The sequence below is a fragment of the Manis javanica genome, chromosome 1 (genome assembly GCF_040802235.1).
Source record: "Manis javanica isolate MJ-LG chromosome 1, MJ_LKY, whole genome shotgun sequence".
NCBI lineage: Eukaryota > Metazoa > Chordata > Mammalia > Pholidota > Manidae > Manis > Manis javanica.
The window spans coordinates 22,016,923-22,143,339 of record NC_133156.1 but is presented as its reverse complement, the minus strand read 5'-3'; the positions used below and the strand labels follow the sequence as shown (position 1 = coordinate 22,143,339).

Genomic DNA, 126,417 nt, shown 5'->3' with positions numbered 1-126,417 from the left:
CCTAAAGCAAATTAGCTGGGAAGGAAGTACTGAGGTTGCGTGTATTTCATAAAACAGTATTAAATGATTATACTCTGTTATGGAAAATAATGCACACACTTAAGTAAATTTACTCTAATGGCGGTATTGTTTTAATAAGCTATACTTCCATGAGGCTAAAGAATGTCTTTTGTTCCCAATTAAATACAAGAATAGCAACAATGTGAAAACTTAAATTTAGCATTTATTCTCTGCTGTTTCTCACCAACTACAATAATGCCTGGCATGTAGTTGGCATTCAGTAATTATTCATTGGCTCAGTGAAAATTCTTCTGTCCCACGATTTCTGCATTTTGAGCCCCACAAACTTCTTACCACTGTTGTGAAGAATATACAGTTGACCCTTAAACAACATGGGTTTGAACTATGCGGGTCCACTTAACACATGGCTTTTTTCAGTAAGTATATTGGAATATTTGGGGGAGATTTGCAACAGCTTGAAAAAACTCACAGATGAACTGCAATGTCTAGGAATACTGAAAAAATTAAGGAAAAGATATGAATACATAAAATATATATAGATACCAGTTTGTCTTATCATTTACTACCCTAAAATCAACAGTAGGCCACTGTAACACTGAGGAGAGGAGCAAAATATCTCTAAAACCGAAATCAGTCAAAGGGAGAAATAAAGTTTAAAACCCATTTATTACTTACAAATTGCAGTCCATGGGCCATTTCTCTCTCCTGCTCTGGCAGAAGCAAGCAAGAGCTTCCCCCCAACATCTCAGGGTCAGATAAGCCCTGGGGTGCCCAGGTAATTACCCACTGATACAGAGCCTCTTAGGAACGCCTGTTCATACGGAGATGCACTAAAGCCAGGCAAGGTATTCTGGAATATTACAGTTTTACCCACAGCTACTACTAGTTAAGTTATTGAGGAGTTAAAAATGAGATACAGATTTTAACTGTGCAGGGGCTCAGCATCCCTATGCCCTGCATTGTTCAGGGCCAACTGTAGTCCCAGCCCTTACGCCTGTCCTGGGTTGATCTAGAGCGCAGAGGCAGTATATATAGCTTAATGGGGACAGCGCTGGTGTTGGGTGGACCTGCATCATTCATGCTCAGGTTCTGTCATGCTGGCCTCTCTGAGCCTCCCGTTCCCCAGCCGTAAAATGGACCTCATATGCACACCTCAAGGATTAAGTGAGACAATGTCAGGCTCAGTGCCTGGAATACAGTAGACATTCAAGAGATAGTCGCGACTATTAACAGTAGTATAATGGTGTTGATGGCGATGGAAAAGGCATAGGCTGATTTTGATTGGTGTCCACTGAATAATGAAATGGAACCATTATAATTAAGCTATTTTACTGTTATGATTACTCTGTAAATGCAGCTAATTAAGCCTAATTGCTGTGATCTTTTCTCTGTATCAGACGTTTCTAGGGTGATGTACTTAACGTCCAGTCAGCGTGTGGTCAGTCATTTCATATATGAACTTTAATGTACAAATATTTGTATGGACATACATTTTCTTTTGGATAAATAGGAATGAAATCGTTGTTAAGTGTATTCTTTTAAGAATCTGACAAGCTGTTTTCCAAAGTGTTTGTACTTTTTTATATTCCCACCAGGAGTGTGACTGGTGGGAATATAACTCATTCTTGAAAGATGCCTTAAATTTCCAAAGCAAGTAAGTGATGGAAATGTGTTAAGGTGGTTGTAAGCTCACATTATATTACCTTACTTCTGGAGCTGGTTGTGAGGATTAAATAAACTAATGCATAAATAAAAAGCCTTTAGCTGGGGTGGGTGGGAAGGGGAGAGGAGATAAAGGGGCACAAAAATTCTGAATCATAATGTAAGCTGGTCATGGGGGCTGTAGTCCAGCATGGAGAATATCGTCAGTGATTCTCTAACGTCCTATGTTGACAGGTACTGTAACTGCGCTGGCGGGACTGGGGATTTAATAATGTAGGTGACCATCGAACCACTGTGTCGTATACTTGAAACCAGTATAAGATTGTGCATCAACTATACTCCAATGAAAAAGCATTTAGCACAGACTAACTGCTCAGTATCTATTAATAGTAGTATCATTATTATCTGTGTATGTATGTACACATTATTATTGTATTTAATAGTATATACCATTCTAATTATGTTAATTTAACTTATTTGGTCTTTATTAGTAGTACATTAGTGATTTGAAAGACTAAAAATACAATTAAACAGGTTGGACTTTAAAAGTCAAGGTCACATTATATAAAAAATACTCAAACTTATAAAAACATCCTTAAACAACATACATATTCCTTTTTCCTTTCCAGTGGGGAGGCAGTGAGACTTAGGAGCTGACTGCCTAGCATTGTAGTAAAACAAAAGCTAAGGCTGGTAATTATTGTAGCTGTAGTGTTTATATGGCATTTTTATTACAGTTTTGGCTCTCAGAAGAGTGACCTTTGATTTTATACTGTTTAAATATGAGCTACGAGGTCTGAAAATGTGTTACCAATTCAGAGTTGATTATAACGTTTTTTAAAGTGAATATATTTACAGGTGGGTGGGGAGGGCGAAGGGGATAAAGCGGCACAACAATTCTCAATGATAGTATCAGTTGGTCACAGGGATGGTAGTACAGCTTGGAGAATGCAGCCATTGATTCTGTAACATCTTTCTGTATTGACAGATAGTAACCCCAGTAGTGGTGAGCATTTAATAATACGGGTAACTACTGAACCACTATGTTGTATTCTTGAAACCAGTATACGATTATATATCAATGATACTTCAATGAAAAAGGAAAGATACTTACATTGACTTGTGCTTATTTGAAGTATTTTTATCATACAGAGACAGCACCTACTCTTTGGGATGTGGAGTTTGCTAAGCAGTTAGCTGCAGTGACTGAACAGCCCTCTCAGAACGGCTTTGAAGAGATGATCCAGTGGACAAAGGAAGGCAAACTGTGGGAGTTCCCGGTCAACAACGAGGCAGGCAAGTCTTGATTTCAGAGGCTTATCGAATCCAGTGATGGAGATGAAATCTCCACATGTTCAGTTGTTGAGTCTAGGTATTTATGTGAATTTCAAAACTTTGCGTGAATATCTTTGTAGTGTCCTGAAAGAAATCTGATGGTGTTTTTAATAAGAATGTTAGAATTTCCCTTAGTTCTACATGTTTGATAAGGAAAATGAAGAAGTAAAATTACATGGCAGAAGTGCATTGTGAATTTCTATGACAAAAGTGTTGAGAACTGCAAATGAAGACATTTTTCTAGTTGCTAGCAGATCATCTGGTTAATCTTCCAATACATCAAATTCTGGGTATGAGATTATACTTCATTTTTTTTAACTGAGGTATCACTGTTATATAATCTTATATTAGTTTCAAGTATGCAACATGTGGTTCACCAGGTACATTACTAAGTCCTCACCCCCACCAGTGCAGTTACTGTCTGTCAGCATGGGAAGAACTTACAGAGTCATTGGCTGTATTCTCCATGCTGTGCTACCGTCTCCGTGACCCACTTATGTTATGATTGAGAATCTCTGTGCTCCTTTATCCCCTTCACCCATCTACTCAAGCCCCTCCCCCACGGTAACCACCAGTCCCTTCTCAGTGTCTATGAATCTATTGCTGTTTTCATTTTTGTTTTTGTTTTTAGATTCCAGAAATAAGTGAAATCATATGATATTTGTCTTTCTCTTCCTGACCTACTTCACTGAGCATAATACCTTCTAGGTCCACTCATGTTGCAACTGGCAAAGTTTCTTTTTTATGGCTGAATAATACTCCGTTGTGTGTATGTACCGCCTCTTCTTTATCCATTCATCTACTGATGGACACTTAGGTTGCTTCCACAATTTGGCTATTGTAAATAGTGCAGCATCAGATAGGGGTGCATGTATCTTTTCGAATTAGGGATTTTGTTTTCTTTAGGTAAATTCCCAGAAGGAGAATTACTGTACTGGTTCCTATGGTACTTCTGTTTTTAATTTTTTGAGGAACCTCCATACTGCTTTCCACAGTGGCTGCACCAGTTTACACTCCCACCAACAGCGTGGGAGGGTTCCCTTTCTCCACATCCTCCCCAACTCTTGTTATTTCTTGTCTTTTGGAAAGTGACCAGAACTATCTGGGGTGAGGTGATAGCTCATTGTGGTGTTAATTTGCCTTTCTCTGATGATTAGTGATGTGGAGCATCTTTTCTTGTGCTTATTGACCATCTATGTGTATGTCTTCTTTAGAAAAATGTTTAGTATACTTCAATTGTGGAAAATGTTTTGACTTAAAGCCTTATGCTGGTGTATTTTATTCATTAAATCATTGCATTGATGAGATGCAAAGTTCTTGACTCAGAGCCACTGAAAGCAAAAATGTTAGGAGGCTTTGAAATTCTTTGGAGTTCTGGCTGCACACCTAGATGCTTAACCACTCGCTGCTATTGTCTACCTCCCTGCATTTTGTTCTGGAGGTGTTACCTCTTCCTCAATCAAAAGAAAAATAGTATTACTAGTTTTGCTATTTAATAGTGATAATAATATTGCTGTCTGCTTTTTATGACACCCGTGTTGTCATCACTGAAGCATTTTCATTGCATTTTATGGATGTATTTCCAGTTAGAAGAGACTCATTTACTTTTTATAACATTAGGTAGAAGTTGCAAATGCCTCAGTAAGTCTTAGGAAAACGTAGTCCATGTTTTAACTTTTGAAGTATGTTATGCTGTCACTGTAATATTGTAATTTTTTATATTCTTTCATTTGTTTGGGTTAATAAATGGGATGGAAGCTTAAATGTCTGATACATTTAGTCTTACATCTTCATAAGGTATTACTTGGCATAGGAAAACTTTAGAGACTTACAAATCCCTTAGCAAATTCTTAATATTCTGTGTATTTATATGGTATGTGCAGTGACTCAGCATGCTGAGTTTTGTCTATTTTATAGCGTGTATTTGTTAAGTGATACGGTTTCTGTGTTCTGGAAGGTGTCAGGGTGAGGTGCAGAAAACCAAAGGGCTTTCACGTCGTGCCGACCCAAGGACAGATGCCAGCGCTGTTAGGGGTCAGCCACTTGCCTTTGAGGAGCTGTTTGCCCTCCTGGGCCTTAGTTCCTCTTCTGTACAACTAAAGGCACCTCCTTGGAAGAATGTAAGAATTAAGTTAAGTGATGTTACCGGGCTGCTCATGGCAGTTCTTGGCACAGCGCATGTGAATCAGCGTTCGTTCCTTTTCCGCCTCTGCAATCATAATTTTAAAAGGAATTCAAAATACAATGTGGTTGTAAGAAGCTTTCATTATTTGGTGAAACTTGGGTGTTCCGGGTGCTCATGGTTAAAAACATAGTCTTAAAACCCAATATTAATGCAGAATAAATTGTGATTTAGGAGAGGCAGCGAAGCGTAGTCATTAGGAGGAGGTCCTGTTTTCAGTGAGTTAAATATGTGCTCTCTCCCAGCCGTATATAAAATGGGAATAATAATACAACCTATTTTATGGGATTCTTTTTAGAAGCAGATAAGATTATACAAGTTAAAGCATCGTCACCCCTATTTCTACAGCAACAATATTGTGAGGCGATTTGCTACTGTACAATATCTTCTGTTCTATACTGTAACATTTAAAAATCTTAAAATATTAGCAAGGATATGGTGTGTTTTCTGGGAGCCACCTCACAGGATGCTAGGGAGGCTTGGATTGGTGGTGTGTTGTCACTAGTAAAACAAGTTCACCAGAACCTTGAGTGTCCAAGCTCTCCAAAGGAATTAATCTTAAATTTGACCTGGTGTTTGAGAAAGTGTAATTTCTAAAAAAGAAAAAAAAACATGTTTTGGTTTAGTTGGGGAGATAATGTGCCGGTTATCCATATAGGTGTCGGGGGTGCTTCATGTCATTTCCGGCCCTGGGAGGTCCAGACAAGCAGGAAAGGACCCGGGACTCTCTCCCTGGATCTCGGGTCACACGTGGGAGGGGCTGCACGCGTTGTGCCCCTCGCGTTAGAACCTGGGGCCTCAGCAGTTCAGTGACATTCTTTTATATTTCTTACACTTAAAGGTTGAGATTAATAAAAGGTTATGCTCTCTCTACTAATAAATATCTTCATGAAGATTTACGTGGATGCTTTTAAGGAAAGATAGTCGTGTTGTTTTATGTTTAGGGCCTGCCTGATCAGTTCTGGCACATAACCCTGAAAATGACAAAATGACGCATCCTGTGTAGTTCGCGTCCAGTGTTGGGGTTTTGTGTTACACAAAAGAATTATAGTTTGTTGTCTTGCCACTTAAAATGTGTACAGTATTTTTCCAATTTGAAGTAGCTTTTTTTCACTATTTGTTCTAAAACCTGGTTTGTACCCCCTTTTGTGTCTTAAAAGCATGGAGATTTAGGAGAGCTTTTAGGTGGAATTATTCCCACTTAGATTTTGTAGTATTTGTTAGAGATTGGATTGATTATAAAATTATTTTTTGTTTAACTTTGACTTTAACTTTATCATATTTTTACCACTACCAGTAACAGTCTTGCACTTGAATATCCATTAGGCCCTAAATATGCCACCAGATTAAGGTGTTTTTGAAACAGAGTAGTTTTCAGTTTAGAGGCTTCAGTGGCCTAAAAGCTCAGTCACGAATGTCAACCACTTCTGTTTTTATTCTTCAGTTAAACTCCTTCACTTCTAACGTGCCAGCCTTTTGCTAGGGTGATACATGGGCTGTAACACGAGCTAGCAATTGATCAGCAAGGTTAGAAAAGTTCAAAATGACCCTAAAACTCCTCAAGAGGGCTCTGTTTTGTTAAGTGGGAGGGCAGAGTGTGGAGAAAGTCACAGCAAATAGATTATTTATTAAGTATGTGGTGACTGAAATGGTCTTTTGGTTGTTTTAGTTGAAATAATGGCCTACGAACAAGAGCCTCAAGGTGCTGAGAGGAGAGGAAATAAAATACTAAAGAATAATAAAGTAATTTTGACAATAAAAAGAAGTGGAAACAATTCAGAATTAAGGTGACTGAATTTGCTTCAGTGTTGCAATATACCCTTGTCCAAAGCAGGTGACCAGTGCTGTCACCCTTTTCCAGGACGTGGGTTTTGCCCTTTTTCTGTTGTACTGGATTTTTAACTGTATTCAGCATATTTAGAAAGTAGTTAGCCAGGGAATTAGCCCTACCTGCTTTTATGCCATATGGGATTTCCTTCTTGTATTTTCTCTTTACCGTGTTGTTTCTTTTATTAAAAATATTTTAAATTACATAAATCAGCATAAGAAAGTTTGCTTGCAAAAAATCGAAATCGTATGGAAGAGCACAGGGTGCACTTCCCCCCTGGGCGCTGCTCTCTAGTCCTGAAGTCACTGCTGTCGGCTGTTCGGCGCGTGTCCTCTGGGTCCACTTCAAACGGCAGCTTTGCATTCACCTGTTCGTTTCGTTTGGACCTGTGTGGGGCCGTACTACACACATACGGTCCTGCAGTATTTTATTTACTTGTTTTACTAAGCAGTGTCTTGAAAACATTTCCTTGTCAGCACACAGAGATCAACTTTATTCATTTTTTGATGGTTCCAGTAAATAGAGCCGTTCTATACCTGTTTAACACTTCCGTCACGCGCTGCACCGTCGTTCATCTCACTGTGTTCCCGGGGCTGCATGTGCTGTACACACGCCCCTCTGCACACACTCGAGTTCTCAGTTCCCAGAAGGCTCAGACAGGAGGGGTGTTTTAAATTGCAGTGAACATTTGGCATAGTGTCTCTTGTAAAAAGACGGCAGTGGAGACCATCCCGGGTGCGCGTCTGCGGTTCTTCGTCCCGAGTCTCCCACGGAGAACTCCGCCGGCCACCCACCCGGAGGCTGCTGGCCTTGCTGCGCTCGGAGAACCGGGCCGGCCGCGTCTCTCCATCCGGCATATACACGTTCCCTCCGTTCCCTTCTTACCAGGTCCCTAACTTATTTCCTCCTTCCACTTTAATTTCTTCCCAAAAGCAAACTGCCCGTCTTCTTCGGGAGTGGATGGCATCGTCTAGAGGTTCTGCTGAAAGATGGGACAGGAGAGATGTGATTCCCTGAACCAACCTCAATCAGTCCTCCGGCCTGGGTTCCTGCCGCGCACTCCCGATTACAGTGGCACGCGGTCCCTGGGGCTCCGCAGGCCCCCGGCGTCTGTGCCCTACTGTCTTCCCCTCCTCCGGGCGGTGGGCTGGCACCTCACTCTGCCCGGTCGGCTGCTGTGCATCTGTCCGGCCCCTCCTGCGGCTCTGCTGCCCTCCTGCCCGCTGGGGTCCCTTCTCTCCCTTTGTGCTCTTCACCCCTTTTGCTGCATTTAGTAGGCGTCACAAGGGAGTGGATATTTTTAAAGCATTGGTTCAGTCTGCTATGTTTTAACTAGAAATCCTTGGTGCTTACCTTTTAACTGTTTAGAATATCTTTAACCAACAAAAAGTTTAATTGGTGCAGTCAGATCTATTATCCTTTTCCTGTTTATCTGGAACTTATTTTTGTGTATAGTGGCCCCTGTTTCTCTCTCTCCCTTTTTTCCTTTGCTTTCTACTCGCCAGCACCATCCAGCTCCCATGCCAGAGGGACTCCTTCCGAAGGACCTGCCCGGCACGCCCCCTGCAGCGTTCTAGGTTAAGGAGGTGGCTGGTCTGCGCGCAGCAAGGGCAGCAGGAAACAAGACCCCCTTTGCGCCCGTTTCGGCGCAGGCCTCATCACTACCATGATGACTTCGTGTCTGTCAAATACAGTCTGTGGACCAATGCCTGTTAATAGTTAATAATTAAGCTTGTGTTGACATGGCTATTTAAAAAAATGATTTCTCTTGTAAAACTTTCTGTCCCAAGTGTTCTAGCTTAGTGCATTTAAGGACACTAATAACCAACAACCAACAAAAACATCGGAATCCAGGGTCACCTTTGGATATTCGAGAGCATTCATCACCTTGATTTATTACTTTCCTAGGATACAGGGCTTCTTTTTTAGCCTTCATGTGCCTCCTTTCAGATGTATTGAGAGTGTAAACCTGCCCTGACCTGCTTTTCATGTTACAACATTAGCCATATTGGATTTTTTAAAGAATACTTGTCACGTGAAACTGTTTGACTGTGAAAAAGGCCCTCAGCCCAGACCGGCTGCTGCCTTCATTTTATACCTTTCTTCCTGCATGGCCTCCCCTTCCTCACTCCTTGGTGCCTATTGCCTGTAAAAAAAGGAAATGAGGGACCCGCCTGTTCAGTGGCGTAAACTCTTCGGAGGAGCCATGGGGAACTCTGAATGGGGGTCAGAAAAACCGTTTAAAAAAAAAATTTGCTGTGAAAAAAAGATGTACTTGGAAAAAGAACCAGAAGGGTGCAAAATGTCAGCGATCAGCCTTGGGCCTTGGGCCCGAGGGCGGGGGCACGGGGCAGAGACCCACCTCCGGCCTGTACCGCGGACGCGTGTCCGGTTGTGTTCGGCCGAGTGCGACATCGTCTTGTTTCTTAGTTTTACTGTCAGGAGCCATGACGCGTCTCGCCGCGCGACGCGGGCCGCGGTGCCGTTGCCTCCAGACCGGCAGGAGGGGTTCAGCCCGGGCTACCCGCAGGTCGGCCCTGCGGCGGCACGTGGGCAGGCGTGGCCACTGAGCTCGGAGCCGAGGAGCCGATTCGGCAGAGTGGGGTTCCGAATACGAGGGCGTCTCCTCCGCCAGTTGTACCAGTTACTTGTTGCTGCGTAAGAGACGCCCCGAAACTTAGGAAAGCCGCAGGGGTAACAGGTGGCCCTTCGGCAGTTTACACCCTGATATGTATCTTAGCTTTAATGTAAGTGATTTATAGATGTTTAAATGTCCAAATTTCTAAAGATCTTTGTTAATATAAAATAATTCTAGATGATTAGAAACCACTTTTTAAACCTCCCTCAAGGCCCTCTGTCTAGGCACGGCCGCTCTGGGGCCGGGCTCGGTCTGTCCGGTCCAGGGGACACGGTCAGGCCACGACAGGGTCGGTTTGTGGGGCCCCAGTTCTGGTCCGCCCATGTGCACGCCTGCCCCTCTGCGGGCGCCACGCCCCCGGTTGCTGCGGCTGCGCAGTGAGTACTCGTGCCTCCCGTGCCCCCCGTGCCCTTCCCCTCGCTGACTCAGGATGGGCGGGGAGGGCCTGCCCTCGCCTTCCTGCCGGTGGGGGTGGGCGCCTTCGCTCCTTCTCTCTTTATCGCACTGAATAGAGATTCCTCAGTCTCACTGATTTCTGTTCAAGAACCAGACATTGGTTTGATTTTCTTCTCTTTCACTCTTGACAGTTTTACTGATGTCTCATTCACCTTCATGGTTTCCTTCCTTCTGCTTGCTTTGGGGTCATTTCGTTCTTCCCCCTGGCGCTCTGGCAGGAGCCGGGTTCCCGCCTCCAGGCTGCCCGCCGTGCCCTCTAGTGCCTGCCTCCCTCCCAGCGCCGCTCCCGCTGCGGCCCACGGGTCTGGATTTGCTGTGTTTTCATATCCATTAGAGTCTATGCGCTTCTAAAAATGGTCTTGGTGATTTCCTCTGTGATCCATGAGCTGTTTATAAGTGTATTGTTCAATTCCCAACTGTTGGAAGATTTTCCTGTTATCTCTCATACTGATTTCTACTTTGACTCCAGTAAATTCAAGAACATACTGTGTATTATTTTGATTATTTTAAATGTTTTGAAGTTTGTTTTGTGGCCCGAGGTAAGCTGTAGGTATTGGTTTAATACTGCCGGCTGACGTTCAGTTCCATGTTAGAGCATTATAAGCTTTGAGTCTGTTTAATCTTTACACCCCCATGAAGAAGGTGCTCTTTCGGTCCTCATTTTATGCCTGAAAACTGAGGCTCAGAGAAGTTAATTTGCCCAGTCACCTCTTGTTAAATCGGTGGGCAAATCTGGGCCTGACTCCAAAGTTCACATCTTTGACTACAATACTGTTACTTCATTAATGTTAATTTTATGATGCAGGTTTTACATTCAGAATGATAATTAATGTATTTTGTCTCATTGCCTAGGTTTTGATGATAATGGTTCAGAATTTCATGAACATATATTTCTGGATAAATACCTGGAGGATTTTCCAAAACAAGGACCAATTCGCCACTTCATGGAGCTGGTGACCTGCGGCCTTTCCAAAAACCCATATCTGAGTGTTAAACAAAAGGTCGAACACATAGAGTGGTTTAGAAATTATTTTCATGAAAAACGAGAAATTCTAAAAGAAAATGACATACAGTTCAATTGAGAACTGTGGAAATTTTTATTTCATGCTGTTGGAGATACATATTCTAACTAAATAAAACCTAACCAGAAGTTTTCCTATATTGTGTTAATTATCCCATCTGATTTGAATAGTTAAATGTTAAATTATTTGGAAGTATATAATTGTAATGAAAAATATTCTGGCATGGAGAAAAATAAAACCTTTATAGATTCAGTTAGTAATTCTTAACAGAAAGGATATCTTACAATTTATAATAAGCTGAAGACAACGTCCGCTGACCTTTTTCTTTTCACTCAGTGGCCATAATTCTTTGAAATATAGTTCTTAGCTGTGTATCTAATGACATCAGTGCTGTAACAGTTGGGTTTAAATGTAAACATTTTATATATTTTTTTCTATTTCACACTTAATTAACTACCCGTGCCTAAGTCTGGATCACCATAGAGAAGTAACCTTGTAGAAGTAAAGGGCTTATTCTTCTTTTTTTTTTGGTATCATTAATCTACAATTACATGAGCAACATTATGTTTACTAGGCTCCCCCCTTCACCAAGTCCCCCCTGCATACCCCATTGCAGTCACTATCTATCAACATAGTAAGATGCTGTAGAATCACTACTTGTCTTCTCTGTGTTGTACAGCCCTCCCGGTGCCCCCATCCCCCCCGCATTATGTCTGCTAATCATAATGCCCCCTGTCCATTCTTGGAGTCTGTGAGTCTGTTGCTGTTTTGTTCCTTCAGTTTTTGCTTTGTTCTTCTTCTCTACAGATGAGTGAAATCATTTGGTACTTGTCTTTCTCCGCCGGGCTTATTTCACTGAGCATAATACCCTCCAGCTCCATCCATGTTGTTGCAAATGGTAGGATTTGTTTTCCTCTTATGGCTGCATAATATTCCATTGTGTATATGTACCACATCTTCTTTATCCATTCATCTACTGATGGACACTTAGGTTGCTTCCATTTCTTGGCTATTGTGAATAGAGCTGTGATAAACATAGGGGTGCATCTGTCTTTTTCAAACTGGGCTGCTGCATTCTTAGGGTAAATTCCTAGGAGTGGACTTCCTGGGTCAAATGGTATTTCTATTTTGAGCATTTTGAGGAACCTCCATACTGCTTTCCACAATGGTTGAACTAATTTACATTCCCACCAGCAGTGTAGGAAGCTTCCCCTTTCTCCGCATCCTCGCCAGCATGTGTTGTTGTTTGTCTTTTGGATGGTAGCGATCCTTACTGGTGTGAGGTGATACCTCATTGTGGTTTAATTTGCATTTCCCTGATGACTGGCGATGTGGAGCATCTTTTCATGTGTCTGTTGGCCATCTAGATTTCTTCTTTGGAGAATTGTCTGTTCAGATCCTCTGCCCATTTTTTAATTGGCTTATTTGCTTTTTGTTTGTTGATGTGCGTGAGCTCTTTATGTATTTTGGATGTCAACTGTGAAGGGCTTATTCTTATCCCTTCTAGTACTTCAGGTCTTCATACAATGCAAACGAGTGAGGATCCTAAAAAAAACTAAAAACAAAAATTTAGTTTAAGTGGCCCCTGGCTGGTAATGTCTCTGGCCCCTGACACAAGCAAACAGAAATCATATGTGACCGAACACACAGGAAGCAAAGGTCCATGAATGAACACAAGCAGAAACAGACAACGGAGTCAGATCCATAAAGCCTTTAAGTAAAGGGCTTATGTTCAGATTATGAAATATGTGTAAGGTAGAAAAAAATACAGAGCGGGAGATATAAATGTGACCAGATTTGAAGAAAACATTAAAATTTAGTAAGAGAGTTTGACAGCATATTGGACACTGAAAAGTAGATCTAAAGAAATTTTCCATACGTAGCAGAGAGAAGCAAAGAGAAACAGGAAAGAAAGGTAAGATCACTGTAGGAAAGCAGCGTTTGTGCTTCAGACGTCCAGGAGGGAAAAGAAGAGGCGGCGCAGAGGCTGCCTGTGGGTGGCTGGCGGGCGGGAGTGTCCCCGGTTCGCAGGGGACGTCAGCTCCCAGCTGCACCCCAGGCCCAGCGACGGGATCATGTCCTTCCCGTCAGTGAGTTCCAGGAAATGGGATGAAAGGAATCAGATAAAAGCTTAAATTAATAGAAATTGTACAGTAGAGAAGATCTACAAAGTCAAGCACTGGTTCTCTAAAAGACTAATAAACTCAGATCTCTGTCAAGATTTTATTTAATTTTTTGAATGGGGAGGAAGAAAGTCTTAGTAATAAAAATGGAGACAACTATAGAAGCAGCAAAGATCAAAGATTTTTTTAAAGGAGGCTGTTGACTCCTTTAAATTTGTCTCATGCCAAACAAATTTGAAAGCTTAGTAAATTCCTCAACTGGACCATTGAAGTCTTTGAAAAAGAGAAAATTGTAATTGAATAATTATTAAGAAAATTGAATCTCTATTTAAAATATCTTCCCAGAAAGAAAGTTTAGATGATTTCTCAGGAGAGCTCTAAACATTCAGAAAGCAAGTAATTCTAATTGTTTTATTCCAAGGCATAGAAAAGGGGAGACAAACTCCAACTCAATTTCAAGAGACTAGAAAAACAAACAAACAAAGGGGGTTCTCAGTGATGAAGATACATTAAAAAAAAATCCAAAACCAAATAGCAGAGTAAATCCTGCAGAATAGGATAGAAACCATGAGCAAGTCGAGTTTGTTCCCAGAACGCAAAGGAGGTTTAACAACGGAGAAAAAAATAATACCTCAAAGTATGCAGACAAGAATGTCTGATAAAATTCAACAGACACTTACAATAATTTAAAAATATTAGAAAGCTTGGAGTAGAACTTCCTTTTTATTATGAATGGTATTTACAGAAAGCCTACAGCAAACACTTGGTGGTGAGTCATTGAAGCGTCTCCAAGACGAGAAGTCGGACCACGTGTCCTTCCAACCTTACCCTGGGGGCCTAGCCTGCGTAGTATGACAAGAAACACAGAAGCTGTTAGGCTCAGAAATCCATCCCAAAGTGGGCCCCTGCGGTCACGCCCTCTCGGTGTGGGCAGAGCTTGAGATTTGCCTCCAATCTTGCAGCAAAAGCGAGGGGTATCGCCGCCCCCTCTCCGGGTCACGTCATAGGACAGAAGCGCTGGGGCCAATTTACTCCTGTGTTTACATTATCCGTAAGCCTCCCTGTCCGCCAACAGGGAGGCGGGGAGCCTTCTCCTGGCTTTGAAGGAGTAACGGGCCACACGGCAAGGGGCGCCCGGGAACCCCGGGGCCGAGAACAGCCCTCGGCCGACGGCCGGCGACCAGACCGGGGCCTCAGCTCTGCGGCCTCCGACCACTGAGCTCCCCGACCAATCGCGTGAGCCCGGAGGGGCCCCAAGGCTCCGGAAAGGAGTGCGGCCAGGCCGGCGCCCCGACAGCAACCGCGGGAGGCGCGGGCAGGAGGAGAATGGGGGTTCAAGCCACCGAGGCGAGGTGGTTTGTTAAACACCAATGGACGCAAATAGAGAAAGCAGGAAAGACGACTTCCTGTTCGCCTGGGTAGGTGCAAAGCAGAGGAATCTACAGATGAATAATAGGAGAACTGAGCAAGTTTGCAATTGCATTTCTATATACCGGCAAAACATAGAATAATGAATAAGATACCATTTATAGTAGCAGCAAGAAGTGGAGTAAAATCTTACAGATGTAAGATGTTTATGAAGAAAAGTGCTTAAAACTTATGAGACAAAATAATAAAAAATGAAGATTGAAGTAAGTAGGTGGATAAGAAGTTCATGGATCAGAGTCTATCTTAAGGATCTTACTTCTCTCTAGATTTAATGCAATTTCATTCAAAATCCCAACAGGATTTTTTCATGGAGCTTCACAGATTTGTGATAAAATCATAGGGGAAAGCAAAGAACCGTGAAGAGCCAAAATGTTCTTGAAAATGGAGAAAGGTGAGGCGGGGGAGCTGCCTTCCCTTCTAAGCCACCGAGACCACCCGTAAGGCACTGCCACGGGCAGGGGCGGCCCAGGCTGGTGCGGCGGGCGGAGGGCACACAGGCCACAGCGCGTGGCAACTTGGCATGAGACAGAGCGGGCATTACAGACCAGCGGCGGGAGCACGGGTGGCCAGCCAGTTGTGTCAGGACGGTGGTCATGCATATAAAGGGAAAAACGGGGTTCTTCCTGCTGTACCAAAACCTCCGATTCAGTTGGATTTAAGACTTAAATGGAGAAGGATAAAATTTTAAACATTTAAAACCAAAATATGGAGGAGTATTTTTGAGGCTCTAAATAGGAAAGATTTCAGGTATCAATAGCACAATGTGTCTAAGGAAAGATTAATAAATTTGTCGTAAAATTTAGAACTTTTAATAAAAAGAGCACAAAGAAAAGGTAAGTGTCCAACATGGAGATGAATGCCTCACTTTCAGTCATGATTAGTGTATAGAGTGTACAGAGGACTCCTGAGCGTCAGATTGAACACAGCCCAGAGGGCTGAAGGCCTAGGCGTCTCGTGCAGGACAGAATGCAAGTGGCTCATCAGTGGGTGAGAGGGTGCCCAGGGAAATGCAAACTGGAACCATACGGAGACAGCGTTTGTAGACTCATTAGGTGGGTGCAAAATTAAAAGATGATGTGGTTTATGCACTTGGAGTGTGAGGTGGCAAGCACTCTTGGAATTGCAGAGCTACACGTTTGTAATATGTATTACGTATGCAGTATATAGCATATTGAACAACATACTGAATGTAAGTGTGCACGTGTGCGCACTTACATATGTATAAAATCACAACCTGATGAACAGCTCGGCTCCTGGGGTACATTCCCAAAGAAAACCTGCAGATATGTGACAGGCATGTACAAAAAATGTTCAAAAGTATTGATCACCTGGAAAAATGATAAATTGTGATTTATTTATACAATGGAACACTCTACAGAAGTGAAAAATGGTTAAATTGGAGCTGTACACGTCATCATGGGTGAATTTCATAACGTTGAGTGAAAAATAAGCTGCAAAAGAATGCATACAATATAGACATCATGTATATAAAGTTCAAACACCCAACTTATGAATATATTGCTTAGAGTTATAAATTTAATAAAACTATACAGAAAAGCATGGGAGTGATAAACAGCACTGTATTCCAGAGAGATGGGATTCAATGACGTTCTGTTTCTTAAGTTGGACAGTAGGTTCACTCTTTGTTGTGCTTTAAAGATTGTATCACAGATACTCTTGTATGCAACAATATTTCATAATATTTTTTTTTATTTCATAATATTTTAAGAAATGAAATGAGGATGTTAGTGGAAGATATGCAGCGCTTAGCCATAGTTAACCACAGTTGAGACGGTGATTCTAAAAGCTTCCTTTATTTGACCATGTACACGCCTGATTCTGAAGAATGTACTTATTATCCTGAGATTCTTGGTTCTACAGAACGTGTTATGTTATCCTTAGATTCTTGCCATGCTATTAAAGTTGCTTCAAAATTTGCTTGAGTAATCAGCTTTAAATTATGCAAATAAAGACAACAAAATCTCCTCAATCCTCAAATTGCCTTGAAAGTCCCTGCATTTAAATACATATGCAAATTGACTATTAAATTAGGAGGATTTCATTTTAAGTAACCAAGTCTCAAGGGGCTGAAGCAAACCTGCCTTCTCAAACACATTAATTCAGGGACTAAGCCATTACTGAGAACAATCTGCTGTGCCTTTGAATACCTCCTTGAACTAGAATATTTTGGTGGTGGCAGGGTGGGAAGTAGCTTATACCGGGAAAAGCAAACAGCTGCTGGGATATGCTTGGGATTTAGGCCTCTTAAAAAAAAAGATCTGTTAACTGCATAAAAAAGGGAGGACTAAGGTTTTCCAAGATTTCAGTAGCGTTTATTTCGTGGAGTGCCCGAAGGATGTAGCCGATTGTTGGAGAACACACACATGTGGTACCTGGCATACATAGAAGCCCAAGGGGGAACATTTCACATACCTGAGTGTGGGGTTCGCCTTTACCAATCTTAATTGTGACGCATTTAATGTTTCTGTCTTGCTTTTAAAATGGAATGCAGCAGGCTGCCTGAAATCGCGTTGCGTGCACCCCCATCCCTGAATGAACGATCCGCAGTCCAGCGGGCGGGCAGGCAGAGCGACGCTCCGGGGCCAGCTCCTGGACTGCCCACGGCCCTAGAATGCCTTCCTGTATTTTTCTGTTCTCTCTTTTCTGTTTGCTTTGGAGTCAGAAACTTTGGCTCAGATCCCTGCAGTGTCCCTGTGAGCTGTGATGCTGAGATCGTGAATCTAATGGCCCAGCCTCTGTTTCTCCTTTGTGCACGGTGGTTATCATCTCACGGGATTTGGGGGCATCAGAGGTGAATGACAACAGGCATGCCAGTGACAGGCACATACTATGGGCTTCAAAATAATGTTCCTCTCTCTACTCGTCCCCAGGACCCTAAAGTCAGGAAGGACACAGTTATTTGACGGCCCGACATTCATCTGGGAATGACAACTTGCCCCTAACGGTTCAGATCTGGTTACAGCTAACCTTCCGTCGGTGAAACAGGATGCTTAATTTTTATGATGTGTTTTTCTCATCCTTCAATATCCGTAAACAGTCATTTCATGAGTGTTCCCGCCACTGTTCTGTGACTCCTGCCCGCGCAGGTGGAGATGGGGCAGGCCGACGGGAGAGGGGCCTCTGCCCGCTGCTCGCTGGGTGCTCGGTCCTCTCTCTGATGGCCCCGGGCTCTGCCTCCTGGGAAGGGACGCAGGTCTGTCCTAATGAGCAGTGCCCTGCGTGGGTGCTTTTCTCTGGGGTCTGCACAGATACCCCTGTGGGTGTCCCGGGGATGCAGAGCTCCCCATACCATGTGATACATGCCAACATTTTATTACGAAAATAGACCTTCTCAAACCAACACAACGGTGACGACACTTGTTTGCTACCTCGGTAGCTTTAGAGTTTTCACGTCTATAACTCCTTAGTTTGCTACGCACACTGAGCTCAGCCAGATACTCGTGCTAGGACACCCAGGGTGTAGATGCGCCAGCGAGGCGCGCCCTGGCCGGAGGCCTCGGGGCTGCCACCCGCCGGGAAGGCCTCTCCTGCCTTGCTGAGCGGGTGCTGCCTCTGACGGTCTGGTGCGGCGCTCCGTCTGCCTCCTTGGCGACGTCTCCTATGCTGACCTCCTTAGCAGGAGGGGTGGTGGCAGCTGCGGACAGCTCTGTGAGGCCCTGGGCTGAGGGAGTAGAAGAGTGGAAAATGAAACGTGTGAGCATTTTTGTTTCCTTTCTCAAGAGAGAAAAATAGTTTTTCCTAAAATAGGTCAGTTTGATCTATTTTCGTAAGTGATCAGGAGAGTAGACAAAGGGGTGACCAAGAATTTGAAAATTCTTATTTGAAAAACATGCTCACGGGTAAGGGAAAGTGGAAGATGGCATCGCTACACGGTGTGATGAGGGTCAAGGCAGAGAAACGCGCTGAGCGTACGAGAGGCGTGGAGGCTACGCGTCGGGCGGAGGCCCCACTTTCCTGCAGGAGGAGAGCTGTCGCGAGCCAGCTCTGGGTGGCCGAGCAGAGGGGCCTCACTCTGGGGGGCAGCTTTAGGAGGGCCAGCAGCCCACGAATAAAACTAAGCTGCATTTCCCCCAAACCGGCTTTGTTCATAATCAAAGTAGTATTGTGGCCTCCCATGCCGTCAGAGCCTGGGCAGAGAAGAGGCACGCTATTTATTGCCGCCTCCTGTGCTTTTTCAAATAAGCACCCAATTCTTGGCTACCCTTTTGTGTACTCTCCTGATCACTTATAAAAATAGATCAAATTGACATCATATTTTAGGAAAAACTATTTTTCTCTTTTGAGAAAGGAAACAAAAATGCTCACATTGTCTCCTATCACAGCACAGAATTAGAAATCACAGTCTCTGTGGCCGCCAAAAAATGAGCAAATGACCAAAAATAAAGTAAAAATTCTTTTGTAATTCTGATCCTGAGATTCAGTATGGTGCATTGAAACTGAACAGGTCTGAAAATAACAAGAGAAATTGCTCTAGAATATAAAACATGATGAAGCTTGCAGTAGCCAAAAGGCAGAAACAACCCCAACACCCATCAGCTGGATGGACAGAGTGTGCTGCGTATGTACACACAGTGGGGCATCATCAGCCCGAAGAAGGAATACGGTTCTGACACCTGCCACGCCATGGATGAACCTTGACCTTATACCGAGTGAAGTAAGCCAGACACAGAGGACACATACTTCATGACTCCACTTCTGTGATGTACTTGGAAGAGTGAAGTTCATTGAGACGGAAAGTAGAATGGTGGTTGCTGGGCGCTGGGGGGACGAGGGAATCGGGAGTTGCTGATTTGTGGGTAGAGTTTCTGTTTGGGAAGATGGAACAGTTCTGGGGCTGGACGCTGGTGGGTGCACGACGCTGGACGTGTTTAGTGCCACTGAGCTGGACACTTACGATGGCTGAACGGCAAATCTTAGTTATATATCTTCTGCCACAATAAAAAGGTTTTAATATGAAAAGTGCAGACCATGTGTATAATAAGGACACTCCAACCGCACGGAGCAGGAATGCCCTGTTCACCAGCCGCACGAAGGACCACGTGCCGTCCCGGCCAAGAGCACACACCCGCCAGGCGCAGGGAAGCCGGGAGGCTCTGCGGCTGGGGCAGGGGGGTGCTTGCTGCCCTCGCGCAGGGCTGCGAGTCATCACCATCCCAGGGGCGCTTCCTGGCTGCCTGGACCGGCGCTGTGTGCCGCACTCAGATTGTGTCCCAGAACTTTTAGAACATCCCCTAAGGTAGGTATTATTTCCATTTGCAGGAATTAAAAAATTTTCCCAAGGTTTCAAATAAGTGGTGAGCCAGGATTTAAACCCTAGGTCAGCAACTGCAAGAAACAAGTGTTTTTATATCAACTTCATTGCAGTAAAAATAAATGAATAAATGAGTTTGGAAATACACCCTCTCTCACCCAAACCCAAAAAGAACTCAGTGTTTTTTCCCCAGTTCCCCTCAAGAATGGATTGTAGGAACAATCGTATGGACAATCTGGAGTAAAAGGAATAGGGATTTCTTCACCTGGATTCGGTGAGACGTCCTGTCAGGATGACCACAAACACAGGCACCTGGAGCAGCAGCTGATGTTTCCATGAAAAATCAGTGAAGAGTTTAAAGAGTGAGAAACAGGGCAGTCCAGGGGCTTCTGGGGGCTGATTCAGGAGCTATCGGGCACTGACTGAGGGGAAAATATTAAAGCCAGGGAGCCCCATGGGGCGAATGTCGCAGTGGCCACAGCTTAAGTGGGACGGGAAGTGACACAGCCACTGAGAAGCCATTTCCCAGGGTCACGGCTGAGGCTGTTCGTTCGGATCCTCCGTCAGCCTGTGATAAGCCAGGGCCGGGGCTTCAGGCCCCGATTCCTGCCCTCTTCCCTCCGCTCTCTGCTGTCACCGGGAGGCACCAGGGAAGGAAGGGAGGGAAGGGGCCGTGCTTCTGGCTGCCGAGAGACGCCTCCCTGGGAGAGGAGGCCCCAAGGTCCCAAGAGAAAGTTACCGATTCAGATGGATTGAATTTCACCATGTGAAAATAGCTCCTTTCTATTCATTACTGCATAAAATCAAGAGATTTAAAATGAAACTAAGATCTTTTTTAATCTTTCTGAGGTATTACAAATTAAGAATCCGATCACCCCTGCCATGCAGATGGACCCTGGCTGATGCACTCACATCCCGAACTGCAAACTGGCATTTGCGGTCCGGCCACTTCCCCACGAAGCATTTAGCTTGACTTGGGGGCTTGTGGGCACCGAGCCAATAGGAGTCGGGAATGAGAAGCACGAGGCATAGAATTCCCAAACTGAGAAAAACAAGTATTTTTTTTCGAATTCTCTCACTTTTTAGGTGTGGAAAATTGAGGCCCAGGGAGTGACTCACCAGTGACTGCAGTTTGTTTGTGTCACAAATGAGACAAGACCCTTAGCTCAGATCAGGGACCCTTCACAGGTCCTGTTTCTCTTCCACATAAATCAGTAGCTTAAACTGGTAAGAATTACTTTCCGAACGATCAAGAGTAGATTCAATAAGCACGTCAGACAAAAGAGAAACAGAATACAAATTGGTTTTAAAACATCTCAGCAGTTTGTGACAGCAGATTGTTTAGATGAAGAGCAGCCCAGCATTTGGGAAAATTCCGAATGGCATTCAGTCCCCAGGAGGATGTGTTTTCTAATGTCGACTATAGAAATTCTTCTTCAGATGAAGCTTATTCTTATTTTTAATTAACATTTTCATTTTTGTTTGATGTTTGAAAATCGTTTTAGACTCACAGAGGAGTTGCAGCTCTAGGGCAGCGTGTATGTATACCCCTCACCCAGCTTTGCCCGATGTCAACAATTTCCATAACCGTAGTTCAAAGGTCAAAGTCAGACTATTGACATCGATGCAAAATCATCCATTAAACCCAGGCTGTATTTGAATGTCACCATTTTCCTGCTCCCCGTTCTGTGTCCCAGGAGACACCCCAGGATCCCGCCGTGCCTCCAGAGCCTCCCCCAGTCTGGGCCAGTCCTCAGCCTTTCCTTGCCTCTCACGGGCCCTTGGGGAGCACAGGTCAGCTGCTTGGGTGGATGTTGGTCAGAGCAGGTCTGTCCCATGTTTTTCTCCTGATCACGCTGAAGGGAGGTGGGGGCGGCCCTGCAGAGCCTCGGGGAGGTGTGGGGCTTCAGGCAGAGGGCGCGGCTCAGTCCCTGGTCTCCGCAGTTGAGCCCGCAGACCTCCCCTGCGGACCACAGGCAGGACCCCAACTTCAGCTGTCGCTCACGCCACGCATGCCCGCTCCCAGAGACCCCCTCTCTCACCAGGCTCCTCTCTCGCCGCGCCTGCCCTTGGACTGTGGCCATCTCTTTATGTGTCAGTCTCCCCATCCTCGCCTGTGACCTCTTGTGACTTATGTCCCTGTAGCTCCGTGTCTACCACAGACTGATGTCAGTGAATAGCTGTTGAAGTGTTTCAACTACTCCCCCTGGGACAGGGTCTTAATGTAGAGTCCAGAGTCTTGGTGCGGAAGGAGGTGCATCCTTGGTAGGAGTTTCTGTGACCTCAGATAGGAAAAAGGTTACTTCCTTATTTCCATTCGTCTGTCTGAAATCAGCGTTTCCTTCCACTGTGAATGTACACAGCAAAACACAGTGTTAGCAGCGCTGTGACTGTCACCCAGAGAACTCAGCTATTTTCATATCATTAGAGTCGCTCCAGATACCTCAAAATATCATTGACACTCATCACTGCTTCAGAATTACAGTAATCAATAGACCTGCCATTAGCTTTTATTATTATAATGTGTCAATAAAAGAATAGCTCATATCACATTTAAAAAATATTTTCATAAGTATATTTCAACATGATTGGCTCCCATTATCCTATGTATCTTACTGCATGTGCTTGAAAACATTATTCTGAGAGGAAGTCCACAGGTTTGTTCAGAGCTCGTGCACGCGTGGTCGGGAGCCCTGCGCAGCGCACAGCACGAGGGGCACCAACACCGCCCTCCCCGCGACGAAGCGCCGCCCAGTGCCCCGGCCCAGCTCCCCTCTGCAGCGGGCAGGCATCGCCTGTCCCCCTCCCCAGCCAAGCCCCAGCCGCTCTGGTCCCTTCCCACTCTCTCCGTCGCACGGACCACTTGCCATTCTCACTGCCCCGGGAATGGCTATCAAGCATGAATACCCAGCCTGGGCTTCCTCTGCACCCTGTCCCCGAATTAACCGCGGTCTGCAGTTCTTGCTATGTGTCCAGCCTTATCTCACGTTCTCTGTCCCCACCAGCTGCCTGTTTCCTAATGTCCCTCCTCTGTCCTCCCGACAGCATAACGCGGCACTCAGCTGAGCGCTGTCTCCTCAGCTTCTGCGTAGTCAGACCACAAAACCCATCAGACCCCCTGAGCCTTTGGGTTGGTGTTGAATTGTCTGTATGATGGCTTACTTCAAAATACTTTAGTATCAACAGTGTGATGTCCTGTGTATAAATTAATTTTAATCTACACTCTAGAGGCCGTTCACATTTGAAATGCCCTGATTAGGAGCCCGCACTCTAGGGGGGAGAAGTTAGCATTTGGAGTTCCTGATCAGAAATTCATTCTCTAGAGGTCATTACACAGGCACTTCAAGGCCATTAGGGGTCATGGGTGAAATGGTACGTCTGGGATTTGCTTCCCAGTAATCCAGGAGGAGGGGCAAACAGGTAAGGGGTTTGAAGAAACAGGAGCAACCCTGAGCTGGTAATTGTTGAAACTGGGTGGTGGGTAATAGTGTGGGGAGAGTGGGTTCATTAACATTCCCTGTGTTCTGTATATATCTGAAAGTTTCTATAATGCAAAGTCTTGAAATATGTCATAATTGTACCTATACTAGAGTTTCTGTCTAAAGATAACCGATGGAACACATGCCATCTACCTTCTCTCCAGAAAGCTCACCAAAATGACAGTGAAGAGATTTTTTTTTTAAGGCGTACCTGCGTGAAGTTGGACAGCACAGGAGCAAAGATGGGTGGATTGGAGGCTGAGCGGCCAATGCGCGAGTGACGCATTAACAGGCCCCGAAACTGCAGCCGACCTGTTTTACAACACAGAGAGCACCCCTGCCCCGAATCAGTGACTGATTCCTCTGGAAGTGAGGGCAGAGAGGAGTGGGCAAAATAAGGAAGATTGGTTGAAATCTGTTCATGAAGCAGCTAAGTGCACACAGCACCGACCTACTCTGGAAAAAGACTGAGTTGAGTTCCAGAGAGGGCAGAACAGCTGGGACTGGAAGATACCAGGCCCCGGTGGGAGGCCTGTCCTGCCAGCAGAGGGGCTGAATGGAAACTGCATCTCCGGCCTCAGGACATTTGCACATCTGGCGTCAGGTTCAGCTTCCGGAGGGTCTCTGGAGCTTTGCACCTGCCCCCGATGGGCTGTCCTCCGCTCCTGCTGGACAGCCGTCACCTGGGGCTCGCTTCACCCTTGGGAGGCACCCTTTGTCCGGCATGGGTGATGTTTCCTCTTGCAGCCCTTGTCTTCCCCCTCTTAGTTCACTCCACCCTCCACTGCTCTCTCAGGAAAGCACTTGCTGTAACACGCAGCATCCCAGCCAGGCTCAGCCCCCTAAGTGGGCACCTAGCCCTCGGCACAGGGACCAGGCTCAGCCGGCCTTCCTGGGCAACGGTAGTCCTGACTGGCTGCTGGGGGCCGCTGCCTCCAAACACAGACTCCCGGCACCCACCCAGGACTGACTGTTCGTCCAGTCCCGTCAGGTGGCGAGTCTGACCGTGCGGGTTCCCTAGGACCGGGTCTGCAACGTCCACCCAGGCCTGTTGGAGGCCTTTGGGGACCCTGATACGAACACAAATGCTGCTGACTGAGCCGCAGAGATTCTGATTTCAGAGAGCCACAGGCAAGTCTTGGAAGTGAGAGGTTTTAATAATCCTCCCTCCCCAGACAATTCCAAGGTGCCGCCGGGAGCTGGAGGGGGCCACAGCTTGCAGACCGCTGCCAGGAACTCAGCCGCTTCGGTCCCCCATCAGTTCACACCAATCACGACCGTCTCTGTGTTCAAGGTGCTCCGGCTGCTGACAGGAGGTGGGGAAGCTGCGACCCGCAGTGACAGCGGCTCCTGGGGGTCAAGAGGGCACCCAGCTCACCCAAAGAGAATCCGATCTGAGGCTGGTGTGTTTGCACACAGTCAGGCCAGTGCCCTTCCACCCGCCCCACAGCTGGGGTGCCTGTTTTGGCCTCTGCGTTGTGCAGGCTGAACACTTGACACCCCTCCAGATCCATTCATGAATTCTGGAGACGTGAGCTGATTTTTTGTGGTTCAATTGCCAAACAATCTGAATGGTGATTTCTGGTTCTGACACTGTCCTCTGCCTGTGGGAAATGACTTAGTCTGCCACCCCGCCCCCTTCTCTGACAGCAGGTGGTAGGGGAAGTCCCTGGACACTGACTGAAAATTCCATCTAAGTGCATTAGGGCATGTTAGCACCCCTCTCCGACTACTTGGAGGCGTTGTGTCAGGGGAAGACTCTTTGACTTTCCGTCACCGCGAGGTTTGGGCGTGCGGGCGGTAGTTCTGGGGTCCGGTGACTGGGGCCCGGAGTGCCGAGCACCTCGGAACGCACCGGACAGCCCCCGGGTGCTGGGCCTGCCCTGTGAGACCCCCCAGTGGTCCGTGTCTGTCGGCCAGCACTGCGCGGGCCTCCCGGGACGACTGTTCGCACGGGTGGGAGGCGGGCAGGCAGCGGCCGTCTTGGAGCCCCGCCCGCCCCTCACCCAGCAGCGCCGAGCAGCCGGGGATCTGATCCGACCCGGGGCCAGGGGCCAGAGGCCGAGCAGGGGATGAGGTTCCCCCCGCCGCAGCAGGTCCCCAGGTGCGCGTGCTGAGACCCTCTCCCACGTGGGATGGCGTTGGGAGGAGGGGCCCTTAGAGGGGGTTAGAATCAGATGGGGCTGCGGGTGGGGGCGGGGTGGGGCCGGGGTGGGGCCCCTGCCGGGGATTCGTGCACTTCCGCGTGCGACAAGGGGCCTCACCCTCCCTGCCGGGCAAGGATGCAGAGGTGGGCCGTCTGCGGCCCAGGGGGGCATCCCGACCTCGGGCTTACAGCCCCCTGACCGGTGAGAAATGAATCCTTGTTGATTCTAAGCCATTGAGTCATGGCAAGTTGTTCTGGCGGCCTGAGCAGGCTGGGACCCTCTAGAACGTGGAGGAAGGCGGGCAGGAGGGATTGCCGGCCCTACGGCCTCGAATGAAAGGGGTTTGGCAATTAGTTGTGCACAAGCCAGGAAGGCGTCCGTTATCATCCAGAGCAGCACCGTCCCAAGAGAGCCTCGAACTTGTCCAGGAAGCCGGGTCTGTTCTACTCTCTACGCTGCTCTGACTGTCTGTCTGTCTGTCTGTCTGTCTATCTATCTATCTATCTGTCTGTCTGTCTGTCTGTCTGTCTATCTATCTATCTATCTATCTATCTATCTATCTATCTATCTATCTATCTATCTATCTACCTATCTATGTCTCTATCTATCTATCATCTATCTTTTATCTATCTATCTAATCTATCATCTATCTTTTTATCTATCTTTCTATCTGTCTATCATCGGTCTATCTAGCTATCATCTACTCACATCCCCTAGATATAGAGCAATATCTTTCTATATAGATACAGAGAAAGCAGTGTGTGTGTGTGTGTGTGTGTGTGTGTGTGTGTGTGTGTGTGTGCGCGCGCGCGCGCGCGCGCATGCTCGCTTAAGGATACAGCAGCCGTTCTTCTGAACTTAAGAGCCGGAAGGTCACGTCCCCCGGCCCAGGCCGGCTTGGTCTCCTCGCTGCCTCCGCCTTCCTCCAGCCGCCTTCGCTGTCCCCCGGGCTCCCCGCCGCAGCCCCTTCCCTCGCAGGCCCGCCGTCGGCTCACAGCGCCGTCCTCGCCTCCTCGCCGGCAGCTCGAGAAGGGTCAGCCGCACCGGCCCGCCTTGCCCCAGGCCAGGCGCTTCACCGTCACGCGCAGCCGAGGCCCTGGCCACACCCGTCGGCCCCCCTGGGCTGGGCGCCCTCTCCCAGCCGTCCGCGGGTGCAGGGCGGCGGTATTAGCCTGCTGGGCTGCTCCCTCGCGAGCTGCGGACGGAACCGCTAACGTTAGCCGCCCGGCGTGGCCGAAAAAAATCACCAGATACTCGGCTCAAGACCTTAACGTCCCCACATCCTGTCTGGGAGGTTTTAGGCAAGTCACCCCATATTGTTGAGTTTCAGTTCCCTCAGTCTAACGTGGGTACGAGCACATTAAATCTGCACAGAAGGAGTGGAAGTGTTGTCTCTGCACACGACAGGCTCCCTAAATCTCACATTGACCTTGGGCTCCTAGGACGCAGAGCTTAAGGAACGCAGCGCGGCCATTCTGCGGTGTAACGCGGAGGGAGGGCCCGCAGAGAGGCGAGGGAGACAGAAGAGACGCATCTGATGCAGATCACGGGACCAGTGACTGACCAGAGCTCAGTAACGCATTCAATGGTACGCGGCCGTCGGAAGTCGGCCTGCCAGCATCCTTGCACACTCTTCCTGGGATGACTTCCAGGCGCCAGTTGCATCAGAAGCAAAGACCCTCTCGCCCAAACCCCCCAAGAGAAAGACGGTTTGTGCCCAGTGCCCAGCACTCGGCCCATCGGAGGCCTTTCCCGGAGCCTCTGCCCATTTTCGCACTGTCACCCAGGCTCCACTTCCTGCCCACGGGCAGCTTTGTGCCAGCCTGCACACATGAACTTGGAGGGAGCCAGTCTGGCTGGGCTTATCCCTCTTGGCCAGAACCCTCCTTTTAGGCTGTCCCACTTACCCGAGCAGCGGGCCTTGGGCACATCACTTTCGTCTAGAAGTTGGGTGTGGAAAGCGCCTGTCTACCTGTCTAGGATTCATATTTTTAGGACGAAGTTGATTCACCCCCTTCTCATCATCTTCTGAAAGCATCGCCCCCAGATCTCAGGGTTACCATCCTTGCGGACGCCTGCCCACTGCACCAGTCTGTGCCATCGCCCTCCGACCCATCTGGGGAGCAGGGCTCCCTAGGGGAAGCAGAGCCTCTGGGCTGTGGTCCCTCTGAGGAGAACAGAAAGGCACTTGGCATCTCCCTCTGAAGCATCGGCCTGTCTCCCGCAGGGGCACTGAGGGTGGTTTCATCATCTGCGCCTAACTAAGAGAGCCCCAAAGATACGGCACAATTTCTCCAGGCAGATCTTCTTTTAAAACACAGTGTTGATACTCTCCTTTCTAAAACAAGCTTCTCCTCCAAAAAAAGCCTCCCACAGCCCTGCACTGATTAAATGGCCAGGGACACTTTTGTGTCTTCCACCTGCTATCCATGCACCTTCCATGTGCCGGCCCGTTTACCTTCCATGCACCCTCCATGCGCCACCCATGTGCGTCCCCGACGCCTCCCCACAGAAAGTGCACCCCTTCTCTAGCTGAGAAGGTCTTCACCTGCCCAGAAAGACAGCACGGCTGCTGCTCAAGGCCCCTCCCGGCAGTGGAGAGCAGGCCCTGGCCTCCCGCGTGTCCCCCGGGCAGTGAGGCCCAGCCTCGGGGCAGCCCGCTGTGCTTAGACTGCAAAGCAGGAAGCCTGGCTCCAGTACCCGGGTCACTGGGCATGAAGTGTTTACCACCTCTGCACCTTAACCTCCTCACTGCGATTTTCCTCAGGAATTTCCACATTCCTGATTGCCATTGTGAAACTAGTTCCTGCCCTGTTGGGTTGCGATCTGTTGAACAAAGGAATAAAATGCTTAGAACAGTGCCTGCTACATAACAAGCCTGAACTAAATGTTAGCTCTTTTTCATGCTTTCTACTGTGGCCTTTAGCATTGTGTCAGCAAGCTGTCATGAATTTCTTGTTGAACAGCTAGTAATCCTAGGTTCTCTCTAAGCCAGTGGTAGAACTCAGCTTAGAGAAATCAGGGCACCTGGTTTACGTCAGGGTCTCCAGCTCTCTCTCCCTGCGGGTTGTGCTTGGGAAGGGAACCGGTACATTCCCACTCAAGACCGCTGGAGCCCTGAGGTGGCTGGAGGGGACAATCTCTTTTTATTTATTCTTTGAGCTAGATATTTTAGTCAAACTAAGGAAGGCAATGAGCTTGAACTCCCTCCTAAGGATGAGCTGCGTCTTAATAGATGTGCTTTAAAAAAAAACACACCCTAAATTCATCCTGTCCCTTCCCCTCCCCTAGAGCAGGAGCTGAGATGTCAAGTCAGTCAAATTTATAATGTGCCTCTGATCTTATGAGAAATACACCTGGGGCAGAGCTGTCTGGCCCCTGTGAGATCATAATGGGTAGGTTTGGTTTTAGAAGAACTGTCAGTTAACGCAGATTTTTTTCCCTCTAGTAGGACTAATAATGGCAGTTATTAAAATCGAAGCTAAAATACCTAGAATTAAGATTTTGGCAGAACACACTGAGACATTCCGCAGTTTTGGACACTTTAAGTATATGCCTTGATGAAATGTTCACTTCTCACTTAGCAGATTTTAAAAGCAGGAGGCAGAAATAAATGGCAGAAATAAAAGTTATATGACAAATGTACCTCAAATGCTTCTCCTCTAATGAATTTTAAAATTGAAATTATGATAAGGGGAAAAAATGCCGCGAGTGGAGAGTAGGTCTAAAGGACTGAATGCAGCTTAGAAAGTCCTTGAGGAACTAAGAAGAGCGCTCGAGGCGATTTGAATATCCCCGGAGCTCTGCTGGTCGTGAGGGTGCGATCCCTGGGGAGTATTTTTCACTGTCAGGCTGATCTCTCAAATCGGGCGCCCGACTTTAAGGGAGATGGGCTCCCGTGAACCGTTTTAGACATGAAGCCATCTCTAATTTCCCTCTGGCTTTGCAGAGACAGGCGGGCCCATCAGGACTGAAGTGGAACCCCTGCCCGGGAGCCGGTGTGTCTTCCCACCATGTCCCCGGGGCCCGGCACTTCACACCGGCTCCAGGTGGCTGCAGGACGCTGCTTGGACGCCTCCTGGCATTTTCTCCGCTTCCTTCCGGCTCAGAGTGGACAGAGAGCCCCAGGCCACGTGGGCTCCCTTTGCCCTGGTTGGCTGTGCATTCTACCCAAATACAATGGGAAAGAAAGAGTTTTCATGCGCAGTTTGATGTTGCAAAATTATTTCCCTGTCTAAAGCAGGGTTCTCTTATCAGGAACAGAAACCTTTCTCCACATTTAATTAATAATCGTTCTCGTTCCAACGCACCCCACCCCCTCTCTGCCGCAGTTCCTGTCCATGTCTGTGGGCCTTTCAGAGATCCACTAGTCTCTCCTGTGGCACGGAGGGCTGGCCTATTATCTTTTATCATAATGGTTATCCATCAGTCTACTCCATAATTATTATCATTGTCCAGGAAAATCTAAGGCATCATTTTCCTTTGAAGATTGATCCAGTCCCAGTGCCTACTTCCTCCTCTTTTCTCAAGTTTTTTTTTTTCCTAATAAAACAGACACTTCAGAGAGGATGTAAAGATCTAAGGAAAATTTTCTTAAGAAGTGTATTGACTTATTAGGTAAAAAATGACCCAGTTTCCCAAAATGCAACCAGTAAAGTTTTTATTTCCCACTAAATGTTAGAATAAAAGATGTAGAGAAGTCAAGACATTTAATGTTAATATATGCCTATATAATGAACAATAATACAAATGGTGGGTTAGTTATGTTACTATTAAGATACTATAAAAAGCAAACAATTTTTAAAAGGCTCATAAAACCTTTTTTTGAGTTTTCTTTGAAAAGTGAACCTTTTTTTTGCAAATGGACTGCTAATAGCGCATACCAGTAGGGGGCAGCAAAACATTGCTTTTAAATGGTATCAAAAATAGAGTAAAAAGGACCTGCTGGCAACTTCTCCTTTGTCCCTTGACATTCTTCTGAAAATGTTGGAGGACACTGTCATCGAGGGAGAGAAACACAATTCATTTATTAGCTCCAAGCGAACAAGTTACCAGGACTACGGCATCACTGTCTGCGCCATGTTTAATGTGCTCAGTGTGAGCGAGCATCTCTCAGACCGGAACTGCACGGGGGCTCTCACACCCCTAACGACTGCGTGGGGGCCCCTCAACCTGAAACAAACGGCAGGGCCTGCTGTACGTCTACATGGTCAAGAATATACGACTTTAAGATCCTAGATTGTAGAAGCTTTCCGACAGCTGGCAGTTCGCATGCACCACTCAGCTGGTCACTGCAGGTGCAGCAAGAGTGTCTGGTGCGGAATGGCCGCGTGATGTTCCCAGGAGCCTGGGCAGGCTGGGCGACTGGGGACCTGGGCACTCCTGGCGGGCACAGCCAACACTGGGAGGTGACTGACCACCTTGGTTCTGAAACACGCGAGTGCTCCGTTCTTGGGCTGTTCATTTCCACGGACGAGGGGGAAAGCAAGCCGGGGCATTTCCCTGTGGCCCTGCCACCCAGCTAGAGAATGTGTCCTGAGTTCAGCCTGGCCTGTGGCATCTGTCGTTTGTTTTGCAGATTTTTTTTGGTCCTACTAAAAGAAACCATCAGCCCAGGACATAAGAATTCCTATGGCCCTGAATATATTAAGATTCACATCAAATGTGGGGCTGGCCCGGCCAGTCTGCAGCGGGGGTCGTGGGGGGGGGGCCTGCTGCGCCGTCCCTGCCAAGGCGTTGGAAGCTGGTTGGCGAGGTAATTCAGCGGCGCGGGACCGGGGGGCGGGGCGGGGGGGGGTTCTGGGTGTGGGCCGGGGAGCAGCCGCGGTGCCGTGGGCCGCGAGGAATGCGAGCGTCTGTGGCGGGTGCCACTGCAAACAGCAAAAAGCAGGTTCTCGAAAGACTTTCTCTCTTCCCATGGAGAGGCTTGCGCTAATGTCAGGCCTAGGAATTGTCATCCGCCCAAACCAGGTATGTGACAAGGGCAGGGACACTCTGCGGACAGACACCAGCCTCCCAGGAGGGGACAGGCTGACAACGGACAGCCACGGTCAGCCGTGTGGCCCAAAGGCCCAGGCGCCGGGAGCCTGCGGCCTGTCCCCGGAAGGTGCTCGGGCATGTGGGCGCCCCCCCGCGGGTGTGAGTGCTCGCGGGGTGCGGGGTGCGGGAGGTGGCGCTGCCCTGGCCCCCGGGAGCTGCCCTCCCGGGTGCTCCCGTGCTGCCCGCTCCTCCTGAGCGCGGGGTTTCCAGAGGCTCTGGCGCAGGGGGAGGCGGGGAGAAGAGCTGGGGGCTGGGGAGGGCTGCGGGGGAACCTTTCCTGCCTCCCTTCCTCCTCGTCCGCAGGACGGTTCCCTGAGGGCAGGGGTGCGGGGCCCGGGTGGGTGGGTGAGGCCGCACGGGCCCCGGGTGCCAGAGCAGCTGGCACGGGCTGGAGCCCTCCATTACTTCTGCCACAGCCAGGGGGGAGCCCACGCAAAGGGGAGCCCCTCTGGGTAGGTGGGGGGCCTGCCCCCGGTACCACTCCTGGGGCCGACCCCACCTGCCAGCGCCTTTGCTGACCCTTGGCGGACTCCCACGGCAGGTCCGCATACCCGTCCCGTCGGGGCAGAGCCTGGGTTTGCATGGGGGCCTTGACTCCGTGTTCTCACCACCTGGCACCGCTGTGCGTCGCGTTGGCGAGAGAGGGTCTTGCGTTTCCCACCCGGATGGCCGGTCAGGAGCAGAGGCGCCCCAGCCCCCACCCGGGCCAGCTGGTGGCCCTCCCTCTCTCCGCCCCATCTCCTCGTCTGAAAAAGAGTTGCCTCCCCGAGAGGGTTTTGCGAAGATGAGGTGGGTTTACACGACAGTGCGCAGCACAATACACAGTTAAGTGCAAGGCATGTGCTTCCCCTGATCGCGGGCCAGGCTGCTTGTTAACAACACGCGTGGGAGCAGATGGGTTTGGTTGAGGGTCGGGCTCTCCAATGGCTGCTTTATTTGCGCCTTTCTGCTTGAGGGCCCTTTAGTTCCCCAACGCAGTGCTGGAATTCTAACCTGATCTTAGGAAACATACAACTGATCATTTAGCTAGTGTATTCGTCGGCTGTGCTGCCATAACAAAACGCCCCAGACTGGGTGGCTTAAACAACAGAAACGCATTTTCGCCCAGCTCTGGAGGGTGTCAGTCCTAGGGCAGGACGTCGGCAGGACCGGCTGGCCTCCCTTGTGGCTGGCGAATGATTTTCTCACTGTGTCCTCACCCGTCTGTCTTCTGTGTGCCCGTGAGGTATCCCCATGTGTCCAAACTGCTGCTTCTGGTAAGAAAAGCCTTCAAACTGGATTAGGGCCCACCCTAAAGGCCTCATGTAACTGACCCACCCCTTTAAAGGCCGTGTCCCGAAATGTAGTCATCCTCTGAGGCTCGGGAGGCTTCAATATAAGGATCTGGAGAGGGGGACACAATTCAGCCCCTAACAGCCAGCTTCCTCACGCAAAAAACATCTAGGTGCACTGACATCGATCAAGGAATTGGACAGGTGTCATTCAAAGGGAGAAGTGGGGAGCTTGGGAGCACCGATGACTTGTGGGTGCTGCGGCAGTGCCGACGTCACAAGATCAGGATACGTGTGGGTACAGATTACACCAGGATGTTGAACTGAGCAGGATATCATGATTGAAAAACTTCCCTAGCTTCTCTCTCCTGCTCTTTCTCAGCTGGCTGAGAGAAGAGGGCGAGTGGACAGGGCAGTAGAAGGAAGTGAGTATGGACTGAGATTTCTTACACTAATCTCCCCACCCTCTCAGTCTGGCCCAGGAAAGGCCCGCGACTCTCTCCAGGAAATGAGAGTACTTTCCCCATTATGACCACTTTAATAATTTCTCCATCATGACCCATTCATTTAATATGATCTTTCCATTAAGACTAGTTTAAGAATTTATCAGCAAAGATAGCTAAGAAGGTCCTTGCTAATAAAAAACTTACACACCTTTAAATGTTTTGGGGAATGTTTATGTTACAAATTCTTACCCTGTGTAATTTTATCAACTTAAAAAAAAATTTCAGGTCCTCCTTATTTCTAATTTAAGAGGTTTTCATGGTTCTCATAAATTTTTGTTTATTAGTGACTAAATGTGTTGTATGTTTTAATCGGGCTGTGAAAATAAGGTGGTGAATTACTATCTTTTAATACAATCACGGGGTGTACACACAGGAACATGAGTGTGCTCACGTGTGTACACACAGCACAATTGTGTGGTTTTACAGTACAACTGCCAAGAACAACTGATCTGGGAATGACTGCGGGATCTAATAATACAGGTGGTGCTTCTTGTCATAAATAATTGGTCTAGATGAACAGATATGAATCCTTGATTTGAAAAGTGAACATTAAAATTAAGCTCCAGCCTCCTTCCTAAATAAGCATTTAAAAAAAATCGAACCTAGAGAGAAAGAGCCAGGACTTGGAGATCATTATATTCCAGTTCCCCTTGGGTAGAACACTTTACTGTTACTGTTTCGAGCGAGAGCTGATTCTGTAGGATTCTCTGTTTTCTCTTCATGACAAATTCACTTGTCTCCAGTTTCTGTTTCTTAAGTGAAACCTGCGGCACGTGCTGGGGTATTGTAGTGGGTTTAGTTTTCAAAAATTTTACTCAAAGGAAGGACCTTAGGAAACCAAAGAATACATTGTATCACTTGCTCTTTCTGCAGTTATTTCAGAGACCCTCGCTGCTCCGCTGCTCCACGGGTGAAGTGTGCTGTTTTCTGATAACATTATCTGCTCCATTGACACTGCCAGTACCTCTGCAAATGAGTCAGCTAACTTTACTTTTAACTGCTTTTTAAATGCCTGCTGAGACTATCAAACATCCTGTAGGAGGATTTTAAGAGCCTTTATAGCAAAGTTTTGATATATTCCAATTCCCTTTGAGTAGAATACTGTAACTGTAAACATAAAAAAGGTGGATCAAAGCTTTAGAAATTCACAAGTCATTTTCATGTATTTTTTCTTTTAACCTCCATCTCTAGGGCATGGATAGGTAGTAACAGTCTCTGAGGTCTGATACTTTCCTAAATTTGTGCTATAATATTCCACGGGTATTAGGGCACTGTCTCTGAATTCACAAAGAATCAGTCAAATTTGGGCAACCAACATTCATAACACTTGAACAGGAAGGAGCCAAAGTGGGATTTAAAACAAATACCAGTGATTTAGAAATCACGTGTTTACCCAAGTTAAAGTAATTCCTAATGTAACAAAAAACCTACCCACAAGGTTGTACCAACTTCAGAGAACAAACACTTCCTCCCCGTTTCAAAGCACTTTACTACTGTTATTTTAATCCTTAAGATCCCTCTTTGAGGTATGCAAGTCACATCAAAATAAAAAATCAAAATGCAGAATCAACTGCACATTCCTTAGTGAATAAGGAGCTTCTAGCTGATCAGGCCTCGTTGGATTTCTGCTTTTCTCCTGCTTTTCTTGGAAGACTCACTGGTGATTTCCTGTTATCATACTCTGTGCATAAGGCCAACATCACGGCTTGCTCCATCAACTGGCCACCGAGTGTGGCCAGTGAGAGCCACTGTGTTTCCACAGCTTTCTACTCCCACGGGCTGGAGAGGCGGCTGGAGACGCTCCGCAGGGAGGTATCCTGCAGCCTCCTTCTCCAGCCTCCTTCCCCAGCCTCGTCAGGCTGCTGACAGGGCTGTGTCTACAGTCAGAAGTGAAAGTCCAGTCCAGTATGCAGGGCACAGCTGCTAAAGAAAAGGTGATGAGGGTGGATGATAACTGATCTCACTTGGCTGTCACTCGGAAGATGGTGTTAGTCTTCACCTGGGGCTCTCACAGCAGCCGGGCACACTGGCGGGTGTGCAGTGGGTCCTCAGACCAAGCACACCTCCTGGAGATGTCAACGCTGCCGTTCCTTGGCCATTCACACTGTTCCTGGCTGAGGGGCAGGTAGCCACAGACTGTAAACTCTTCTGACTGATGCTGGCCTGCCGTCTGCGTTCTGTAGAGGCTGTCTGTGCTTCTCCGTGGTGTGCGGCTGCGGCTGAAGACAAGACGACAGCCTAAACTCTCAGCTGAAGGGTGTTCCAGTCACGCCTTTTATGAGAACTGGGGGCATTGAGGTATGATCCCCATTCCCGCAGTATAAATATTTCCAGTATTTTATGCTCACTTGGTTGGGGAGGCAGCTCCTCCCAATTCACTTTGGGGTGGACTCAAAATCGAGAGGGACAGAGGGTCTTGCTTTGCTTTGCTTTTGTTTATTGTCTCACAAAGGCGGCAGACCTTACTGATCTGACCAGCCCCCAGCAGCTTTGGCAACGGAGGTGGGTTACATAGTGGAGGAAAAGGGGCCTCTCATTTGAACTAGAAAAGTCATGACCATTTGTTCTCAGCTAAATCCAAGCTTCTGAAACTAGTATGAGGAAAGGCTTTGAGATAAAGACCCAAAGCCGACCACTTTCTCTGGCGGGGACAGAGCCCGTGTAGCTGCTGACCTTGGTTCCGTGTGCTTTTATTAAAGTAAGGAGAACTCCGCAGAGAGTTCCGGATCAGCCAGCCAGTCCCAAGGGGCAGGCTGCTCTCATTGTCTTTGGTCTGAGGCTGTCAGTTAAGTAAGCAAGTGCTAATGGCTTGAAATGCCCCACATTATTCCACAAATGCAAACATCAGCATTATTGTTATTTATGTTCTATCTCTAGGCTCCTCCTTTCACTAACTAACTGATTTCTGGCAGAGCTGATTGCTAATAAAGACCACCCCCCACCCAGCAAAAATAAAAAGGTTCAAATGTCTATTTTCTGGAAAATTGGATCAGCAAATTAATGTCTGGTTAATTTCAAGTCCTCTAGAAAAATCCCAACATTTTATGGAGGCAGGAAGTATAATATTAAACAGGAGATGAGCTCTGAATTTTGATTCAGGTAAATTCAAGACTGCTTATAATTAGATAAACTTGTAAGATAAGATTTTAGGTACGTTTCTTAGCTTTGTACCTCAGTTTCCATTTCTTTAAAATGTGAATCATAATAACTCCTACATTATTGAGTGGTTTTGAGGACCGATTCAAATAACAGCAGTGAAGTGCTTAGTCCACAGTTATCATTAAAAAAAGTTTTCATTAGTGGGGCATAAAGAAAATAACTTATGTGTATTCTGTTTCTGGGTGAAAAATAACATAGTTTAGTACTGAAAACATTTTGGAACAAAGATACATACTTATACTTACCAATTTATTTATCATCTTATTTGGGGTGATACATACATGTCAAAAACAGGGGAAGAGGTCCAGAGCCTCGCCTTGGACTGAAAAGGTTTTCGAGGCTGGATTCTTCCGGAGTGCAGGCACGCAACATAGCTGTCAAATGTTCTGTTTTCAGTGTGTTGTTCAAACACAAAATTATTGAAAGTACACATGGCACCATACGAGACAAACAAGGTTTTCCTCCAGCGTGGTAGCAGTGATCAGCTAGCTAGAAATTCCATTTCAGAATGTTAAGCCTTAGAGTGTAGAAATTTCAGTGTGTTTTAAAAGCTGTATTTACTGTAAAACAGAAACTTCATATCCCTGGGCAACACTCACTGCTCCCCCACTTTGCACAGCCGCCTTTGCATATGGGTGGGCCCGTGTGTGTCAGCTGAACCTGAAATTTGATAAACTCTTACCTCCTGTTTTTACACTGTAGCTGACACAGTCAGTGACTATATGCATCACATTAAAAACACATGTGCTCTGACTACACAGTATTACTGGTGACGATTTTTGTCAACGACGGACAAGCAGCATGTTAGTTACTATAAAATGCTAACCACTTCTTAGACCCCCATCGCTGGTTTATTAGGCACTCGCTTAGTGGCTTGTTTACAACCACATTTTACTCCCTTTCCCTACTGTAAAGTTAGGGAAATTGGGCGATTTGATTCGGAAAAAAAACTGATTGTAAAACAGCACCTAATTCTTACTGCTTAACTTGAACATTCATACTTACGAGTTTTCCAAGTAAATAAGTAAAACGCCTTGTTAAACTTCCTTTCTGCCAAAATGTACTGCCATCTGTGTTCTACGTGGCAGCATTTTCTTATTTAATACATATGTCCCTCCTCTTTTGGAAGCATGTTAAGAGATTTAATATGACATGAAACAGAAATAAAATAGTGAAAACACATTGTGTTTCAAGCATGAATGCAAAATTCAGATTTCTGACATTCAAAGGATTTGGGATTTCACGTGCCATCCATTAATTTTATGGCAATTCTGTGAGTCCTTACGGTTTGAAAAAATTTTAATTGTAACGTGTATGCATTTTGGAGTTAGGGAGAGTTATTTTATTATCTCAAACATAGTTAAAGACCTAGTGTTTAAGTAAGTTGAATTATGTCAAATAGTTCAAAAATGCCCCTGGTAGAGAGGCAGTGTGAACAGCAATCCAATTAGAGGCCAATAGCTGTGGCCTGGAGGCAGGGAGCCCCATTCTGGTCCCAGAGCTGAACTAACTGGGCAGCTTTGGGCAAATCACTTCACTTCCTCATGTTTTCTTCCTTGTAAAATGAGGTGTTTGTGTCAGACCAACAAGGATCACCTAGAAATCAACCCCTAGATACAACCACTATCAGTCGTAGCTGACAGAAGTAACTTGCAACCCTTTAAATAATGTGTCACTAGAATTGTCCCACTGTCATTACAAAGGCTTTGTCCACTTTACTCTAAATGACTACTTGAGATTCTGCCTTATGGACAGGCCATTATTCTTTTATTTATTATTCTTTTTTAATTGAAGTATTGTTGATATACAATCTTATATTGGTTTCAAAGATACAATACAGCAGGCCACTATTTATTTAACCATTCTCTATGCTGGTCCTTCAGGCCATATACAGATACATGTCATCTACAGATACATACAGATTCCTGTAGACACACACAAGTAATTTCTCACTCACACAAAGTGAAGGAGCAGTTTAATGAAGCAGAGAATCGATGGCTCCTCGCAACAAAATTGAAAATATTGGATGTCTGTCTCATGATTTGCCCAATGCTTCTCTCCAGTTACAGGTTAGAAGCATCATCTTTATCTGTGGTAGACAAATAATCTGATGCAGCTTATGTCTTTTGTCCATTTGGAGCATGACTGTCCCAAAGCCAAGGCCTGGCAGCCAGGCTCAGACTCCCAGTGCCTTTGGATGGAGCATTTGCTTAGCTTTTCTACTTCATCCTATTGTTTTTCTTCAAAATGATGATGACGAAAATATTTTAGTTTTTTTCCTGCCTTAGCATTCCCTGTCCTTTTTTTTTTTTGTCTAATTCCTCCCAATAGATACTGTTAATATGCAATTGCTGATTATTTAGGAGCTACATGGTCTTAACTCTGATGTCAATATCTTCTAAAGGAAAATAAACCATTTATTATCCCAAGCAATTTGCCATCAAGACAACATACTCTAAGAGACACAGAGCCTGGCAGGTACTCGGTAGGCTGTCTATAATATATGTTGAATGAATGCCAAAAGCCAAAGAAAATTAGTTCCCAAAAGAAATGGATGACCATTTCTGATATCACAGTAGCTATCACTTAACACCCAAGTTGCAGGACATTGTTTTATGAACCCGAAGCTGTAATTTTGCAGATTTATTACTTTCTATGGGAAATCGAGAACAGGCTGTTTTAGGCTGACAGCAGTTCCTCTTAATTCAGGCCAAATATTGAAAATGGGCAGTTATGGAGGGGAGAGAGCGTGAAATATGAAGCAAAATGTCATGACTCTAAAATCAGCATCTAGGATTTCCACTCACTCGCTAAACTGGACTTAAATTACCTGTTTTGACAGGTAAGAATTTAAACCAGAGATCAGTGTGTTGGAGGTGAAGGGCGGATGCAGAACTTCCTGCTCCCTGGGAACTGGTCAGAGGGAACCATCTCCCAGTCTCCCGGTCAGGGATGACGCAGTAAGTACCCGAAAACCAGGCCGAGGAGAGGGTGCCGCATCGGGTTCTCACATGGGCTGCGTGAGGGTTAACTGTCCTCATTTTAGTCGCCCTTACCTGACATCCTTCTCCGTGTGGCCGCAGGCACCAATTAATAAGTGATAATCCTTAGAACCAGCCTCCAAAGCAAACCGCTGCATGGAATGTACTGCGGAGGAAACTCTTGGAGAGCTACGGCCAACCTAATACTTTGGCATCCTTCACAGAGAGAAAACATATACGTTTTTGACTAAGAACCTAAAGTCCCTTCTTTTGTAATCCTTTTTCTTTCATTATTTTACTGCCATCTTCTTGGGTGTCTGCTTTTTAATATTTAAAAGTCAGAACTGCATTCAGTTGAGTGGAGTGCCTCTGACTGGAACTGATTGGAAGGAAGCCCACTGCGGAGCGTCACAGTGGCTGCTGCTCCACTGGGATCGTGGGATATTCTTAAGAGTCTCTCTGTGGACTGGGAAGGTAGCTGACAGGAGCCCTACCTCTGGTGGCAGTGTTCTCACCTGTGTGACGCTGGGCGGGTCAGTCAGCCTCTCTGTGCCTCGGTTTCCCGATCTGTACATTATGAAGGGCCACCAAGGTCAACTCCAAGTTTACTTTCAACTCTAACATTCTGTGGGTCTAGCGGAAAAGAAGTTCAGCTTGCTGCAGCCCCACGGGGTGCGGCAGTGTGTCTCCCACCGGCAAGTGCATGCGGCCGCGCGGCCGGAGATCTCCTCTGGAAGGTCTTCTACAGACAAGTTCCACAGACGCGAAACGAGTGACATCGGGTTACTTACTGCGGGGTGGTTTATGATGGCTGAAGACTGGGAAGCAGCCAAATGTTGCCCAGCACCCTGCGGTTCAGGAAGTTGATACAGTGGTGTGATAGGCAGCTGTAAACATCTTTTAACATACACTTTTAATTTTTTTGAACTATGTGTCAGGGACACTGGTGCTGTAAGTATCGGCGCCTGCTTCGGGTCAATTTCTTAAAAAAGACCAAGGAAAATCGAACTATGACATGTGTAGAAACAGTCAGGCAGGGTAGTCCGGCACATTTCAAGGACCTGGGGACTGTCTGTAAGAAAGCCCCCTGGGCACACACTGCCCTCCGATAGAGGCCCTGCAAAGCTGGGACTGAAATGAAGGCAAGGCCGAGGTTGCAACTGGCTTCCTTCGCCGAGAGCGATCCCCTGGGGCACCGCCGGGTTGCAGGGCGCCGCCGTCCGAATCGGGGCTGCCTCCGCGGAGCGTAACCGGGAAGGGTGGGGGCGGCCACGGGTCCAGGGGGCCGCCTTCCCCCGAGCACGGCATCTGGGTTTCTGAGCTCCCCGAGCGGCTGGCGCAGGAGGCCGACCGCCCGAATCCGACGGGAAGCGCGGAGACCACGAGGAAGGTGGGCACCGGCCCCGTCCCCCGTCTCGCATCGCCCACCCCCCGAGATCGGCTGGAAGCTGTTGCGGTCAGTGGGTAAGGGGGAAATAGGGGCCTGACTGGGGAGACGACAGGGCGTAAGGGAAGAAAATAAATCCCTAAGTCTTTTCGAAGTTATGTAAATGAGGCCTCATGTTCCATTTTTTTTTTAAAGTGAAGAATTTCCTGTAAGAAAAAGGTTTTGTTTTTTAAGCCTCTGGAGCTGTCAGTTTCGACACGATATTTAAAGCCCTACTGTCACTCTTCCGTCCTAGGAGATCCCGTCCCTCGGAAAGGAAATGCCTACCATATTCCTCCTAAAAAAGCAAAAGCAAAGCAGAACCAGACTTGAGAACTGTTTCTCCTGCTCCCGAGACACAAGGGCCACCGTCGTCCTGCCTACGGCCCCACTAGCCTCGACGGGACGTCCCGGTCCCGGAGCCCAGGGAAGGTGGGCGGCGGGGGGCTGAGGGCCGGGGCCGGGCTGCGCCCAAGCTTCGGTCCTGCCTCCCGCGGCGCTTACTTCTCGGTACCCGATCCCCGCCCCCGACACGGCGAAGGACTAACAAGCACTCGTCGGACGTAATGAGGGCCTAGTGGCAGGTCCCCCGCGGCCCGCCCCGCCGCCCCGGCCCGCGGGGCGCACAGCCTGAGGCTCCCGGCCGGCGCCGACCGCCCTCGGGCGTGTGGTGCGCGGCGGGCCCTCCGCCCGTGAGGTCGCCCGCCGGGGGGCGCGCAGGTGGGCCCCGCGGGCCGGGGGCCGGCGGGTGCGGGAACGGACAGACCGGCCCGCCCGCCGACCGGCCCACGCTCTCTGAGGAGTCGTGGGTGGAGCCGAGAGGGGGCGACCGAGTGGAACTCCGCGCCGCCCCGCCCGCCCCGGCCGCGGGCTCCCCGGCTCCCCCGAGCGCTCGGCCCCGCGCCTCTGTAGTAAACGAAGTAGTCACGGCGCCGCGAGGGCGAGAGCCCCTGACACGCGAGGACGCCCGGAAAACACCAGCCGTCCCCAGGCGGGCGAGCCGGAGTGTGAAGGAGAAAAACACGCCCCGCCCCCGCTGCGGCCCCGCCCAGCTGCGCGCCCACTGGCTGCCTGCGCAGCGGCGCCGCGCGCTTATTGGCCTCGAGGGCTGTCAGTCGGGGGCGGGCCGGCGCGCGCGCCGCCGCGGGCGGAGGGGGGACGGCGGCAGATCCCGTAAGTCGGGCGGCCGCGTAGTCGCTACAGCCGCCGCCGCCGCCGCCGCTGCATTCAACAGGCAGCAGCGCCGCGAGCGCCGCCGTGGAGAGCCAGCCTCCGCGGCGCCCTCCGTGCTTCGGCCTGCCGGCCCTGTCCGCGGGAGCGGCCCGGGGACTCCGGCCCGCCGTCCCGTCCGCGCAGCGGGCCCGGCGGAGACCAGATGTTGATGCACCCGCGAAGTTAAGTTCTGGGCTCGCGCTGTGCTCGGCTGCGCCTTCCTCCCGGCGCATCCGCTGGCGGCACCGACCTCGCCCCCCAGCCTCGGATCGCCTCCTCGCGCCCGCTGGGCCCCCGGCGCCGCACTCGCCCCTTCTCGGCTCTCCCGCGGCGGGCTGAGGGCGGCGGTCACCATGGCCGAAGCGCCCCAGGTGGTGGAGATCGACCCGGACTTCGAGCCGCTGCCCCGGCCGCGCTCGTGCACCTGGCCGCTGCCCAGGCCGGACTTCAGCCAGTCCAGCTCTGCCACCTCCAGCCCGGCGCCGTCGGGCGGCGCGGCCGCGAACCCCGACGCCGCCGCGGGCCTGCCCTCGGCCTCGGCGGCCGCCGTCAGCGCCGACTTCATGAGCAGCCTGAGCCTGCTGGAGGACGGCGGGGACTTCCAGCAGGCGCCCGGCTCTGTGGCGGCGGCGGCGGCCGCTGCCGCGGCCGCCACCGGGGGGCTGTGCGGGGACTTCCAGGGCCCCGAGGCCGGCTGCCTGCACGCAGCGCCGCCGCCGCCGCCGCCCGGGCCGCTGTCGCAGCACCCGCCCGTGCCCCCCGCCGCCGGGCCGCTCGCGGGGCAGCCGCGCAAGAGCAGCTCGTCGCGCCGCAACGCGTGGGGCAACCTGTCCTACGCCGACCTCATCACCAAGGCCATCGAGAGCTCGGCCGAGAAGCGGCTCACGCTGTCGCAGATCTACGAGTGGATGGTCAAGAGCGTGCCCTACTTCAAGGATAAGGGCGACAGCAACAGCTCCGCGGGCTGGAAGGTGCGTGGCCGCGGGGCCCCTGCCTCCGCCTCAGGTCGCGGTGGAGCTGGACGGGGGGGCGGCCGTGCAAGTGGCTCGGCGGGCAGCGCGTGGCGCGCGGGGCCGGCAGGGGGCCGGCGCGGGTGGGGGGCTCGCGGGGCCCGGCCGGGGGCCGGGAGTCGGCGCGCTCCGCCGGAGCGGAGGGGCCGCCCGGGAAGGGAGGGAGCGGAGCGGGTGCGCCCGGGGCGGGCGTCCGAGCGGCCGGCGAAGTTCGCCGGGGCAGGCGGGGGAGGGCCCTCCGGAGCCGCTGCTCCCCCGTCCGGGCCCGGGTGGTGAGGGCGGCTGCTCTCCGCCCCGCGGCGCGCGTCCGCCCGGCCCGGGGCCGCGCCGCCGACCTGCTTCCGCCGCCCGGGCCGGGCCGCGCAGACGGGGAGGCCGGTGGGCGTTGTGCCGTGTGTGGACCTTTTCGTCGGGGGCCTCGAGGGCGGGGTCCGGGCGCGCCGATCGCCGGGTTGCGCGCCCGACACGTGCGGGGCGAGCTGGAGTTCAAGTGTGACCCCCGGCGGGGCGGCGCGGGAGGGGCCGCCCGGGGGCAGCGCCGTTAAAGGGCCCGCGCGCCCGGCCGGGGTGGGGCGCGGAGGCCGCGGGCAAGTGCCCCCGGCCCTGCCTCGCCCGCGCCCGCGGCTTTTGAGGAGGTTCGCGGGGGCTTCCCGGGCTGGCCGCCGGGGCTCGGTGTGGAGCGCGGGCAGGGGCTTTGGGACTGACGGTGTCTCGGGGCCGCGCGTCACCGACCCGGCGGGGCGCTGCCTCGTTGGAGGCCCGTGGGCGAGGCCGCCGGCCCTCGGCGCCTGCCTGGGAGAGCCCTGGAGGGGGGCTCGGCGGGCAGCCGCCGCCCTGCCCGGGGCTGCGGGAGCGCGGCTCGGGGACCTTCCGCCGGCGGCCCCCTGGGGCCGACAGTTCCGCGGTCACCGGGGAGGGACGATAAGCAGCTTTAGGCGAGCTCCGTGCTCACCCCTGTTCTGACTGCAGCACAATGAAGGCTGATCTTGCTGCGCGATTGGTCACACAAGGTGGCTTTACCTGCACTGTCACCCTGTGGTTAATGTGTGTCAAAAAAGTTACGTTACTCACATTTCCAAACAATGAGGTTTGGTGAGCTGACTTCCAACTAGTTTGTTACCTGGATTATCTTAAAACCTTGAAGTTCCCGGCGAAGGAGCCAGGATTTTATTTTTACTAAGTGTGTCTTAGAGAAAGGGTACGGCTCAGAACCTCATCACTAGGCATTCCGTGCCATTTCATCAAGTCTTTCCAAGACATAGTGTCTCCTCACTTTATGCTCCGTGTATATTCTTTTCAGCCACAAAATCGGAATTGTCTGCCAAATTCAATTTTACTTAATATTTGAATTTAGATTCTTGACTGACTTGTCCTCTAACAATACTACTTGAACTGTTAAAAAGTGTTTTCCATTAAAAAAAATCTTTTTTGTTTTGGCACAGTACAGTGTGTACTTACACCCTTCTTTTACGTCCTTGGAAATGGATACCACCTACTTCAGCACACTGGAGTACCTTTCTTTAAAGATAGGGGAAGTCAGAGCTTGGAGTTTATTTTTAGTTTTTTACCTCTCAGATGGCCTTAAGTCTGTATCCTTTTTAAACTAGAGATACAGTTTAAGCCTTAAGATTTAGGTGCTTTTTAAAAAAGTGGATTCAGATCAAATGATCCCCCAACCCATTTTTATCAGGTTCTTGTAATTTTTTTCCCAAATGCAATTGTAATTTGATTTTATTTTTTAAAAAGTTTACTTGCAGAGCTAGATCTGTTAAGTGTTAGTAAGGATTATCTGTCCAGAATGGGAGACCCAGTGGCACTCCCAGAGGAAACCTACTGGGGCTTTGGGGGGAGCAGGCTGCCATTCTCAAGTGAGTCAGTGTTCCAGGTGCTATCAGAGTCAGTTGGCGCAAGTCAGATGACAGCAAGTGCGTTTTCACTTTGAGTCAAAGGGTGTTTTAAGAAGAAAAGAAATAACCTGAAGTGTTCTAACTCAGAGCTCGTTTGCTGGTTGGAGTCTTCATAAAAATGAGTTACTTGTTAAAACCAAGTTTCATTCTCAGATATGAAAAAGACTGTCTTGTTTTAAAGATTCATAAAAGGGAAAAAATTTACTATGTCTTTTATCTTAAAAAAAATCCAATTCTAAAATGCAAATCAACCCAAAACTGCACTGTTTTACGACTGAGGGAGAGGCTGTTTGTGGGGCTGAATATTTCCTGTGATTTTGCTACTGAGAATCAGACTGAGTCTTTAGTTAGATACAGTTTCTTGTGCTTTACTTCCTGGGGCCTTCCTTAGAATTTGAAAGTCACTTGCACAGGTCGGAATAGTTGGAAAGCTGTTAAAGAGTTAAAACACTTGCTGTTCCTCAAACATTGGTTGTGTTTGTGGGCTATGCATTTTGTGTTTGTAGAGATGGTACATCAAATCGGCTTCATACTTGTTCTACTCCTGGCTACAACTGTCATATGAGGTTACACTCAAAGTGGAAGTTAAGACTTTGGGAAAACCCGGGATCTTTAAAACCATATGCACTGTTTATAAATAGTGAAACTTCATTTCCATGACCTGTTTTTTTTCACACAGAAAGCTTTCTAGAGCTCTGGGAAGTAAGTGTTTTGAGCTCTGGCCCTAAATGTTTGTTTTATTTTTATGGCAGCTTCGAGTTGATGTGTTTTTTGTTTTGATATTATTTGGAATGCTTCATTTAGGTCAAAACAATGCTTGGACAGTAAGACTCAACACTTGCTAAAATCAGAAATTTTTTCATGAGATACCTCTCATATTTTTAATTTGGGAATGAAGTTTTTTTACTTTGGTCTGGGAACTGACAGTGCATTGTCTTGTATTTAAAAATTTGTATCTTTCCGTCATTTAGGTTTGTAATCTGCAGCTGAGTAATTTATAACTGGCCACAGAGATTCCATGGTAGGATGGTGGCTACTGTCTTGATGCACAGTCATATTTGATTTAAAGAATCTCAGCAAGCCTGACTTCTAGTTTGTTACTAAAATTACCTTAAAACCTTTTTTATAGTCAAGTAAAAATTTCATTGTATGTGTTTGGGGATGGGAACATGAGAAAAGGGAATTCAAATGGGTGAGGGGGTTATGCAGCCAAGTGCAGTATCTTACTTGCTAAAGGCCGAAAGGTATGTGGGACTGTTGTGACCATGTCTTATAAGATGTTTTGTTTGGAAATTATAAAATAGATGCCTTAATCGGAACTCATAAGAACATCATTTTACCTATAGTTTTGTGTGAATCCTTTGGCAGCTGTAGCAGGAGAGGTGGCTTCAGTTTTTTGAACGATACTTTTTTTTTGCAGTTGACATTTAAAGCACTAAACAATTGAACACTGGAAAGGAGGCATTTTTAATTTTTGTATTGAAAAAGGTTAAAGTTCAGTTCCTGAAAGGCTATCATGTTGGCAGTAGACACAAATATCACTAGATATCATGCACTGTACGGGGAATCTTTTCAGTGGATGTATATATAAAGTTGGGATCAGGGAAAAATACAGAATGGTAAGTTAGAATCCTTAGTAGGCCGGAAGCCATCTTCCTGTCTGTGCTCTAACCTCTTCATCCAAGTTCTTAAACTGCAATTCGGCATAGCTTTCTGACAGAACAAATGTCTGTATTTGCTTGGAATTTCTTTGGGGAGCCTGAATTACTTGCATTTTTCTGGGAACAGTCCGCCCTTGAAAACTACCGAGTGCCCTGGCATGATGGGAATTTACTCGGCCAGTTTTTTTGTCTGTGTGTGTCATAATTAGGGGGCTTCCTGGAATCTTCTTGGAAAGGCAGTATGAACCTCGGGTGACTGGAGAGAGCCCAGGGTTTGTAGTTGTCCTGAGGAGCACGGAGTGAGCACAGAAGAGATTTCAGCTCTCTGCAGTTCAAGATCACCTTGGCCTTTATGGTAATGGCTTGCAGAGGCTTGCCCTAACCCCCCGGGACCTCCCTTGGGGCAGATAACCACCTTTCCTTGGTGCCTACAAAAATTCCAAGGTTGCTGTGGTTGTTCCTGGGCTGGGAAACAGAAGACCAGATGAGCTTTAAAAAGTGCTTGTTTTGGTGACTTACGGGCCAAAGGCTTGTACCCCAGAGGGTGTGCCTATGCAGATGTACTGAATGTGGGAGAATTCTCCCCATTTGCTGATTCCTGATGTGGACTAACAGAGCTCCAGGCAGTGGCACAGAAAGTCTTTGCAGAAAATGACTGCTTGCTATTTGTGATCATCTAAGGAACATGTGAAACATGAAAATGAATTTTTGTATGACAGTGATTTCATATGATTCAACCTTTGAAGAAACACCTTTTCTCCCCCTGGCATCCCAGGTTACTTCACTCGGCCTACCTATTCATTGACCTGTGGGCTGAGCGCTGCAAATACTGGGTCTTGGGTTGAGTTATTCGTGCCACTTGGGGGACATTTGGGCCACCTTCTGTTTTGTTTTGAAAAAATTTATCTTCATATAGCTTTGTTGATATAAGCTTAAAAAAAGCGAACTAGTTTTGGCATTAATTCAAATAAAATTAGAAAGCTCTATCTATAACCACTTTCCTATTATTATTTAGTGAGGTTTAACCTTAACACATAGGGAGCTCAATAAAGACATAAATCCACCGGGTGCCCTTTTTTCAGGCCGTATTCATTACAGAAAAAAATAAAATGAGATGGGGCCTGCCTGGTGCAGCGCCACTTCTGGTGTCGTCCGATGGCTGCTGAAACGGCACTCTTTGTGGTCACTGAGTCACGCACGCTGGCAAGGGGGTGTCCGAATCATCCCCCCTCTCCATTTTCTGTTGGCCACTCCTTTGGCAGAAATCCTTTCTCATCTCGGACTCTGTTACGTTGCACTATCCTGATGCCCCCGTTCTGGCTTCCGCTCCAGTTGATTTGAGGTAATTTTACCTCCTTCTCCGTGGTCAGGATACCTCAGGACTCGATGGTCTCTTTCTCTGGCCCTTTCCTAGGTAACTAACTCTATTGGCCTACGTCTCCCTTTGTCTCAAGGCCATAAAGGTCCCACTTGCACCTCAGGTTCACCGTGTCTAGACCCAAGTCCTGCTCTCTGGGGAGCTCCCCATTTTGCCTCCCTGACTTGGGTAATGGTTAGTTCGCTCCGCTCTGTAGCCGACAAACCTGGTTTAGCCTCCTCAAGCCCAGTAACTCTTTTTGCGGAGTCCCTTGAGACCACGAGATGCTCACTCCCCAGCCTCTCTCCAGGCCCACGTGTCCCCAGGACTGGGAGCACCTGCACCTCTCCTGGAAATCCCACAAACTTGGCCTGGTCTCAAAAGGCCCAGGTCACCAGCTTCCGGTCTCGGCTGGTGCCCAAAGTCATGTCTGCCTTACCTGAGGGAAGGTCTGGCCATCTCTTAATTCAAGAGCTGTGAATCATTTTAAAGTCTCAGATTGCAATACATGGTTGGGAAAGTTTTTTTCTTGTAATACAGGTCTTTTCTGTTGCAGCTCCCTATGTGTTGTGGATGATAACAGTCTTGTATTATGTGAGAAAAATTTTATTAGTAAAACTAAACAGTGATTATTTTATTTTCCATAAATGATCAAGAATTTTTTTTTTGCCATTTGTTGAATGGCCGCTGTGTACAAGATGTTGTAATAGATGGAATTGAATGAGAGAAAAATGATTCAAACGTGAATCCTGTGGGGAGATGAGTTGTGGCACATAAACACCTGATGGGTGGTAGGAAGGGTTAAATGCCTTGGAGAGAAATGGGGTCCTGTGGTGGCTGGTAAGGTGGGCCTTGCAAATGGGCGGTTGTTCTCCCAAGGTTTCATCATAACATTTTCAAATGCTCAGCGAAATTGGCAGGATTCTACATGGAGCACTCCAACACCTAGCACCTAGTTTCTGCTACTACATATTATTGTACTTGATTGATCATCTACCCATCGGCACATCCATCTTTCTATCCGCCAGTCTGTCTTATTTTTAAAATTTGGAATGATGGGCTAGGGTTCATAAAGGTGTGAAAATAGGGGAAGTACCAGTTTCTCTGAATGATAATTGTATGAAATACAGTAAGTCGAAGTACAGGTAGGGAGAAAAGCGTGTACGAAATACTGAATGATAGATTTATGAAATACACAGAAAGTTGAAGTATAGGTAGGGAAGTTATTGTCACATTGAACTTTGGACTTTACACATATTATGGAAATAATACTGTATTATAAACCAAACTTTTCAGTGAAATTGTATCTGTGTTTGTGATAAAAGAAATTGATTACATTTTTAAACGCAACTTCTTAGAAACACACTTACATGTAAATAGACCAGATGGAATGCAATAAAAATTTAACAGCTGATGTACTTACTGCATTTGATTTAGAACTAACATACAGAATTTGGTAATACATGGAACAGGCTACATAATTGACATGAATATGAATATGAATTGATGTAAATAGTAGGCATTTACAAAATATTTAGCTTTTTGCTCGGTCTGTTTAAAAATTAACTTTCATGACCAATGTCCTGGGAGCAGTGATTTAAACTGATTGTCATTGATCATAATTCTTGTTTTTTTGAAAAATGAGGAATTCCGAAATTGAAGTTAGCAACTTTAAAATATATTAGGGCAATTGTGAGGGAAAGTTATGTTGGCTCTAAAAGATGGTTTAAAATTTACATGTCAGGTCTAATGTTGCATAGCTAAATATTCGATACACTTGATAGCTTTCTCAATGTAATACATCTTTACAGACTAACCCAGGTATGGGAATGAAGAAGATTATAAGGAGATGTTTCAACAGACGCAGAGGACATTGGCTTTGTATGAACTAAACCGGAAGTTGATGCCAAGCAGACAGACATAACAGAACGTTTTCAAAATATTGGGAGTGTTTCTGATGAGCTCGTGGTGTACTGCAGTGTGAATGCAGGTAGAGCTATTGTGGTGTATCAAAAGGCACAGTCACTGATTTATTCAAACTTAGTCACTTCAGAAATAACAAGTGTTGAAGAAATGTAGAAAGCTGTTTGACTAGTTTGTTTATATCTATAAAATTTTACTTAAAAAACTCCCTGCTGGGAGGTGGGGGAAATGTATAAGTTACCTTCCATGGGGACAAAGTAGATTTCAGAGCGCGCAGAATATCACCCTTGTGTGGTCGCTGGTGATGTCAGGGTAACTAGTGGAAAGCAGCTAGGAAGCAGTGTGGAGGTAGCCGGTCTAATTTTTTCCCCACTATTCCTGTTTGTAGATAGAGTGAAGTTCAAAATCACAGCTCATCTTTGGTTGGGATTCCTTCCGCTGAGTGGAGAGAGGAAGAAACGTCTTCATCCTCACCTGGTGTCTCATCTTGGTTCTGGTTTTGAAGGGAGAGGGCAGCGGGGAGAGGCAGGAGTCGGTTCGTAGATCTGTTGGGAGGACAGGCCTTTGCTCCCAAGGTATCCTGTCCCTGCCGACCCTGAGCCACATTAGTGTAATTCTTAGGGACCGTGGACGTGCGTCTGTCTGCTCAGGGAGAAGGCTGCCTGACGCACTGTGGCTCACCGGTCTGCACCGCGGCCCCCGTGGCCTGCATGTGCCGTGAGCGCCACAAGTCCTGTTCCTCCTCCTCCACAGCCTGCCGGCGTCCTGCGTGGAAACCCCGAGGCTGCCACCGCATTGAGTGTGGGTTGGCCCCGACCTCTGTGCATGGATCTTTGAGACTTAAAAAGAAAATCTCTTTCTTGATCACTTTTCCTCCAGCTGGTATTTGTCGTAATCACAGTGTGGCCTTCTTTGTGTGGCTCAAGTTACAGAACTGATCCTAACGCGAAACCCTGTGACCTTAACAGCTCTGGACGTGCTGCAGGTCATCCGATTAGAGCAAAGCTGTTAAGAGAAAGAAGGTGGCCTCTTTCCGTTTGGTTTCTTTTGGTCAAGTAAACACATTTCTTGGATAACAGGTCTTTCTCAATTGCCATTCCTTACAAATCTGGAAAATGGGGCTTGGTTTTGTGAATCCCCACCTCTGTTATATGCGGTATTTTATAAGCATCTGAGCTGACGAAAGATGTTTTTCTGTTCGCAACTGCAGTCCTACAGCCAGTCCAGAGCTGTCCGCACAGGTTTGCTGAATCAAACACTTGAAAGCAGTTGAATGAACCCTGGCATCAGGAGTGGAGGTGGCCTCAGTGGCTACATTTTGGAACCGCAGTTAAAAAGCCTCAAAGAGCACAGTTAGCCCTGTGAATCTTATTTGGACTCTAGCCAAGACAGAGCCTAATGCCGGAAGGAGGAAGAGGAGAACCAGTTTGGATTATGTGGGAAGATAAACATTCTTTTCTGTGGCTCGGTATCTCTCCAGGGGTTATCTGCGGCTGGGAGGTGCTTAGCTTTGCTGTCTCGCATCCCCTCCCCTCCCATTAGTTCTCCTCTTTACGTCTAGCAGTGTCGTGCTTTTCTTCCACCAGTACCAAGCCCCGGAGGCCTGCCGGGCAGGAGGCTTGAGGGCAGCGGCATCTGGCCGGCAGGAGAAATCCCTGCACACACAGTGGAGGTGTGGGGTTAAAGGTGAAAAGGGCTCACCTGACCTGTGTCTGAAAAGGAATGCGTTTGGGTTTCAGACCCAGTTTGGAGAGAGAAATTATAACTGAATTACATAATTCCTAGGCTTGTAGATATTGTATGTCCCTAAAGTTTGAAAGAAAGTGACTAGATAACTATTTGGGAACGGCTTATACAGTGCCTATCCAATACCCCGGGCAAGTCAGGTGGCTTGGAGGCCAGGTCAAAGGAAGTGCTTTGCATGTGGTGGAGCTGGGGGCTCTTATTTTGGCAGAGTCTTGAGATAGTGATGGTCAGATGTGGACCGTATTGTGCTTTTTTGACCTGAAAGGAAAAGCCTGTTCACTTATTCTCCCTAACCTTAAGTGCAGGGTTGTATGCAGATAGGTACACTCAGACAGTGTAGTTTTATATCATCGGTGACGTCGCTTCGCGACTCGGATGCCTCACTTGCTGAATCACCAGTTTGTCACATCAGTGAGGTTCAGTGTCAGGTTTGAGCCCGCCACACCGGTTTGAGTGTGGGAGAATCCCAGGCACCTTAGGGCGAGCGCTGCCTCACCTGTCTGCCTCAGTGGACCTCCCTCGGCAGGGCCAGCTCTGGAGGGGGGAGGGGAGGCAGCAGAGGGGAACTTGCAGAACTTTTAAGTATCAGCTGAGGTTGTTTTTGTGTTTGGGATCCAGCTAGTTGCCTGTCTTTCAAACTGAGTGTAAACCTGCTCTTTGGATGGGTAGGTATGCATGCCGGCATGACATTTACATGCAGTGAATGTGAAAGCTTCCTGGGGGCCGTCCTACTGGGCGAGTTTTATGTAGTCGATGTGACAGAGTTGGTCCCTCCTCCAACCTTTTAGAATTTTAAGCTTCTCTTCAGTGTCCATTATGGCGTTTGCATATCTGAATGTGAAGGTTCCTGTGTTCTCACTGTCTTCGGTTACCTGTGTGTGTCCGAAATGGTTTTTTGAATCCTTTAGAATTCAGGAAATAGAATTAATTATCTAGGGCCTGGATTTGTATTTATTATACGTATTTTTGTTAACATGCAGACTTTTAGATTATGGCATAGTGCTGATTTTAAGTACAATATTTGATGGCTTTACACGGTAGAAGAGGTCACCAAAGGTTTTTATTGCTGTTTTTGTTCTTGTCTGAAGTATTTGGGGCAATGAAAAAAGTTAATGCTAAGAACATGTATTAGGGTTAAAAAGTCCTGTAATTCGGTACATTGGGTGTGACTTACAGCCTCCCTTGACTCCGAGTGGACCCTTCCTGGCTGGGACCACTCTGCTTTGTAGTGGTCTTGTGGATGACATTCCGGTGTTCCTGGGATGTTCCTTTAAGGTGCTTTCTATTTCTGGGAATGTCATTTTGACACCTTTGATAATTAGTTATATTGAAAACATAGTTAAAAAATATAAATAGAAAACATAATTTGGATTATTAAAACAAAGGCTTTAAAGCATGGTCATCACAAACCGTGAGAATTCCTGTGCCCGCACTGCAGTGTTTAGGGGGGGGTCTCCTGTTTGAGTGCTGGTCCCCCCACCGCCTGTCACCGCCCTTTTAGAGACTGCCCCTTCTCATGAATCTTTCTAGTCTGAATATTTCACAGTGGTGTCTAACTCCGAAGTAAATAGTCTTCATCTGTTCATCTTAGTTGAGCTTCAAGCTACTTAATTAGTAGTTTGAATATTAAAATTTGTGCCATGCATTCCTTAGTGTGACTGGTTTATTTTGAGCTAATGGTGAAGGATAAGGGAGATAGAAAGTAAAATGGAGAGAAAATGTTACATCGATGTGGATGACGCTGCCTTAACGCTGAATGTTTTTTCCCCTTAAACCATGGGAGGGGGCCCATGGGTGCCTATTGGAAGTCAGTCAGCTTCAGAATTCATTACCATTAGCCTGCATGCGTTCTTTCTAAGTTGGAGTTCTAAGAAAAAATCTGAGGTTTATGGCTATTGTGCCGTGGGATTCCCCTGAACAGTGGAAATGTTCTTGGTTGGGTTCTGTCTGATGCTGACTGTATTCATCCAAAGATCCTACTTACTTCTTTTGTGATGAAATTATGGAGATACTTTAAACAAAGACAAGCCCTTGATGGTTTTGGTCCTTAGGCCAGCCGTGACTTCCGCCAGTGTGTCTGTCAAAGGCAAGGAGAGAAAAAAGAAAACACTCGGCCGCGGAAGTCCGGAGCTGAGACGGATTCTTGGGCAATTGACCACTCAGAGCCCCCAGTTAAGCCTCGTTTACACTGCCCGCCCCTATTTGTGTTTCAAATAAGTCTTTCCAGAGGTCTGGGAGGAGGAGTAATGAAATCTGAGCAACAAAATGAAGAGTGAAAGCATTTCAGAATCTAAGGTAATGCACCCGCAGGTTCCTTCCCTAAGTTCTTTGTGACCCTTAACTGTGTGAGTGCACCCTGGGATTGGAAATGGGGACCCCCCTCTCCCCCAGTCACGGGCCCTTATTAAGCTTGTTTCTGGGTGGCTTGCTGGGACTTTCAGGGACTCACTTTAAAAAATGACACTGAATTTTATGAAGCAAATTTTCAAGTTTGTGACCTGCCTTTTGCCCAGAAGCTCCCCTGTCCTGGTGAGGCGTCCCTGTTCCTGCGGGCTGCTATTCTGTTACTCTGGCCTGAAGCGAGTTAGCAGCCAGCTGAGCTGCGCCAGTTACATCGCCCCCCCGGGCCGCTGACAAGAGCGTAGTGACGTGTTAGAGCATGTTTATTGTGCAGACGAACTGGAATGTCCTCAGGACCGTGTGCCTGTGTGGGCTTAAACACTGGCCTTTAATGCCCCTTCCACCTTCCATCAGCTTGTAGCTGTTGGATTCACAGTTACTCATTCTGGCCATAAATACAGTAATAGTATTCTTGTTTGGCCAAATATGGGGCATGACCTTTGACATCCTGTTTGGCTGTGCCTGGGGATTTGAATCCTTCAGTTTAGATGGAATTGCCTGCTTTGTTTCCTCTGATAGTGAGGGGAATACACACTTGGGCTCTTTCCACTAGAGGTGCAGGAAGACGGGAAAAGTAACACTGGAACACACAGAGGGTATTAATGATGTCTGCTGGGTGTGGTTCAGCTGGCAGGCTTTTCACGGGAGTGTGAGCCTCCTGGGTCGTTAATGCTGCGTGCTAAGAAAGCACTATGATCATACTCCGTTTTCTTTGCTCTGGATCTAATTGTTGACCAGTCTGCCAGGGTGGGGAGGACGAGTCCCTGCCTTTGGTGGTGCCGTCACCAGGCCTAAGTGTGTGCCAACAGCAGAGGAGGCTGCAGAAGGGAAGCCCGGGGCAGTGCCTTGCTGTTCCTGAGGTTTACATGTGTGAGTCTGTTTTCCGAATGTAGTCAGAACCACCATCGAAAACCATCCCCTTTGACTTGTCATCAAATTCAAGCATCTAAAATTTGATGAAGTGTTTTGCAGTGTTTTTCTTTTAAAAGTCACGGAAGTCAGCTTTTCCTTGAAGTGCTTTAAACAGAAATTCATGATCCCTTCTCCCCTCTTACTAGGCTTGCTCTTTGTTCATTAGTTTTCTAATTTCCCATGAAAGGCGGATGTGTGGGTTTGATTGGTTAAAACAAACTGTCGGCTGTAAGGGGTCCATTCTGTTCTCCATCATCCACTAACTGAAGGATTCCGCCCGGAGCCCTATGGACTTCTGAGGGTGCAGATCTAAATGGTTCGTATTAAAAGGGAGTCTCTTTTTGATCATCCCCTATTCCTCCTCCCTGCTTTTTTCATTTCCTCTTTGCTTTTCTCATTTTCAGCCCCTCACTTACTCAATTTGAGTACGTTTCTCCAACCTGTTAGTATAAATTGCATGAGAAGTGTCTTTAAAGGTTATTGCTGTTTACTGGTGTGTTTTGCCTCATTGCAACAACTCTGCGACTGTATTTATTACTGCCACTGGAAATGGTCACGAAATTATTAATAGATTTGAACCCATTCAGAGGTATTTACAAGTAGAAGAAGTGTTGCATTTCCCATTCATTTCCTAGTTCTTGGGTTTTGGCTCAAGGGCTTTCCAGTTTATTAAACTTAGTGCCGTAGAAGGTATGAAGAATCTGGAGTTTAGTTCCCACAAATTGTAAAACTGCCACGTAGCTGGTGCACTTTGGCTTGGCCGTTTGGAGAGTTTGAGAATCAGAGTCTACCCCCCACGCTGCTGAGAAGTTCGTTCTCTGTTTAGCCCACGTGCGTGTCCGTGATTCCCCCCTCCCTTACCTCTGGCTTGCTTCTGGTCTTGGATTTGGGAGCTACGTTGAATCAATTTATTTCCCTTTCAAGTATGTGAAGCCGATTCCCATAGTTACTCTTCTCCCAGCCAGTCAGTCCTAAATCCTCACTAAGCCCTCAGAAGACTCAGATTTGTATCCCTCGTCAAAATGTAAACACAAAGCGGAGTCTCCTGTTGTGGGTGGGGGTGACCGGTGAAGGGCACGGCAGGGACGCCGTGCTCCTGGTCAGGTGGCTTGAGAGAGCCTGGCTGGCCTTTGGATGCTGTTGCCCTTTGACACAGAAGAGGGCTGAGGAAAGGCAGGGCCCCAGAGGCCTGGGCTGATTCCAGCCAGAGCCCAGAGGGCGGGGGTGCTGCACGCCAGGTGAGCGGCTGTGTGGCTGATGGGGAGCAAGGCCCGTAAGGAGGAAGTGTGCAAGGGGCGCGGACCAAGGGGAGCAAGCTAAATGGGCAACTCGATGCATTTCAGTTTTTCAACCTGACAATCTGCATGTTTGTCTCTCCTTGGTTTTTCCCGAGTGCCATTTGTGCTGGTAAACAGGCGGGAAGGGAAAGAAACTGCCTTCTGGATGTATAGATGTGAATTCCCACTGGGTCTGTGCTTGCAGATCCATCCTGTTCCGTGAGGTATAGTCAGCCTGTGTCTGGCTTTGGGGAAGAAGCGGCCCACCACCCTGCAGGAGGAGGGGTGGGACCGCGCCAGTCAATCCTGGGCACCTGTTGTCACCAGCGGCTCTCGCTGAGCCGACCGGGGCCTGTGTGCTTGTCCGTGGTGTGGCTCCAACTCTGGCCCCGTGCGTAGTCTGGCTGCATGGGTTCCGCGGTCCTCCTGCCCCGTCTGTGTTGGGTGCGGACAGTGTGAGCCGGGAGATGGGCGGTGCTGGCTGGCTTCACATTCTGAAGTTTTAAACTTTAGTTTCTGGCCAAGAGAACATGAGACCGTGGTCTAGAGAAGTCTCTGCATAGTAAAAGGAGTTAAAACTCAGGTTTGTATGGTTTTTATACTTTAAGGTTGTGTCATTTTTGTACAGGAGGATGGGAGAGAATGCTGCCTCGATGGTTTGGGTGGATAATTCCCTAGGTAGACAGTTTGTCTGTTGATTACAGAGATTTGATCCAGGCCCCCAGGCTTTACAGGGTCTGGCTCCCCAGTACTGAGGGCTCCAAGCTCCTATAAGCCACTCGGGAAGTCCCTGAGCCAGCGCTGTGTGTGTGAGACCCGGTGCGTCCTGGCTGGCGCGTACGTCTTCTACCACGAGTGTTTCTCTGGCTCCACTGGATCTGGCACTTCGCCCACCTCTGCCTTCACGTTGGTCCTCAACCACCTCCCCTCCCAGTAACCTTTTCCTTTCTGTCCAGGCAGCAGAGTCCCTGCCTCCCTTGTCGGTCCCCATGGAAATGCTGCCTCCGTGGCTCCGCGTGGGTGACTGAGGTTGGGGGGGAGAGAAGTGCTGCCTCAGGCACGCGTGCCTGGGGTGTGTGTTTGCATCTCCGTGTGCCTCACTTTTCCCACCTGTGATTTCGGACAGTTGATACCTGGCCAGCCAGTGCCGTTGTCTACAGAACATGCTCGGAGATCCTTGGTTAGGGATGTTTTCACACACCCCGGGGAGGATGCCTTGAGGTCACCGGGGTATTCCAGAATCGACACTGGGGTCATTTCAGAACTATCAGAATTTCTCTCGTGTCTGCTCTGGACGCCCTCACGAGCCGGTCCAGATCTGTCCATTTGCAGTAAACGTTAGGAGTCCTGGATTGTGTTTCTAGACTGGTAACCAGATAATTCATATTTGGCAGGTCACATCTCTGCTGTGCTAGCTGCTTTGTCCGTGAAGTGGGGCTGCCGCTGCTGCTGCTGGGAAGTACTCGCAGGGCAAGTTGAGGTGCTCAGGGCAGCTCCCGTGTGATTATGCCGCCTCACAGCCTCAGTGTGAGCTGGAATGCCGGGGCTAAAAACTCAAGAGTTGCTGAGAGCCTAGGGATTTCATTTTCTGTTTACGGGCTTCTTGAATGGAATACTTTTAGGTAAAAAGCCCAGGTCAGAACCAAAGAGAGCGCCAAAGCCCCGAACGAGGCCTCTCCTTCCTGACTTTCCTAGTAATTCTGCAGCATGGTTGAGAAGGGCACTTTGGAAGGCTTGTTTTTTGTTTTGGGTGGACTCCTGATGGTATGGAAAATGCCTGGCAACCTAAAAAAGCAGAATATAAAATCAAATGTAAACCGATTTACTGATTTAAGGGTATGAAATGTTTTCCACTCCCAGTTTCCGGTCGTGTGAAATACCTGGAAGGAGGTAGCCTCCTGTTGGTGATGGTTTCTATTTGGATTGTTATAAATATGGGTAATTAATTTTTTTCCTTTTATTTTGCCTTTTTACATTTTAAACAAACACTTTTATTGGAAACATTAAGGTTTTTGAAATGAAAATGGAGTTTGCAGTGTTCCACCTTTCCTGCTTGAGGGAATGTCGGATTCAAGCAGTATTGATTAGCTACAACGTGATACTGTTGGAGCAGAAGACTGGAATTAGACTTCATTATTTAATCACGTAAGCATGTAAGGTATAGATATCATTACTGTCCTCATTTTTCAGATGAGGAAATTGAGGCACAAAGTTAGTTTGCCCAGTGCTGCCTTGGAACCAAGGTGCCAGTGGTTTTTTAATGTAGATCACAGACCCTGAACCACTCATTTTGTTACATCAGAGAGAATGATCGTCCTTGGGACCTTGGGGAAAAATCTAGGACTTAAAGTTGAAAATATAAAGGTAAAATAACAGATAAATAATCAGTTAATTAAGAAACCAAGCAATTAATGCACATACTGACAATCCCAAGATAGAAGTTTTGCTGGTTCTTCCAGCTAGTTAACTAGATTCGTGAGAATAACGAAGTACTGTGTGATGTAGCGAACCTTTGGCTTAGTGAGTTTTCCTGTCCTCTGAGGAGTACGTTTGCGAGGCCGATGAATGAGCATCGGGAGGGCTGACTGCGTGGTCCCGGGCCCTCACCTGTCGGGTGGGCCCTTCCGCTGTCACACGCTGTGCAGCCGGGGGAAGTACTCCTTTCCCAGGGGGATGCACGGGGCCTGCTGATTCTCTAGGGCTGACAAGCAGAAAGAACGAACACTGACCCACTGGACAGGAGGGACTTTGTTCTTGGGTTGAGCCATGCTTCAGGAAGGCTGCTGAGCCCTCACTGAAGGGACGATGATGGGATGAAACTTCCAAACTAGATGCCCGTCTTCTTTGCCAGTTGGCAGCGTTCCGCTGCGTGGATAGGCCGCGGAGGCCGGGGGAAGCCCTGGGCTCGCCGCAGACTGGCTCCTGGTGCTGGGAGGAGCTGCGGGACGCCGAGCCCGCCCTTCCTACCAGATCATCAGCTGACCTGTTTAACTCCGGATTCCTCCTGTTGAGAGTCTTATGGTTTTGCTTTGAAAGATGCATGGGGGGAGGGCAGCGGGTCAGAGGCCATGGCACCGGGAGCCTCGGGGTCGGATGCAGCTCGGCTGTGGATTCCGCCTCCAGACGCCGCCGCCTCCCGTCCTTCCCGTGCAGCCCCACTGACGCTTCCAGCTGCTGCGTGCGCTGCTTGTATGATGTGGGGGCTCGTGAGGTTTCTCCTGGACAGCAGTTCTAACAGATGGGCAGGGCTTGCGTAGTGACAATGGGATTAGGTAGAGGTGATTAATATTTTCTTTATTAAAACAATGGAATTTCTGTTTCTCTAAGAGGGTGCCTTGGGGCAGTAGTTTACAGCCTTGAATGTATCACCAGATTCATTCAAGCTTGTTAAACTTAGCAGAACTTTGGACAAGTTAACAGTAAGTGTAGGCTTCCTCATCTGTAAAGTGAGAATAATCCCCCCCTGGGATTGTTGGGGGGGCTCAGGGACTGGGGTTGCCACATAAGAAGACAAAGGTTACTGCCTCCCCTGTCTTGAGTCTACTTTGCCTGCAGAGACTTTTCTAGAAGAGAGAAAGGAAAAAATGTAAACTATTTCTTCATTCTTCGTGTGCAAAAGACAAGACTGGCCAGTGGTTCTCAGCTGGGGGCAGGGTTTGCCTACAAAAAAATTTTGTCGAAACTGGCGGTGGGGGTGGGGGTATTTGCTCCTGGCCTCTAGATGGGCAGCCCAGGACGGCTGCTGAACACCCAGCGATGCTCAGGATGGGTCTCCCCACCCCCGCCCTCAACAAGGAGTGATGTGGCCCAGATACCAGCACTGCTGAGGTGGAGAAACCCTGCTCTTTGCAAAATTACCCTATATTTCTCCCCCTTCACTAAAATCCCCTCGTTTGTTACTTACGAAGTGATTTAAAGCTCGCAGACTTCTGTCTTCTGCCCTCCGCCTGGAGTGGGCAGTTTGCTGCCATTCTTACCATCACTGCCATCAGCGGGCATGAGTCAAGGGCACTTGCTGCCCTCTGGAATCCCTGTGCCTGGGTTAGCAGGGTGCCCGCCCCGCCAGCCTGGTACTCCACATTTGCCCAGTCGGCCTGGCCACGCCCTGCTCCGTCCCTCCCTCCCTGCCTCTTGCCACCGCCTTCAAGCTCCTCTGGAGACCCTGCCAGTCGAATGGGGTATTTGATCCCTTGTAGCAGGCATGCCGTCTCAGGGGGCTGATGGTGGGTCTGTCTTCTGCTCCCTCTCTGCGTGGACTGCCCGCTTTTTAGGCTGGAGTCCTTTCCTTCTCTTTTCTAGTCCCCGGAAATGCTTGCTTGTATGTTCCCCCACAGTAGTGGATATGAAACAGACATTTAGAAAAATAACATTGCATTTAGCTGATGAGGATGTAAAAACTGTTTTGTTCTTTCACTTTCTGTTTTCCTTACATAACTTTAATTCTTCTCTGTGAGTTCTGTAGTGATGATGCCAGAGAGTCTCATCTGGCTTGATGGATTTTTCTAGACTAACCTTTTAAATGATACGGTTCTAAAGTCGTCCAGTTCACTGTTATTACACTAACTTAACCTAAACCAATCTATGCTGTTCCTAAATTTAGAATGGAAGAGAATCTTCCACAGTATTCCATTCCAGTCTTTTCTGCCACTGAACTATGCTGGCAGAAAAACAAATTTCAAGAGTTAAAAAAAGTACAGTTAAAGTGTGCAGACCTATGTTTAACTAAGTAATGGACTGTTGATAAAAATGTGTTTTTCAACGTGGAAGTGGTCATGAAGTGTGGTGCTTCAAAAAATTTAGTCTCAGCTGTAGTTAAATTACAGATAAACCTTAAATACTCCACCAAAAAACTATTAGAACTAATAACTGGATTCAGGAAAGTTGCAGGATACAAAATTAATATACAGAAATCTGTTGCATTCCTATATACTAACAGTGAATTAACAAAGAGAAATCAGAAAAACAACTCCATTTACAATTGCATCAAAAAGAATAAAATACCTACAGATAAACCTAACCAAAGAGGTGAAAGACTTGTACTCTGAAAACTACAAGACTCTCATGAGAGAAATTAAAGATGACACAAATAAATAGAAATTTATCCCATGCTCATGGATAGGAAGAATTAATACTGTCTAAGCAGCCATCCTGTCCAAAGCCAATTGACAGATTCCATGCAATCTCTATCCAAATACAAACAGTATTCTCAATGAGCTAGAACAAATAGTTCTAAAATTCATAGGAAACCACAAAAGACCCTTAATAGCCAGAGCAATCCTGAGAAAGAAGAACAAAGCTTGGGGGTACAATGTGCCCTGATGTCAAGCTCTACTACAAAGCCACAGTAATCAAGACAGTTTGGAACTGGCACAAGAACAGACCCATAGATCAATGGAACTGAATAGAGAGCCCAGGTACAAACTCACACATCTGTGGTCAATTAATATATGATAAAGGAGCCATGAATATACAATGGGGAGAAGACAGTCTCTTTAATAACTGGTGCTGAGAAAACTGGACACCTACATGTAAGAGAATGAAACTGGATTATTGTCTAACTCTATACACAAAAGTGAACTCAAAGTGAATCAAAGACCTGAATGTAAGATGTGAAACCATGAAACTCTTAGGAGAAAACATAGGCTAAAATCTCTTGAACATTAAGCACAAGAGTTTTTTTCCTGGACACATCTCCTCTGGAAAGGGAAACAAAAAATGAACAAGTGGGACTATATCAAACTGAAAAGCTTCTGCACAGCAAAGGACACCAGCAGAACAAAAAAAAAGGTATTCTACAGGGTGAGAGAATATATTCATAAATGACTCATCTGATAAGGGGTTAACATCCAAATATATAAAGAACTCATGTGCCTCAAAAGCAAAAAAAAAAAAAAAACAACCTGATTAAAAAGTGGGCAGAAGACCTGAACAGACACTTCTCCAAAGAAGAAATACAGATGGCCAACAGGCACATGAAAAGTTGCTCCCCATCACCAATTATCAGAGAAATGCAAGTCAAAATCACAATGAGATATCACCTCACACCAGTCAGTGTCTACCATCCAAAAAACAAGAATGTTGGCAAGGATGTGGAGAAAAGGGAACCCTCCTGCACTGTTGGTGGGGATGTAAGTTGGTGCAGCCACTGTGGAAAGCAGTGTGCATTCAAAAAACTAAGAATAAAAATACCATTTGACCCAGTAATTCCATGTCTAGGAATTTACCCAAAGAAAACAAAATCCCTGCTGTGAGAAGATAAATGCACCCCTATGTTTACTGCCACATTATTTACAGTAGCCAAGTTATGGAAGCAACCAGTGTCTGTCAGTAGATGAGTGGATAAAGAAGTGGTAAGTGTACCCAGTGAAATATTATTCAGCCAGAAAAAAAGAAATCCTGCCACTTGCAACAACATAGATGTGTCTAGAGGGTATTATGCTCAGGGAATAAGCCAGGCAGAGAAAGACAAAGAAAAAAAAAAGATACGGTCTCACCTATTTGTGGAGTATCAAAACAAAACAACAGACAATATAGCAGTAGACGCAGAGACACTGAGATGTGACTGGTGGTTACCTTGGGGTGGGGAGGGGATGAGGTGGGAGGGTGGGGAATGTGAGGGGGTTAAATGGACACAAAATTCTCAATCGTAATGTAAGTTGGTCATGGAGATGATAGTACAGCATGGAGAATATAGCCAATGATCCTTTAATGTCGTCCTATATTGATACATAGTAACTGCACTAGTGGGGGAGGCAATTTAATAATATGGGTAACTGTTGAACCACTGTGTTTATATTTGAAACCCATATAGGACTGTATACCAACAATACTTCAGTTTAAAAAAATGTGTTTGCAACCTGAAATGACCAAAAATTGTGATGCTTCAAAAAATTTGATCTCAGCTGTAGTTAATTACAGATAAGCCTAAAATTTTTGAGAAATTCTGTAGTATTGGTTATACCGTAGGTTTGACAGTCACAAAGGCAGTAGTGCTCAAGGCAGTGCACAGGACGGCTGAGCATGGGGGCCGCCGGGGTTGGATCTGCCCTTCGCACTTGGCAGCTTCGGCGGTGGGCCTCGCTGTGCTGTAGTTTCTCATCTGAAAATGTAAATAGCAACTCTTTTACACATTGCTGTGAGAACTGAGTAAAATATGAAATGTTCTAGGGCCGTGTTTGGCATGTAGGAAGAGTTTCATAAATGGAGCTGTTATCTGGACAGACTGTACAGAAGGCAGAAAATAGGGCACTGACACTTTTTGAGTTGGTTACAATTGCGTAGGAGGCTCAGTCCAGAGTGAAGTTCCAGCGTGGCCCTATTGTGAGCTGTTACACTGGGCTGAGTGGCCATTGCACACCTGTCACAGCAGGATGTCACTGGGACGCTAGGCTTGTTCGCCGCTGCACTCTGCCGCCAGCGCTGTAAGGACGGCCGGCCGTGGCGTTGGGAAGCTGTCTGGTTTTTGAATCCAACCTCCTCCACTTGTGAGTGAGGTGCTTAATCTCTGTGCCTCAGTTTCCTTATGTGTAAACTGGAGTAATAATTATTGAGGGTTCTTGTGGGAACCATGAGTTAGTTAATACATGTAAAATGCTTAAAGTGCAAATGTAAATACATGTAAAATGTAAAGTGCCTGTTTGTATGATCAGCGTTCAAGGATGTTATTGTTTATAATTACTGTTATTTATTCAGGTTGTACTTGTGCCAGGTATTGTGCTAGGGTTGTCGTAGCTGTTATTTTGTTCTCATAGCAACCTTAAAAGTAGTTATTATCATCAGGAGACCCAGAGAGTTAGAAAAACTTGCCCAAATTGTACAGCTTGTTGCAGCCGTTGTAAGTGGCAGAGGTTTAACTGACCCGAGGCACGTGCCACTGGGCCTGTGGGATGCATATCTCGGGTCCCCCGGGAGAGGACAGCAGCTAGGGTGCAATGCATCCTGGTGGCCAGGACCACTCGCAGGCCCCCCAAGCAGGCAGGGTAGGCGCCTAATGGAGGTCACAGGCCTGGTGGAGCCGTCCTCCTCGGCAGGGTGTGCCCGATGGCTGGAGGCCCTTCCTGTAGAGGGCCCGGCCCTGCCCAGCTGTAGAGGGCAGTGATTACAGGTGAGAAATCTGGCTTAAGGGAACTGCCCAGACATGCTGTCTTCTGTATTTTCATCTATATACAAATGCTCTGCCAGAATTCTTGTAAAAATACTTGCACTCTAGTCTTACCAGGCTATTTGTTCAAGGATTATAAACCCAATTACAAAAATTTCAGCAGTGCTGACAAGTGGGTGATGAAGCTGAGTAAAACCAACACTGACCATGGGGGTTCCTTTTTTCTTTTTTAAAGGGCCTCGGAATGCATGAAATGCCTCCCTCCCTTCCCATGGGTTGTAGTATTAAACTATAAATTAAGTCTTTAAAGTTGCCCCTGTGTATTAAAGGGCTTTTTATTAGAAACAATTACATTTTTCCCTAAATATTAAAAGCAGCCTGTAATGTAATGGTTCTGTAAAGCTGCTGATCTTTAGTCTAAGGAAAATTTTACCATCATGAATTCACTCCTTTTTTCTTCCCTGGAGGGATTGAGGAAATAGAATGAATGGAAACCAATATTTTCCTGACCTTTTTTTTTTTGGTTAGTTAATATGACATCAGACCTTATGGTTTCTTAATTGAAAGGCTCTTCTGTAAGCACTTCTGATGTTTTAAGATAGACAATTTTTATACTTAATTGGTTATGACTTGTAAACGTTAGGCTTAGAGGCTAAGATTTTAGTGATTGATGTTCAACTGACCTTGAATTTGTAGAGGGTTTTAATTTTTTGTTTTTTTAAGAAATTAAGACCAAAGCCACTTTTCTTAGTAATACACTTAGAGTGACTTATAAAATGTATGTTTTTCCCGGCAGCTTCTTAGGTTTATATTCAGTTTTAGTGAACATGGGATGTCATTTGTTAATGTCTAAGTGAGATTTGTTATTCCCTATACAGCAAGACAGTGATATGTGCTTATATGTAGTCATGTGGACATGAATCGGTTAAACTGCTGAGCCTCCTCCTGCAGGGACCCAGCCGCAAAGCCCGAGGGAACCGAGGGAATGTCGTTATGGGCTCTTCTGTTAGGATCATGAAGCGTCTTTAGGTTTGGCTGTAAAATCACACAGCTATGGAATATGAAGCCCTGGTATCCTGTCACATACCCGTCATGCGGGCAGACAGCTCATGTTCAAGAGCTGTTGTCAAGCCCCGGACTGTAAAGGAAATAGCTCATGATTAAGTTTCCAGCCTTGGTGGTGAGCGCTTTACTTGAAACATTTTTGTGACTCTGGGTGCTTGGCCTGAGAGGTGCTGCAGGCATCCCCCCCACATGCGCCTGGGCCAGTGTTACTAAGGGGCTGCTGAGAGAGCTGAGTTCCTGTAATTGATATAAGGAGATGTGAATTCTTTCCTTTGCTGTTCAGAGAGTTACTGTGACTAGGTGTCTCTCAGGTATGGAATGGCTAGGTATCCACATTCATACTTTTAAATAATGGCTCTCTTGGGGTATGATTCGCATATCATACAGCTAACCCATTTAAGAATTCCATTCGATGGTTTTAAGTTTATCCCCAGAGTTGTGCAGCCATCGCCATGGTTTTAGAACATTTTTGTCATTCCCCAAAGAAACCCCTAGCCACTGCCAGTCGCTCCCATGGCTCCCTGCCTTTCCAGCCCTAGGCAGTCACCATTCATCTGCTTTGTCTTCATGGATTTGCCTCTTCTGGGAGTTTCACACACATGGGCTCGCGTACCGTGTGGCCTTCTGAGACTGGCTTTCACTCCGTGTGATGTTCTCAGGGGTCATCCATGTGGTAGCAGGTGCTGGCATCTCATTTTCATTGCCCAGTAGTCCCCTCGTGTGGATGCACTGCATTTTATTTGTGCATTGATCACTTGCTGGACATTTGGGTTGTGTCCGCTCTTTGGCTATTGTGAGTAATAATGTTGCTCTGATCATTCGTGTGCAACTTTTTTGTGTGGATTTAGATTTTCATTTCTCTTGGATAGATAACACCGGAGCCAAACTGCTGGGTCACACGGTAACCATATGGTTGATCTTCTGAGGCTCTGCCACACTGTTTTCTTAAAGTGGCTGCACCACTTTGTATTCCTACCAGGAGGGTATCAGAATTCTAATTCTCTGTATCCCTGACGTCACTCGCCGCCCTTTTATTTCAGCCACCCTGGTGGATGTGAAGTGTCATCTCACTGGCTCTGTTTTCCGTTTTCTGATGGCGGATGATGTCAAGTATCTTTTCAGGTGCTTATTGGCCATTTGTATATCTTTTGGAGGAATACTTGTTCAGATCCTTTATCCCTTTTAAAATTGTGTTACTTATGTTTTCTTACTGAAATTTAAGAATTCTCTGTATTCTAGATCCAAACCCCTCATACATATGATTTGCAGATAATTTCCTGCATGGTGTGGGTTGTCTTCACTTTCTTGGTGGTGGTCTGGTATTTTCTATTTCTTTATTTTTTAAAATTGTGGCAAAATACCTATAAATTTATCATCGTACCTGTTTTTAAGTGTCCAGCTCAGTGGCATTAAGTACTGTCACATTGTTGTGTAGCCATCACCACCATCCATCTCCAGAATTTTTTTCGTCTTGCAAAACTGAAACTCTTCCCCATAAAGTTACTCCCCCCACACCTCCTCCCTGGGGGAGGCCCTGGCATCCAGCATGCTGTTTTCTGTCCCCGAATCTGACTGCTCCCAGGTACACCCTGAGTGGAGTCATACAGTACGTGTCCTTTCGTGACTGGCTTATTTCACTTAGCATAATGTTTCTAAGCAGGTATTGTAACACAGAACTGAATTTCTTTCCTTTTTAAGGTTGAATAATCCACTGTATGTGTGTACCATGGTTTCTTCATTCACTCATCAGTGGACACTTGGTGTGGCTGGTTTGTGGCTGCTGTGACTGTGGACGTGGCGATGGTGGTTGGTGGTCTTTGAAGTACAAGCATCCCTGAGTTGGATGGAGTTCAAGTATCTGTTGTTTTCATTTGTTGCTTGTGCTTTTGGTGTCGTGTTTACAAAGTCGTCTCCCAATCCTGGGTTACCAACATTGCTGCTTCTATTTCCTCCTCAGATTTAATAGCATCCATTCTTACATCAAGGTCTTTGATGCTTTTGAGTTAATTTCGGTGTGTAGTGCGAGATGGCATTCATATTTCATGGAACGGTGGCTGCAGACTTGCCCCCCAGTCCTTGGTCTGCTTTGGGTCCGCTGTGAGGTTGGTGTGTGAAAACTTGGGCTGGAGCCCCACCACGGCATGGCCAGCAGGGCCCCGAGCCGGCCTCTCCTGGCCCCTCAGGATGGGGAACTCGGGGCGGTGACTTCGCCATAATTACTTATGTGTTCGCATCGTTTTCCTTTGATCATCATGATTATTTTTCACTTATCCACCCCCACAGCTTAATTTGTGTCAGGCAGAAAGTAACCCCTCAGTGCCCCTCTGGGAGTTGGCAGCCACCCCTATGGGGGGGCATTGCCCCGTCTGAGCTGCTCTAAGCCACGTCCCAGCAGAGCAGTGGCAGCAGGGAATCTTGGTGATGGACCTTAAGGCACCTTCCTTCCCTCTTAAGAAATTTTAAAGGTTTTAAACAGAGAAAATGATGGACTGGTTTTGCCAAGCACGTAGCCTTCACAGTACTTGAAGGGGAAAAACAGATTGTTGGGGCCCTTTTCTTGGTTACCAGACCAGTCATTAGGTGGCAAGCCTCTCGTGGTGTTTCCAGTGTTGGCAGATAGCTTTTGCTCTTCAGTAGGAACAAAACCACAACCAGCCCAGACTGATCTGAAGGCGTCCCCCTGGCTCTCGTGTGTACAAACTACACACAGATTTTTAAATGTCATCAGAGCCGCTCAGGGTTTCAGTTCTCCGTGCTGTTCACGTGGGCAGCACTTGAATTCCTGGAACCAAGTGCCCAGCGTTTTGGTGGGTCTGGGCTTCCCAACTTGCTGGTAACATTTTAAATCTCCCCCTGTGTTCCAGAGGTAGGAAGGTAGAAGATGGCATCAGTTTTTAAAAGTGGGAGTGTTATTTAGTAAGATAAAAATGATAGTAAGATACATTTGATGTGATGTCACACCGGATGTTGATGGGCTGAGCGCTGAGCATGGGAAAGGCACCAGCCAGTCCAGCTGCTGTTCCTTCCGGAGGCCTCCTGGCCGCCAGCCCCTGTCTGCCTCCTGCGTCCTGTGGTTTCAGAGCGACGTACGCTCCCTGCACTGACGCTCACCTGACCACCCGGAATCCCATCATCTGTAGCTGCCGCTTACAGACCCCGGTGCCCTGGGAGGGCCGTGTGTCCCACAGGGAAGCTGGACCTGTGGTCCCCTCCCCAGTGTTAGCCTTGGCCCGTGCCAGATACATTAGAGGAGGGCGCGTGGGCCCCAAGTCCAGCCACCTCACGTATCCACAGGTTGTGTGGGACGTTGTGGCAGTTCAGAACTTACTGTTCCAGCTACCCATGGCCAGTCATTGACTGGGCCTCTTCCGTGATGACGGCCTAATCATTGCAGTTTGATATGTTGCTGCATTCAGATGCTGAGCTCTTAGGATGTGCAGGGCTGGCCCAGAAAGATGGGGCTGCTAGGCAGGGGAGTGCGCATGGGCACCTCTTACTGACACAGCGCACCTGGGGTGAGGCCCTAGGCGGCCTCCCATAGTGTCTGCGGTGCACAGTGTGAACTGGGCGGGGGTAGGGCGGAGGGGGAGCATGTTTCAGAGACGGTGCCTGGGGAGCCCGCAGGGCTTTAGGTGTGCGGCCGCCGTGGTGCTCAGTGCTGCATCGTGGCATTTCAGTTTACAGAGCCCTCCTACTTTCTGCCTCAGTGCACGGGCATCTCAGCCACCTGCCGGGTCCCAGCTCCTCTCCAGAGGTGGCAGTAGTCCCCACATCACAGATGAGGAACTGGGCTTGCAGGTGAGCCTGTGACCCGATGCAGCTGAGAAATGAGTTGAGCTTGTGTGCACATTCTGCTCTCCCCTTTCCAGAAAGTAGTAGGATGAGCAGAAAGCAGAGGGGAGACAAGCGCAGATGCACAGGGTGTTAGTAAGACAGAAACTGCAACGGGCTTGTGTGTGTGTTTTTAAGAAACCACTTTATTGAGGTATAACTGACATATACACACTGCACATATCTGAAGTGTACAGCTTGGTAGGCTTGATGTGTGTCCTAATGAAACGTTCAGTCAAGATCATGAACATATCCAGCACTGGGAGATGTTTTCTTGGGGCCCCTCAAGGGGCTTTAAAAAAAACACAAAACTTTATTTTGAACTATTTTCCAAATCAAAGCTTAAAGAATAACATAAAGAACTTCTGTACACCCTTTACCCAGATCCCGTGTTTAACATTTGCCACATTCGCTTGCATTCTTATGTATATATGCATGTGTGTGTAAATTTGTATAGACATACATTTATATACACAAAAACATTTTCCCTGACCCGTTCATTCCTTACTGTTTCAGCATATATTTCCAGAGAATAAGAGTAGTCTTTTCTGTACCCGTAGTACAGCTTTAACACCGCATTTTTCGTTCCATGTTCCAAAGTTGTCAGCTTCCCAATAATGTCCTTAATAGCACCTTTGTTTTTCTCTGGCACAGGATCTAGTGCACAGTCACACCGTGCATTTAAGAGTTTTTTTCATTTCCTTTGATTTGAACAGCTCCTCAGTTTTCATCCTTCACGTGGCTGACGATTTGGAAGGATACGCACCAGCTATTTTATAGTGTCTGGGGTTTGGAGCAGGTGGGAGAACATGATCCATCAGGCTTGGGGAGGATAAATGGGTGTGAGGGGAATGGGGTGCTGCGGAGAGTCGGGTGGAGGCAGTCGCCTTGCTACTCTGGTTCTGGGACCTGGTGGATGGAAAAATACTGATGAAATTGCTTGGCTGTGCCTGGGACTGGAGAGCAGAGGTGACTGCAGGCTTCTAATAATGCTTGTGATCCGGAAAATTAAAGAAATGAAGAAAGAGGAGGAAGGAGTCAAGAAAAACTTGGAAAGGGCAGCTCTGAGTCCTTGAGTCATACATGTACATATCTTAGCTCCTACTGGACATCAGGACACCTCTGGTGGTAACTGTTTAGAAAGAGGTTGTGAGCTTTCTAGGAGTTTGGGGTCCTCTGGCCCGATGGACACCTGCGGCATGAAGGGCAGTTGTCGGTGGAGTCACCCTTGGTGTGCGTTGAGACTGGCAGCCCCTCAGCTTTAGCTGGAGGTAGACCTGTCTTCTGGCTCTAAGGAATCAAGGCTGATGTCATCTGCACCCTTCTGGTGCACCTAGGCAGAGGGACATTCACAGCCATTGTCTGTGGTGGAACCAGGCATCTTTCCCAAAGAGAGAACGCAGAGAGGTTCACCTTGACAGGTTTTGAAGGGTGAGAGGTATCGGTGGACTTACATTGTGATACACAGCCTGGTCTTTGTTTCTGTGGGTGTCTGACAGTCCGCTTAGTGCAGGAGTTACTGCTCGATCTTCAGTGTAGTAGAGTCAAGAAAATCTGGGACTCTAAACTGACATGGAATTGTTTTTATGACCCTTGTGACACAAAGAACATTGCACGGTGTGGGGCAGGGATCTTCCACTGATGTGACAGTTTCAGCAACAGTGGTAGGTTTTCCATTTTGTACAGTGTTTATCACTTACATTAAAGTAGCATAAACTTCTAAGGTCAGTGATCTTAACATGGTTCCCCTGTCAGGTCTTGGGAATATCATATCCTTTAAAGTTTTTATAATGTTTTAAGCAGTGGGATTAAAAATATGTCCCATTACCAGAGTGTCTGCTGGCTAGGATTTTTCTGTTATACTATCGATAGTCCCCGACTTAGGATGGTTTGACTTCTGATTTTTTTACCTTAACAGTGGTGCAAAAGCAATATGCACTTCCTAGGCCAGTGATGTTCGGTACCATACATACTGCCTCATGAAGCTGGGCGGGGCGGCGAGCCCCGGTCCCGGTGTGGCTACAAGATCACGAGACTGGACAAACCAATACACTTAGAACCATTCTGTACCCAGACAGCCATCTTTTTCACTTTCAGTACAGCATTTGGTAAATTATAGGAGATAGTCAACAGGTTATTATAAAATAGGCTTTGTGTTCAGATGATTTTGCCCAGCTGTAGGCTAACGTAGTGCTGTGAGCATGTTGAAGATGGGTGGGTTAGGTGAATTAAATACATTTTTGACTGGAGGTATTTTCAATTCACAGTGGGCTTATTGGGATCTGACTTCTTAGGTTGAGGAAGATCTGTCTATCACAGGACAGGTATTTTCTAAAATAGTCTTTTAAAAAAGATTTTAAAATAGGAGTAGTAAAGATGAAAAAGGCTTTCCTCCCAGTCCGTGGTCAGTGTATCATTTAAACTCTCTTGTTTCAGTTTCAGCTTTTATAAAACAGAGATTGCATTTGACAGTGTACGTGCTTGTAAGGCATGTCTTCAAAATGGTAACAGGAAGGTTGGTATCTTTATAATGTACCTATCATGAGCCACATTTTCCTTTAATTTACATGTAAAATACTGTAAAGAGACAGTTGCCTTATGTAGAATTACCACAGGGTCATACATCTAGCCACTGTCTCCTTTGTGGAAAAACTTGATTATCTTTTTAATTGAGTTTAAGCTAATGGAGACTTAAGTATTGTAAACTCTGTTTTATAGACTTTTCTATTGGGTCACATATGGATTTTCTGCTTCTACCTTCCTAAGTGTTAATGGTGGGAAATTGTGGACTTACTGAATAATAAAATTTTCTGGATTTGTTGGAAAAGTAATCCATTAGCACTGGAGACTTCAACCAGTATAAATTGTTGGTGCCGTATTTATTTTATTTCAGAGAGGTGGAGATCCCTTGAGAGAGAGTTTTTGGGTGATGCATTTAGTACTTAATCATTAGTATATTTGTACCATATCAGATTAGTTCTGGGGCATAACAAATAGTTTATCAGTAGGTCACATTTATAGTAGTCATGTTAGTGCTTTATTTCATTTTTCCCCCTTTGATTCCAGATGAATTTATTGTATTTTGTGTTTCTTTGAATTTAATGTGGTAATTCCATTACATTAAAACTTTGGCAGTTCTGTCTTTCCCCACAAACCATTATAATACAATAGTATTCATATTTCTGCCAACTTAAGTTTATCTATTCAGAATTTTATACGTTACTAGACTTTGTTACTTTGAAATAGCATTTGAAACCATGTTTGAAACCAATTGGTTGGAGAGACCTTTAGGTTTTATACACAAATCTTTAATGCTGAAACTTGACTTTCCTCCTTATTGGATTGCCAGAAGTATCCTTGGTACTCATATGCTCCTTTACATGTTTTAAAAAAGGTGTTAGATTAAGAGAGTGGGTAATTCCATACACTTTCAAAATTTCCAAACACCAGTTCAGAGTGGAATCAGTAAGTTTCAGAAAGCATTAAACTCATACGTGATGACCCCCTGCCATTTGCCTGACTAACCATTTAATTCATGGTGACACAGTCCCTCTGGTCCTGTGGCACCCCCTTTCCTTTAGTCAGAGTACCATTCCAGTAACATGGTATGAATCAGTACTAGAATCTTACAATTGATAGGATAGGGTGGGTAATACCTGGTGAACGATGTTTATTTGGGTGGTGTTCTTTCCTGGTACAACTTCTGGATGTTACAAAGCAAAGCGTTATTGTGGGTTCTGGTAAGGTTTTATGTAGCTCCTTGTAGTACAGTTTCTGTATGGCCTTAGGGACTTAATGAGTGATGTATTTTTGCAGCAGTATTAGTTGCTGATGGCTTTGATCACACTACTGACCTGTTTTCTGTTGACAGTACTATCAGACTGTGATATGGAAACAACTCCAGGTGTATGAAATCTCATTCTGAGACTAGGTTATTTTCCCCTTCAGCATCTCCTGCAGAGGGTCACCAAGTCCCTTTTATCCCCAGAGGGGGGATCTTCCTTGACTGCGGTTTGCAGAACTGGCCCCTGTTCTCTGTGGATACATTCTCACCGCTTAGTGTCCTCCTTAAAGTGTGCTAATAAAGAGCTCACCTAGTCCTCTCGCTGTGATACGGCCAGTTCTGAGCACACTGGGCCTTCAATGTCCTGTGCTCTAGAAACCACACTTCGCTTAATGCAGCCTAAGACCCTAACAACTTGTTTGGCATCTGTGTCTTTCGGATGGTTCATATGAAGCTTTCAGTCAACAAGCAAACATCCCTCTACATCTTATAACTTGAACTTTCAATTTCATCCTACTTTGAACCCAGCGTTCTGACCTGTCAGTGTAACTTAATCGTCGATTCTCTCGCTGTATCGTTTTGCTTCTTGGCACTGGCACGTTTGCTGACCTGCCTCCTGGGCTTCCGTGCGGTACAGAGATACACGTGTAGAGTAAGAGAAGGTTCACTGGGAACAGCCACAGGCGGGACGGATGCCCGGTGACCCCAGTGTCACTGAAGGCCTGTGTCCATGCGGTCACTTACCAGTGGGTCAGTTTTATGGTCACGTGTTCTGTAGTTGGGAAGATGTATCTCAGTGTAATGTCTCGGCTATTTTTCAGGAGCCAGTTTCCCACGTTTTTGTTGTTCTTTTTCCCCTTTACCTGCATTTCATTGTTTTTTGACTTCCCCACGGGAGGATCAGGGCAGGGGAAAGGTGAATAAATGCAAATCGGGTTGGTTGGTTGTTCCGGATAGGCGGTATTCTTTCCGCAGAGACTTGGTGTAAATGTGCTACCATTAGCGTTCTTCAAGCCTGTGAAACGATCCGCACAGGCTTGCCCTTGGCACCGGCCCCCACTGCCAGGCAGACAGTGCCCTGGGAGCCTCCTCCTGTCTGGAGAAGTTGTTTCCTAATGGCGCAGCATCCTTCGTCCTGCAGCCCGTAGCTCTCTTAATCCTTGCAGAATGGGCAAAATCGGAGTAAACTGGAAAATTATTTTTAGATGATTAGAATTGATCAGTAAATGATAACAAAGAGCTAGCTTTTTTTTTTTTTTTTTTTTTTTTTACCACTTTGTATGCCGGCATAGGGCTTTGCCTTTAATTATCAGACCAGCCTGAGGTAACTACCGCTGGTGACCCTGATGAGTCATTGAGGAAATGGGCTCAGGGAGTGTGGAATCGTGTAGGACTGGCAGAAGGTTTGACTGCGTTCGTTTTGATATCTTTGACTTGGGAAAAGCAGGTTTGTCTTTTGCCAGAAAAGAAAGACACTCCATGGGTGAGGTGGCCCTTGAGTGTCAGCGTGTCAGGTGGAGACTCAGCCAGTTCAGCCAAGCTGTTTTTTTTTTTTTTTTAATGAACACCCCTTCTGAAAGTCTAGCTCTTTTCCACAGTTGTGAAATTTGAGATTTTTATTTTAGAATGAAGGATACGTCTTTAATGGAATATACTTACATAAGAGAGAAATGTCAAGCTCATTAATTAGGAGAGATCATACAAATCTTTCATAGTACTGTGTACACATACATCACGTAATGCTGAAGAGTAACAGTGATCCTTGAGCCCTCTTGTGAGGAGCCTCACGCACACAACCACGCGTCTCGCGGAGTGCTTCAGGGCTTTAAGACGGCGAAGAACCCCCTTTGCCCTGCTTTCTACTGCCTGGACACCAGTGGGAATAAAAGTCGAGCTGAAGTTGTAGACGAGCCAACGAGGTAGCTTCCTTTTGTTGAAGTCTAGTTTCGTGGACATATTGGATCCTAGTTCTCACTCTGGCCAGTGGAGGTGGACAGTGTTGCTCTGTACCTTCTTTGAGGCGGGAATCAAGGCCCAGGGGTTTTAGGTAGGTACCATGGTTAATAAAGGGCAACCTGGAAGCAAGTCCAGGTCCGTCTCTGGCTCTGTTCTCAGTTTTGTAACTCTGCCCTTATGTGGAGTGGCGGCTGCGTCTCTCCCTGCCTTCATCACCAGGAGCCAGTCGCCCACCCCAGCAGCGTCCTGACACGTGGAGCTTGGCTCTGGGACCAGGGGCAAAGAAAGGGGGTTTATTTTGTATGGATCGCTATTCATGCATGTGCATTGAAAGCTAACTCTTGAGCTGCTCTGGAGGGAATATCTAGACATGCAGAGTCACTGTGACAGGCCCGTCACACGGGGTCTGTGTCACCAGGAGTGAGGCCGGAGTGGCTGCAGGTGCTCAGGTGCCTGCAGGGCGTGCGAACAAGGCTTCTTCGCTCCCGTCCGGGTCCGGCCGCCCCCCAGCTCACACTCAGAGCCTTGGTTCTCCCCGTGCTGCGGCTGCTCAGGAGCCCCCGAGGTCAGACACCGGACCCTGGTTATGGTGTGCTCTCTTGAGTCTTCCACAGCGTTGTTGGGCCCGCTTTCTCCTGTTTCAGAGGACGATCTTTTTCCTCCAACAACTCCTGACATTGCTTGCCTGTCCCCTCACCCAGTGTGAGTTAGGCCAGGAGGGGTGCCGGCCTTTCAAGGCCCGTGTGCTCGGTGCTGCCGGCCGGGACTGGATCTCCCCTCCCGCCCTGGGGCCCTAGGGCACCGGATCTGCTTGGCTTTTTCTGTCAAGAGCCTGAACTCTGCTGAGAATGTGCCGCCTCTCTCACTTTTTATGGTAAGCATTCTTAATAATCTTTTACTGTTTCTATTCCCTTAGTTGTTAGGGGCAGATTGTTCCCTAAAATACCATTTCTCTTCCCATCATCTCATTTGGAGTCCTTGCAGACCCGAATACTTTTGTATAATACTTAAAACGTCCATTCAGTTATCTATGTTGGAGGTGGCTTGGATTCAGTGGGGGTGGGGGGTGTCTGTGTGTGTTTGCATGGCAGGGTGGGTGCTCTAGAACAGAGGGGACTCCACCTCAGGAAGGACGCCTGGGCAGCTCCGAGTTCGTGTGGTCTCCTGGTGTAGCCCCCTCACTGATGGCAGCTGCCAGTGGCCGTGACTCGCCGCTCTCCCCGTCCTCCCCTCCGGCCCTGGCCCCCGTCTAGGCCGCCCTGGGCCACCAGTCAGTTCTCTGCACCCCTCGGGCCTCACCAGTCTTACCTTAGCCTTGCGTTCCACCCCCGCCTGATGACAGCCCCGTCCTCAGCCCAGAGGCAGAGCTCCGGCCCCTCCGTGTGTCTGTTTGGGTGGCCCTGCGGCGGTTTCTCACGCCGCCCCGTGCCTCACGGCAGTCCTCAGTCCTCTTGTGCTGCCGAGGGACGGCCCACCGTGGGCGCCCTTGCTGCCCCTCGGCGTGGGACTCGGCTGGGCGCGTCCTGCCCTTCCCCACCTGCACCTTGACCTCCGCTGACCCTCCACGCCTGAAGTTGTTCTTCCATCCTCTTCATTAGATCCACATTGTCTCATCCCCAAGACACATTTCCTGCACAGAACATTCTAGAGGTGCCCTTTTTGCCTCCTGTCTTCTTGTAAGCATTCCCATCGCTGTCCTTCATACTTCCTCAGATGTTAGCCCTGTGTGGCGCTCTCTGACTTTATTTCTTTTATGTGCAGTGTTTTCTAAGCACAGTCTGCTAAAGGTATTTGTGTTCCATTTAAGGGAATAGCCCAAGTAACTTTACGTCACTTGGATTCAGGAGCCAAGAACCTATTCTCCTTCCCTACTCCATGTGCAGCTTACCAGCAAATTCTGTCATCCTGCCTTCAAAATATACCCAGAATTCCTTCCACTTCTCACCTCCTCTGCTGCTACCCTGTGGTCCAAGCCGGGCTGTCTCTCACCTGTCACCTGCTGTGCCTCCTAACTGGCTTCCTGCCCTGCCTCTGCCCCCCTCCAGCCTGCCCACAGCAGGGTCGGAGCGACCCTCTGCTCTGACCTGCCGCCGGCTGCTGGCCCCCTCAGTGGCCTGTGGGGCTCGCACCCTGACCCACACTCCTTCTCTGACTGCACAGCCTCTGGTCACACTGTCCTCCTCGCAGGCCGAGCATCCTCCTGCCCCAGGCACTGTCCTTTGCCTGTTTGGAGCACAGTCTCCAGGTGTCTGCACGGCTGGCGTCCTTACCTCCCCGCCCGTGCTCAGATGTTGCCCTCTCCCTGTGACCTTCTCTGGCCACTCTGTTGAGAACTGTAGCTTCTCCCATCCCCAGTACACGCCCCCATCCCACTCTCTGCTTTATTTTTCTTCATGGCATTTGCCACCTGACCTGGGGGCATTCTGCTTGTCAGTACCCCCTCGAGAGCATGACCTCCACAAGCAGCAAGCATTTTCTGCCTGTTTTATTCATTCCTTTGAACCCAGGACCTTGTTGGTGCCCAGCATGAACCCACTTCTCCTATACCTCTGAGCTCTCAGTACACTTCCCGCCTTAGCGGGGATTGGGTCTCCTTGGGAACGCCCACTTTGCCTGTGTCCTGATGCCTTCTGGCGCTGCTGAACACCTCTTCTCAGTGCAAAGACTGGTCTCCTTGCTGCTTAGAAATGGTCTTCAAGCTGGGAAGGACAGGCTCTCAGGAGGACCTGCATGACAGAGTGTGCTACCAAGTGGCAATCCCGCTGGCTGTGCATGAGGGTCTGAGAGGCCTCTGCTCTGCTGTCCTCATTTGCTCCTGGCCCTGACTTTGGGGCTCATGTCTGTCGTAATGGTCTTGGTGTTTGCTGAGGGGCCGAGGCCGCAGGAGGACCGCCACCAGGCAGAGCGGCGTGTTGTGCTCATGCGTTTTCCTCTGTGGGCTCAGGGCCTCGGTGCCAGCTGGCTGAGGGCGGGATCCTTCTCTGTAACAACACCCTCCACACAAAGATCCATCCCTTCAGTTCCTCAGTTTTCCTGTTAGCAAAATGAGGTGGACTGACTACATTTTCACATTTTACAGCTCCAGGAACCTTGAGTCGCGGAGGCTACTTTCTGGGTAGCTCTTCGGGGTGAGTTAGATGTGGTGCCCTGTGTTGTGTAGGGCTGTCACAGTCCCAGCAGTGCCCAGGCCTTCCTGAAGCAGACTAACTCAGGGCCCGCACATATCCTGGTGGTGGCACGCATCTAGCCTCGAAGTTCCAGCCAGTGGAGGAGACGGGGCAGACAGGCCCCAGCACAGGCGCAGTCCGGCTCCCAGAGGCACCCTGGCGTGGCCGCGTGGGCTTGCACGTGACCACTGGTGCCAGGTTAGCTCCCTGGGACTTTTCCAACATTCTTCTCTATATTGAATTTTGTTCTTATTCCTGAAACTGAGTAGCCACTGAAATCAGGAACTCGAATGCTGGAAAATACCTTTGCAGCCCATTTGCTGCTTGGTGGAGAAAGGTAGCTGCCAGACGTTCAGATGCTCGTTTGGATGCCGTGTTTTTCTCTTAAATTGGAGCTTGATTACTGTCTCTTCTGATAAAGCTCTTTACAGCCTCTTAGAAAAACAAGCCACGTAATGGCAGCAGCCACGAGGTTCCGCCTTTAAATCCTGAGAGCTGCCCCTCCGGCCTGGTCCCGGGACCCTGATGGAGACGATCCCACTGAACAGGGGTGTTGCCAGCAGACGGGGTGCCCATGTGCATGTTTGTTCAAGCGACCTGAATGTGCTTCCTCTTTGGGGACCTGTCTTAAATGCAGTTGGTAATGCCCCATGATCACCCGCTAAACTTAACCAAGTGAGAGCCAGGAAATTCAGACTCACAGTGCCTGGGCCTTGGCCACGCCGCCCATGCACGCGCCAGGCCAGGGTCTCACATCAGCGAGGCCACCACGTGCAGGGACACTCGGGCTGCCTGTGGGAGCCCAGTTACTGTTGCTGTGGGAACTGCAACTTTGAAGTTCCAGACTTTGATGTGACTCAAGTCTCAGACTTAAAGTCCCTCTGCGTGTGGTAACTCTCTCTCTCTTTTTTAACACCAAACTGTAAATAAAAATACATTTAGATTGGGGATAGGCTGAAGAAGCACATGGTAAAGGGAGGCGGCCTCTTGCAAACCGCACGTAACCAACTCTGCCATGTCCTATGTGCCCAAGGAAGAGAGGTGACGGGCTGCTGGCCCTCTGACGGTCTCTCTCTGCTTCCAGCCCTTCTTCACGCAGGCCTGCCCCCTGTGTACAGGCCGCTTCCCCGAAGAGGACACTTGGCTGCGTTTCACTGACCTCGTGAGAATCTCAATGGAGAACTCCAAGCTGACATGTGTTAGCTGTTCTTTTTAACCAAGATTCCAAGGTTCAAATCCTTGGGGGTCACCTAGTGGGCTTCTTAAAAATGTGGCTGGTGAAAGTCTTGTTCTGTGCCCCCATGTTGCTGATGAAAGGAGTGTGGGGGAGGGGGAGAGGTGGCGGGTCGCTTCCTCTTTGAAAAGCTGCCATCAAAACTGTATCAACTGATAACACCAATAATGGAATTGGCTTAAAAACACAAACATGAAATTCTGTGTCTGGGACTTTCAAGTTTCCTGGCCACAGAAATTGTAGGGTCAGCTTTCTTTCTGAAAGAAAACTCCTTAGGTGTGCTCGCATTTGTGTGTATGTGTGTGTGTGTGTAACACACACGTCATGCCCATGTGTTTTTTCCTTCCTTAAGGTTGGAAGCCTGAAGCGTCATCCTCGCCCTTGATTTCACAGGTTCATGGGGACCCTGTGACACTGTCCCCTCATAGATGGTACGTTCTTTTAGTATTTGAGTGTCTGTGGTGTACTGTGTGCCTGCCATCCACTTTCTGATTCGGGATTTATAGAGCCCAGTGGCAGAAGTGGCAAAGCCTGGTCTTGCCCGTGAGACTCGAGGTCCCCATGGGGTGACAGCCCCCCATGGGAGGTGGAGGGCTGGAATCCCCCAGGGTGGGGCCCTTCTGCTGTGCCCCTGAGGCCGGTCCTGTAGGGCCTGTCCTGGGTCGTCCTGCCAGACTCAGGGCAGCACCTAGCCGCCCAGTTCTCACATTCTTACTATTTGTTGTCCATGGCTGTGGCTGTGATGGGAGGTGGGGCTCGTGAGGGAGGGCGGAGTGTCCGCCTCTTCCAGCTCTACTTGGAAATGGGTGCACGCTGAAATGCAGCTTCTGCCTTTTGCCTTTGTGTGTTCTCGCTGCGTTTCCCCGTTTGTGTTTAGGGACCCAGGGAGAGTCGGGAGGGGGATGGGCAGGGTTTTCTCAGGAGCTGGGCTGAACGATGGTCTAACCCACTCAGTGCCGTCAGTCAGCAGAGCTGTGAGGCTGTTGGCCGTCACGTGTGTTACGTGGTCTTGTCCGTCTGTACCTAAGCTGGTGCAGTGGTGATGTTACTGAACCTTGTCTGGCACTGAGGTTACCTTCTGAAGCGGTATCATCAATGCTCTGTAGACCCAGAAGGTCACGTAGATTGTGTTTACATAGCAGGACAGAACAGACTCAGTGTACCTAGGACATGCTGCTCACTCAGCCTACTTATCTTACCCACAGAAGTGATGGGTTTCACAGCCTGTGTGCAGTGTGATGGCCTCGAATGAGCTTGTGCTTGTGAGGTTGCCGCTTCTCCCTCGTTTTTAGCTGGGAGTTTGCAATCTCTGAGGCTCTGGGTCCAGAACATATGTATGCATCTGTATATAAATAGGTGTAGTTTCATAAAACCTGGCAACCTTAAATGGTGGCTAAGGGTTTTGGCTGTCTTTTAACAGCATTTTCCTGTAGTTGACAGTTTAAATAAGCAGAACTTTATCTTGATGAAGTGAATGCATTTAATTGGTTATCTTGGCCCACCAGGGTATTTGTTGGTCAGAAGCTTAATTTTCTTTCTGAGTGTTTATATTATTTTCCTTCTGGATGTTTGTGAGGCATTGTTTTTATAGCTCATGGAAAACATGCTTTCTCTTTTTAAAGTGGATTGTACTATAGAGCTTTGTGAATAAAAAAATTAAAATAAAAATGGTTAGGCGCAATGAGTTAGTTATTTTTATATTTTCCTGTAAAAACAGCCTCAGTTAAGTGAGCCACAATGAGCCATGATGTATTTCCTCCATCAGGATGGAAAATAAGCCATTTATTATTTCAGGTCTGACTCAGAGTGAACCTGCTGACACCGGGATGTTTTAGAATCATGATCATAAGGAGCAGGTTAGGGCAGAAACCTGGGCGCTGGGCCTGGGGTGACCTGCTGATTACAGTGTTTTACAACTCGGATGCTCTTAGTTTTCTGGCACAATGTCCTAAACCTCACAAACTAAATATCCCCTTGCTGTGCAATTATTGCTTGCCGATTTTAGATGGTGCCAAATAGATGCCTCATCGTAATTACTGCTTTTTAATTTCACTGTTACAGACACATATCTGTATAAAAGGGTGTTATGTCCTCTCCCTTGCCCCAGTGTGCCTGGCATCCCCGCCATTCCGGATGTTCTTCGGAAGGACTGGTGGCTGTGGGTGCAGATGGACGAGACTGCGGAGAGGACCAGTCACAGGGCTTGCAGTTGTCAGAGCTGCCCTAGGGTATCAAAGGTGCTTCTTTGTCCATGCGCTAAATAGCAAGGTCTAGGTGGCGATCACTGTAATTTTGAGGTCAGCCACTCATCACAGGTACAGAGTGCTTAGGATCCATGACAGCAGCTGTAATGCGAAGATGCCGGGTCCCCAGTGGCGTCGGCCATGCACCGCTAGTGCTCTGCTGCTTTGACTGTTTCTTAATTGGAAGAAAGGCTGAATTTCAATGAGAGGTTAGTAAAAATCAGAACGTAAGCCCCCGCCCCTCCCAAGTCCGCTGAGCCCCTTGAGTTCTATCCACAGGTTGTGAAGCAGGAGCCCTTGGCCTTGGGGGAGTCTTGTCCTGTCTTTCCTGGCTGCCCTTGGACGTCAGGTTGAGGGCGTGCAGATCTTGTCTTGCAGACAGTGCCAGTCTACTGGTCTTGATACCAAAAACAGGAATGTTTACCTTTGCTTTCCTGGTCAAATTCTGATTAACCATCTGTAGCCCAAACTGGACAAATGAGCCTTCATTTTTGTATGAAGATGACTGACTGCTTTGATACCAAAAGATAGATGATGCCTTCAAGCCTGTATCTTCTGTGGTGTTGCATGAATGAACCTGACACGCACAGGTGCTCATGGGTAATTCTGTATACACGCCAGACATATAATACTGTGTGTGTGTATGGTATATATTTATATGTGCTGCATATATAAAATACGGAAGTTACATCCTTTCCAAAGGAAGTATATCTTTCTCATTTTATAAGACAAGAGGAATAATAGAAGAAGGAAACAAATTTACCTTGTGAGGCCAGCAGGAGGGAAAATAAGCAGCAGGTTTCCAGTGTGTGTCCTGCCTTCCTGCCTTCCAGATGAACTTACTGCATGTGTGTTTTGTCATCCAAACAGAATTTTCTTTCAAGTCTACTGAGCTTCAAAGATTACAATTGATAATGACAGTCAGTTAAATTGCAGTAGTTTTAACAACATGGAGCTAAGTGCTAGAGGAAACAGCTAACTTGAAGGACACTTGCATCCGTGTCACTGTTCAGTGTCACCCTGATTTGGAGGCCCTTAAGAAGTTAAAAAAAAAAAAAACAAAGCCAGTGCACTTTAACAATTACCTTAGCTGAGGGTTTTAAAGCAGCCTTTAAAAAATTTTCAGTACTTGCACGAAACAATGCATGTGCACGCTTCCCACCAATCTTTAGGATCCGTCATATGAGCTGGCAAATATCTCCGATACATTAACTGTGTTCGTGACAAATCTTAACTGCTTTAAAGGGGGAAGGAGGCATTTTGTGAGGTGATTCTGAAAAGATACATTTTTCTTCCACTTAAATAATACCTCCCTTAAGAATTGGTAAAACTCTTGGAGAAGACACTTTAATTTGGAGATGCTTTTCTGAAGGTAATTCAAATAAAAGATGGCCTAAAAAAATTAGCAAAGTGGAAATGAAGAAAAAGGTGATTGTCTCTGTTTAACAGGGAGCTGACTCTGACAGGTTACGGCACCCACAGAAAAGCGGAAATATGCATTTTTTGCTGGAATGGTAAGACACTGTATCAGGCAGCTTTAGCTGCATAACACACACCCTCAAAATCTCAGACATGCAGAAGCATTGACTTCTCGCTCGCGTGTGTGGAGTTGCCTGGGAGAGCTGTTTCTCGTGTCAAAGCCCAGACTGGAAGGTGAGCGACCCTCTGGGAGAAGTTCTTGTGACGGTGTCAGATGAGAGGAGGATGAGTCTTCCTGTGTGGCCCGCTTCCAGCCTCTGTTGGCATCCGGTTACCTAGCATCCCCGTGGCTGAAATAAGTCATACGCCCACCTGGCATCAGGGAGCAGGGGAGTGCCCTTCATCCAGCAAGAGGCCGTAGAAATGACTACACATTTGGGAGCAACTGGGACCGACGGTCGTGCAGATGCTGAAACGGTGGCGGCCGAGGAAGCGTTTGGTGCTGAGCTTACCTGGTTCTCTCCTGCTGCCCTTGGCTTTGTCATTTCCTTTGTCCCTACAAACACCAGTTCAGGTTTTCATGTCACTGGACTGAATTTAACACATCACAGGGGACATTGTTGCTGTCAGGTAAGGGGCGGGGGGGGGGGCAGAGAAAGAGAATGGAGCTGGGATTTGGGAGATTTGGAGTCTAAATGTGGCTCTGCCTGCTTGTTCACCTGTTGGAGGACCCCAGGCAGTCCTCATCATCTGTCTCTGCCGGGGCCACTTGTTCTGTAACATGGAGATGTGGGGCTGCCTCCAGTCCCTTCTGCCCTTAGAATTTAGAGCTCCTTCCTGCCTGTAAGTGCAGGTGTAAGTGTTGGCACCTCTGCTGCTCCTTGATGCTGCCATGTATTGGAACGGCGTGAAGCTTGGGAAGTGCTGAAGGGCAACAGAAAGGATTTTAGTAGCCAAAGGAGGCTAAAAGCAGAGAGTAAAAGCAGTGGATGTATAGGGACCTATTGTCTCTTGTGCACTGCACTCCGTCATGTGGGTAATGACCGCTGAGTGCTGTACTTGGGGTCGGGGCATCCCCCGGTAGGCTCTGAGCTCCGTGAGTGTGGAGACAATGCCTTATTTATCACCCGTTCGTTCCCGGGGCCTAGTATCGGTACCTTGCGTGCAGGAAAGCACATTCACGCTGAGGGAAGGAAGAAGCCTCGGGTGGGAAATTAGGGTGCAGCCTGAAAGTCTCCAAGAGAACGTGGTGTCTAGTGCCCTCCCAGGACTGGGCCGGCTAGTTGTCTGCCTGTGGGGATTCGACATGTTGCGGTAGCGTGAGGATTGCAGCCCCTGTGTCGAACCACATGCCCGTTGAGTCCTTGCTGAGTCTGTGGCATTTTGCTCAGCACTCGGTGCTGGGTGAGTTGACTCAGTCACCGGCATACAGTTTTCCAGTTTTTGCAGAGCTGCAGCACCAGGTGTCCTTCTGTAGTGCTGTCTGGGCAAGGAGACACGCCGGAGGCAGCGGCAACCTGCTGGGAGTGACCTCTGGTCACCTGAAGGAAACCGGGGCACTTCGTGGAGCGCCTCTGGGAAGCATGGGCTGGCACAGTATATTTGGGAGTGCATGTACAAAGCCTGAAGGGAGACGCAGGGCGAGGCTAGGCTGCCGAGGCAGGCAGGGCCCAGATCGGAGAGCCTTCCGCGAGCTTCGTCTTCACCAGGTGGAAGGACAGGCCACCAAGGGGTTTCAGGCAGGGTCAGGGATATGACTGGGCTGATGTAAAAAGGCTTTTCAGGAAGTGGGGTATAGGAATGGTAGTGAGGAAGGTGAATGGTGGGGAAGCAACGTACTCAGAGGGCAGTGGGCCTGGGGGAGGGTGGAGGCGCAGGACACCTGGCAAGTAGAAGCTCTCATGGAGTCCACTTCCGCTGCCTCCCCAGCCCCCGTCGGCGCCCTGCCCTCCCAAGAAATGGAGACCATGATGTGCAGTCATTTTAAGTCCCTTTTTCATAAGCTGATAGGAGCTCGTGCACTGCTTCTGAGCTGTTGCTAGTCCTGAAATAGTCTGTTTTAGGCTAGATAGCTTCAGGTGACGGGGTGGGCATGGTGCGGTCAGTGCTGAGGACGGTATGACCTCAGTTTGGTAAATCGTCAGCGTGGTATGTTTGAAACCACCGTGGTCCCTAAAATGGTGGTGGTTTTGCGTTTTGGTTTTATATTTGCTTCATCTCGCTATCTAACATTTGGAACAATTGCTTTTATAGTATTTTGGTTTTGTAGAACATGCCTTTTGGTACATCCCACTGCATTATTGTGTCAGTTTCTTTCCTGATTTGTTGATACTTTTATTATTGCTAAGCCCATGTCCATCTAGCTTGTCAGGTTCACACTTACTAGCTTCCACACTTGTCAGCAGATAGTAAGAGGCATCTCATGGTAGTGAGTGCCCACAGCCGGTTGGTAGAATCCGTGGGGCCCTTGCACACACTGGTCGGTCACTCCTACCAGCCCTGCCTCTCCATCTGTCACCAAAGGTATTGTTCCTTCCCTGTGTGTTGTCAGTGACGACAGTATCTTCCCGAAGAGGCTGACACCTGGCCAGGGCTTCCACGGCTGCTGATATGTAAGTACCCCCAGCATCGTGAGGGAGCAGGAGCCGAAGCTAGGTCGCCTTGGGTCGGGAGCACCAGGGCACGGAGGACCCACACTTCAAGGGGAGCTCGGGGTGCAGGTGGAGTCTGACCAGGCCGCTATTCCTGCTGACAGTAGTCCTGGTCAAGTTGTAAGCGCCAGCTCTGACACTCTGGACTGCAAACAGATTGCAATTATCCTCCATATCCTAGAAATATCCCCTTATTCCTCAGGGAATCAGTGATATGATCAAGCAGGGAATTTTAAGAGTTTTATTTTTGTTTAATTATTTATTCCTGTAGACATGTATTAGCAGCTGAGTTTTACTTTTGACTTTTTTAGTGTGTGGTTTTGCTGACTAAAAATGAGGGCTGGGTTACAGTTGTTTGGTGTGTGTGTGTGTGTGTGTGTGTGTGATTTTGGAAAAATTTGAGTTAGCAATTTCTACCTAAAAGCATGTTTTAAAAACACTTCAACATAATGGCATAATTGCTTTTCCTGGGAATGCCTGTTCCTTTGCTGTTAGAAACTTCAAAATGTAAAAAAAATGTTAAGTCACGCTGTTTTTTTGAGTAAATAATGAAGAACATCACTATTCGGTGGTTTGATTTTTAGTACATCAAGTAATAGGTGCCATTTAAAAAATTCTGGAAACAAAGATTTCAGGTGTCTGTAGCATCTGGCAGGAGCGATCGTCCATCGCAACACCTGCCTCCCTGTTAGCGGTTCAAGAACCAGCAGCATCTGGGTCATACGGGAACTGACTGGGTTTTAGAAAGGAGGAATTAACAGAGCTGTTTTATTCTCTGTAATCTTAAATAAATACACTTTTGGTTTTTGTCTGGAAAATAAAACACATTTTAACCTAGTAGCATTTGGTTTGTTCTTCTACATAGGACTGTTTTTAGAGGTGATAATAATATTTACAAATATGAGAGCAAATATAGAGCTGTCTGATTTAGAGCCATATTGCCTATTAGGACATTTTCAAAGAGGAAAGCTTCCAGCAGAGAAAGGCTTACAGTGTACCTGTCGGTAGTCCGCAGTGTAGATCCTGAGTCTGCCGTGTCACGGATGCCGGTGGCTTGGCGTTCTTGCCTGGTGCCAGTAGGGCCCTGGGCTGATAGCAGCAGAGTCACTTCTGGCAGAAGTATACTGAACCCACGGGAAGATAGCCGTGCTCAGAGAGCCACAGACAGACCATACTATGTATTCCAAAGCCTCGGAGAAGGAAAGTAAATTATCAGATAACGGGGAGTTACATACAGTCAGATTTATGTGTTAATTAGCATGTACATGCACATACAATCATATATAATATCACTATTCAGATTTTCTGGAAGATGGACTCGTAAGAACTCTTACCTAATTAAAGTGTTCATATTCATGCTGCTTGGGTGGCAAGTCTTTTCTTAAAAGTAGAAGTTGAAACACTTCAGGCTAATTCTTGGCACATTCAACATACATCACACATTTGAAAAGTGTCTTTCCCCCCAGTTCGGCGCAGAAGTGTCGAGGCTGCCTCGGGGGTGGCCCAGCGCCTGCTGTAGCAGCTCCCAGTTGGCCTTTGGGACCCCGGCGCACACAGCACCCTGCGCTCTGCATTCCCTCCATAAAGCCCCCTCCTGGCTGATGGGGGGCTGTTTGGGCCCCCCTGTAGTACACTCATTTTGCAGTATTTTCCCTGGGAGTTGTGCTTTTTCAGGCATGTTTGTGCATTTATACTTACTTTCCTGATTCATAAAAATCCATTAAATAGTAAATGAACCCCTTCAATATGAATGTCAAATAATCATCTTTGGGAAAACTAAGTTGGACGCTTTGGGAAATGAGGGGTGTCAGAAGCTATGAGAGGTTAGGAGGGCAGCGTGAAGAATCCTACTGGACACTTACGGGCCAGCCGGGGAGCCACCTCTTCTCCTTGGAAGAAATCCCGTACCCCTCCCATGACAGGGCACTGTGCCTGTAAGACTGGAAGTCCAGCCAGAGGGCCTTGCCTGAAGCGAAAGGTTCTGACCTTATCTCAAGCACATTTACATGTATTTTTTTAAGGTAAATGTTTAAGGCCCATATGTAACTTTTTAAAGCCCTGTACTACACTCGTTTTCTTGGGAATCATTGACCAGACAAGGAGTTTGATCTGGTTTGGACTGAGTTGGATAACAAACGTGTTTTGACCTAATAGTTGGTGGCATCACGAACTTGACTGTTGAGAGCAGCACGGAAATGAACAGTGTGTCTCAGGCACGGGCCGAGGGAAGTCTGAACTGCCATGGACAGAAGCGTAGGAAGAAGCTAGACGAGACGTGAAGGGCATGGCCAGAGCCTTCAGTTAAAACTGAGCAAATGGCTCCAGCCGTGGTGTAGCTGCTGAGCGGGTGAGCTGTGGGTGTGGTGTCTTCATTTGGACCTTGAGCTTTGTACAGATTCTATGGTAGTGTGGGCAGCATGCAGAGAATTTCGCTCATCAAGTAGCTGAGTACGGTAGTATTCTTTTTGCTTTGCTTTATTTTGCATTAGGGACCATCTTTACATGTGGCAGCTGAAAAGGACGCAGCGTTCATCTGCCCTCACATCTCTGGCACAAATCCTGGAAAAGCCTTAAAATGACTGCGAGTTAGTTGCTTAAGGTGGTGTGTTGGGGGCCAGGTAAGTCATGCCTGTCGGCTGGACAGAGTGCCTTGTGTTAGGGTGAAATTAAAAGAGCAGTTTTTTAAACATTCTAAATGAATTGGATGGAAAAACATGAGCATTGAAAGTGCCGTATTAACAATTGAAGATAAATGTCTCCCCATTGGGGTTTGAAATAATCTTTTATATTAAATTATTTGAATTTCATTCTCTTTTAGAACACATGGACCGAATCTGCATCTCGGCCCAGCTCCACATTGAATCCCCGAGGGATCTGTGTGTTAGGGGGTTGTATGCTTTGAACTCAGAAATTTTTTTTGTCCTCAGAAGTGAGACTTGGGGGAAGGAGAAGGAAGGCTTTTCGAATTTCCTTCGAGAGCTTTTATTTGTCTCATTTAACTATTCCTTTTGAACGTTCCTCTGTGTTTAGCAGGCTTAGTTATTTGCAAGTGACCAACTTAAACACGAGAGAACATGTTCAGATTCACCTTTGGAAAGTTAGGGAAAGGAAGCATAAGCTACCTACAGCTAAGGTGTAGGTTGGTTATTTAATCTGCAGTTAGTAGAAAAAGAAGAGTTTTTAAAAACTGTATTTAATTTGTTCCTACCGTGATGGAACCGAGGATTAGTTAAAAAGAAAACCAGAACACTCGTCTTTCTGCTGAGGTTTGCATGCATTTCTCTGTGTGTGATTTCAGCCAGTGCCTCTTGGATATATAAAAAGCTGCGGATATATAATGTCATTTTTGACAGTAACACACCTACTTCCATAGAGTTCCAGTCACCTTATTTTTTAATCACTAATATTAAAAATGTAGATAAATCTTTTACTGGGTTTCTTTTTTTTAGGATTACGTAACAGGCCTGCAGTGAGGGTCTTCAGTGTTATTTCCATTTCAAAGTATTTATCAAATCAAGATAATGACCAAACTGCTTATACAAAGGTATGCTCGGTTACTGCTCTTTGTCAAAAGAAGAGCAAAGCAAGAATGATGTTTTCTAAAAGTGTGCTGGTCTGCCAAAAAGCCGTTTAGACGGCACAGAGGGTCGCGGCCAGAAACTGGTCGTGTTTCGTGGTTCAGAGCATTCATTGGAGACTTGATGAGAACAAATTCGACTTCAAATTTGGATTTATGATCCGAAGAAAATTTGGAAAATCGGGAAAAGTGCCCACCACTCTTCTTTAATGAAACAAAACAATGTTTTAGCCCCGCTAAAGGTGCGTCACCTTTTGCGGTTCAATCATGGCTTAGTGCTCTGTATGGAACTCGTCAGTTCGCTTTTGATGAACAGAGTGAGTTCAGTCGGGGAGCAGCGGGGAGCAGCGGGGAGCACTTCCACAGCATGACTGGGCGTGGCCCCGAGCAGACAGAACTTGCTTCTAGTCAAAAGTGAATTCCTCTCCTCAGGTCAGTCTGTTCCCATCGTTTAGAAAAAAGAAACATGCCCCCTCTTCGGGCTTCTCATTTAATATCTCCCCTACAAGGGGCTTTTGTGGACAGATTTTTTCATGTGTCATTTGGTGGAAGTTACAGTCTGATGGGCCGGGTTGGTGAGTGCGGTGAAGGGAAACAGAGGGCCACTGAGCTCTGACCTGTGCCTCACGTGGGATTCCTTTACACATGGTCACAGCGACTGGACACACCGCTGGCTCCTGTCTGCAGACACCATTACATGCAGACATGGATCTCAGGTTCCTCTTTGCAGCTTTTATTCGTGGTGCATTTCTGCAGGAAGGACCACTGTTGATTGGTTCCTAACCGTCTGGAATTTATGATGATTCAGAAGTCTGAGTGAAAAACCTATTAGATCCAATTTGGAAAGAAATTTGAATACCCAGTGTAGTGGCTTTCCTTTAAATCATGGTAAGCAGACTGCATAGAGTCCTGAATTATGAAAACCACCTTAGGAGTAATTTAGATAGTTTGGAAGCCCCATTAACTCTTTCTGAGAACAGGCTGCTAGTTAGTTGGCCCAAACAATAATTCACTAAGCTTAGTGCAGCCAGACAGTACTTTGCAGAGCGGTACCTGGACGCTAGGGAGAGTTAATGACGCTTTGGAAGTACCTTGTATTTTCTTGGAGCATCGGATTCAGCATTAACAGTGGTTGTGCTTGAGAAAAGGGATCTTCAAATCAAATGCCTATTGCAGAAATTGTTGCTAAATTTATGCTGTGACCTTTTGGCTTTTGCCCCACTCCTACACTCTGCCTGTCCCTGTTTTCCTTATTTTTCCCTTACTTTTTCTTATTTTATACGTGTGCTCCCCAAAGGTCAGTCCTGTACCTTCACTGTTTCTCGGTCTCCTCTCTTCTCACTGGCTCCAGCCAGCAGCCTTGATACAAGCACCCGCTTCCTGGAGGCCCAGGTAATTCCTGCGGTCTTATTCTTCACTTCTGTACCCACGTCGCCACATCTCTTCTCCTGAGCTTTAGCCTAATTTGTCAGTAGCTGGTGACCCGACGGCTGTCTCACTGTTCCTCCTCACACTCACCTTCCTCCTACGCCGGCTCCCCTCCTGACGTCACCGTCCTGAACAGCGCTCACCCTGTCCTTCCAGGCTCTCCGTGGAGCCGTGGGAAGACTCCCTGCAGTGCCCCTCCCCCAGGGCAGCGTCTACAGGGGGCTCCTGGAGCCCTGCCTCCCCCGCCTTTGGTGCCCTCGCTCCTGGTCACCACTTGGGGCTCCTGCCCTCTGCTCTGGGCAAGCTGCGACATCGGCTTCCTCGCGGTGCCGCTTTACTGCCGCTTTACTGCCCACCTCCCCGCCCACCTGCAGCCACTCCCTACCAGAATTCCAGGCCTGCTTTCCTGCAAAGCCCTCTGCCAGCCTGCCTTCCATGCTCCAGGGCCCTCTCCTCCCCCAGTCGTTTCACTCATTCTGTGCCCGCAGCAAGGCCTTCCCCCTTCCCTGTCCACATTGATCCTTCTAGATCTGTTCAGTGAAAGAAGCCAGCTTCCAAAAGGTAAAGTCTGCAAACTGCATTTGTGTGAATTTCAGTAAGCAAGCAAAACTGTCTTTGTGCTGGAAGTTAGAAGTTGGGGGTTACTTGTGGGGCAGGGGCTGCCGAGTGGGGCAGGGAGAGACTCCTGCTTGGGCACTGGGAGTGAGCCAGCTGGTGGCCACACTGGGTGCACAAATGTAAAGATCCGTTGTGCCATGCATGGCAGGTCTCCGCGCATGGCCGTGTGTATGTTAAACAGTAGGACAGAGACGGACACTGCCCACCTTGTAAGGCTGTGGCAAGGTTAAAATGTGATAATGGATCTAAAATGCTGAGTGTAGAGACTGGCACATGGGGACAGTCCCATCTCCTTCACGTGGACAAAGGTTTTCTTTCTCACTCTGAATTGGATAGCACATATTTCCCAGCAAGACTAATTTTGCAAATAACTTGGCCTCAGAGACATTTGTGTCATGTTCTTCACTTGAACCTTTTATTGCCATGCTGACTGCTCAGCTGACACCACTGATTTGATGTGGACGTGGATACACGTGTTTATTTTTGTTCGTAGTGTACATTTCTTATCATTAATAGAAACAGTGGCAGTGTGGCAAGTCATGGAAAGCATATAATGGATTGAAAGACTTTTTTTTCCCTCCAAAACATTGCACACATCATAAAAAGAACTTTGACTTTATTTTAAAAGTATTTCATACAACAAGCTGAAGATTGGAGTTATTTCCCCAAGTACTCTAGCTACCGGGGAAGCATCCAGAAATGGCACTTACAGCTCAGTGAGAGGAAGACACCCTTGGTAGAGCTATTAAAAAGGGATTAAATGGTTTGAAAATAATGAGACGTTTTACAAGATGGTGGTTAGACGCCATGATGTGTCTGCGGTCACCTGGAGTCCTGCACGAGCGTGGGCTCTATCTCCACAGGGCTGGGCACAGCCTGAGGGTTGCATTTGTGACCAGCTCCTGGTGCTGCTGGCCCCTGAACTGCACACTCAATAGCAGAGTTCGGGGCGCATTCAGGTTTAGAGATGTGACATCATGAAGGGCAAAACAGGAGCAACTCAACCCAAAAAACCACTCCACAAACTTGGGTGGGTGGGGCTCTGTGAGCCACATTCATGTAAATACCCCTGAAAGAATCCATTCAGCAAAGTATTAACTCTTCTAAGGTCCTGGTGTCGTGGGTGTTTTTTTCATGCTGGTGGGCAAGACTGGTTTCGTTTGTTTGTTTTTGTTCCCCCCCTTGAAAATAATGGGTCAGTCGAAATGGTTAGGAACTCAAACAAAATTTTTAGAGAAAGAAATTGGGCAGTGACCTGGGATCATTGGTGAATGCCCCTCCTTTAAAGGAGCAAACTGAACTAAGACGCTGCCAGCAGGAGAGTCCTTCCCCATTTGTCACAACCTTCCATGAGCCATACTTGACAAAATGAGCCTGCCGGGCCCCTGAAAGAGCCCCTTGCATGGCTCCACGCGCCCCCACTTGCTGCGGGGGGATTGCCACCCTGCCCCGGGGCCTCCTCTCCATTGTGCCTGTGCTTGTCACGGTCTTGCCTCGGTAGAGGATGATTTTATACCCTGTCAGCCTTTAGCCTCTGTGAGCCTGTGGTCTGACACAGGAAAATCCAAGTTACAGATTGAAGACGGGCTCCCACCCTTGATGTCCGGCAAGCAGCGCTGTCAGACTCGTGCCCAGAGCAGCGCCTGCCCGCCCACCCGCCGGGACAGGCTCACAGGAAGAAGGTGGCTCTGCCGCTGGCTCCTGGGCACATTCCTCTCTGTTGGGGCTGGAGTACCAGACGCACACGTTATTGAATTACTTAATGAAGAGTTTGCAGCACACCTCTGACCCTCTGAAAAGGCCCTTTCAGTGGGAGAAGGGGGTGCGGGCAGAGACAGGCATGTGAGTGTCCCAAGGCCGGCTGTGCCTTCCCTGCCCTGAACTGGCTGCCGAGACAGATACTGACACAAGCCCAAGGGAGGCTATGGGGCAGGTCCTTCCCCAGGGCAAGATGGCGGGTTGCAGCTCAGCGTTGCCACTTACATGCCCATGCAGGAGACTTAGGAGCTATGACTAGGGGCTCCCAGGTGGCGGGCAGTGCTTTACAGATCCTGACAGCATAGAGGGGCCCAGCCCAGACCGACAGACACGGGCTCTGGGGGCCTCCATCTGAGATGTGTGTGCTGCTGAGTCACGTATACGGTCCCAGTGATAACACGCTGCCGCATCCCTGCCACCCTCTCGATGGGCAGATCTTGGCCTTGGAGAATGAGAGGACACATTCACAGGCTGTGTGCCCCCCTGAACCCATCTCTCCCATGAGGCTCTGTGAGACTTACATCTGTAATAATCACCGCAGTCCTAAACACTTCCCTGGGATATTGTGCGGATTGATCGGGATGATACATATGGAAGGACGGTGGACTTCAAAGCATGAATCGCACACTCTTCTTTGTAAATAACGGTCTTCCACACGTCTGCTTTCGGTGAGTAGCCTTCCCAGGGCTCCGCGCTGCACCGGCAGAGCCGGGGCTGTCTGCTCCTCCTCAGCCCTGCGGGGACACACCCTGCTTTTGGCCCAGGATGGACGCTTGTTGGGGATGGAAAGAGGGGGGCGCGTCTCTCCTCGTTGGGGTGCTGGGCTGGCTTTAGACAGAATGAGGGGAGGGGACGTGCCGGGAAGGCTGTTATACTTACTTACTGGACTTGAACCATTCCCCCTCCCCCAGAAGAAGTTATGTTGACGTCTCTGCAGGGCCTGTCACACAGCAGAAGGAAAAGGACTCCCGCGTCACTATTGTCACTGTTGTGTAGCCAGCAGCCTGAGTCGGGGCATAAACATACCAGGAAGTGTGGCTTTCGTACCTCATGGTTTTTATGGCCTTGCAACACAGGCCCTGGGCCGTGGGCCAGTGGCACCAGCAGGGAGATTATTGGAGCCTGAGGCCCGGCCCAGGGCACTGGACAGGCTCTGTATTTCGACAGGATGCACCCCGGGTGACTCCACAAGACACGCGGTGTTTTGGTGCTCACCCCGCTCGAGTCCAGGGCAGTGGTCCAGCTGACTGAGTGGAGGCTTTTTTCTTCTCTACAAAGCCAGTTTCAAGGGCAAAGTCTTGTATTTTTAGAGCCAGGCCCTGAAAAACAGGAGTCTCAAGTGTAGCTGTTCTTCTGCATCAGGAGCCACTTCGCCGTTTCTAGCAAAGTCTATGCTGGACTTCGTCACTCACCCCAGTTTCCTCTGTACTGCGGCTGCACTTTGGTTGTGGGGCAAAGCCAGCCAGGGATTCCTTCACCTGAGGAGAGGGGTTCACCTTGGCCTCCTAAGTGTGTAAAAATTGCAGCCAGATTACAAATACATGGCATTTCATGTCAACGCCCCTGAAGACAAAAGCCCCTTCACCAGCTGTCGTTCAGGTGCCCCCTGCCCCCCGCCGCCCCTGCACACCTTCTCCCACTGTCATCTGTGCTCTTGGGGGGAGAGTGAGCCAGCACAGCGCCTCTTCATTTACTGTCCATGCCTCCTGCCCCCTTGGCGGGAACCTGGCCCGACTTCTGTCCCTTCCTGGCTCCCTGGCTGTGGCCTAAGTTTTTCTCCCCTGAAAATGAAGGTGTTGGACTCCAGCCCTCCAGAGAGCTTACCCAGCCCATTTCTACCCTCTCCAGCCAGATTCCGGCACATCTTCTGATTCCTCCTTTCTTCTCTTTTCTGCCTCCCACCCCAACTTGTCGCCTTCTGTTGGGTTCCTCCGACCCTCATGGGGCCCCTTAACTCCACAAGAGTGTGTAAGTGATGGGTTTTCATGCAGCGTCCATTAACTGGTCAAGGGGAGGGACGTTCCCTGCTCCAGGACCCAGCTGACCGTGTGAACCTACTTGAATTCACATTCCTGTCCACGGGACATTTGTACAGTTCTTAAGGAGGTGCTTCAAGCAGAGACAACCCTTCATGAAATAATACCTCTCTTCCCCCATTTTCAGGGAGGAGGGTTCACCAAATGCTTTTCAAATTCAGAAATTGGGAAGTCTTGGGTTTTTGTAATGTTAACTAATTGTGGGTCGTTGTCAAGTCAGCCTTGTGTAAGGGGATCCCATTTGGCTTCTTAACAGTGACAGGTGGCTTAGGACACCTAACCAAACGCAAATGGTCCCAGAGCCAATAGGTATGCCCACCTGGAAGCTGGTGGAGCATCTAATGAGTGAGCAAAGGAGAATGTCAGAGAAGGGGCAAAGGCATGAAGTTTGTTATGTTTTATTGGGGTAGATTTTGCCAGAAGCCAGAGGGTTCTATATTTAATAAATTGTCATTTGAAAAAGTAGCAAACAACGAGTAACTACCTTTTCCCCTCCCTTTACCTGGTATGCATGGCGCCAGCCCATAGGGTGGGATGTCTAGTTACTTGCCAGAGTTCAGATCTGAGCTTGAATACTTCTTAAGTGCATTTTACGGTGGTAATAGCTTTGCTTTACAGCATGTGTACTTTTCTTGCTAAGCTTTTTGGAACATTACCTAAGTGGAAAACAGTGTAATCTTGGGATGACTATAAACTGGTGCTTGGGACCCTGGAAGTGAACTGTTTTGTAATCACTGTGCATTATGTGTGACCCGACACAGAACACTCAATGCCCCTCCTTCTCAAGTCTCAGATTTAAATAGTCTCAGCAAAGTGATTCCTTCTATTTTTGAGGCACAGTTGACATTCTAGCAGTGTCAGGTTTTACACGCATAACTGTGATGTAGGCTGTGGAATGGCTGCTTCTGAGTTTGGCACTGTCATAAGCCATGTACCTTTTATGTTTAATAACACGAGACCCAGAATTCCCCCCCTACTCCGTAGTGTTTCATGGTGAGACCAGAGGGGCCTGCCACCTCTGCTAGGCAGTCAGGCAGTATAAGGGGTTTGGAAAAGTGGGAGTTGGGATTATTGAAATTGGAGAAAAAAGAGAGATTCTCTTCAGTTATTAAAAGTCTGGTTTCCTGGCCGTACCAAGTGCAGAAGAAAGACAAAGAGGGTGAGACAGAGTTTTGGGCCTTCAGGAGCTTATGTCCCAGGTAGGGCGCTGGTGCTACAGCCCCGGCTGCAGAGCTGCAGCTTATTGAGAAAATGTCCAGAGGAATGTGGTGACCAGGGCACCCGTCTAGTTTGTCCTCCTTCCCTGCTCTCGCTGCTATTCAAAAAGCAAATGTTCTTTGTTCTCAATCTTTACAATACAAATTGATCTGTTGCTTTTCAAAATTTAAGTTCAGACCCTCAAAGATTGTGTAGGCCTGGTTCACAAAATAATTTGTGGGCAGGAAGCAGCGTTCTCTGGGTCCTGAGTTTTGAGTTTTTAAGGGGGGCAGGCACACAGGTCCTCAGATTCGTTGTCTAGAATGGAATATTCTGAGTTGGAGGAGGTGGGGTGGCCCGAGGGGGGAGTGAGATGGGGGTCGCACACTGTGGTGTCCCAGCTGAAGAGTGAAACATGCATAGTGTGGGTGGGTGAGGACCCCTGCCAGTTTGTGAGACTTTAGCAAGCCCAGTGATTTATTTCACAGTCTGCCTGCAAAGCTTTAATGTTGCTTTACTGGGCTACAGCAGCCATAGTTTTAAGTTCTGTGCTTTCCCCGGGGACGTCACCCACCAGCAGCTCTGGGGCCCGCGTGAGGAGTGGGCTCAGAGGTTGTTATGCCAGCCCGTGCCGCCACGGTGTGCACAGACTTCTCTTAATCGAAGTCTTCAAGTTTATTCCACGGAAGACTTAGCTGAACAGTGAAGTGATTGGACAGATGATGCAGTCACACTTTGAAATATTGAAATGATTTTGACTCAAGGTAAAATATGCATTGGAACCTCTGATCAAAGGTAGAATTTCACAGAAGTCCCTGAAGGAAAGGGCCTCTGTCATCAGCCGTCTTCATGCTGCGATGCGTGCGTCAGGGGACGTTCGGTGTGTGTGTGGAAAAGGCGTGTTTCTTTTGGAGTTTCAAAGATGTCAAAAGTAAACAAATCCAGGATGAAAAGTATTTTAAATTTGCTATCATTTATGGATTCTGGCTAGAACACCCAGGAACTTTTCTCACCGTCTCTGCTGTTTGTTTATGCAGCCAAGGCAGAATGTTCTAAACCTGACACACGCCGGCAGTGCTGGGGGCCGAGACCTAGCGGTACACAGCGCTCAACGTCCTCGCATGTCGGGTTTGCGGTCCCAGAGGACAGAGTGGCACTCAGGTGTAAGTAGGATGTGCAGCATGTGGTGGTGACTGGTGTGTCGCCAGGGGGCGGCGAGGAAGGGGTGCTCCTGGATTCTGGGGTGCCTTGTTGGGGGGACATCTAAGCAGACACCAGAAACCATGGCGTCTTCTCTCAAGCCTTCTGCGTTTTCTCCCGCATACGTGTATCTCCTGATCAAAAATAAATATTAAGAAAAAGAACAACAGTGTTAACCTGTGACAACACAGCCTTTCTGTCGTGACGCTGGCCGCTGCTGAGACCTTTGGCTCCGAAGTTGAGAAGAGGGGCTGATGGCGAGGCGGAACGCTTTGTGCCTGAGGAAGGGCTGGGTTCAGTTGCTTACAGCTTTAAATTGAAGGCTTCCACGAAGTGGGATCTTTTTGTTATCCATTGCCCACAGGTCTGAGCGCAGGTCTCTCCCAGACTTCAGGGTTGCGGCGACCCCTCATGCTGTGGAGATGGAAAGCTGAACTGTTAGCTGTGGGGCTCTTTGTGTTTGTGCTGTTCTTGGTTCATTTTTAGATTTCACTCATTCTGGTTTTGAGTGTCCGGATTTAGGGGCTGGGCCACCACCTGGGGATACTGTCTGTGTGTAGTGTTCTTAGGTCCCTCCGTTTCCTCGGAGTTGGTCGGGTTACTGGGTGGGGTCTTGTTGTCTTAGACTCACTGGCCTTGCGGGAGCTGAGGGGTCTTTGGAGGCCAGCGGGTTACTGGAGGAGACGGAGTAGCTGAGCGGTCAAGGCCATGCCAAGGTCTCTAGGCTCCTTAGCGACCCCAAGTGAGCAGGGTTTCTTGGCTGCAGGCCCAGCACCTCTCCTACACACGGTGCTTCTTAGCTGCATCGCCTTCAGAGCGAACCAAAGGCAAGCCCTGTCTCCCTCCTGCACCCGGGACAGATGGGTGCTTCTCTCGAGCTGCCGTTACTGTACCTCAGGAAGGGGCGGGTGTTTGGATAATGGTCATTGTGGGAAGAAAGCTATTTTAGGGACAGTAACTGCCAGGAGTCATTCTGTATGAAGGGACCCAAGAGTCTCAGCAAGGAGCGGGTCTCCCTGTTTGGGGCGTCCAGGCTGCGGTATGAATGCCTCTTGTGGTGTTCTGTGCATTGGTCGGCACAGATGTCAGATGTTACCAGTCTGATCCAATTCCTTGTTTTGTGAAAATAGGTTTTTTGTTTATCCAAATGGGCTCCTCCTTGTCACTGTGCTGGGCTAGTCATTCTTGGCCAGAAGTGGTGGCTTTTGAACCTCTCTTGCAGTTTTCAGACCCGCTGGGGGCTTGTAATGTAGTACTGCTGTTCCCTGTAGCAGGTGGGTAGGGGTCTGAGCAGTGGGGATTGCTGGGAGAGAGGCGGCCCCAGGGCAAACACAGACTTCTGTAAAACTTACTTTTTGATTGCAAATGAAGGCAAGAGTGAGACCTCGGTAACCTTCAGTGCTAGTATGGGCGCCTGCACAGTGTCGTCTGCATGTGCCGCTCAGCCGTGGGCTGCTGGGGTCTTGTCCACCGGCTCTGGTGGCCAGCTCACGGGTCTTCAGCTCTTCCCATCCCCAGCGCCAGTTCAGGGCAGCCGAGCTCCCCGCCCACAGCAGCAGCGGGCCCCTGAAGGCACGTTTCCTCTTTCTCAGCTTTCAGGCAGGGTTGCCGTGGCGGCTTTGAAATCTGTTGTGAATCGCAGTAGACCCAAAAGGATTCTGTTAATCTTTTCTGATTTATTTAGGAGGCAGCAGTGTTCATTATTTGACTTATGTTAGTGGTTAATTAACCAGACTAGAATGCATCCCCTTTTTACAAATTGAATGCTGAGAGAGCAACAAAGACCAAATATTTTATAACATGGATCCTTGAGTTTGACTGTGAAATACTGTATTTTATTTTGCAGCCACTTCCGGGTTTGTGACACATACTTTTTCTATTACTAACAAGTTTTGAATCTGAAGTAAATTGAAATGGAAATGAAAGTGGTTTCTAAAAATAATACTGACTGAGCTTACGTGAGTTTTTTGTTTTAAATCCACGTCCTTGCTGGTGAGGAGAGCCCGCGGCTGGGGAGCAGATGTAAATTCGACACCAGTTGCGTCTTGTTCAGTGTTACGATTACCGGACCGAGCCGCCCATGAGGATAGATGGGCGTGCGTGAGGCCTCTCTGAGGGTGGGATGCTCCTTTAGTCATGTCTCGGTGACCTTCCTGGACTGTCTCACCTGTGGGCCGTTGGCACCAGCAGCACCATAACCCCGGTCTGGTTGGCTCCTGCCCCTTGACCCCCTCGCAGAAGGCTCCCCGTAGCTCTTGCTGAATTCTCTAGAGAAGATGTGGGGCCACTCTGTGAGGCTGGGGCTTCTGCCAGCGGGGCTGGAGGAGGTTAAGGGAGAACAGGGCAAGAATCACTCCTTAGGGTGCCTTTCTTGCTTGGAGTAAATTCCCCCCAAGCCTCATACACTCGTTCAAATGTAAGGATGAACGTGTATTTCAAAGCTGAAAAATATTTTTTCTGCACTTTGGGATTCTGTGCATATTTCTTTGCTTCTGTTGGCAGCAGTCAGGGGGGTTAGCATTCTCCTTTCACTGGGTTTTTAGCTAACTTGGTAGACAGTAAAAAGGTGAGGATTTTGTTTTGACTTATGACATCACTTGGCTATTCAGATTCAGGCAAACCAGGGTGTAGTCATGCCAGCAGAGGCCCTCGGGTCCGCCAGGCCCTCCGGAGAATGCAGGTCAGGGAACTGAAACCAGAGCCTGACCCAGGGACCCGTCGACAGGGAGAGGCGGGGTGGACGGCAACACGCTCAGCTTCTTTAGGGGAAATGCAGGAAGCCTAAGCCTCAGTCAGCTGAGCTCAACCTGTGGGGTTCCGGGCGCCCCGCCTCGCAGCGAGTGCGGAGCGGGGAGCATCCCGCACCGTCTGTCCTCTGTGTTGGCTGATCTCAGAGGCGCCGCTCCATCCTGAGAACGTCTGAGGGTGGTTCTCTTCTGTGCGACGCTGGGGGTCAGCGTCGGGAGCTCCAAGGTGGAGGCCCATTCCCCCTGCTGAGGCCCAGGCCACCATCACAGGCCAGCAAGGGCGCTGCACGTGGCCCCGACGGCACCCCCACTGTGTGGGTTCAGCGGTGACTGTCTGCTCCCGGGAAGCCTTCTCTTCGATTCGCCTGTCCAGAACGTCGGGTGGAAGTTGCACGGGAGCAGAGGAGGAACAGCACGTCTCGGCGGGCAGGGGCGGGGCAGGCGGGCAGGGGCGGGTGCTGCGCGGTGAGCTGTGCTGCGCTGCGGGGCTGCCCGTGGGACCGTCCTACTAGTTACTAGGCTCGGTACCAGCCTCTCCCCCCAGTTTTGAGTCTTTCTTTTAACAAAAAAAGACTTTGTGTTTGACCAAGGTACTCAGCCTTGGAGAGCAGATGAAATTTCGACAGATCTTTATTTTTTTACTTGGGTTTCAAGGGGAAGACTGAACGTGTTCATGTAAATGACCAGCTTCTCTGGGCCTCTCTGTCGTGTGGGTGCCCAGGAAGCTTCTCACTCTGGGCTGCTTGCTTGCTCTTCTGTGCTCTGAGCCCTTCCCAGGCAGAGGTGGTCAGGCAGGTACACGTGCGCTTGAGAAGGAGTCGGTGGGAAAAAATATGGAATGATGAGCCCGTCTGGCTTCAGATTCAGCACTTTGCGCTGGGGCAGTAGGCGGAGTTATTCTTGGAGCCCCAGTTTGAAGATTGCTCTGCAGAAACCCATCTGTGCCACTGGTTGCCAACATTTCGGGTACAAATATTGTCATTTGCTCTTGAGGCAATCTGCTATTTCAGTCCTAGATGCATTTTTGTAATATGCTGGGCAAAATAGTAGAGAAAAAATATCTTAAGTGGTGGTATAATCACCAGTTTAAAAACATGTGAGCAGTGTTTCCCGTAGGGGATTATTCAGTGGCTCCCCTTCCCTTCTTTCTTTGGCTGTAAACATCTGATCGGCATTCACTCTTTCTCACTTGCCTGAGCCATGGTTTCTTTGTGCTGACTCTGACCCACCCCGGGGAAAGATGGAGGGCTAGAAAAAGGCTTAAGTGGTGATAATTTCTTTAAAATCACACCCTGTGAAGCTTTAACATACCAAATCCAAGTTATGTTTGTAAGAGAGTGACTTGCTCAGAAGTTGGTTGGTTGAAAAAGTGGTCAGACATGATGCTTATGCAATCCTGCCCCGTCCCGCACCCTTCCTTGTCCAGGCGGCCGGAGTCACGCCTGCCAGGCCGGGCTCAGAGGAGAAGGTGTGCCTGCGGCCCGCAGAGTGGGAGCCCCCTGAAGGCTGTGGGACGCCTCCAGAGACCCCGGGGGTGGGGCTGTGCTGCGTGTTCACTGGACTTGGTCGTGAAGCCTTTCCTAGAGAGGGAAAGCGTGTCCTCTAGGAAGCTGTACATTTCTTTCTGTTTCTGTGGCTTTCTCATTTTTTTCCCAGCCTGATACATAGTAAGAAATCCATTTTACAGTATGACTCAGTGTACATGGGCACACACATGATACAAGAGCTTTGCAAAGTAGTACCGTACTTGCCTTTTTATGTGAGAGATGCTCTATTTTATTAATTCTGAAATGTGCTGGCCTCCATCCTATCCTCTATGTTGATTTCACTGCTTTGTGGCCCAGAGCTTTCAGCCATTTACTCTGTGGCTTCTGTCCATTTACTCTGCTAAGACCTTCATGACATGGTAGCAGCCTTGGAGTTAGGGGAGAAGAGGTGGCCGCATCCACATGTACAAGGAAGCCTGGCCCACAGGCAGGAGGAGGAGGCGGGGAAGACGGAAGGGCTTGGCCTGAACTAAGAGTAAGAAGTGGAGCAGTAATTAACATTGTGTGCTGAATTAAACCAGCCCCTCAAGACGTGGACACCAGCCCAGGATAGTTTTACACTTGCCCGGGGAACCTTTGTCATTTAGATTCTGACTTCACCCTTGACAACGGGTAGCTGCTGGGACCCTTGTTGTGATGGGGTTCCGTGCCCCTTGCCTGCTGCATCGACCCGAGCTGGGCTCACCTGGCCTCACTCCGCTGTCTGCAGAGCGCACATTCCACGCAACCCAGACGGGTTAAGTGGTGGTAATTTCTTTAAAATCACACCCTGTGAAGCCTTAGCACACCAAATCCAAGTTACGTTTGTAAGAGAGTGACTCGCTCAGAAGTTTTTATGTGAGAGACGGAAAGGAATTGCGGGTGATGGCGGCGTTTGGGAAGAAGTCGCTACCCTTTCTCTGCAAGGCGTGGGCAGCCTGCACAGAGCAGTGCCCCTCCTGGCCCCGTGCTGGCTTCTGGCATCTGCAGCCGTGATCCTGTGGCGACTCCATTGTAATGTTGGCTGTGTGTGTGTCCAAAGGAAATAGTAAAGGGGAAAGCGGGGGAGGAAAATTCCAGGAAATTGAAATGTGAAGTTGACACGTCCTCATTCACTAAGGATGCTTCTGTTTTTCTTTCTGAAAAACAATGATGATTTAAAAATTGATCTCAGAACAAATTGGCTTTCATCCATATAATTACATTTAAAAATATACTTTCTTAACCATTTATTAAATAACATCATACTGATGCATTACCTTTTATTATTTAGTGGTAATGACCCAAAGGACCACTAACAGCATTTCTCAAGCTTGTCTGTCATATGAGATACTTGTTCAGAATATTCTGGGCTGCTACCTTTTCTCTTCTTGAATCAGAGTAACAGAACCAAGCTCTCTTCCTGAGTATCAGAGCTGAAAGGGGTGCTGCACAGGGAGCCAGTCTGTGTGCCCCCCGAGCCCAGTGACCCTCGGAGTCATGTCTGCTGTCGGGTGCAGAGCCCTGGGCCCCACTCCACGCCTCTGGGATCCCAACCTCTTGGCCGGGGCCTTTGGGGCTGCTGTTTTCAACGAGCCTGGAAGATTTTGGCCATTACTCTGGAGTGGTGACGACTCATCTGTTCGGAGTCCTTCAGGAAGGAGAACTCAGCCCGCTGGGCTTGGCCGCTGGGCTGGACGATAGCAGAACAAGAGAGGCTCCTCTGGTACCTGCTGACTCGGTCCAGTGACGTTCATGTCTCAGATGCTGATGCGGCAGGTGAGCCTGGGCAGCTCCCATGAGAGCGTGCTGGGTCCCTGCCCCTGAGGACCACGGCTGCCCACTCAGCCTCCCTGAAGGAGGCGTTCGCTGTGTGACGGTCACCAGGGGAGATTTCCAGGCCGGTACCGCGCTGCCCCGGCAGTCAGTTGGGCGTGTGCCCGCGTGGTGGGGCCGAAGGGGTCAGGCGCCGGCTCTCCAACTCCTGTTGGCTGCTGGCCAGCCTCCCTTTGTCTTCTTCGTACAACTTAATGAAATGAACCCCAAAATGTCCAGGAAAGCACAGAAGCTAATATACTTCGTACCCACATGCTACCCCCCGGTTTTAACAAACACTCCCATTGCGGTATAAACCTCCCCGTGTTGGAGGAGTTCCTTTTCCTTCGAGAAGCCTGCCCCCTGACTGGGCTGGTGTATGCAGGTCTGTGAACTCTATGTAGGAGCTCCCCTTTCTAAAATTTACATAAATGTTGTCAATTAGTGTAGGTATTCTCAACTTGGGTTTTTTTTTCAGTCACTGTTATGTTTTTGAGGTTTATCCATTGTTGTTCTGTGACCCGACATGGCCCCATACTTAACAGTGAAGTCAGGAAATGGAAGCCAGACAGCTTGAAAACCTTCTGAATGGAAAAAATGCAAGAAGATGTGGGTGGGAGCGTTTCTGTTGAGTTTTTAGTATGGAACATTGTCATTTATGGGAAAATAGTCGACTTGAATTATGTTCTGTTTTGATTAGCCCAATTATCAGCTTAATGGGAATTAACTGCATGTGATGAAAAGTTAATTGTTTTTATTTACTATGGGTGTAGTTACTGCAGTTTGGTCCAAACAGGTGAAAGTTAAGATTTGTGGCTTAAAACAGGAAGCAGATGGGGGCTAATTAAAGTTCTGTTGATGATACAAGGATGACTGATCAAGGAGCAGCTGGTTTCCCAATTTAAACACAATTTGCCGCTGTTGTATGAGGACAGCCCTCTGCGAGTCCTCACATTTATCTTGCAAAGGTGAGGGAATGTGTTTTAGCAACAGGTGTGAAGGCCGTTGGGCTCTATTTCTGCTCACCTTTTTGCCTTCAAGTAGCATCTCTCCAGGGTATTTTATCCAAGAGAAGGGACAGCAAGACCCAGCTGAGATCTTCAGTGGCGCTCTATCCCTCCGGACACTCACCACGCCCTAGAAGAGCCCAGAGCCCTTTCTGTGTTCACTGAGAAAGTGTCGGAGCATTTGATTTTACTTTGTATTTTTTCCTGTTTGTCCCAATGCCTGTCCTGACGGATTTTAAAGTCTTGTGCCTAGGACATAACCCGAAAAGGCACATAACCACTTCCTGTATGTGTGTGTGCGTTGGCTGCAGGGACTGTCTCGAGCTGAGATGTCTTGGAGCTTCTGGCTGAGGTTGACTGTGCCCCGGTGACTTTCACCTTCAGGTGACAGTGTCTTTGTTGCCCCTTAGTAAGAGTTGGATGAACTTTAAGACCCAGTGTCCTGGACGTGTTTGGACTAAAGAGCATACCAGCTCTGGCTCTGCACAGGGAGGTGACGTGAGATCAGGTGAGGTTTGCCTGTTGTCAGAGGCTTGGCCGTGCCTTGGTCAGGCCAGGCCGTGACCCGGCAGAGCCTTGGTCTATATCTGTAAGCACTTCCTGTGAGTATCTCCCTGGGAACCTTGCAAAACTCTGAAATGAAAGTATTAGTCCCGGTTTGCAGATGAGGCCATGGAGCATGGCGAGGTTGTGACCCAGCACAGGCCACACATTTGCTCAGGGTCAGGACTGGGTTTAAACCCAGGTTTGTCTGTGAACAAGCCTGTGTCACTTGGTTGTTATAGCCTATTAGTTCTGTGCAAAATGACTATTAAATGATTTTTTTTCTGCTTCCTGCTTAATGAAAAGCTGTTGTTTCCTGGAAAGATAAACATCTTAGGATATAGTGTGTGGATTTTATCTTAACTTGATTTGCAAATATTTGTGTGTGTGTGTGTGTGTGTGTGTGTGTGTGTGTGTGTGTGTGAGTATCACATGGCATTTGGTCCTGGCATTTGGTAGGGATCAGTTTTATTATTTTTTGGGGGATGAATGCTTGAAAAGGAACAGACACAGGCTTTTCATTGTTGCCCCAAAGGAAGCAGCTTTATTCTGATTATACGTGCTCTTTCTTTAACAGCGAAAAAGACAACATGCAAAGGTAAGCAAGAGTGAAGGTCCTTTATTACTTTCATGGCCCAGAGGCAGCATCATACTTGTAAGCTCGCCTTGTGCAAGAGGAAACGGGCCGTAAGGAGCTCGTGTAACTGCTGGTACAGAGCAGCGTTTTACATTTGCGACAAAGCACCCCCGAGGTTTCGGCGACATCATAACTGACGCTCGCTGTCGGATGCTGTGAATCAGCCAGCTCTCGGGTTCTAGAGGCTGTTTTGTCTGCACGTGGGCCTCCGAGTTCTGCTCCTCTTGTGCTCAGGGTAGAGGCTGTGGCAGCTTCCTCCTCCCGCGGGCTCTGGTTCCAGGGCCCCGGAAGCTGCTCCGCACTCGCGTCCTGGTTCCTGCAGCGTGCGGGGCGGTGTCAGAGCCGCAGGTAGCGCATCTTCCCGGCAGAGAGGTCTCAGGAGGCGTCGGCGTTTGTTCATCTCTGTGCTCTATGCGACTCAGCCCGCAGCCTCTGTCTTCTCTTCCCCTCTTGCCGTCCCATACCTTGCCTGCCTTCCTCCCACAGAAGTACTTAGGGAGGGGGAAGGATTTGGAGATGAAATCAGGGTGGCCTGTTCTCCTCGGTAACCATCCTCGTGTGCATTTGCAGGCAGTGGTGGTGACTGTGATGGCCAATTGGAGGGATCAGCTGTGCTGGCCACCCTGGGAGGGGCCGGTGTCCTGTGGGACATGCATTGATGTGCCTACTAGCCACACCATGCTGCTGTGGCCGGGACGTCCTTTGGAGGTGCCCTGGGCACCACGGTGGTTAGAGGAAAGCCCAATGACCTGGAGGGAGAGTCCAGGGGATGCTGTCCCACAGCAGCGGGTGGAGATGCTCTGGGAATAAAGACCACTCTGGTGTGGGGCGGGTGGCCACAGGCCCTCCTCGCCATCTTGTCATTGTCAGCAGTGAAGTGGGGGCTTTCAGGAGGAGGATTTTAATCAGAATGCAGGCATGTTCTCAGTGTACAGGATCAGCATTCTGGGAGCAGCCGTCAGTGCTGTTAGGTGAAGACCCGTGCACGGTCAGCTGCGTGACAGCCACGCTGGCTGGTAAGGATGGACGCAGGAAACCTGGACCCTGAACTGCTGCTTCTTGGCAGGCGTGTGACTGGGAGCATTTCCCGGGTGAGGCCGCCCGCGTCGATGTCCCCCAGCTTTTCTCTAACATTTAACAGTCAGCTTTGTTGGCACTTGTCGCACTGGGTTGGCTGATGGTGGGCCCCAGGGAGGACGGCGGTATCGTGCACGCGGCGGGTTCTGCGTCCGCCTCATGTCATTACCCAGCTCTGCTCCTGCCTTCCAGCAGAGGCAGATCTTCTTAACATAACTTTTACTTTGAAGTGAATTCTTCCAGCCAGGCAGAGATGATAGATCATTCCACACTGAAATCCAAAACCGAGGAAGCAAGCCCAGGACCTTGGACCTCGCAGCCCGTGCCCACTGCTCCTTCCCTCTCCCCACTGTCCCACTCGCTCACCAAGGGCAGTGAGTCACCGGCCATGTATTTCTCTCAGCGGCTACTCTTCACCTGCCCTCCCGAAAAGTGACCGATGCGTTTCAGTGTCCGACCCTCTTCCGGAGTGTCTGCTGCTGGTGACCTTCTGACTTAAATCTGCTTGTAAATCACACTAACTTCATTTTGCCAGACAGGAAAGGACAAGGGAGAGACTAGGGCATCTGGGCTGGGGAAGAGAGGCCCCTGGGCTCTGCTGAGGTTGGGGTTTATACCCACAGTCATGTGCTTTTATAGTCAAATTCTGCTGGGTAACCAACCATTAAAATCTTAAGTTACTGAGATGTGGACCTCTTCCCTGTGTGTGATGGGTGGGGGTGTTGTGTGTGGCGACACATGGAGCCCCCTCTCCCGCACTGCCCCCTGCAGCCCCACCTGGGGGGTCAGGCTGCACCCTGCATCTCATGCGCCCGAGAGGGTGCAGACTGACTGACTGACTGACTGACTGACTAACGGTGAGTAATTTCTTGTAGCTTAACCCGTGTTTATGTCCAACAGTCCGTGGTTGCATTGTAGGACATTATTTCCTTTAATTTCCCTTCAGCTGGTCAAAACAATCTGAAATGTTATGGTCCAGCCTAGACAATGGCCTCCAGAAACAAAAATAAGCCTTTCAAAAAGTAAGAACTGAATTTGTATGCCAGCTGTTGTGAGCAATGGATAAAGCATGAAAACACGCCGGACTTCGCGAAGGGGGAACTTACAAATTTGTTTTCAAAGCAAATGGTCCCTGCCCCGGTGTCTTGCCCTCCTCGGACTATGAGAAAACCAGGGATCGCGGCACAGAGCCACCATCCCACGAGACAAGGCTGGACGGTGGCCGAGCAGAGGAGCCCGTCAGTTAGCTGCTTTCCGAGCAGGGTTCACGCCGTCCTCCTCTCCCACCCCCCGGGAGGACGGCTCGGCGCTGGTCTTGAGTGTATTCTGCTCTCTGAGTCGCTCTCCTGGGCCCTGCATGTAGGATAAAATACAAGCACTTCGCTTGTTCTAGAAAAGTTCCCTCCCACTTTACTTTCCCCTCTTTTTATGTCTGAGCAAATCCTGCCTCTCTTGCCTTCTCTTTCTTCCCCAGACATGTCTTGTTAGTGCTTTAAAAAGATTTCTCACAAATATTACCAGCTACTAATTAATTATGGGCACCCTGAACACACCAAGCGTTTAGCACAGTACTCAGGAAGGCACATACTGTCAGGCTGCAAATGGCTTGCCCAGGGTCACGCAGGCAGCAGTAGCGGGGCAGCAGGATTCGAATCCAGGTGCCTCTGGTTTTAGGGTCAGGGTCCGCACTCTGCCCGCTCATCAGGGATTCCCTTGCCCTTTCATCCAGGACCAAACCTTGAATTTCCTCATCCTGTTCCAGTTCACTGTCTTTCCCTTCTTGTTTTGAGCATATGCCACTGTACACTCTGTGTGTACATGTGCGCGCACACACACACACAGACACGCAACAGACACATGCAGACACACACACACAACAGACACATGCAGACACACACACACAGACACGCAACAGACACATGCAGACACACACACACACACACACACGACCCCCTGCTACTTTGTTATTGTCACAGTACCTAGTGTGGAGTTGGGGCTCAATAAATTCTTGTTAAATGACAGTGACATTGATTGCTTTTAATTTGGTAGAATTAAAAGACCTAAATTAATTTTTGAGATTGTGAATAGGTTTAAATAGTTTATTAGACCCACGTCGGCTAGGCTTCACTCAATTTCTTGATTAATTTTGGATGGGCTTTTCAGTGGTAACACGAAGGTGAAAGTTTATCTTAAGTTTGCATCCCAATAAAGATCACTGACTCCAGGCCCTGTGAGGTCCGCCCTCCTAGTCCCTGCCCCTCACTGAACAACAGTTCTGCTCTGGCCCGGCCGGGGCAGACTTGACTGGACATGCTCGGCTCCAGCCCTGACTCACCCTGTGGCTCTTTAGGAACAGTCAGGTGTATACAATGAAATAAACAACTATAAATAACCCAATCTAGAAAACTTTTTAAGGAAATCTTTTGTTCTGAAATTGCATGCTTCTGCCGCTTAATTTAATAGCTAGTTTGAGGACTAAATTGGTTACCCAATATACTGGTGTCTGTCTTCAGGAACTGTTTGATAAAACTATATTGTAGATTTTAAAACTAGTTAAAATGTGAAACTTATCTTTTTTGGAGGTACGATTGCACTGAAGGGTGATCGTTTCAAACTTTGTTCAACCAATGACAATTCTAAATGATCTGTTGCAGTCTTACTGAGGCTGTCAAAATTTGACTAAATTATTTTTCTCAGTTATAAGAAAGAAAGAAAGAAAATAAATTAATACCAAAGGGACTACCTATTGTAGGTAGAAAAAGGGTTAGATAAAAGTGATCTTGGATTGTTGAAATGCTAACGTGGTCTCATAGACTGACTTCACCACTTACAGTTATTTAAAGATCTCTGGTAATGTGCCCAACATCTTCCAGACCACCTTGCTTTTTATTCCAGAATAGAAAGAATTTCTAGAAGAATTCTAATATGTTTGAAATGGTTAGTGTCCTTTACATCTTTAAAATGCTGTGGCTTCCAAACACGTTCACATCCGGTCTCCACAGTGTCCTTCTGCTCATAGGATGGTGAGCACCAGGGTGCCATCTGACCTGCTCTGTTTCACGTGTGGCCTAAATGACCTAATAACTTGGACACGATTCAAGCCCTGACTTCTGGGAAGACCCTTAACCCTGAACCATACTGGCAATTGCATAATTTTAAGCCCGTGGAGAGCAGGCACCCTGAGTGTACTGACGCACCCATCGTGGTGGAAATTGGTGCTGTGGTTCAGAGTATGGGTGAATGCAGCAACTTGGAAGAGATACAAACCGTTTGTACTGTGCGCAGGATTCCAGCCACAATGGTTGCTATTCACAGTTCTCTTCTGGAGGAAAGTCAGGGGTAACACTGAGGACCAGGGGCGCTAACATTCCAAGAGGATCTTGAGTTATACCACCAGCTACGGGCTTCAGGGAGAAGTCCTGACTTTTCATTGGTGTGTGCAGATGCATTTAATCATTTATTCAGTCTGCCTTTGCTAGATGCTCTCCAGTATTTAAGACAGAGCTGACTGTACAGAACTCTGTGCCTGCCCCAGACACTGAACGTGCCTTGTGTGTAGCCAGCACATGCGCAGCATCAGCACCTTCCTAAAGTTGATATTCGTAACTATAAAAGTGCTGTGGGGTGTTTGTCTTTGGAGATTTATAAATATACCAGTCTTGTACTTTTAATTCTTGACTACCATATTGTTTCCAAATAGGACATGATTTCAAACTGTGGCATTAGAGTAAAAAGCTTAATACAGGGGCACTTTGAAGATGGTTAGGTTTGCATTCGCTTCAGTGGGGATCCTCAGATAGTTTGGGGATCCTTTTTGTCCTAACTGACTTTCTCTTGTGTCTGGAAGACGGCCCACCCTAGCTTTTGGAGCTCAAAAATCATGGAACCCAAAGGATTCACAGCGGGATGTCTGCAGATCATCTGAATCTGCCCCAGTGCACAGTGGCCTGGGGCCTTCCAGCATCCCCTGAGCCCAGGCATAACCTCGGCCAAGCACATTCTCCCAGGCTGGCCTCAGTCCTGACGCGAGGCCTGAGTCGGGCTGCAAGCCTTTGTTGGCATCGCTGACTCAGGTGGACTCGCCTCTGGCGCAGGGCCGGGGTGGCTTCTCAGGCTCACTCTCCCTTCAGTTGCCGCAGGGCTGCAGATGCTCCGGTGTGGGCGCCGACCCATGGAGCGGTGGGGTCCTCCCCTGTTGTCAGGAGGACCCCACGGATGGATGCTGCCGGAGCCATGATGCAGGTGCCCCACGTCAGCTCCCGACCGTCCGGGCTGGCGGGCACCGTGGTTTTAGCGTGGACACACTGTGGAAGGCTTTGAGGGACATGGTTTTTGGAGACATTTAGGTAACTTACTGAAAGCTGCAGTTTGAATCTCTAGTTTGTGGTTCCTGTGGAGCCCCTGAGCTGGTGGTGGTGAGGGAGCCCCACTAGTTGGAAGGAAGGTGTGCACGTGGGGTGGTTCTGCCCAGACCTCCTGGTCTGCTGCCTGCTCACCGGGGTAGATCCCCGATGTCGGCAGGACGCTGGGGAGCTGCCCTGCTTGGGGCCAGCCTCCCTCGCGGGGCTCTGCTTTACTGTAAAGCAAGTGGGCTCACATGGCTGTGCTAGAACCGGGTTAACCAGTCAGTGTGTGCGGCTGTTTGACTGGGGACATGCTCCGGCAGCCCCGAACCACCACCGCACCGGGCTCGATGGGCAGGCGGGGTCAGGGCTCTGCCCAGCCCAGGAAACAACATCGCCGGTCACGTGTAACTCCGAGGTACATCTTACTGCAATTTGCTATTCTTTCTGTAACCTGGATTTGTCATATTTGAGTCCCAAAATAGAAAAGAAAAAAAACCTAGATGTTCTAGTTTTAAATTCTGTTTATCTACGAATAGCAGTTCTTGGAAAACAAGATGACACCTCCAGCAGTGGGTTCATTTCTCCCTGGATTTTCCAGGTAGCAAATATGTTTAGGATAAAGCACGGCCCTAGATAAGGACACCCTGTGGGTGGGATATTGTTTGAGAGATTTTAACCTATCCGAGTTTCAGAGTTGCTGCCACTGAATTTGTATCCCTAAAGCTGCTCCCCCACCCCCGTGAGCAGTTGGGGTGCATCTACCTGACGCGGCCGTGCTCCGTGGGCTCTTCGCTGACTCTGCTAGAGCACTCTGAAGTCCTCCTGTACCTTCAGGAAACTTGACAGTTGACCAAAAACTATTGATATGCTATGTTTCATTTTCTGCCTAATTAAGTTCTTCACCAGAAGAGAACAAATCCCAATGTGTTCTTTGATTCTGGCTTTTATTTTGTTTTGCCTTATTCTTCTGGTAGCCATAAACGCAGGGAGGTGAACTGCGTTGTAAAGCAGTGTGCGGACGGAGCCGCTGGCTGGAGAACTGGCATATGGCCTATAAAGTAGACAGAGGTTTTCATTAGAGACAGCCGAATCACGTCAGCAACAAATGAGTTTCCCCTTGGTGCTCTGCTGGGGGCCCGTGCGTCTGAGGCCGTCCCAGGGCAGCAGCAGCCCGCGGGCTCCTTACTCTGGACGGTTAACTCCATGGGCGTTTCAGGAAGGACGGTCGCCCACGTCACAGATGGGCAGGGTGGGAGTCGGGGCCTCTCTGTGCACCGGCCTGGCTCCCGAGGAAGGAGGCGAGCCGGTTAAAGAGTCTCCAGGGGCGCCTGTATGCCGCACGGAAACAAGATCGGCCCCCGGGGAAACAAGCCCTGCTTTGGAATCCTGAGCAGGCTACGGATCCCTTAAAAAAACCCCACAAACAAGGCATTTAAGAGAATTTTAGCCAAGTAGAATTCAGTGTCTGTGTGTGCACTGCGGGGACCCTGTTAGCCAGGCTGAGGACACTCACCAGGGAGGCGGCCTGTCGGGTGGCTTGGCGACGTCAGGCCCACATGTGTGGCGCCGGAGGTCGCCTGGGTTCCAGCTTGACTTAAGCAGGGGACCCCGTTAGCAACTTTGTAGAGGTTAGAGATGGAAAGCCTTTAACGTAAATGCTCCCTGAGCTGGACCAGAAGGGGGTTTGCACCCAAGGTTTCAGCCTCACCCAGATTGTTTTGGGGTTTTCTTTGGGGTCCTGATTCCTGATAGTGTGTAAGGCAGGTGGCATTGAATGGCACAGACAAGCCTTCCACTTGCCCGTTCTGAAAACCAAGGGCTTTGCCCTTTCCTAACATGGCCGCTCCCTTTGCTCTGGGGCTTCCTGTGGGACGTGCAAACACTGCTGGCCTGTGTGTGGCCTGAGAAGCCAAACCTGGGGTCAGCGTTGACCTGTGACCTGAGAAGCAAAAGCATGGGGTCCTTTTAATACCAATAAGTACATTTCCTTCCCATCCCTGGAGATTTTTTCTTAAATCCTAAATGTCTGAGGTTATTGCTGAAATGTCACTCTGAAATATTTAGGCTTCGGGCTGCAACCAGGAAGAGTGGCCTGTTTCCTCATTGCAGAGCTCCTGCCTGGCCCTTCCTTCTGCGCCAGGTGCCTCTGTGCTCATTCTGTGTCCCACCCAGTACCACGGTCCAGTCCCTCGAAACCCCTCTTCCGTTCTGTCCTGCGATACGTTATGAGGTCCCCCACCTCTGGGGGCTCCTGTGGCCTTGCTCCTCGTCAAACTAGTTAAACGGTGGTGGGTGAGCAGTGTGAGCAGCAGTGAGAAAGCGGCGTTCTGACCCTGGCCACCCTGGATCTGACCCGTCACTACTCACCCGGCAGGACCTCCGGGTCCTTGAACAGCCTCATGGGCACATGCGTTCTGACGTGGGTCACTAAAAAGCTGGTAAGACGCACGAGTTAAATAAAATAAAACTTTTTAAATTTAAAATCTTCTTAAGAGGGGAAACTTTTTCTGTAGAAGGAGGTTTTTGCTCAGTTGTGAGGACGTGAAACCTGGCCTGAGGGGCGCTGGCTGCCTGTTACAGGAAGTTGGTGATGAATGGTTTTTAATCAAGTTGGGACCATTTGTGATGGTCAGAATTCCTGTTTTCATATCCCTTTACTTCCTGTCACAGAACGGCCAGCCTGTCCCCTCTCCCCCCGTGTCAGGTGACCCCACGTGCTCTCCGTGCCGTGCCGCCCAGTCCCTCACACGCCGGTTTCACTGGCGTTACTGGCCCCCACGTTGGGACCGAGGCTCAGGGGCCTGACTTGGGGGCCCCACAGGCCATGCAGCCTTGGGCCCCGCCTCCCCGCGTGGAGGCCTCCCTTGTGGCACTTGGGGTCCTTACGTTGTTCTTCTTGGTGCCCAGTCTTACAGGAGAGTATGATCCCCCCAGGCTTTTTTAAAGGAGAAGCTGCTTTAATGTAGTCGTATTTTCCTTCCTTTGGAATGATTTGAGTCAGAGAGAAAGCTGTTCGGAGCTGACGGTGAGTCTGGCCATCTGAGAGTCTACGGCTAAGAATCAGCTTGTGGGAGGAGGGGCTTCGTAGGGGGGCCGACGCCCCTTGTGGCTCTCCTTTCAGGTGACACCCCTAAGCTTTCCCTCTGCCTCTTAGTCTTTCCGAGCTCTTTCCCTAATGAAAAGTGAGGGTGCTGGGCCGGGTGACCCCCGGTGTCTCCCAGCTCACAGGCTTCCGACGCTGCGAGTCCCCAGCCCACAGCCCCGGGGTGACTGGGGAGCCCGAGTCCTCAGTGCAGACCAGGGGTGGCCTGTGGGATCCTGATGTCCAAGCAGGAAGGACAGGTCTCTGGGACGTGAGGTCAGCCTTGGGGGAGAAGAGCCGAGCGCCGGGCCTGGGTGGGAGCATGCGGCCTAGCTGCCGCAGCTCATCTGCTTGGAGCTTTCCGAAGGGGGCCCGATGCGCGACGCGCTGTCTGCGCGCATCGCTCGTCAGCAGAACCCCACAGGCGGGCGGCGCTTCCCTCCTGCTTGCAAGCAAAGCGGCTGCTTCAGGAAGCGGTTTCCTAGCAGCCCTGGTGGGAGCTCCGTGCCGAGGAGGGACCGCTCCTGCCGGCACCTCGTTCGCACTCGCCGCCGTGCAGGGAGGGGCTGTGTGAAGAGAGGAGGCGGGAGGAGGGAGCAAAGTGGTGCCGGGAGCCTGTGGGACAGTCAGACACGCTGGCAGCGTTCGCGCAAGTAGACAAAACACTTTTGGAAAAATCTAGTTTGTTTAGCATTTTGAAAGAATTTCTAGAATTTCTAGAACAACAAGTTCACTTACTCATGTGTTCCACTGTTCTAGTTTGAAGTTCTTTTTGTTTGACTTGGTGCCTGGCTCACACCCACTGTTCTGCAGGGCAGTGGGCAGTTCTGAGGCCGCAGGGGCCCCTGGGGACCTTTCCATGTTCTCTGCGGGTCCCCGTAGCCACTTCACACAGGTTTCTCCAGGGCGATGCTCACGTCTGAAACTGAACACGTCAGCAGCTCTGGTTTCCTGCCACAAGACTAACCCATTAGAATTAAGGGCAAATCGTAATTTGTAAGTTGTATTTATCCACTGAGGCAGACCTTGAGTTTTAGAAACCAGCAGATAGCATTATTTCGTCCCCTCAAGATGCATACATGTACCGGGGTCTAAAGTACATTCCTTTGATTCTTGTTAAAGACGATGAAGCCGAGGAGGAAGGTGTTCCAGCCGGCAGCCGCGTGGCATTGCAGACTCCAAACCGTGGTCTGAGTCGTGGCTGGGCAGTTCGTTTTCTGAGCCTCCGTTTTCCTGTTTCTGAAACAGGGCCGTAAAACCTGCCAATAAGGGTGGCTGAAGGCAGTTTGTAAACTCTAAGGTAAAATACAGAATAAAGCATGAAGGACAGGCATTCACGAGCAAGATGCATTTAGCTGAAGTTGCTAGTTTTATCTTGTTTGTGGTAAAACAGAGAGCAGAGCAGTGTCAGACCTGCCCAGCAGAAAGGAGAGCGGAGTGCCGCTGGGAAGGCCTGTGCCGGGAGGCGGTGTCTGTGTGCAGGGCGGACAGGGAGGTGGGGCCGACGAAGGCTCAGATCGAAAGACAGATTGGGAGGTTGAGGCCCCGGGGCCCTCGGGCTGGCGAGAAGCAGTGGTCAGGAAGGAGCCTGGGGCAGGGCACGGGGCCAGAGGTGCAAACGCAGGGCTGGCCCAGGGGCCTTTCTTCAGCCAGGCCCGGGGGCACAGTCGAGCCTGGGGGCTAAATCAAACTTTGGGCTGATTCTGCTCTTTGGTTCTCTTGGTCGGGGCTTCCGCTGTTCCAGCCTCGTGGTCTCAGGGTTTCTATATCACACACCCTTCTGGATACTGCATCTATTCATTTATACCAATATATTGTGTACATTACATACACATTTGCAAAAATAAATTTAAAAAAATGAGATTAAAAATTTTAAGTAAATGGAAGGTGTGAAGAATTCCTGTGCTTCAGTGGCTGGCTGAGGATTGCTTTTGACAGCAGGGCCAGGAGCCTCCTGGGGAGGGCCAGCTCTGTGAGCCCCGGACCACCCGTGAGCACGCCGCCAGGACCCACCTGTGCCTGGTGAGGTGGCCCCGTTCTAATTCTGGGCTGAGTCTGCGCGCAGAGCCCACCACTGGGTGTGGTGCGTGCAGGCTCCGTGCCGCACCCTGAGAAGCCTTTGTGACTGACAGCACTGACTGGCATGTGTGTTAACAGACTGGTCTTAGTATCTGGATTTCTCCATAACAGCCATCCACAGTAGCTGAGACACTATTGAGTGCAGAGAAAATATCTCACCCTTTACCCCAAAACCGGCCTGTTCCTCCAAAGCTAACATTAAAAGCCTCATGTTAGCGGGAACAGTGCAAGGTGCAACTAAAGAATGAGACTGCCGTCTATAATAGGTCTCTAAAACGCAGACTTTTTACTTTGTAGATGCCATTATCCTAAGAATAATATCAGCTGATACTGATTGAGGTCAGCATTAGCCACGTGTGACCTCATTTAATCTTCATAGGAACCCTGTAAATGTAGAGGCTGTTAATCCATCCAACAGACGCCTGAGCGCCTTCTCGGTGGTGGAGCTGTGAGGATACAGGGTGTGAGCTGGCAGTCCAGGTCCCCGAGCTCAGGCAGCTTGCAGTGTAGCGGGGAGGCCGCCCCCCCAGGACTACGCATGGCAGAATCATGGTGGTGCGTAAACAGGGCTTGGTGTTAGAGCCACAGGGTGGGACGGGGCTGTCAGGGGGCTTCCGGGAGGAATGACACGGGCTGAAAAAGGAACTGAAGGAGGTGGGGGGTGGCGACCTTTGGCAGAAAAGGCAACTCCCCTGGACAGTCCTTCGTGCATCATTTTCTGTCCTGAGTGGCAGTTTAGGCAGACTTGTTCTTTCCCAAGGAGATCATAAAACACCTAGAGGGCAGACTGTGGTTCCTTCTGTTGTCCTTCACTGCACCTAGTACAGAGTAGGCCCCAGTAAGTGGTACCCGGCATGAACGGTACATGGAAGGATGGATACAAGACGTGTAAGACATCACATCTGCCTTCTAACAGTTTTGGGAAACATTCATCGAATATATCTTGTATGTAGAGCATCTGTTAGGGGCTTTGAGGTTAGGAAAGCAAAACTAAACTAGCCTCTTGCCCTTTAAGGAGCTCAGCACATAAAATAGGACACCTGAGAGTTAGAACAGCCAGCCGAGCAGGTTGAGCGAGCCGGCCACACCCCGTCCGTCCGGGATACTCCTTCCCCCACGTGATCCCTGGCTTTCGGGGGCCCAGGCCTCCCGGGAAGGTCATGCTGCCCTGCTTGGGGCAGCCAGGCATGCAGGTGGTGGGGGCCCTGTGGGGACAGGCCGCAGAGAAGGTGTGTGCAGGGGAAGGCTGGCTCGGCTTCAGCGGAAAGCCAGAGGAGACTCGCCGACCTGCCTTTTTCTCTAACGGTGGGTGTCGTGTGCACCTCAGGACTGGGTAAGTGGTTCGCGGTGTGCGCACCCGCCGCCCTCACACGTGGCCTCTTTGCTTGTGTAATACCGCTCACAGCTCAGAAGTGAGTGCGTCAGCCGCGGCGGGCCACGCGCCCTCCAGCCTCAGCCATGTCCGCAGACGTCGGCAGGCGGCATCATGAAGAGCAAGCGTGTTTTCACAGGATTTACCTACTCAGCACCCACTCCCCCTGCCCCATGGAAGCCGCAGCTTCTTGATGTCCTGCTGGCTGCAAGAAAAACAGGAATGTTTGTAACAAGCTCTGCACAGCAAACCTTTTCCTGTTCGGAAAAAAAATTTTTTAATTGTTGGCAAAGTTAGGAGATGGCTCTGTTACTCAAAGAGCGACCTGAAATGTCCTCTTAGAAAAATACATAGCTTGGTGTTTTGATAAGTAAGGGGTGGCCGTGGGCCCTTTCTGTGGTGGTGGCCAGGGTGGTGGGGGGACAGTGAGTCCGAGTGAGTTGGCAAGGTCCCGCCCGAGTTCGTGAACACTTCTGGAACTTGTTAGAGAGTCCGTCCTGTCTTCTGCAGTCTGGTTGAAAATTCCCCAGTTGCAGTTGCAAATGGTGGGCTCCCATTGTGTTTACAGTAGAGCTACACCACCCCTCCCCGTGCGGACTGCCAGGAAGCTGCTATCGAGGAAGACCTTCCCCCGTTATCATCAACTAAATGCGACAGGCACCGGAGTCCAGCTTCCCTTCCTCCAGAGATTTCACCGTAGCTTATCTGTGTGTCTATTGTGTTAAAAAAACAAGACAGTCATGATGGAATATTGTGCAAATGCCCAGACTTGGGCGTCTAGAACATGCCGTGGGGTGGGAGTCCTGGGCTGCTTTCCAGGCGTTCCCAGGGCGGGCCTGATTCTTCAGGGGGTTCTGGGACTTTGTTGGCTGGTGTTGAGGGGCCCCGTGGCTGAGGCTGGAGCACATGGACAGGGTGAGTGAGACCTCCCGTGGGTTTGGGGAATCTTACGGAGTGAAGCAGGGCGTGGGGGTGTGGCCCTTGGCCTCTCTCAGGGGCCCTCGTCTGCACTCTGCAAAGTGTGTCTTGGGTTGCGGATGGCTCCACAGGTCTTGGGAACAGAGGAGGCCACCACCACCATCCCCTCAGCATACTGCCCCGCGTCCACCCAGAGCTGCCGGTGGACCATGTCTGAACCGCATGCTGCGTGCCAAGCAGGTGGCTTCTTACCAGCTGCTGGGTTCCAATCCTTGGATGAAATGGAGGACAGAGGGCAGAGGGCTTCTGAGATGTGGTTTCTCAGCCCTGACTGTTGCATCCCCTTTAGAAAGGGAGATGTCTTCCCGTTCTGCTTTCTGCCTCCTTTTAGTTGAGAAACCTCACAGTTTGTGTCAGTGCCCCGGGCTTGTTCACTGAGCAGTGATCGCCACCTGGGCATCTGTGTCCCACTCTGAGGGCATGAGGATGTGGGTGTTGTGGCCGCGTCCCTGGGAGACCACAGATCCAGCTGGAGCCTTTTCGTGGTCGGGAAGAGGAGGGGCCTCAGGGTCCAGGGGCTCAGTTAGCTGAGCCTTGTACCCAGTGGGCAGGGGAAGCCAGGGAAGCCAGGGAAGTCTGGGGGCCACGCACACAGCCCAGCTCGCAGGGTCTGGGACACCCGGAACCCCGCCCTGGCCTGGGAGGAGCCCCACCGCGGAGGCTGCTGGATGAGCCCTCGTCTGCCATGCTGTCCTGTGCCGGGAGCAGAGCTGCAAGACACAGCCCTCCTCCCTTAAAAGCCAAGCCTGCTTCTCCTTTCCGCGTGTCCCTGGCCTTTCCAGACGCCGGCAGTCCTGCCGTGCGTGCAGTGCGGGAGTCAGACTGGGGCTCCCTTGCTGGCAGCCTGGCTCTGCTGTTCCTGCCGGGGCCTGAGGCCGGCCCCAGACCTGTGCGTCTGCAGTTGTGGGTTTGTGTCTGTGATGCCTCCAAGCTGCCGCCCACACATCAGCAAGTAGGAGGGGGGAGTGGGGCTCAGAACAGGGATACCCTGTTCCCCAGTCTTGGGAGTCTGGTACCTTCTTCTCGGTGACGGCTTACCATGCACAGACACCTCTGACAGTTAACATCCCATATCTCATTTAATCAGCCTATAGTCGTACAAGGGTCTGTTATTTAACTCTGTTTTCCCATCAAGGAAACTTAAGGCAGATAGGTGCCAAGCAGTTTCCTGAGGTCGTGTGAGCCAGTGAGTAGCAGAGCTGTGTACGTGCTCCAAAAAAGGTGATTTTCTTTATTCAGCGTCCTGGGGCTGTGCATGGCCCAGCTGCGTGGGGAGCCGCCCTCAGCAGACAGAAGCTTCGTGTCCTGGGTGTCCTCCCCGACGCCTCCCTCCCGGGTCTTCTTTGGGGACAGAGCTTAACCTCTGAGACGGTGTCTTGAGTTAGTTGCTGCATCTGCTGGTTATTTTTGGGAGGGAGGGGTGGCAAATAACACGTGAACTCAAGTTTTTCCCTGTTTTGGCAGCATACCTACAATAAAAAAAGATGACCCCGTTTTCCTTACTCACTTGTATTCTCCTGATGGACTTTAAGGGTGTATATGAGTCCACGTCTTACTAGTTTTCAGGCTTTTAATTCTTAACTAATAATATATCCTGGTCCATTTCTTTCTTTTCCATAATCCCGTGGGCCCAGTGGTGTAAGATGTTGCGCCTTGTGTAAGTGGCATTTGTGTGGCCTGAAGAGCGTGGGCAGGGGCAGTAGAATGGAGAGGGTTTTTGGAGCACTTTGCCCGAATCTGGTGTGCATAGCATTGTAGCTACGCAAGCCTTACATGGCTGGGCAACCAGTTCTGTAGTCGGCCTGTGCCTGTGCGGCCGGCGGTGGGAAGGGCGTTTGTGATCACACCTACTTAGTTCTGTCCCCTCAGTACATCAAGACGCAGGTGCACTTTGAAGATGATACTCTTTCCCTGAACTGGTCGTGGGGTTCAGAGGCGCCGTCACTCACGGGTTCAAATCTGTGCCATAAACTCTTTGAAGCTGCCACTTGTCCTCCATGGTTTGTGTTGTGTGTTGAACAGGAAGTTTCACAATGCGAGTATTGTATTGCTAATGTGGTGCTTTGCTTTACAGAATTCAATCCGTCATAATCTGTCCCTGCACAGCAAGTTCATCCGCGTGCAGAACGAAGGGACTGGGAAAAGCTCTTGGTGGATGCTCAACCCCGAGGGGGGCAAGAGTGGAAAATCCCCCAGGAGGAGGGCCGCGTCCATGGACAACAACAGCAAGTTCGCCAAGAGCCGAGGACGGGCCGCCAAGAAGAAAGCGTCCCTGCAGTCGGGCCCGGAGGGCGCCGCGGACAGCCCTGGGGCTCCGTTCCCCAAGTGGCCCGCGAGCCCCGGCTCCCACAGCAACGACGACTTCGACAGCTGGAGCACCTTCCGCCCCCGGACCAGCTCGAACGCCAGCACCGTGAGCGGGAGGCTGTCTCCCATCATGACCGAGCAGGATGATCTCGGAGACGGCGACGTGCACGCGATGGGGTACCCGCCGTCCGCTGCCAAGATGGCCGCGACTCTGCCCAGTCTGTCTGAGATCAGCAGTCCTGAAAACATGGAGAACCTTTTGGACAACCTCAACCTCCTCTCGTCGCCCACGTCGCTGACCGCGTCGACCCAGCCGTCGCCCGGCTCCATGATGCAGCAGGCGCCCTGCTACGCGTTTGCGCCGCCGAACACCAGCCTGAGCTCGCCGAGCCCCAACTACCAGAAGTACACGTACGGCCAGTCCAGCATGAGCCCCCTGCCCCAGATCCCTCTGCAGACGCTTCCAGAGAGCAAAGCCACGTACGGGGGCATGAATCAGTACAGCTGTGCGCCGGCACTCTTGAAGGAGCTGCTCACCTCTGACTCCCCCCCACACGGTGACATCATGACGCCTGTGGATCCTGGCGTGGCCCAGCCCAGCAGCCGCGTCCTCGGCCAGAATGTGTTGATGGGCCCCAGCTCGGTCATGCCGGCCTACGGCAGCCAGGCGTCTCACAACAAAATGATGAGCCCCGGCTCTCACCCCCACCCCGGACACGCTCAGCCGTCACCTGCCGTTAACGGGCGCGCCTTGCCCCACGCGGCGAGCGCCATGGCCCACCGTTCAGGCATGAGCCGCCTGGCCCCACTGAAGACGGCTGCACAAGTGCCTCTGCCCCACCCCATGCAGGTGAACGTGCTGGGGGGCTACTCTGCGGTGAGCAGCTGCAACGGCTACGGCAGGGTGGGCCTTCTGCACCAGGAGAAGCTCCCGAGCGACCTGGACGGCATGTTCATCGAGCGCTTGGACTGTGACATGGAGGCCATCATTCGGAACGACCTCATGGATGGAGACACGTTGGATTTTAACTTCGACAGTGTGTTGCCCAACCAGAGCTTCCCACACAGCGTCAAGACAACGACACACAGCTGGGTGTCAGGCTGAGGGCGAGCCGGGGAGCAGGTGAGGCCCCAGCACTGGAGGCCTCCCGGGGCTGACCCAAGAGAGGGGCGCAGCCCCTTCCCACAGCTCGTCCGCGCCCAGGACGCCGCTGCTGCTGGGGCTGCTCCGGGCAGTGGCGTCTTTCAGCGCCATTCTCTGCCCTTTTTGCAGCTTACGAATTTTCTTTTGAACCAAACCATAAGGAAACTTCCTCTAACTGCTTGAAAATGTTTCTTTTGACAGTTGGGTGGCTTGTGTCTCTTCTAGGAGCACTTCAGTAAATGAATACATTTGATACAAATCAAATACTGAAGGGTTTTCTTTTTTAAGTGGAATTTTTCCCACTGAATGATTTCAGGGCAGTTTGAGAAAGCTGTAGCTCCCCCCACCCCTGCCCCAAGTAGGTCTGTCACTCTAATATGTTAAGTTGAATTGATTTTAATTTGGCTGTATTTTCATTGTGTGTGTGTGTTTTTTCTAGGCTACACTTAAAAGTCCTTCAGATTGTCTGACAGCAGGAACTGAGAGAAGCAGTCCAAAGATGTCCTTCACCCCTTTTCGTTTTCTTGATTAAAAAAAAAAAAAAAAGTGTTTCTTTGTTCCTTTCGTCAGACTTGGCAGCGAGGACACTTTTTCCTGAACAGGATGTTGGCCCGAAGTTTGTGGGTTCTGTGCTTCTGCAGACAGGGACCGTGCCCTCGGAGTCTGCGTCGCAGCGAAGCGCCGAGCCCGCCATGCCACACAGTCGCAGGGCGACTTCCGGACCCTGTGTGCTTTCAAGCTTTGTATATAAGCGGTAGCTACAGAGCTGTATTTGCGTGTGTTGTTGTTTTTTTAAAATATCCATTTGGTCCAAGGGAAGTTTATACTCTTTTTGTAATACTGTGATGGTCTCACGTCCTCGATAAGTAAACTTTGGTTTCGTATTGCCTGCGTTCTGCTGAATGGACGACTCAACGAAGAACCGAGCTCTCCACCTGCACCTCCACCGAGTGGCTTTGGACCTCTTCACACTGCCACGTAACTCCTGTGAGAACCAGGAGCTTGTTACCGGTCTGCTGAATTAATGGGCTTGTCAAACTGTTTTTGGAGGAAAAAAAAAAAGATTAAAACGCCAGCCTTGTACAGGTCTTTTCTATTTTTATTTTTGTTTGTTTATTTTGTTATTTGCAAATTTGTACAAACATTTAAATGGTTCTAGTTTCCACATAAATGGTTTTTGAAGTTACTGTTGGGACTTGAGATCATTTTTGGAATAGATATTGAATTGTAATGTTTTCTTAAAACTAGAGTCTACTTTGTTACATAGTCTGCTTGTAAATTTGTGGAATCCCAGATATTTGAGGCAGCATCCATAATTTTCATTTTGTATCTGTAACTGGATTAGTACTAATTTTTTATGTGCTTACCTGGCTCGTACCCTTTGGGGCTCGCTGGAGATGGTCCTGACCAACCTTAGAATCATTGGTATCAGCACTTGTGCACTCAGTGTTTCTGGCTCTGCCCTGGCCGGTGAGTGAGCATAGCTGTGGACTTAACTGCATTTCATGTTTAAGGAGGACTGACAGGTTTTTATGTATGTATTTTAAAGAAATTGCCTGCTTCTTTATCCTGGGGACTAACTGCTTCGCCCAGCATTGCCTTCTGATGGCTTTGTGCCGTGCTGTGGCGGATACTCCTGGGCGGCCGCTTACTGTCTGCAGGGCCGGGGCGGGGGTGGGGGCTGCACCTGCAAACAGGGCGCTCTCCTCCAGCGGGGGGGTTCCACCAGTGTCACCTTTCTGAGCTGAGCTTCAGCAAGACTTTCCCTCGTGATTCCGTGCTCTTTGTTTTGGCCTGGGCAGAGGTTGGTCGTGTAGCCTCGCCTTGAAGGACCGTGTCAGCACTGGCTTCATGCATCCTGCCCTTCTGTCCCGTAGCCCTCTTAGCCCACTGCGGAAACGTACACGGAAGGAGAGCTCGTAAGACGGGACTTGGCGATTTGCAGGATGCTTTGTGCCCATGAGTGCATGTGAATAGGACGTGTTCAAATATCGGGGCAATTCGTTTGAAAACCAAGCAACTAGCCGTAAATTATGTATTTGAATTTACTTTAAAAGCCTTATTCTAAGTTAAGAATTGGAGAATTTCTTCAGCCTTCAGCCACTGTTGGTTGCGGTTCCGTATTTTTCAGTTTCCTGTGACTGGCAGGCCAGGTCCATTGGCTTTGTGTCTGTCAGCATGTTCAGGTCACTTGGAATGGCCCAGATCAGCACAACGGGGTCAGGCACACCGAAGGTGCCCCTTGCCTTCTTGAGGCTCTGGATTTGTGTTCACTTCGCCCAGATCACACTCGCTTTGTCCTGCCTGTGAACTGCGGCTTGGTTTTTCCTACGTGTTTATTGAGAACACAAGTGTTTCTGATAGAGTTGCTCCTGCAGGAGGCCAGCTCAGTCGTAAGCTTCCACTGTGGCGTCTATTTAGAAAATTTACCCAGCAGCCATCTCTCTAATCTTCATCGCTGGCCACTCCCAAGCGTGTCTGGTTCTAGAAACCCTAGTTCCTCTGCGCAGTGCCTTCTGCCTCCGTGCTGGGCGTGCTGATGCCGGAGCACTCATGTCCCTGTCTGTCCCCGCGTCCCGCCACCTCCCTTCTCCCGTACTGTCACCCGGCGGGCCCCGAGCCCCCCTTTCTTTGTTAGAGAAGCAACTACAGCTCAAATCACTGTTAAAATATTACTACTTCACAGTGACTTTTAAAAAGAAGTTTCTTCCTCCGGAGTCTGTGTAAATAACTTTTTTTTTCTTCAAATCTCTCTTTGTGTTGAAATTCTAACATGAATCCTGGGGTAGCTCTCTGGGGTACGGTGAAGTCTGGTGAAAGGCACCTTGTCTATTTTGAAAACAAACATTATGTGACCTCTGGTAATTCTTTTTCTGTATGAATACTGACTTTCTGGAGTAATTAGTGTATCAGTTATTGTACATGACTGCTTTGTGAAACGCGCAGATGATATCACCTATGCAGCCTTGTTTGATTTATTTCCTCTGGTTTGTACTGTTATTAAAAGCATATTGTATTATAGAGCTATTTAGGTATTTTAAATATAAAATATTGTTTCCATAATATAGATGTATGGAGTATATTAAGGTAATAGATGCATTACTTGGAAAGTTCTGCGTGACAGACTGAGTCTAAATTAATTAGCAAATATTGTATCCCAGTGAGCAGTAAATTAATGGAACACCCCAGAGGAGGGGGGACACTTAAAATGGAAACCAGTTTTCCAAAGGTATACAATTTGGACTTTTTAACTTCCAGACATATATTATCAAATTCCTCTCCTTCCCCAACTTACTTGAAATTCTTATGTTTGGCACTCAAGCATTCTTAATTTATAACTGGCTTTTAAACAAGAAGTTTTTCTTGTGGTTTTAGTTTGGGAGTAATCATTCAGTTAAAAAACAAAAATGTAACATGGTTTATGTAAACACACAGCCTGGCAATTCCTCTCGGCTCCCCGGGGAGGGTGCCCAGCCCGGCAGTGTGGCCAGGCGCGGCCCCTGAGGCCTGGCACGACGTAGGCACGCCCTCCTGCAATTTTTGCTACTGGAGTTTAGTAACAGCACCGAGCCCGCGTTCCTGTTCCGATACTCTGAGAAGTGCCTGACAATGCTGATGTACTTACAGACACAAGAACAATCTTTGCTATTACTGTATAAAGCCATAAATGTACATAAATTATGTTTAAATTATGTTTGGTGTCAGTCTTTTCTAATTGCAGAATAAGCCCTGTATCAGGATTTTAAAAAAAAGTTTAGCTGTCACCTGAGTTGGACCGCGTCCACCACAGTGCCAGGGTTTATTCAAAGCTGGTATTTCCTTTGGAGGGCAGAGGGAGGGAGCAGGCCCCCAGGGACCGAACCGCAGCCCCTGAGAAGTGAAGACCAAGTAAAACCCCTGGTAACAAACAGTCCCGGAGCACTTAATCTTGGGAACAAGGGAACAGCTTCCGCAGGGGATGTGAGTTGAGTCTCACGTCAGAGCAAACCGAGCTAATGGTGAAAACACCGGAGGGCCAGTTAGGAGGGTCCTGGCCGGCCCCCCGCAGGCACTGGGTGGCGGGGAGGGGGCGAGGCTTTCCCAGGCCGTGTGCTCAGTCACTGCCCCCCGCACCTGTCGGAGGAGGAGTGCGT

The 126,417-nt window shown here is 48.8% G+C and overlaps 2 protein-coding genes across 3 annotated transcripts in view; both read left to right on the top strand.

Moving 5' to 3' along the window:
- MRPS31 (mitochondrial ribosomal protein S31) overlaps window positions 1-11,281 on the top strand; it is a 20,475-nt gene extending 9,194 nt beyond the window's left edge. The window contains exons 7-8 of the mRNA XM_073229911.1: window positions 2,836-2,979; window positions 10,975-11,281. Of these exons, the coding sequence (XP_073086012.1) occupies window positions 2,836-2,979; window positions 10,975-11,204 (374 nt within the window). The 3' untranslated portion in view covers window positions 11,205-11,281. The remainder of the gene's footprint in view (window positions 1-2,835; window positions 2,980-10,974) is intronic.
- Window positions 11,282-42,174: 30,893 nt separating this feature from the next.
- FOXO1 (forkhead box O1) lies at window positions 42,175-125,976 on the top strand. 2 transcript variants are annotated; one of them, XM_073229738.1, is made up of 3 exons: window positions 42,175-43,158; window positions 120,908-122,247; window positions 122,724-125,976. In XM_073229738.1, the coding sequence occupies exons 1-2, from the start codon at window positions 42,541-42,543 to the stop codon at window positions 122,243-122,245; spliced, it is 1,956 nt and encodes a 651-aa protein (XP_073085839.1). In that variant the 5' UTR covers window positions 42,175-42,540; the 3' UTR covers window positions 122,246-122,247; window positions 122,724-125,976. The 2 variants fall into 2 exon arrangements, with proteins under 2 accessions (XP_073085839.1, XP_036867814.1); XM_037011919.2 differs by having other exon boundaries at window positions 42,176-43,158; window positions 120,908-122,263.
- Window positions 125,977-126,417: the final 441 nt, after the last annotated feature.

Bases quoted from the DNA above. Each gene is read 5' to 3' on its own strand.
- FOXO1 (XM_073229738.1), top strand. From the start codon at position 42,541: ATGGCCGAAGCGCCCCAGGTGGTGGAGATCGACCCGGACTTCGAGCCG. The intron at 43,159-120,907 runs GTGCGTGGCCGC...TTTGCTTTACAG, and splicing joins ACAGCTCCGCGGGCTGGAAG to AATTCAATCCGTCATAATCT.